The sequence below is a fragment of the Hydra viridissima genome, unplaced genomic scaffold (genome assembly GCF_058129835.1).
Source record: "Hydra viridissima isolate aposymbiotic clone 2 unplaced genomic scaffold, HvirCarnegie_v1 scaffold_5, whole genome shotgun sequence".
NCBI lineage: Eukaryota > Metazoa > Cnidaria > Hydrozoa > Anthoathecata > Hydridae > Hydra > Hydra viridissima.
Genome location: NW_028324304.1, coordinates 11,310,959 through 11,414,129, shown reverse-complemented (window position 1 = coordinate 11,414,129; position 103,171 = coordinate 11,310,959). Strand labels below are relative to the sequence as shown.

The following is a 103,171-nucleotide window of genomic DNA, read 5'->3' as shown; positions in this document are numbered from 1 at the left end:
TACCTTGATGATTACAAGTTAAGGCCTTAAAGCTTAATTTGGGATTTAGGTAAAAATTTGATTGACCGAAAAGTTTGATATTTCAATAGTCTACAATAACGGAATATTGCTTCTATTATTTTTCACCCCGCATTTCATTTATAAGCTATATTTTTATTTGTTTGATATTTCTCGTTAATTTGCTACCAACTTTGAAAATTTAGTTTTGAAAAATAGTTTATTTTTAAATACATTTAGATTAAATAAAATTATTCGAAGAAAATTTATTAAAAATTTAAATATTTATAAAACCTTCGTTACCGTCGCACAGTGGGACGAAATCCTGATTTTGTGGCCAAAATTCCCAAATTACCTACATAAGGGTTTTCGAGGTCGCTGATTTTGAATCTGAGGTCAGATTTAAAAAATTCAAAATGGCGGCTCCAATATGGCGGCCAAAACTGTTCATACGTTAAAATACGAAATCTCATGTAGTTTGGTTTTCGAGGTCATTGCTAATGATTCAGGAGTTAAGTTAGAGCAAAAACATTGCAAAATTATTTTCAAATTTATACTATTAATAAAAAAACAGAAATTTGCAATTTTAATTTTATTATTTTTTTTAAAAAATAAAAAAATTAAAAGATTAAGTCACATATATGTAAAAAATTGTTTCTTTAATCCTAGTAACAAAAATCACGTATGTCATATTCATCAATGTTCGAATCATTCGATTCGGAATCTGATGTTGAACCACTTGTATCTGAATCGAAATCGTTCCTTGTCTCTTGTCTGGTGACTTCAGGTTGTTTTAACAATTGTATAGCTTCTTGATGTAGAGATTTTACCGGTCTCTGGGGCAATTTCCTGATGCTCGAGAGAAATGGATCTGATGTTAATAAGAGCCTATTAAAAATGTCTCTCATATTCGATTCTCTTGAGCATTTTCTTGAATGATGTAATCTGAAGTTTTTAATGTCCTTATTGCGTGACTCTTGGGCATCTTCAGAAAGTTGTCCAATCGGTAAAAGGGCACACTTTACAATTTCTGCTCCATGGATCAGCAATTTATGTACAGATGTAGGCATGTAATACCACGGATATAAAGCAACAAATAAATGGGCGGTATTTACACAATAGTCTTTGAATTTTTCATCATCTATATCAAACCCGCTCGAAATTACCTGCAAAATAACATGAAATCGGTGAATTAATTTTTCATCGATTCCTGTTATTTCAGCAGATATAGCAGCATTTTGAAAAAAGCGACGCGCTGTATTTCCATCGTTAGAGCTTCCATATCCTGGCTTTGGTCGATCAACGATAAGCCCCAGTTTTATCCTAAATTGAGTCTGTATTTCTTCCTTACGTATTTTCACATTCTTTTTATCTTCTTCTCGACGAGCTTGCCACTTTTCAGTTGTTAGCTTATACGACAGATGCAAACAGCACTCGAAAAAACGAATCCATGCATGCAATGTAGATATGCCAAATCTTAAATTATCTGTTGTAATGTCCATTTTTATAATGTTGTTGATGTCATTAAATTCTTTAGAGGAAGCTTTGCACAGGAAGCAGCGTTGTGTAGAAGTGGTACCAGTTACTGCATTACAGACTTTACCGTCTATCATCGTAAATGACATACAATAAGTTACTGAAATGGATTTTCCATTTTGTTCATTAGCATATGGTGCAAGACCCTCAATCTGCAGTTCAATGTCGGTAACTTCTTTCAATGTTGACTGTACATCTTCATGTACAAACTGCAATCGTATTGGTCTGCAGAATCGCGGAGATGATGGTCTAGGATTTTTCCACACAATAATTGCTTCACCCGTCTCGTGGTTGTTGTGTATTAATTGTAAAGGTACAAGAGAAGTATAAAAAATGCTTTCATCAGATTTTCCAGTCTCAGTAAGTTTTTGTTTATAAACACTTTGACCACTGCTTCCATCACATCCCCATTTACAGTAAAGTACTAATTTTTGCAGAATTTCCGGATTTAGAGTACCAATGACATCAGCCTGAAGTTGTAAAATTCTAGATGTGGTATGATCAAGTAAAGCCTGTAGTTCAATCTGTGCGCACGACTCACTAACAGTTGTGTACACAACTGATGGATAACAACGTTTTTTTACTTTTTCTACTTCAAGGTATGATGGGTATAATTTGCATTTATGTGCTCTAGCTACATTTCTTGATAGTTGATAAGAGTGCTTTGATTCTCCTTTCTCGATCATTAAAGAAAGTGCTTCATCTGGGGTTAAAGGTACTTTATTTTGTGAACTAACAGCGGATATATACTTTGAGGCTCTTGTTGGGATTGTTAATGTGACATCTTTAACAACTTGAGCAGCATGTACTTGACCAGAAGTCCTTAAACTCATTTGAGCAGCATATGCCAATTCTTCTGTAGAAAAAGTAGAACGTACTTCTTGAGTCTTTCGCCTCTTTGATCTTTCACTAGATGAAGCAAAGGATTGCGAAGGTCGCCCACATGTTCCTTTTTTATTATCACTCTTCACAATCTTCTCAGGTGTTGTGCATTCAGTATTGGATAATTTTGAAAATTGTACGGTGCCCTTCAACCATTCTTCATTTTTTTTCAGAAAAAAATCTTCCCATCTTCCTGCTGCTCTCCATCTCGATCGAAAATTTGAAAATAACCGTGATAATGACATTTCATCCTCTCCTACTTGTATCACATGTTCCGTTTTTTTGAAAATTGCATCTGTCAAAACATCAATGATGAATTTATATTCATTTTTTAAACTGTCTTTCACCATAAAGAATATATCTTTTCTTGAAAATTCCATATTTGAAGATTTGGAAGACTCTTTAAAAAAAAATACAGTATTAACTGCTGAAAGTTCTTTGAGGACTATTTTATAAAACTTTGAGATTATCATAAAACGGAATGAGAAGTAACTTTTAAAGCATATATTTAAAATAAAAAATTATTGCATTAAAATGTAATTAGTGCCATTAAATAATGTTAATTCACTAATTTCCATGACCATTAATGCGTGGTGCGACATTAATCTATTAACATAGTTTAATGTCGCACCATGTATTCCTCCATAAAAACTAGTCTCACTATTAAAATGGCACTCAATGGCAGCCAGTTTTTTAATATGTTATATTTAACACTATACACTATCAGTTCCTTGTCAAAAGAAGGTGGATAACCGCGGGTAAATTTTTAAAACGACATTAGAAAATCGATTTCAGATAAAAAATTTACAATTTTTTATGTTTACTTGTCGCGCGATTTAAATATGAAAAAAATTAAAATTAGCTATAACAGTGCATAACCATATATTCTACATGCCTCCAGAAAGTGATTCCATTTTGCCGAATTCCAATTGAAATAGTTTCTTCAGTTTAACAGCACTTTAAAACAGGCAAGAATTTTTCGACGTGTCCACTTGTTTAGTGCGTACCGAACGGAGGCTAAATGTCAGCTGACGCCCAGGCCACCCTAGAGCAGGTATATACCTGTCCTGTTCGGAATTTTGTTCTAGGACTATCTGTAAACAAGATCTGAACGTAAAAAGACGAAAATATAAAACTCAAAAATTTGACTTTTGGCCACGAAATCGGGATTTCGTCCCACTGTGCGTCGCCTTGGTTGTCGCTACGGAAACAATCTAAAAGCTTAAAAAATCATAACAGCCAACAAACAAAAATGTGATTTTGTGAGTTCATTACACGAGTTCAGTTTACATTGAATGATTACACATTATACCTATAATGCCGTTCTCTGAAAAATCTTAACGTTAATTTTACGAAAATACTCGAGAGATTTAAATAATTTATAATACAATTAAGTTATATAGGGTTATTCTACAATATTTATACATGGCTTATTTAGGACTGAAAAAAGTATGATTTCTGGGGTCAAAGAAAATTTGTGTGGCATATTTTTCTTTGAATTATTCAAACTTTCTAAAACATCAATGGATAAACTGTTTTCTTCAGTTGTAGTCTTAGATAATATCATGATCATTATGCCGTCCTAGAAATCTAACGCAATCAATATTTTTCAATTGCATTTAGATAATTGTGAAAAAGTTTTTTTAGGCTAGCACTAGTTATTAATATTTACAACATCAATATATTTTTATATTATTTTTGTATTATAAATTATACAAAGTAAAGCCGTTTTCTATCAAGTTTAAAGGTTTGTTTCAAAAATCTTTACTAAGCATTTTATCTCAAGACTAATACTAACTACTTTAAGGGAACAAGAACTTCTTACTGAAAATGCTGCGTTAAAAATCTGTTGTTATCATTATTGTTATAGCTATATTAAAAGATTGTTTATTTAAAAAAAAGAATATGTATGTATGTATGTATGTATGTATGTATGTATGTATGTATGTATGTATGTATGTATGTATGTATGTATGTAAATACGTAAATGCATATGTATATATATATATTACAAATAAGTGATCACTAGATATAGTACACACAATTAAATATAAAAATATGCTGGATATTTCAACTCGTTTAAAACAGTTTGATGCGTACCCTAAAACTTTAGAAGACTTTCGCATAAAAACATATGGTGGAGCACTAAGTAAAAAATTTTGTTTTTAATTATAAAATTATTTTAAGTATTTATGAGATATTTGACTATTGTAATATGCTATTATGTATTTGCATAATATAAAAGTATTAACAAGTCTTATTTTGCCAAAGAAGTATGGGCAATTTAGCATACTTATTTCTGGTTTTCTTTCTTCTGTTCAATTTATTGTGAGGAATTACAAAGGGGACCTCAATATTTGAAATAAAGAAAGTTAAGCCAGCTCTAAATATTATTCAAATATCCCAGATATTAGTTAAATACTGATTTTCTAATTTATATTGTATCTAATTTAACTGTAGAAAATGAAAAATGTTAAAAGAAAGTAATAACAGTATTGAAATGTTTAAAAATGCATAATACTCATATCAGAGACATCTATGAAATTATTAAAACTTTTATAACTTTTTATTTGATCTTTGTATCATGGTGGCACAATAATTATTAAAAGTATATTAGCTAGTATTTTGCAATGTTTTTGATTATGTGTCACCTGATTTCCATTAAACACAAGCAAGAATTTTGTTATGAAAAAGCAGGAATTCCATTAAGAACAGGTAGGAACTCTATTAAAAACAAGCAGAAGTTCAACAAATTAAGTAAAAAGAAATCAAATTAGCAAACGATGCACTAAACTTGCTGTCACAATTACGAGCACTGAACACTAAATGCTTTTTAATCAGATTTTACATTTGTATTACAGTTAAGAATGGCAATATAAGAACATTATGAATGACTACTTTTTGTGTTTTTATGCATGTAAGTATGGTTTTACAATTAAGTACAAGTAGTAGTTATCTTTTTATGAGAAAAACCCTGTAGTGGACAAGCTACTTCACTTTAAGAGAGGAGGAGTTATTAACTTTATTCTATACTTGTCATGAAACTAGTATTTCAACACTGAAAAACTATTTTTGGTGAATCCCACTATTAAAAAACCAAAAAGCAATAATACAGAATCCACATTAATAATGTATACAAGACTGGTTTAGAATCACCTATCAAATGTAAAAATACAAGGTGTAATTTCTTTTGAATAGTTTAATTCAATCTCATTAAATTACAACTATAAATTTAAGTTAAATGAAAGTACTTATAGGCTGAAATTATGTTAAGAATAAGGAGACAAATGGTATCATTGGTGCTTGTTTTTGATTGCTTTTAAAAGTATGTAAGCAAGATGGCATAATATAGAGAAAAACACCTACAATTTTACAATTTTATCAGCAAATGACAAAGCAAAATTTCTAATTGACAAAGCAAAATTTCTAATCTTATTTTAAGTGAAAGAAAATATTTCACATACAATTCAAAGTCATATCAAGAAAGTCAGCCATTCATGTGGTTTATTTATTAATTGTATCAATCAGTAGTGGAAGTAACTTGTTCCAAGGAATCTGCATTAACTGATGATATTTTTTGTCTAATACAAATAATTGCTAAAAGCCTTTATACCTTTAAAACAATTTTTGTGTAAAGGTTTTAAAACATTTGACTGAATTAATGGCTGGGGAAGAAGTTATGTAAAATGTTTGTAGAAATCTTCACTTAGTGACTTAAGTGTTATATTGAAGCATAGCAAGCCACAATGATACTTAAAAAAATTTGGTGTCATTTTTGTGGAATATGCTAGCCAATATAAGTTAAAACATACACCATACCAGGTTGGTGAAAAAAACCAATCTTACTATCTACTATTGCCAAAGCAGGTTTTACTGAAGTGAAGAACTGAATGTCCAATAACCTATCATGATGCCAAATATGATTGCCTTCTACATTTAGATTATGGAAGGAGGGGGGGGGGGGTATATTTGGGTGATACTCAACTCTACATGTTTGTTTCTGAGTGAAAGACATTCTGGTGGTCAGCAGAGAAGCCTCTTTTTTTACTTGACAGGGTTTTTTACAAGAGAACAACATGTGACATGATTGTCAAGAGTACAATTTTTATATAAAATAGTTTTTGTCATCAAAACTTTTAAGTTTTGATGACAAAAACTATGTATGGTTAAAAAATTTATAAAATTTAATTTTAAAAATCTAAATATACCTTGGTTTTCAAAGTTTTACAAAAACTTAATCCAAAAACTTACAATAAAATAAACTCACACTCAAGTATCTTTCCAAGCTTAAATATCCAACTAATTACAAAAACCTCATACTGTGTACAACTTTAGAACAAAGAAATAAATTGTTTTATTTCAACTTTTTTTTTTGAATACAAAATGATTTGTTTATAACTTATGTCTCAACTAATTTATCTCTCTATTGAAATTTTGGATATGAATGAATTTTAATGTTTTGTTGTACTTATGTAAGTAATATAACTAACAAATATATTTTTTTCTAGTAACTGGCATCAGCTCTTTCATTATGTTTGCATTATTTTTATCAGAGTTCAACTACTATCTAACAACAGAGGTAGGAATATTCTTTTTAGAAGTTGATTAAAAGGTAGTTGATTGAAGTTTGATTTTTCTAATTTTTTTTTTTTTTTTTTAAGGTTCATCCTGAACTCTTTGTTGACACAACACGACATCAAAAGCTTAGAATAAATATAGATGTATTTTTTCCAAATATTGGTTGTGCATGTAAGTTATGTATGAAAAACATGAAATGTATAAAAATAACTAAAATGTGATTGAAACATGATATGTGATATGTTATTCTGAAAATGTTAAAATTTAAGCATATCAGAATGTTTTTTAGAAGAGAAATTATAATTAAAGCTATTTTATAAAATTTTGTTCAAAAAAATTTGTGGACAAATTATCTACCAAGATTAAATTGGTTTTTCAAAATGATTTCAAAATGATTTTGTATTTAATAGCAACCTATCAATGTTAAGGATTCAAATTATCCAATTCATTTAATTTTTTAAAAATGGGTTAAGGATAATTTTTTATATAATAGTAATCAAATTTTCTGTTTATTTATTGCTTTCTTTTTGCTAAACTTTTTGAAATTTTTTTTTCTTCAGATCTTAGTATAGATGCCATGGATGTTTCTGGTGAGCAACAAGTTAGTAATTGTTCCTTCTCCTTAACTTATGAAACTTTATGGTTGAGTTAAAGGCTTTGTGCTGCAGTCAATCACAACAATTGTAATTGGCAAAATCTATTTTATTTATAGACTGATCTAGAACACAATATTTTTAAAAAAAGATATGATGAGCAAGGAAATCCAATTGATACCAGTGAAAAGAAAGAAGGTAAATCTATTTTTAATTATCTTAAATTGTGCATAATCAAAATCAATTTTAGTTTTAAAACTTTAAATTAAAAAAAAATTTCAAATTTTAAGAGTTATTTGATGTTTTTGTGATCTGGCTAAGTTTTTTTAACATAAGTATTCCACTTTGATTTTAACAATATTGTTAACAAAGAGAAGTAATTTTAATAATATTAAAGTTTAAAGCATTAAAAAAAAAAAAATTATGTTCTAATAAGAATTGCAAAAAGAATAGAGTGTTTTTCTTTTTTATGAATTTTACTTTTAATGACATCAGTCTACATTTTAAAAAAAAATCTTTTTCTTCAAGAATCTTTGCTTTCATTTATGCAAATAGTTTCTGTTATTCTTTAACATATGAAACAATCTATTCATCTAACATCCATAACCTTTTGACACTTTCTTATCTATTTTTTTTTACTGCAAGCTTCAATTTGTCAATTTATGTTTTTTCAATTGTACTTCATCAAATTTGTCTTCAACAAAGTAGTCCAATTGGTTAAGGTTCACAAAGTTTGGCAGCCAATAGTTTTATCATTCCTAATGTTGAGTTAAAAGAAACAATTTAAATTTTTGTTTAGAACTGGGTGATAAAAGTGAAGAAGCTGTGAAGGTATTTTAACTATTTTAAATTTTATGAAAGACTTGTAAATGCAAAAATCACCAGAATTCTGATGGACTTTGAAAAGTTTCAAATAAGATACATAATTTAACAGAAAAAGTAAAAGATCCTTATTTCCTTGATTCAATTTATTGAAAAGCAAATCATGAATAAAATAACCTTTTAGTTCCAGTTTTTTTAAGTACCATACCTAAAAAGGTTCGATAGTTCTTCTATTGTGTCTTTTTAAGTATAGTAAAAGAACCTTGTTTTTTAGTTCTTAATTCAATTTTTAAAAAAATGTTTATTTATAACCAGTAAAATAATTTATTTTAAAATTAATTTATTTCTTGAAGGTTTTATTTCAGTGTTGCTATGTGAAATTAATTATGTTAAACTATATGAAATTAGTGGACAGGTGTTATAATTGTATATTTCTTAAAAAAAAAAGATTACACATTTATAAATTCATGTTTTGTATTTCAAAGTTCTTTATATTTTGAGAAAAGCTTTTAATTCTAGGTATTAAACTCGACATTAGAAGATAGCAAATCGAAATGTGAAAGTTGTTATGGTGCTGAAACAGAAGAGCACCAGTAAGTTGTTTTGAGAAATTAGTAGTTATGCTTCAGTAATTTCATATCAAGGTTCTATGTATTTTTAAATTTATTAAAGTGCTTAAAATAATCACTTAAAATAATCACTTGAATTAAACAACTTGAATTAAACACATGAAATATTCATTAAAAGAAGTCAACCATTTAATCAAGTTTTGACAGCATTACTTTTTTGCACAGTTAGAAACATAAACTTTCATGTTATATAAAAAAACAAAATGCTTGAATGTAAATTACTTTTGCCAAAGAAAGAAAGTTTCTGTCAGTAACCACCAAGATGTAAGTTTTTTACCTGTACTGATTAGTTGTATTAATAATTTTGTTAACAATGAATTAATATTATTCATAATAGCGTTAATGATGGTGTTAATATTCAGCTAATACAGATTGTTAATGATTTAACTAAATCAAAAAACCATTAGAAAATTTTCAAAGACAAATATTTTAAAAGTTGTTCAAAAGATTATATAATGATAAAGGGTCTTTCATTAAGAGTGAATGGATTTTGATTTAAAATAAAAGAGCAAAGGCTTGGCATGACAATCTAGTTTTTACTTTATTTCGAAGCTTAGACAAAGCAGTAATGTTTGGAACAAAATGTCAAATGTCCATTATAAATTTGTTTACACTGTTCCCGATCACTCCAATTTCTGATCGTCCAACACTTAAAGCTGGATGCTGGCAATATTAAAGCTCGATGCTGGTGAATATTGGTTTCCAAATAATCCAAAGTCCGTGGACTGTTAGTATAGACTTATGTTTTGATGTAGCCCCAAAGAAATAATCTAGGGGCATCAAGTCATATGACTGCAACAGTCAAATCAGTTCACAAATCCTCGTTGTGAAATGATCTAATTCCACACTTATCTTTCAGCAAATCAAGTGTAGCATTAGCTGTGTGGAATATAGTGCTATCTTGTTGGAACCACATCTCTTCAAACTATTCATCCAAAAATGTGCCTTATCTGAGAAAATGATTTTTGGTTGAAATCAGGATCTTTTTCCTATTCAAGGTCTCAATCAGCGAACTCCTAACTTTGTAAGGATTTAGGTCCAAATCCTTATGCAAAATTCTCCAAGTTGGCATCTGAGAAACCCCATATGTTGTGATTGTTGTGAAATTAATAAATTATATATTAATAAATGCTATATTCTTCTCACTTCACAATTTTTGTTTCCTTGTCAGTGGCTTATTGTCCTGTCAAGTGAACTCACACTCAAGCTTTTCCACAGTGTTGCATATAGTATGTGCATAGTAGTTGTGATGATGACTACCAAACAAATTTTGAGTACCATTAACTGAGCTTGTACTTTGGTAATATTTTCTAATAATTTCTAAATGGCCAGGAGGCATCAACTGATGCACAATGAAACTGCAAACTACACTGAATATTTTTTCACCTGGAAGTAAAAAAACAATATTAGAAACCAAGAAGTCTTTATAAAAAAAAATCATCACCCCTATCGAATGACCTTTTATAAGAATTTATATTATAACTAACTATATTGGCAAATGCAATTTTGTGTTACTGGCTTTTCTGGGTAATTTTCCAGAAATATTCTTGTTTTGAGATAGAGCTTAAAAAAATCATGACCTCAAAAAACAAGCCACCAAAATTCAATAAGGTGCCAATTTTAAAATATTTTAATTTAGGAAAAGTCAGAGAATTTCTCTAAGTGGCCATCATAGAAATGAAATTCAAAGAACTATTTTTATCCTTAATGACCAAATATTTTTTGTTGTTGTTGTAGATTTCATCTTGCATTCTCATTAGAAAAAAGTTTTGTTAACTTTGAAATCTATTTTTTTTTCTTTCTATTTTTTATGATTATTATGTCAGTTTTGGATTGATAGAAGAGCTGGTAATCATAAACTTTCTTGAACCGGAACTTCCCATAAAAAATTTTTTTTTGTATAAATATATAGTGTTGAAAAAAAAAATTGTTTCCTATTAACTAAATTTGTTCATAGAAGTTTTCTTTATTTTCAAATGTTAAATTTGAGGAGGTAAAATTCAATAAGCATGAATTTGAGGAGGTAAAAATATGTGCTGTGGAAGCTTCATATTTCAAAAAACATTTTAGAGGCAAACAAAGTTTGAAATTGAGAAAATAATTGAAACTTAAAAAGTATACCAAGTCATATTTTTAAATAATTAAGATAATTCTATATTATGTAAAATGATCTAAAAACAAGGATTTGTTATTCTGTGTTTCTTCTTGAATATCGAATAAATATCGGAAAAGTTATCAGTAAAATTACACTGGATATATTTCGATCTTCCTTTAACTCTTTCGGTATAGGTATATTTTGCAATATTGCACCCATGGGGTGCAAAATAAAAAAGTCAATAATAGAATGTTATGAAATTTTATTTATAATTTACATAATAAAAAGCAAATATTTTTTCTTGGAATGATAATTTTTATAGCACTCCCCTAAACAGAGGGGTACCTTACACTCTGAAGACGAAGTTGTTACAACTGTGTGCTTTTGTTCATGAAATTGCGTGTTTGCACATACATTACAATTTGTTTGCCCTCTCTGTCTGAATTTTCAAAAATTGTGGCTAGTTGATAGTGTATAATTTGTGACTGAAATTCGAAATAAATATAATAACTAAAGACTGACTTCGAAGAAGATAGAAAACAGAATGAAAGTAAAAAAAAAGAAAATGATAAATCAAACTTTACTAACGTCAATGAGCATTATTCAGATTACAAAAGTAAATTTATCAGAATGTCTATTGATGCTACCTGGCTGTTGTGGGAGTTATGCAAAAATGCTTATTGATGTAACCCATCCTTAAAGGGTTAATTTGTCTAGATATTTTTTATTTGAATTAAGTTTTAGTATTTTAACTTAAAACATGGAATAAATGAGGATTGTTTTTTGACAAAATTTTCACTGTATAAAATAAATTTTCACTGCTTAACACACAATATAGGATACTATTTGACTTTTTAATAAAGTTTAAATATCTTCCTATCTAGCATTTGTTTAACTTTGACTTGTATTTTTACTTAGGTGTTGCAACAGCTGTGAAGAAGTAAGAGTAGCCTATCGAAGAAAAGGGTGGGCATTCCATGATCCAGATTCCATTGCTCAAGTAATATACAATTAATCTAAGAGTGTTTTTGAAATTATTCAGTTTGTTACAAATATAGATCTCTTAAAAACTCAATGAACTTACTTTAATTAAAGAAACAGCTTTTAAAAAAGATAAAATCATTATTTTCAATTCCATATGTATGCATTATTAAGAATGATGTCTTAATAAAAGTACTGCTTATAGTGCAAGCGGGAGCATTGGAAAGATACCTTTCAACAGCAAATTAATGAAGGATGTCAAATTTATGGTTATATTGAAGTTAGCAAGGTTTGTTTTTTACATTTTTCTTATTATTTTAATCTATTTAAAGATAATTGCTTATAAGACCAGGAATAATTAAATATTGTAAGCATACCAGTGAAAAAATGTAAGAAAATTTCAATTACTAGTACCTCATGCAAGATATGGTAAAATTAGAGAGTACGTAATGATAGCAATTGAGAATATTAGTTTTGTAACAATAGAGAGTATTAGAATGAAAATGGATTCAACATCTAACATATAATAAAAAGTTGTGACTAACAACTCAACTTTTAATAATGTGTCCAAATACTTTGACAATCTGAAAAATGATTTGAAACAATCAAATCTGTGAGCTTATATTTTTTGTTTATTTTTTTATTTTTTTTTTTTGGCATATATTTTTAAAAATATTTTTGAAGGTTGCTGGTAACTTTCACATTGCCCCTGGCAAAAGTTTTCAGCAGCAACATGTGCATGGTTGGTTTGTTTATATTTAACACAGTTGTTTTTGTAAATTAAAATTTAGTATCATTATTTTTTAAATTTAACACAATTATTTTTGTAAAATTCAATTTAAAATGATAATTTTTGTTTAACTTTTGTATTTGTGTGTCACATTTATGTGGCAGAAATTTAGGTATTAAATTACCAATCAAAAACTATTATATTTTTCTCTTTCATATTTGTTATTTGAAAATCTATAAAAGCAGTTCACTTTCTCTAGTTTTCATAGGGTGTTATAAAGTACTTTACTTACAAACAATAACTTTCCACTAATCAGATTTAAGATTTTACTATGAAAGTTAGGTTTAGCTATTTTGGTATTATATAATGATGATGATGATGATGATGATGATGATGATGATGATGATGATGATGATGATGATGATGATGATGATGATGATGATGATGATGATGATGATGATGATGATGATGATGATGATGATGATGATGATGATGATGATGATGATGATGATGATGATGATGATGATGATGATGATGATGATGATGATGATGATGATGATGATGATGATGATGATGATGATGATGATGATGATGATGATGATGATGATGATGATGATGATGATGATGATGATGATGATGATGATGATGATGATGATGATGATGATGATGATGATGATGATGATGATGATGATGATGATGATGATGATGATGATGATGATGATGATGATGATGATGATGATGATGATGATGATGATGATGATGATGATGATGATGATGATGATGATGATGATGATGATGATGATGATACTAGGGTGTTTCTTATTTGGGGTTAAAAATTTTTTTTTTGTTTTTCAGTGGGCCACTGAAAAACAAAAAAAAAATAAATGTGTAAAAATTTAAAGGGGAAAAAAACATTTTTACTGGGTGCTAACAGTCATTGAAATTTAAGGCATATTTTACTATGCGCTCTTAGTCATTAACATTGGAAAAAATCATAAAACTGATGGAGACTGGTGATAATCACTCATTTACTTGGTACACATTTATTTACTTATTACATGCATTTAAAACATCCATTTTCTGTCATTTCATTTCTACTTATTTATTAAAAGACAGCAATAAACATGCTTTTTTAATTTGATTGTAGGTTTATTTAAGACAATAGTTACTGTACTAAGATTAATCGCTCATGAGAGTTGTCTTTTTTCTGTCAGGATATTTCTGTCTATATTTTTGAACTACCAACAACAGGAACTGCTTTTACTCTTCATTATTTGTATGTAGTCTATTATACTCGTCCATTAGTGCTACGCCACGTTCTGCAATGTTGTTAACAACCTTCATGCTTCGAACAGTGGACTTTACAGTCTTGAACTCATCATTATGTTCCCATTCTCTCACACTGTTTTGAAGAAAGTGTGATGGAAGTCCTATGATGCTGAAAAATCTTTGTGTATTAAACGTGACAAAGTCCTCCAGTTTCTTTTCTTGGATAACTGAGCAGTCCACAGTAGCCCGTTTCATATGTATCTGATCTGAAACATTGTTCAATGCTTGGACCATCTTGACCTTTGTCTCAGGGCGAACCTCATCATCAAAAATAGCTAAAGCAACAAGTTCCTCTGATAGGTTCAGGATGCTGGGTCTTGTAGGCACCCAACTCTTTCAAGAGCTGCAGATCAAGTCTAGGAGCTGAGGTTGCTTCAGGAGATCTGTACCAGGCTGTAATGTACAGTCGAACCGTGAAAAAGCAAATATTCCTTATTCCCTTCTCCTCTCTTTTTGTCAATCTGAATTGGTCTCTAAACATCCAAATCTTCAACGCATAAATAGCTTTCGCTATCCAGCGAGCACGGTGTAGACCGGCAGGAGCTCTAAATGAAATGCCCTTCAAAGGTACTCCTCCCAAAAAAACAATAGACAACTCCAAAAGTTCTTGGTAGTCGTCACGAGGTTGAAAGATTTGTAGTTGATCTTTGTAAAAGACGATTTTTTCATCAGTGATATCGGTAAGAGCATTTGAAGCGTTCTTATCAGACTGTGCTGTGTGGTACTATGTAGAATCAAATGAGACCCAACTTTTTCGAAATATTTTAAAGTGTGGTATGTCAGGTCCATTTGTAGGGCCGAGACACAGCAAAACTACTGCTTCCAAAATAATTTCCAGAATGTGGTGACGACATGCCAAACACAACATATCTTTCCCAATCTTCTACTCTAGAAGAATGCAAGCCCCATTTCTTGGCCCAGTATTGGCTGCAGTAGTATCAAAGCACATGCACTTTACTTGATCGTTAATTCCACATGTCACTGACACGTCATGCACTGCAGATGCCGCATTTCACCTGATGGTAGTTTTGGGACACTAAGAAGCTGCTGCACTCCTACTCCAGATACTAGAATTGGAAGTCGGTCAACAGTTTCTTTATCGGTGATGTCAGCGAGTAATTTTCCATCCCAATGAATACATAAAGGAACTTCTGGTTTGAATTCCTTCCTTAAACCTTCTGCTATCTTCTTGCAGTGTTTTATTTGTCCCTTCGAATGGAAGCTGGATTAACATTGTATTCTTTTGGATCATGACCAAGAAGTTGTAATGCCAGTGTTAACACAAGTGCCGCCCCATGATCACTCAATTTAGCCACATCTAAATTAGCTGCCAACTTCTCATTTAGTATATTTTTCCTGCCACGTCTAGGACGCTTTGGAGCCGGTGTACCTGAAGTTGATGACTCAGGGTCATCTTGGTTACCAGGTGAGGCATCTTCTTGAGTTATGCTATCTTCTTTAGGGTTATCTTCACCTTCAGAAGATGATGAAAGAACAACTGTTTCTTCTCGAGATTTTCTTGCCATCTCCTCTTGGTCCCTTTTTCGGTTCATTTCTTTTTGTTTTTTTCTTGATACTTCTTCTTGCTTTGCCAATTTCTTATCGACTGGACCCATTTTGCCTCTCCGAATTTTCTCTCTTTGGCATAATAGGAAGTTCTTATCCTCCTGAATGGTGATCATTTCCAATGCGTTGGCATGGGCAATATCAAATAGTTCTTCTAACCATTTATTCCATTGGTCTTCCTTTTGTTTCAAATAATCTGAACGCTTAACTTTATTCTCTTTATTTTTCTTCAACTTTTCCCATTCCTTGTAAATGTTTTCAATTTTAGGGACAACGTGCTTCTTTAATTGCACTGGTATTCGGGCCTTTGACCAAACTTCAAAAACATCATTTGCTGTGGAATGTAATGCTTCCCTAATGCTTTGCTTGGCAATCTGCTTGTAATGGAAGAAAAGGGCCAACACTTCCCTTTTTGATGGAAGCATAACACAATCTAAAGAAGAGGACATCTGTCCAATAAGCAATATCTCCGTTTTCTTTCTGGTAGCTATTGTTGCACTGGTTGATGAAGCCATCATTGTACAGTAGTTACACTAGTTTAACCTGCAAAAGGAACAATTAAGCATTATAGACACAATTCTGCACACTAAAAGTAAAAAAATTACTTGTTAAAAGAGGTTTGTACGCTAAGCACCAACCACTTTTGTTGCATAACATCATACGCAACATAAGCATTTTTAGGGTACATTTGCACAATACTGTAGGGTCAGTAGCGACCCCTAAAAATCATTCAAAAAAAAAAAAGAAAAAAGTGCATTACTTTTTTATGATAATGAACCAAATGACAGGGTGGCCCATGGAAAAATTGAATCTTCAAAAATAAGAAACACCCTAACTAATACTAATAATAATAATAATAACAATAATAATAATAATAATAATAATAATAATAATAATAATAATAATAATAATAATAATAATAATAATAATAATAATAATAATAATAATAATAATAATAATAATAATAATAATAATAATAATAATAATATTAATAATAATAATATGATGATGATAAATAGTAATGATAAAAGCAATAGTGATAAACGATAATATTTTTGATGTTAATGAATAGAAATAAGATAATAATTAAAGGTATAAAAGTATTAGAAATATAAAGTGTATATATATATATATATATATATATATATATATATATATATATATATATATATATATATATATATATATATTATTAACAATGTTAGTACAAATCTTAATATTTCTGAAATGAAAATATTAATAATAAAAAGATAATAAAAGAACTATTTTGTGTTAGAAAGTTATTGATAAATTATCAGAGTGGGTTGCACATTTTTTCTTGGTCATTTAAGGTTTTTTATTTTGCACATACTGAAGACATAAAAATCTTTTTTACAATTTTCATAGTTTTAAAAGTGACTTTCTCAAAACCTCTTAAACATACCTATGAAATTTTAAAAGTGACTTACTCAAAACCCTTTCCAACCCATAAAATTTAAGTGCTATCAAAATCACTTTTAATTGATTTTTATAGAAAGTCTATAATTAATCGTGACTAACTATTCCCTTTTTTAAAACTTCTTCTGTAGTGCAAACGATTAGATTTGGCAAAGATGGAACCATTTCTTTAAACAGTAAGTTCTAAGTAACATTTTTAGATTCGTTACTAAAAAAAAAAAAGACACATCTTGTTAATAAATGGGCCTGAAAATCCCTTATAATATTGCAAGTCTTATCCTACAGTACAGCAGCACATTTTGACTTATTAACAGTTTTTTGAAAAATGATCTGAAAAACATTGACTATTACAAAATGGATTTCCTTGCTTATGTACTACTAACCCAATCAAAAAGTTATTGAACTCTAAAAGTTTGAAATATACTCTGTCCTCTTTGCAACTTGCACTACTGACATGCACTTATCTGCAATTTACATATTAAACAAGTAAATTTGACTTAAAATGATAAAGTTAAATGTTGTTGCTGTTGATCTTGTGTTTGTACCTGTTACATTGATCTTGTGTTTGTATCTGTTACATTTATTGTTTGTAATGTAATTTGTGTTCTGCACCTTTTATAATTTAATTTAAAGTTTGAAACATTGTTAAATCTTATTTTTGTTGTATTTGTTATATTCTAAAAATGATAATAAAAATCAAGAAAAAGTACTTTCATTTTATAAATAATAATTATAAATGTAATTTCAGTGCATGACCTTCAGCCATTTGGTGCTAAACAGGTGAGGAAATTTTTCTCATTCTTCATCTGGAATAAAAACTTTTTATAAATGATATATTTTGAGTTCATTTTGTTTTTAAAATAAAGGAAAAAAAATATTGAGTAACTTTATTGTCCCACCTAATTATTCTGCTTCTTTCATGATGTATTTGAAATAATATTTACTCAAATATTATGAAATACAATTAGCTCAAAAATTTTTTAACTTCATTTACTGTGATAAAATATGGTTTACTTTAAAATGAAGACTCATAATGTCTTATTACTGTTTGTTACAGAAAAAAACTTTATCAATAAAAGTGATTTATTTCACAATATAAACATATTTTATAGGCTTGAGGGTTATGAAAATCTTTTTTTTAATGGATTTCCTATTACTCATTAGTTTTCAAGTTTATTTAAAATTTGTTATGTCTTTTAGTTTAATGTTAGTCACAATATTCGATCGCTATCATTTGGAGAACCAATACCAGGTGTTGAAAATCCTTTAGACGGAACTAATGTTAGCGCTGAAGCAGGTATATTTTGATTCAAATAATTTTTTAAAAAAAATTCACAAATATTGAGCAAAAAAGTTGGTATAAATAATATTTGAAATTTTTTAATATTTTTGAAAACACACATCATAAGCATCATTTTTCCATGAAATGAATTTTTAAATCAAAAAATGTTCTATGAGACAAGTTTATGTAATTAGCTATAAAATTTAAAATGGTTTCAATTCTAAAATCAACTTCTTTCAAATAAAGAATTTTTTTAAAAGGTGAAATTTATTTTACAGATCAAATTGTTTTCTGAAGAGATTTTGAATATGCCAATAGAATAAATTTTCTTCTCGTAAAATATCACCAATGTTGTCTTTTAATTATTACATATTGTTTTTTAAATAATGATTATTTTTTAAAGACTACAAAAGAAAGTAGCCAGTTGACTGAATGATATAGGCAACTTGTTTCCCACTCCATCTCAGTAAGAAATACATTCACAAAATCTGGTAGCCATTTCATAAAAATGATCAGTCTGATAATTATCATCAGTTCTTAATCTTAATCTTCTTAATATGCCAAATTATATATACAAAATTATATAAATATTAACATACCAAATTATTTCTAATAAATAAAAGTAACAATTAATTTTTTGATTGATTTTTATCAGAGATAGTTATCATTTCTAATTAGCACTGATAAATATCAAAATGATAATAATAATAATAAAATAGTCATATTTATGATATAGCTGCTATAGTGAGGAGTTTGGAATATAGTTTAAATGTGAATTGAATTTTCCAAAACCTATAATTCTGCTATTATGGAAAAATTAATGGAAACATAACTCTAATAGAAAGAAAGGTTCATAGAGCATCAAATGATATTCTGACTAAGCTGTCAAAGCTAGAATGGTGAAGGAATTTCTCTTAGATAAAGAAGAATCAGGCAAGTAAAATTTCACATACCAAATGATATAATAATTGAAACCAGTTTAATGATTTGTTTCTGGCGCAGATTTGTCATATGTTACAACTCTGCCATACTATTTAGATGTCACCAGCGTTAATGTTCTTAACTCTTTCTTTCTTGCATTAGAACTAAAAAGTAGTTAAACTGATTTCCTAAATTGTTTATGTTTTTTAGTTTGTCATTTATGGTTAGTGACGTTTTTTTAGGATCCTTAATGTATCAATATTTTGTTAAAATTGTTCCCACTGTGTACAAAAAGCTATCTGGGGAGGTAATTTGATCCTTTCAAATGTTAAAAATTCAATAGAAATATTTAAAAATAAATCAATAAACGTTATATGAGTAATGTACAGAAATATCGTCAAAAGTTTTATCTGAGACTTTTATAATTTACCAGTTTCTTTTTTCCACTTGTTGTTAAATTAATTCATAATATTCTTTAATGAATTTAAATGCAGAATGTTTGGAGCAATCAATATTCATTTACGAAGCATAAACGCCCAGTACGACAGCTCTCAGGGGAACACGGTCTACCAGGTAAATGTATATTTGTCAAGTTAGACTTTTGCTTTAACAAATAATATTTCTTTGGAAACCGTTTTGAGTTAAGTTCGATGCGCGAAAATTAAAAGTTTACAAAAGTACTGAGTGGCTAAAATAAGTTTCTGCTATTACTGATGACTTTTTTGAGATAAATGTTTTTTTTTTTATTCTGTAAATGTTGTTAAGGAAAAACTTCGTTACTATTTGCTATTCAGAAATTGAGACGGATAAACTCATTAAAAAAGACTACCTAGGTTGTATATCGATTCATAAAAACCCATTTTAAGAAAAAAAGCAGCGACAGATGTATTATTTAAGGTTTTATTAAAACTATAATATGTACTAAGATCACGATAAAAAAATTTTCTCAAATAAAAATCTGTTTATGTAAAAAATATTCTCAATGCTTTTTTTTTTTTTTTTTTTTTTTTTTTTTTTTTTTTTTTTTTAAAAGAAATAAAAATATCTTTTTACTTCAAATATATAAATATCAAAAGATTTTTATCGCATTCAATGATAATAATATAATTCATAAATAATAATATAATTGATAAATTTATCTTAATCTAAGTTGTGGTCATTGTAAAATTCGTTTTTTATTTTCAATCAGGTAATCAATGAACCGGCTACTTAATCATAAACCGGTTTACTGTCGATATTTTTATTACATGAGGTCCAGATGTTTGCTTGTGTCATATCTACTTTGTGTGGAACTTTAGAATTAATGGTGTAGTCTATGACCAAAAACGCTCTTTCGTCCCTTTGTCACAAAAATATGACGAAACAAAGAAAACAAATGAAAGTGAATAAATTTAAGAAATAACATGACTCTGTAATGAATTTTTTTTTTTGTTAATTGTTAAAAAAAATTCAAATAATACAAAAAAACTTATAAAAAAGGCTCATAACAAATACTTAAAGTTTATAGTTCATGTCCCCAAATTTATATTTAATAATCTTAAATAAACTCATCCCGTCCGCATCGATCTTCCCTTTAAAATAGTAGATGTCTGGTTGTTTTGAAAAGAAATAACATTTTGTTGTTCATTAAGAATATTTGTATTGTAATTATCTCCTGTGCTTTTTCATTAGGAATGTTTGTATTGTATGAATTATCTCCTATGCTGGTTCAATACACTGAAAAAAGAAGGTAATTGCTATTTCTTTGCGCCGTTGTTCTCTGTTTCCTTTTGAAATAGTTCTCCGTTCCTGCTGCGAATATACATGACGACAATTAATAGAAATAAATATCTTTTTAGGTCATTTACTCATTTTTTGACGGGTGTGTGTGCAATTATAGGTGGCGTTTTTACAGGTAAGTTCTAGTATAGAAATACTTAAAAATTGTTTTCATATACTTTACGCTGTACAGCGCAGACACAAAAAACATTTTTGCCGTTAATCGTTATTTGATCGAAAGCTTAAATACTGGACTAATCTCTTTGAGAATTAGTTTAATGTGTGGGTGGACTGATGTAACAGCGTTAACTCGGGGGATTTTTGCATCCTTTCCTCTGCTAGCAATTTAACAATAAAATTATAGATACTTTTCTTTCATTGTGGTCAGTCTGTGGTTGAAAAAAACTCAATTGATTTTCGCAGTACTGGCCATATCTTAATTACGTTCTTTATTTTTTTATGTTTTTGTTTAGTTGCTGGTCTAATCGATTCCATGGTATATCATTCTGCTCGTGCATTAAAGAAAAAAATTGATTTGGGAAAAACAACTTAATCGTTTAATGCGAGATAACTTTGAAAATACCGAAAAGTTGCTTTAGATTTCCGTTAGGTTAGGTTTACAATGATTTCTACAAAGTAGTATTTATTATCGACAATAAAATGTGAATCAAAATCTTTGATTAATTTAAGCTTGAGTGTTTTCACGTTTCTCTTCGATTTGCTATGTAAAGAAAATAACGATAATTTTTCTTTTCGGCAAAAAATGTAAAACTATTTACCCTTTTAACCTCTTATTCCTTCGAAAATCAATTTTAAAAATTTTTTAAAAGCCGTAATGATTTTTTTTTTTTTACTAATCTTTTAAACGCCCTAAATATTGCCACTGACCGCGCAAAATGATTAGTGGCGAGACACTGAAACACAGGTATTTTGCTATATGGAGCATTTTTAAACTGATTCGCGAGAATATGGGTCAAATGTTTCCTGACCTGCTAATAGTATGTTGGGGTGTTGTGACATTGTCTAAAGATTCATTCAATGATTTTTTAAAGTTATTTGTATTACTTTTGTATCAAATTTGAAAATGAAAAGCTTTAGTTTTACTTCTCTACTTTTAAAGAATTCTTGTGGACTTTGAATTTTATCCTAAAAACAAACTATTTTATTAAAGAACTGCTCGTCATAACGCCCCTCACACGAACAGTAGGGAAAGGGTTTAATTTTTACAGACTTAAAGTAACAAGATTGGATCGCTTCATGATTAAAGGGGACGTAAATCTGTTTGCTTGTTCTCTTATGACTTAAAATCAGCATGCTACTCACAAAAAATAAGTTTCTGTAAAGGTAGCTTAATTTTTTTAAATTTTAAAGGGAAGACCTGTTAATCCTGAGGGATTATTTAATGATGTATTGTCGTGTAATTAAGTATCGTAGCAACTATAACCTTTACTATAAATACCTGAATCTGTTGCTTATCTGACAGAATTTCATACAACAGTACAGAAGAAGGAGCTAAACATGTCTGTTGCGGTTAGGACACGAAAGTTAAGTGACAACATACTGCATACACCAGATTATTTGACCCGAAGAAAAAGTTTATTGGAAAAGACTTTCTCGACTGTTGATAATGAAACAAAGCTTATCAACGCTGTTGCAAGGGATAATTTAGAAGATGTAACGCAGATTCTGGTTACGCAAAACCTTTCAATAAATGCCATTAGGCGGCCTGGATGGTCAGCATTCCATCATGCTTGTAATAATGGAAATCTTGAAATTGTTAAGTTGTTACTAAAGTATGGCGCCGACATCAACTTACGTTCTCAAGACGATCGTTATCCACTGGAAATATCTACATCTAAAGGACATTTTGAACTCTCTATGTTTCTTATTGAAAACGGTGCAGTGTCTTTAAACATTGTAAATGGAATGCGAATTTAATTAAGAATTTCAAGATATTGATCGAATTCAAAATCTGTAAGACCGTTTTACAAAGCCGTTGTTGGAATATGAATCCGAACGCAGAGTAAGTTCTGAAATGCGTAATTTATGACGACACAAAGCTTTGACATTTTATTTTGAAAACTTATTTTATAAATGCTTGTTAATAAAATTCAGCTATTTTTCAATTGAAAAATCGAATCGTCTTAAATAAATTATATCTTTGAAAATTTAATATGTAATTAAAAAAATTAGATGTGTTTAAGTTTGAATGAAAATCTTTCCGAAAAAAAATTTATTTTTTCTTTATTTTTCTAGCAAATTTTTATAGAATTTATATTTTTTAAATTAAACGAAAAATTTTAATTGGTGGCTTAAAATAAAAGATAAACAGCGCAAACTCAGAAATGATCTACCTGAATATTTGAAAAACCACTTTTAAATTGAAAACACTTATAAACATGTCGATCAAAACGTTTGAAACTTTTGTATATCAACTTTAATTATTACTAAGGAAGTCTTAGTGCAGTTGATTTTAGCAGCAAATATTTCGTTAATTATGTACTTCCCTTCTTACATGTTTCATAATTCTATTAGTATATGTTTTTGTCTCAGTTATTCTATCAAAATAATGTCATTTCAATATCGACTTAATTCTAGATTTTCTTGCATTCATCTAGAGTGTAAAAATAACAGAGACCGCCCAAACTAAGTTTCTAGCTTACAATAAGGTAAGCAAGTGTAATTTCCGTTGCTGTTGTAAAACACAAAAAATTACAATACAGAAGTGGTTCTAAAAAATAATCTTAAATAATTCGATGTTAAATTTAATGCAGTTCTGATATCTTCGTTTTCATAGTTTTTTTTTTTTTTTTTTTTTGGTCGAATTGCCTATACCAGACTTTTCTTTTCGGTTTATCATGCAGACCTATCTAAATTTAAAGTCTTTTTTTTTTTAATTTCAAGAATAATTGTAATAATACTAATAATAATGATACTTGGATACCATTTATCCTGACTTCTAACTATTTTAACAAAGTTAAAGAAAAATAACTTATCTGAAATTAAAACACATACTTTGTAAACTATATTTTATATACAATAAAGAGTCTAAAATTAATATCACAAGCTTCAATAGTCACCAATATGCAACTTATTACTGTTATTGGTATTAGCAACAAAATTGGCCGTTAATCGTAAAATGATAACATCGGTGACTTTACGTACGAAAAGAAAGGAAAGATTTTAAGTGCTGTTGGTTAAGACCACTGAAAATAATAATACTTTAACAGTTTTCAAAAAGAACTGTCATTGTTGAGTATTGTTGAATATTGTTGAATACGGCGGTCCATAAATTTTTTTTTTTTTTTTTGAAATTTCAAGAAACTCCAGTGATTTCATGTGAAGCAGTATGGCACCAAAATATGAAATCCAAAAAAGAAAAAAAGAAAAAAAGAAAGAGAAAAACAAAGTTAAACAATATCGTTGCTCCTCGATAACAAAGTTTTTTGCTGTAGCACAGAGAAATATTGTAACATACCACCTACACAAAACAACTATCAATTAAGTTGTTTTTGAATATGCTTAAACTCTTTAATACAACTTTTTTGGGATGAATTAGAATTTTAAGTAACTAGATTAGTTCTATTTTTCAGGAACTAAATACTGCCTCTTCTGGAACTGAATTTCATTTCACAGTCATAGATGTAAACATTTTCCATTGCAAGCTTGTCAATCTCGCAATACTGGATTCAATTGAATTTTAAATTGTTCATTACTTTTGTGAGTTACTTTAACTGTGGCATAACAAAAACTGAATAATAATGCTACAAAAATGGCTACTGAAGATATGACTTTTGGCCAACCAGCGGATCTACCTCTGATCACCCTGCCAACTGTGAGAAGGGAGAATTAAATTATAAACAAAGGTCGGAAAGGACGTAGACACGGAGACTTATTCAACCTGCCATATAAATAAATGATAAAGCGAAAAGAAGAAAAGTTAAAATCAACTGTGAAAAGACGTAAATACGAAGACTCATCAACCTGCCATACAAATAGATGATAAGCATCACAACCGAAAACAAGCAAAATCTATAAAAAGCTCAAAAAACAAACTTTGATGTTTAGTAGGAGTAGGAGAAGGACAGAACGAAGAAAGAACGAAGAACGAACGAGAGGAAGACGGAGTTTTAAACAGGAGTAAAAGAGAGTTTTTAAGAAAGTTTTTAAAAAGATATTTAGAGAGAGAATACTTATGATTGAAAAATATTTGGATAAACAAGAAGTTTTATAATTGATTGAAGAAAAAAAGAAAAATTTTTTATATATAGAAAAGAAAAGAATTGAACAGAAGTCAGAAGAAATATTGATTAAAAAAAAATAATCAGAAGTTTGACCGTTTCAAAGAAAGAAGAAGAAGAGATATTCGTTTAAGTAAGAATAAAAAGAGAATAGATAAAAATACTCGTGAACATTACGAGTAAGAGAGTATTATTTGTATTTTGTAAACGTTATGAATAAAGCAGTGCTAACCATTACACACTAATAGAAATTTTATTAAGATATATTTTACAATAGAATACACTGATGACGGTAAACCTTAACCTTTTAACGATTAAGCCTTACACATTCCTAACCAAACTATCCCCAAACCTTACTTATTCCTAATTCAACATCCCCAAACCCTCAACCTCAATCTTAACCTCCAAAAACTCCTTCCACTTAACCCTTGTACCCATACCTCTCCAAACTCTTACTACAACTTTATACAAACATATACATTAAAAACGCCGTCCTCACACAACTGAGCTGGACGTTGGAAAGCGTTTTACGTTTCAAAAGAAGCAATGGATGATTGAAAATCTGACTGAAAAGGAACCTGATAAAGATATTATTGCAGAAACTGTTTTGTAAAAAGTACAACAACAATACATGCTAGTTGGTATCCCTAGATTTCGCAAATATTTAAGGACCGTGTTGCTAAAGTGTACATAAAACACTTGATCCTGCAGAAAATGCCATCTAAAAGACAATTCGTGAATGCATCAACAAATCATCTTTACTCAGAAAAAGGAGGGTTTGATTAAAGGTCATACATTTCTGTCTGAAGTTACAGGCGATAAGAAGGTTCCTAAACTTGAAATGAAATTCCTAGAAGATCAATTTTTAGAGACGCATGGCACTAACTTCCACAATAGATAAGGAGGCTTCAAAAAAGTTGCAAAAAAGAAAGGCAAAACAGAAACTTACTGATGCAAAAGCTGCTGCTGCTGCTGTTGCTGCTGAGAAGAAAAGAGTTACTGCACTTTCATTAATACCAGAAAGCAGTCATGATGATGATGAAGCTGGAAGAGATCTTAGTGTGAAGACGATGACAACTCAAAAGCTGAATAAAAATTTTTCCCGGTTACTTCCATTCTAAAATTCAGTCTACTTCCGTGATAGTGCCTGTAAAGAAACGAGTCAACAATAAGGAGCAATATTTCAGATCGAGCACTTCAACAATTATAAATGCAACATTTCACTGTTACAACATTCTACAAAATCATCAACAAGTCCATGGTTTGGAGAGCTGTAACTAAAACAGTAAATAAAGTACCAACAGTATTTGGCGGTGGTCTCGCTATGATGATAGGAAAGATGCCACTCTTTTTCAAAAACAAGTGGATGGAAAGTTTTATCAGTCTAGAAAAACAGAGGAACATGTTTCACAAGTTTCTTTGCCTAATGGAAATTTCTTAGGTCCTGAATTTCCTTGGAAGTAAACATTGCCTTAGAGATATTGCAGTACTAGCTTGTGATGAAACAAATACCAACGTTGGTAATTAGGGAGAAATTAATTACCACATTAAAAGTGTCATTGGTTGAGCTCTACAGTAGCCAATGTGCCTACTGCATGCAAACGTATTGCCCCTCATATATCTCATAACAGAACTTGATGATCCGACATCAGGGACAAGTACTTTTTCTGGGCTGATCGATAAGCTGTTGCTAACTGTTACAGAGATGCAATCTCAGAGAATGTTTAGCAATACCAGAGAATGTTTAGCAATTCCAGAGAATGTTTGGAAAGATCTGTCTACTAACCTAAGATACACGTGGAGAATAGTATCAGCACTAATCGCTGGAGAATTTCCCGAGTGCCTAAAGTGAACCAATTGAGAAAGTTAGGCAAAGGAGATTGAGTCTAGGCATTATCTGATTTCAGTTTTTTTTTGGGAATTTTGTACTTTTTTTTCATACTACTTCACATGAACTCACTAGAATTGTAACTTTCATAAAAAAAAATTTTAAGAACCGCCCTATTGCTCAACCCTAGTTTTATCATTTTAGCTAAGACTACGAAAAACGATCTGTAGATAATGAACTTTTATTACTTTTTTGTAATATTCTATTTTTGATTACATAAATGTTTATCTATCACGCACAGATGACTTCGCGTGGTAGGGGACTTTCAAAAGGCTTAAGCCGGACTGACTTCTTTTAAGGATTTTTTGAGCGCTAGCTAAAAGAACCATTTTCCCAGAGAAATTTAACGAGGTAAATTCGCTCATATTTTTTATTTTGCTCTGATTATGGAAGAGAAATAGGTAGCTCCCATTTTTTACAAAACCGCATGTCTTAGCTAAAATATTAAATTGTATTTTAAACGAAATAAATAATATTGAAGCAATTTGATTTAAAAAACTCATTAACAGCCTTTTACTTAATTGATGAATTCAAAAGCTCTTTTAAAAAAGAAGTTACTTTGGAAATACTTGTCGATCTTTCCAAACCATTTTATACAACAATTGTTAAAGCTTAAAAACTTTACTATTCACCCAGAACTAATGATACTAAAGATACTGAAATCTGTCTTGATGTGACCAAATAGCTTATTAATAGATGTAAATATTAACTCGAAAAACTCGCTTACAAAGGTAATAGCCGGGGTATGTTATTGGAATTGATACTATCATATGGAGTAGTACATATAAATCAAATCTTTACAAATACATATAAAATTTATCAGCATTGCATACCGTAATAAAATTTGAATCAAAAGGCCAAATCACATTTTAAAAGCATGTATGTTATGAATTTCGCTTTTGTAATCAATACTACACTGTAAAACTTTACCGTGAAATTCACGGTACTATACCGTGAATAACACGGTATTTCACCGTGAATTCATTTTGCGGTACAATACCGTAACTATTACGGTGTTTTGGCCGCGAACACGACTCTTAACTACTTCACGGTATATTACCGTTAAATTTTTAGACAAATCAAGGACGTTGTTGCGTTAAAAAAGTTAGTCGTTAAAAAAGTTTACAAATAGTTCTGCACATGCGTTACGCATGCGCAGTATGGTCAAAAGAGTGTTTGTTAGGGAATGAAATTAGACGTTAAAAAAGTTGCATTGTTTCATTAGGGTATGTAAAATAATAAAAATTAGTGTGTACTTTATATTAAAAATGGCTGTCCATGTTTACTCAGTTGCTGAAATTATTTTATACTTTATGTTAAAAATGGCTGTCCATGTTTACTCAGCTGCTGAATTCATAAGCTTTACTACTGATATATGGACCAGTAGTTCAAATGAAAGCTTCATTAGCCTGACAGGTCACTGTTTAGACAATACATTTAATCAGAAAACTGTTGTACTTAGAGTAGCTCCTTTTCCTGAGAGGCATACAGCAGCAAATATTGCTGAATTGATTGAAGATATGGCTGAATTTAAAATATCACCTTCAAAAATTCATTTAATAGCTAGAGATAATGGAACAAATATTGTTAAGGCTATTAAAGATAGCCCATATGATTGTATGGCTTGTTTTTACACACACTGCAACTAGTAATTAATGAGTGTATTTTTGAACAAACAGTTGTCAAGAATGTCATTGTAAACTGGCATTCAATTGTTGGGCATTTTAGCCATTCTCCCCAAGCCTGCTCTAAACTTAAAGCTCTTCAAGAAGCAAACAATGTTCCTAAGCACAAACTTATTCAAAATGTTCCAACAAGGTGGAATAGTACCTGTCATATGTTAGAACTAATTTATGAACAAAGGAAAACTCTAACCATATATGCACTTGAAAATGGTAAGCTTCCTTTATTAAATGCAAACAAATGGATGATTATTGGACAGTTTTGTGTTTTGCTAAAAGATTTCCACAAAACAAGAGTTCCCTTGAGTGAAAGAAATTCTATTGTCTCAGATATTACAGATACCACAGATACAGTTTTTGAAACATTTCATTAATAAAGCTTTAATTGATGACAACTAATTCAATGGAGAATTGTTTCAAACAATATACTGATAACTATAACATCATCTTGTCAATATTTCTTGATCCCAGATTCAAATTAAAAATGTTCAAAAAAGAAAACACCTTTTCAGCTGCTAAAAAAAGTACTGAGAACATAACCATTCAGCTTATTAAAACCCATGAAAATATAAAAAACATCAAAGTTACTGAAAATGATCGGTCTGCAGCTTGTGACATTGAAAATATTGACTCAGAATATGAAAATAATGGTACAGTACTAAATGAATAGAAAGATATAGTAGAAATGGGTTTTGACAATTGCTTTGAAGAACTTGTAGGATTTAATTCTAAATAAATTGGTCAACCACAAACTTTAATTTCAAATGAAACTTTATTAAACAAAATTCAACACTACTCAAATGAAGACCTTATTGACAAAGAAAGCAATCATTTGTTGTGGTGGAAATCACAGAAAACCAAAATGCGACTATTAGCAAAGCTTGCTTTAAAGTATTTAAGCTGCCCACCGTCTTCTGTGAAGATTGAAAGACTTTTTAGTATAGGTGGAAATGTATATACTGCAAAGAGATATAGCTTAACAGGAGCTCATATTGAAATGTTAATATTTCTGAACTATAATATGAGAATTTAAAAATATTTGATTTTGTATATATTACTATAATTTGTATAGTATAATTCTTTTAGAAGTGAGTATCTATGTTCTATTTTTTCATGAAATATAATTTATTTAGGAGTTTAAAAGCTTTGATACTATGAGGAGGTCAAATGAAAAAAAAAATGTCATGAAAATTGTATAACTTTGTAGAATTAGAAAATTACAGGGAAAAAAAATTTGGAAAAAATAATTGCAACTCTCTTTGAGAGCTTTTGCTCAAAAATAAAAAAAGAATGCCTCCCAATGCCTTAATCAAAATTTCAAAGCATATTCTGTTGTGGATTTGAGGGTTGCGCAAATTAAAGAGTATCGTTAGCCAGGGTAACTTAGGTCAGTTTTGGCAGTTTTTCTTAAACATCTCTGAATCTTACTAATTTTTTACAGTTTTCTCTTGTGGTAATAACATTATAGGTCTTGGCTATAGGCCTCTATGTTTATTTTTTTAATTTTTTTATTACAAATATTTATTTTTAAACGCCGAAAAGTGGCCAATGTTACCCCTGGTTTTTATCATGAAAAAAAATCATCAGTCCTTAAACACTTAGAGAAACATGAAAAGAACATTTAAATGGACAAAAAATTTTGCAACTAGCTCCCTGTTATTGTGCAAAAGTCATTAAAAGTCATTTTCTAGTAGGTCATTATCGTCATCTGAGGATGATGACACTTGTTCAACTCTTGCCCTTTTCTTGTTATTCTTGGTGTTGCTGTTATTCTTGGTGTTATTCTTTGATCTTGCGGTGTTATCGCTTTGCCAGGTGTGATCTTTTTCCCTCTGGTGCGATTTGTTTTCCCATCCTGTCCACAATGTTTCACTAATAGACCTATATCTTCATTGAATACTTCCTTAACAGTACTACCGGTACCTCCTCCAATGTCTTTGTTAACCTGTGGCAAACGCTTCATGACCATTTCTTTATCGAAGGGGAATATTCCACTAGCCTTGAAGTCAGATCTCAAATTATCGCTTTTCAATTGACGTTGCAGTAGAGCAAGAAGACCGAGGAACTGATTTTTTGGTATTGATTTTTTGATGCGCGTTTCTATCTTTAGCGGACGGAAAACAGCAACGTCCAGCGGTTGAAGCAAATGGGGAGCGTATATTCCGAACTGTCGACTAGCCTTTCTCACGCTTATTCTTCCAGTTAAACATTCTTTTATAGCATTGGACAACGTTTCTTGATTGTATGAAGTTGCATATGCTCTTGAACCACGCTTTCGCTTATATTTCCTCGGCATTTTCACCGGCTAAGAATTCAAATGGTTCAATAAATGTATCAGAAGTGTCAAAAGATGCCAAAATAAACTCAATGTAGTCTACGAAGTAACTGTGCTATATTCACAAAAACTGTTGATATACCAAAATTGTTGATATAATAGTCGATATATATTGTTGGTATTTCTAACAAAATTAAAACATGTTATCTTTGTTAAATTTTAGGAATTTAAAAAAAAATCAACAATTGACCCCGGTCAACAAAGTTAACGGGCAAACTTTTTTAACGCCGTAAGTCGTTAAAAAAGTTTAAATGTGAAAAGTGCGCAGATTTCACATTTAATAAACTTTTTTAACGACTAACTTTTTTAACGCAACAACGTATTAATAGATGGACGTTCAACGCATTGTTATAGATCAAAGGTGCCGCCAATTAGCCAAAAACTATGCGTGTTACCGTCAATTTTCTAAATTCATGATACAGATACTCCGACTTCTACCCGTCAAATTTCCGTCAAAAAACCTCCCTCAGTAAACCCATTATAATTATGCATTACAGAAGCTTATGGTTATAAAAGATAAAAAAATTAATCAAGAATACTTCACAAATCTGAAAAAGGTTGATTTGAGCTATGAACTTTGCTTAATAAAAATTTAGCTGTGTTTAAACTTTAACGTCTAAAACTAGGCTTTTGCAAAAAGGCTATGTTTGGTTTACTAGAATGGATAGAGTAAAGTGAAACAAATTTTCCTTATTAAATTGAAGCTGCTATGATATACTTTAAAGGTCGAAAAAGATATTTTTAGTGTTCTTTTCACCCCACTCTCAGATTATGCTTCCCACTTTAAGGTTCAAATCAGAGAGTATTTCTTATTTTTGTCGGAAATGTCGAACTAATTTGCCTCGCTTTTTTTTTTCTCTTGAATTTGTGATTTTTTTTTTTCATGAATGACCTAGTTAAAAAATTTCTTACTTTCGATACCTAAACTGCATTTTATCTAAAGGTATTATAACTAAAAGCATCTTAATGTTCATAAAATACTATTTGTTTCAGGAGTTGGAAAGATATATAAAGTATGTATTTTTAATGAGCATTTTTGTTTAAGCATTTTTAAACTGTCATGTAGAGCTACTTTAAGTTATAATGAACTTTTTTTTTTTAATTATTACTGTTGTTACTAATAGTAATAACAGAAGTAATAAAAATGATAAGACCATACTTTTAGTTGCATATTCTTGAGCCTTCTACAAGTGATGCATAGCCTTATTTTTAACCTTCTATAAATATTATATCAAAAGAAGTAATCTTATATTCATATTTATTATCTCATTACAGGATAAATAATGAGTCTTCATGAGGAATATTTAAAACATTTATGTAGAAAGTGTGGCTGCATAATAAAGCAGGATAGTCTCTATCAAATAAAACCTTTTGTTATCTATTAACAAGCGATTCTTAGCTTTTACAAGCTGGATACAACCTCAGACTATCAAAAAGTTCATCCTGAATATTTATGCAAATCATGTTATATGGTCTTATACAGGTTAGATTTAAAATCAAAAAAAGGCTTTGAAGTTGAGAGGAATGATAAATTCTTCACTTTTTCTGAAAAACCTGTTATGTATGTAACACACTCACAAGATTTGGAAGAAATAAAAAAGTACATGCGATAAGTATTCATCAACAGTTAAAAGCATTTTCATCAAAACATGGTTTTGACTGTTACAATGAAAATAATAAAAATTATTTTGTAATAGTTAAAATCAATAGTTATCGCCAATCAAATGGCATGTGGAGACTAATTGTTTTAAATCGTGAAGTGCCGTTATCCATTAATATTAACAAATCTCTTCTAGATCAACTAAATCTTCAATCTACTAATATTATATTCTCTAACATTTCATGCATAAACATCTATAAATGTAATAATGACTTCCAGTATCTTTTTTTGTAATCAGAAATAAATTTTCTGATTTTAAAAATTTCCAAAGCACATCAAATGAGGATGTTGGATTAATTGAAACGAGAGAAGGCAATACAGTTGAAAACTTTAAAGTTATTAGACATACAGGTTGTTCATTAATGTTTAGAAGTCTGTTGTGATTTTAGTACCATCTACCATACTAACTTGGCTGTAATGGAACCCAGGTTAAAGAGAAATGTCAATCATCTATTACCTTTAACTAGTCATTTTTTAACTGTGTACATTTTCTTACACCAGTATATGTAAAAAATGTAATAAAGACAACTTGCATTCTTCTATATGGAAGTTCAATAGTACATTACAACAATTTACAGTTTTGAATAATTTCTAAAATCAAAATTAAGAGTTATTACAATATTTTCATAATCTGGGAGTATTTGCAAATATAAATTAACACCCGTTTAGGCGTTAAGCTCCACAACATGTGAGTATAAGCACACCTTTAGTGGCAATGTAACATTTCTTTTCATGCTTTTTAAAATTCGATTCTCTAAGATATTTATTGTAACATTTCAGACAGGTAAATTTAGTTATTAAGCGTTCTTCTGTTTTTTTCAGCATTTTGGTTTCTTCTGCAATCAGCTTCTCTGTAGGAATTGCTGGTGGTATGAGCTCCAATTCAAAATCCTCTGATAACAATTCCGCTAACTCTTCAAGATCTATCTCAATTTAATCATCCACAACTAATTCAATTTGGTTATCAATACTTTCAAGCAAAAAAGAATAATCTTGATTAATAGCAAAGTTTTCTGTCATACTCATTTTATGTATCGATGCTAAGTAAAATACTTTTTAAAATATTTTTATTGGATAGTCGAGACCATCTTTTTCCGACGTCGAAAAAAATAAAAATACTCCCCGGTTTCGCACTTATCACCTATTGTTTCGCTTTTGTTATCTAAACAAAAGCGTAACACGCATATCTTTTTTTATAAAACAATGGGTTGAACGTCCATCTATTAATACGTCCTTGGACAAATCAAGTAAATTGGTTTGCCATGTTTTTTTTTTATATTTAGTCTTAGCAATGCACAGTGGTCCAGTAGGTGGACAAAATGGGAAAAATTTTAGTTATCTAATCTTGAAAACTTATTAAGTTTTAGTATCTATATATATTAGGAGAAATTTATTGATAACTTATTTATATTAAATCCCTTAGTTACGAGGACTCTAAGCATTTGAATATTGAAATTTAAAAAAAAAAAAAAAAAAAATTTTTAATAAGTAATTAACGGTGATATCAACGTTGTGTTATATTTCAATTACATCTACGTTTTTGAAAAAAAAAATTAGTACATGTTATTCTAGAGTATTTAGAGATAAGAAAAACCAAATGTGTGAAATAAATTTGTCATAGCATGTTATCTCAGTTATACTTTGAAAATCACAGATTAAAAAAAAAAATTCCTTAAGAATTTTTTTTTTGCCGCACTATAACTAATAATTACCACAATTTGCCATGTGCTGTCTTATATTTATTTGATCTATATAATGCTTCAATCGAGTTTTAATTGATTGCTCGTCCCCTTAAATCCCCGTTCAGATTTTATATACGTTTTAACTTAGTTGCTATGGTACTAAATTTTGCATAGCAACAACTCATTTTTACATTAACGTTGTTTTAAAAGTATTTTACTTCCGCTAAGTACACAATATTGGGGGTATGTATTAAAATGAGATTCACAATTCTTATGAGATTATTATTTTTTGGTTAGTATGGATACCTTACTTTGCATAGCATAGCAGCAACATATTTTTGGTAGTTGTTAGTAATTTAATTACTAACACTAACAGTAATTTAATTACTTTTAATTTTAATTACTAACACTTGTAGTAACTTAATTAATAACAAGTATTAGTAGTTCTAATAAAACTAAAAAACGGCGTGTATCTTGTTTAATTGAATCTCATTCATCCAATGAATTATTTTTTGCTGCTAATAGAAAATTTAGAGATGAATCTATTGTTATTGCTGCCAAGAACATTTTAAGTATTTCAAATACAGATAAAGCAACTAAATATTCAGCAGACGAAGCACTGGCTTTAATATATGATGCAAGTCTGACAAAAGCTTCCTATCAATTGATTAGAAGTGGAGCCTTGGAGAAAGAATATAACATCTACCCTGCTTACAATGATGTCAGAGATGCAAAATTGAAATGTTATCCTGCAAAAATAACAGTGGAGGACTATTCAGCTTCAGTTCCTTTAAAAGATTTAATAATTCATACTTTGATAAGAATCTGTGCAGTTCGGGAACCTGTGCTAAGGCACTTGATATTGAACGACAAAGCAACAAAAACAATGACACTAACGTGTAAGGCTAGTTTTGATGGTGCTACTGGCTAAAGCATTTATAAATAAGTTTTATCAGAACCCGACATTAACAGAGATTTAAAGCGTGAAGAATCATTATTTATTACTTGTCTAGTACCATTGGATTTGACTGGATTTAACAACATCAACGAATAGGTGCCTATTTGGAGAAATCAAAAGTCGTCATCCACAGCCTATTGTAGACCCATAAGATTTGCATACAAAATGGAATCCAAGGATTCTGTGATTGAAGAAGATCAGTACATTAAAAGTGAGATAGAAAGTTTAAGTATGATTTTATTAGAGGTTTGCAAATCTTCTATTGAAGTGAATTGTATTATTGAAGTTACAATGATTGATAGGAAGGTTCAAACGATATTATTGTTTTATAATTTTTGATGCAATTTAAAATTTACAATGTTTTCTTGCACTATTTTTTGCTTTTATTATTCGTAAAACATTATTTACCTAAATACTCAATTGTTTTTCAATATAGGTGAGTCAAAAATCCGATAAAATATTCAAATATCAATTTACCACTTTGTAACTAAGGAGAGTATCCAGTAACTAAGCAATATAAGTATCCATAGCAACTAAATTAAAAAAATTATCACTTTTGTAAGAAGTGTGATCTCATATTGGTACTCATGCCAAAATTTAGTGAATATAGCACTTATAAAATATCTGCAGATAACAAAATAGGTTGTTGCTAAGCAAAATAAAGGTATCCATAGCAACGAAATAAAAAAATATTACCTTCATAAAAAGCACAGACATCATATTAGTACTCATACTAATTTTAGTGAATATAGCTCTAATATTAAATTAGTTACGAATTTTGTCCAGTAAAAGTGAATTCTGGCCCACTGTGCAATGATTTTTGAATAATCTCTATTTGAAATATTTGTATGTCTAAATAATTCACCCTATAATTTACAAAATAATATTATTTGTTTCAATGTCATTTCTTATTGCACTTAATTTTATGATATAACTTATATGATATCAACGTGTTTGACATCAAATATAAGATTAAAGATTGAGTATATAAAACGTGTTTGATATCAAACACGTTGATATCAAACACCTGAAGTTATCATTAACTTCAGCTATATCTTACTAAGACATAGCTGAAGTCCATGGTATCTTCAGGCTGAAGACTTCACCCTGAAGATCACAGCTAGGTTATCTAGTTGTGTTTTATATCATACATTATATCCTTTTAATCTTATAAATATTATAAATCCTAATAATTATTGCATTATATGTATATATATTTTGTATATATAATTACGTATATATGTATGTATGTGTATATATATATATATATATATATATATATATATATATATATATATATATATATATATATATATATATATATATATATATATATATATATATATATATATATATATATATATATATAGTTTATAAAAAAGATAATGTCTAAATTGGATTTAAAAGCATGCAACCATTGTGGCAAAAAAATGAAATCTTTGCTGAGTTATATGACTCATTATCAAAGCCATCGCAATTTAGCTAATATTCAATTTCCTTGTTGCATTCAAAGTTGCAGAATTGTTTTCAAAACGTATTCAACTTTCAAATTGCATATAAGAAAAGAACATAATAAAAGTATTATCAAAAATAAACTAATAACAGAAATAAATAACATTTTCCAAAGTTTTAAATGTGATATTGCACTATGTAAAAAAATATGTGCTGGACTATCTCAGTTTATCTTACATCTTAAATTGCATCTTGATTCACTTGACCGTGTTCATTGTCCTTACATGAATTGCAAAAGTTCTTACACTAATCGAAATTCATTTGCATCTCATATAACAAGACGACATAAGCAATAGGATTCAAGTTTTATCATGCCACTGTATGTTGTTAGCTTAAATTCTTCTAATTTAAACAACAATAAAGATGTTAACACCCTTGAACAAGAAAGCATTTCATGTGGATCTTTAGAACACTATGAAAATGAAGAGTTTCATGATTGTATTGATTATATTTCTTCTGAAAAATATTTGAAGGATCAAGCTCTCTTTTTTTTAAAATTGCAAGTAAAAAATATATTTCCAGCTTCTTGTGTTCAATCTATTTTTGATGAACTTATGGTAGTTAATAATTCGAGTACTCAATTCTCTGTTCAAATTCTGACTTCTGCAATCTCGAATCAAAGCAGTGATATCTGTGAAAATGTTTTAACTGAATTTTCTAAGTCAGAACAAATAAAGAAAAACAGTTTGTACGCTTTAAGTACTAATAAAAAAAGGAAAGCTTATTTTCATAAACACATGAGTTACATATCTCCAATAGAATTTACTTTAGGTTTTGATGCCAATAAAAAATTTAGAACTGTTCATCATGTTCCAATAAAGGACTTGTTTAAAATGATGTACAATAAACACAGCAATGAACCTGGGTTTTGGCTAAAACATGAGGAAAGTTTTGGTATATATTCAGACTTACTGAGTGTCCCTAATTCAAGATATTGCAAATCCCTAATTCAAGATATTGCAAAGTCTGATGATAAAATTTTATATCTTATTCTATATCAAGATTCTTTTGAAATTGTCAACCCAATTGGATCAGGAAGAAAAAAACATAAAATACTTGCAGTTTACTTAACATTAGCTAATATTCCATCACACAAGAGATATGCATCGGAGCAGCTGCAGCTGGTACTTATGTGTAAAGATGCAGATTTAAAGTACTTTGGCCTCAGCAAAGTATTTGCACCAATATTTTCTGAATTGGCAGAAATATCTGGTTCTGTTTCTGTTTCTGAAAGTTTATCTGTAAAAACAAAACTTCTATGCATACTAGGGGATAATTTAGGATCACATTCTATAGGAGGCTTTTGTGAAAATTTTAGCACAGTTTCACACTTTTGTCGATACTGTTTAGCAACACGTGCAGAGTTTGATTTTAACCCTCAATTCTGTGGACTAGATCGAACAGAATCAAGCTACAATAATAGCCTGCTTCAATTAGCTCAGAATAATGGTAACAATTTTGAAGGAATAAAATTTAATTCACCATTTAATGGTTTATGTGGATTTCATGTGTCTACAGGTTTGCCACCATGCTTAGCTCATGATATCTTCGAAGGCGTAGCTTCACGAGATATGTATCTATGTGTTAAATATTTTGTTAGTAAGCGATGGTTTTCATTTAACAACACCAACAGAAGAATTATCATGCAGAAATATTTTAAAGGAGATGCCTTGGATAAACCTTGTGAGATGAATAAAACTTCGAGTACTGAAAAGTTAAGTGGTCATGCAGTTCAAAACTGGGTGTTTTTGCGTTTGTTTCCCCTTTATATAGGAATTTACATTACAGATTTTGAAGATCCTGTGTGGTTATTGTATTTAAGACTGAAAGAAATTGTTGAGATTATATGTTCACCTAAAATTGACATTCAACATATTGCTTATCTGCAGGTTTCAATAAATGGTTATTTGTCTTCTCGTAGAGAATTATTCTCTTCTTCAAAACTATTACCAAAACATCATTATTTGTCCCACTATCCACAGCTAATTTTACGTTACGGGCCTCTAATGCGAGTTTTCACTTTGAGGTTTGAACAAAAGCATTCTTACTTTAAAAAATGTGCCAGAAATTTTAACAATTACAAGCATGTATGTAAAACCTTAACAGAGACACACCAGTTGTTGCAATCATACAATAACTCAAGCATACCAAGTTCAAAAATTTATGCGGTCAATTCATTTTCATTCAATGTCACAAATTTTAGTTCTACAATTTCTGAGGCAATTATAACTACATGTGGACAACTGCCAGATACATTTTCTATCCATATTGTCTATCAAGGTACCCATTACAAAAAAGATTTATTCTTGATTTTTGACTTTACAAAAGATCACGAACTTCCTATTTTTGCAAGAATTTTGTTTCTTTTTTTTGATACACATGGAATTGAGTATGCTCTTATTAATGAGCAGAACACACAATTTGTGCATGAGCTTGGTATGTATGAGGTCTGTGGAGAAAATAATGAGATTCGATGTATAATGATTGCTTCTTTAATAGACTACCTTCCACTACCATCTTACAAGCACTGCAATCGCTCTTTTATTTCCTTAAAGCACTCTGTGTCATGCTCATCGAACAACTACAGGTTTACATAAATGATTTTTAAAAGTTATATATTTTATTTGGCAATATCATGATAAAAGATTTTATTTGTAAACTATTTTATTCATAGTATTTATGCAGTAAATTTGTGCAGTTTTTTTCAGAAATATTATTTAAAGAACCAGTCATAAGAACCAATCAAAAACAATAGTAGAGAGTATTATAAAAACTTTTGAAGAAAACTTTCTTTTTTAAGAATTTTGCTGCATAATTATATGTATAATGCCTTACTAAGAATTTTGTTAAATTTTTTAATATTTTGTTTTTTTGCTTTGTATAATTTAAAATGGAAGCAAGTATAATTTTTAATATTTTATATATATATTTTTAATTTAATTTTTTTTTTTGAATACTACATTTTGTGAATACTATATAAATATGTTTTTTAAATTTAATTAGTTGTAATCTTTTAAATTTAATAACCACATCAAACTCTGTAAAATTTACTTACAATGTAATATGACTTTTATTATGATACTCTTGATATATACACATGTTATATATTTTTTTAGATAATGGAGGTTATTAAAAGTAATATTTTAAGAACACTGCCAAATATTGACGGATGTGTTTTAAACCAGGTTGTGAAAAATTTATGGGAAATAGGTGTTGAAAATGAAACAGATCTCTACCTGGTTAAAGTTGATGATTTGGTTTTGCTAAAACCCATCCAACAACGCAAACTCCTTGAATCTTGGGCAAAGGAAAGCTCTGGTAAAAACGATTTATGATACTCAAAATAAATATGATTTTTATTATCATATACATTTATATATTTTTATTTATAATATTAATAAAATTTTATGCAGAACAATTCTAAAACTCTGTAGATTTTATTGTGGCCACACAATCCAGCATGCAAATGGTGCCCACAGTTGAAGTGAGAAATAACTCAAATAAATCAAGTAAGTTATTAAAAAAAGTTGTTGATAAAACATAGTAATTGAAAAAATATTTAGTTAGTGTTCTTTATATATTTAATTGCTCTATTTTAAATATTGTGTCAATTTTGTCTAGTAATGAAGATTAAACATGTAAGTGCTGCTGATTGGTATTTGACATTTGTTTTACCTTGGGCCAAAATGTCTAAAGAGGTACAAGATATATTAGCAGCTGGAGAAAGACCTTTAACAGAATGATGTCCTTGCTATTTGCCCAAAGCCATTAAAAAAACATTTAGATGTAATTGCATCTTCAATGGTTGTCAAATATCCTAAATCGTTTAAAGATGAATATGGTACTACAGTGATTGGTAGCGGTCATGACAGTTTAACGTTACAGCTAGTAAACCGTTATGACTATCTGCAGCGGCCAAACCGTGTTCCACCATTACTGAGTGTTTTAAATATGGAATCCCAAAAGGAACAATTATCAGTAGATGTTATAAAAAGAAAAACTGATAGTTATGGTTGCTTGAACCGAGAACCAGTTCTCAGTGTTTCAAACAGTCCTGAAGAACTCGAATACTATTTGCAACGAACTGAAATAAATGAAAAGATGTTATTGAATGATTTGTTGATAAAATTCCCCAATTTATTTACAGTAAATTAAATTCATTTTATTTAAAAATAATATAACTTATATTATTAACCAGTATGTATTAATCTATATTACTACTAAATAGAGATTTTTTTATAGTATTTAATAAGATTTTTGTAGAAGTTTATTTTATTTAGTTTTGGAATATATATATATATATATATATATATATATATATATATATATATATATATATATATATATATATATATATAATTGGTTTTTTCTATTTAGGTTGATGGTTTGCTACATCACTTTGATGTTTTGATGGGTGGAGTGAATGCTGGTGAACTTTTGATGAAAGCATTATATGATGAAAAGTTATATTTATTTTTGCATAGTTGTGGAATAGCAGACCTCAAAGTAAAGAAGGTGTTAATAAGTTTAGATAAAGCAAAACACGAAACTTTGTCAGATTTACCTGTGGCTCCCGGTCTTGTAATGGCTTTGATTAGTTTGTTTAATGATAAACTTGACGCACTCTTTATGTTTGTGGATGTAAGTTAAAGATAGTAATCATTAATTTAAAATATATCCAATACATATTTTCAAGCCATTAATTGTGTTTCACTCATTTTATAATAATATGCAATGTAGTTACTAAAAGATATTTGGTAGTAAGAAAAATATGTTTAGGAGACAATGGATCAAACAGAATTGGTGCCAATATCAAATTCTCCTCATCTATGTGTTTATGGTATGTTGAATTACAAGTTCTAACATGTTTTAAGATTTTGAAAATAATTAAAAAAAAAAGGTATGAGCTTGATCATTTTTATTTATATATATTTAAAATGGATTTTTGTTTGGCCAACTTGCATTCTTTTTTTAGGGAATTCGCTATTTACAGCAAATCGATTCATGCTGGTAATTGATTGCATTGTTGTAGTTGATGGAATGAACAATTTCATCAAGTCATTTTGTTGTTTATTTGCGAGTTTTTATATTTTCAATATACCATATCCAAAAGAAGCTTCATCAATATTAGAATTTTGTCAAAGGTATATAATGCTTATATTATGTTTAATTAAATGTGTTTAATTTGTCTAAGGTTTACATAGTATTTGATGTTAATGATATTTATTGATGAGAATGTTTTTAAACGTCAATTGCTTATACATATATTATTGACCGTTCCAGTGCATTTTTCGGCATCAATCCTGAAAAAGGGAGCAAAGCAAGGCGAACGAAGAAGACTTCAGCAATAAGTAAAATTGTGCTGTCAATACTGCAGAAGTTTGCGAAATTTAATAATATTTGAATTTACCACGTTGCTAAACTTTTTAATATAACTTTGAAACAGCAATTTATTATGTAGTTATTTATATTTATTTGTAAATTTCAAAAGTTTTACAATGATGTCTTTTGTTTTATTTTTGAATTTAATACATTCTTAAACTCCTACTTACCGAATATAACTATTTATATAACGTCATATTGATATGTAAGAGATTTTAAATTTTCGTTTTATTTGAATTTATTTATATTCATTTAATTTATCTGAGTAACTTTTTCTATTTAATAACATGTTAGTAATGTAAAACTGAAAAGATTTTTAAAAATATGACGTGTTTTTGTTACCATTAGCATATAAACAAACATATATGTTAATAGATATTTATAATTGAAGATACAATTGAAAAAAATGTAATTGAAATGCAATTGAAATTAAAGAAAAAATAAGACAAAATGAAACAGGCGAAGCATTTTCGAAAATAGTAAAAATATATTTTGATTTATGTTGTACAATATAAACTTTACAACAAATGAGCGAGGCATTTCTGTAAATTAATCACGGTACTATACCGTAATTCACGCTGTTTCATTACAGAATAATCACGGTATTCTACCGTAAAATAACGGCGTTTTACCGAGATTTATTCACGGTGTTTTACCGTAAAATAATCATGGTAAAATACCGGCACTTATGGGTAACGGTATAGTACCGTGATTTTCACGGTAAAGTTTTACAGTGTAGTGAATTGACCTTAAACAGTAGCCAAATATTATAGCCGAATTACTCAAACATCATTTTTTAGAGTCTGGCAAAGGCATTTAGGCCTACCTCGAACATTTATATCAGCATAATCTAATGAGATATTTTGCTTTAAGATGCTGAGAAATGTACGGAACGTCTAAAAAACCAGAGCGACGAGATCTTCGCACGCATGAGATCGTTAGAGACAAAGAACGAGCAAGATGTGTTTCTACAATCGTTGATTACAAGCATGAAGGTGAAAACTCACCGACCCAGAAAGGAAGGTGCCGAAGGAAGAGTAGCTTTTGACTTTTCATTTACATACGAGATTTTGGTGGGGATGCCAAAGAAAAGGTATGTGTGGATACCTTTAAAAGCCTTTATGTTATTAAAATTAGTCGTATTCGACGATTGCGCTCCCTGTTGGTATTAGGAAAATCACCAAAAGACCTTCGAGGGAAAAAATTAGAAACGAATGCAATCAGGAGCAGTGTAAGACTTCTGATAAGGGAATATATCGAAAGTTATCCGGTGAAACAGAGCAAATATGCTGGTAAAACTATCAATTATCTAGATGCTAGACTAAATGTCAAAATTTTGTACTTAATGTTTAAAGAAAAATATCCTGAAGCAAAATGTAGCTACAGATTTTTTCTAGGCTACTTTAAGGACAACTTTACGTTAAGATTTGGCTGTCCCCAGATAGACTCTTGTTGCATCGGTGAGGAGCCTAATTTAAAACTACAAAGCCCTCATCTCAGTGATGCAGCAAAGAAAAATGCTGCTATTGAACTGATGCTGCACAAACGTCGATCGAAAACGTTTTACAACAAACTCCAAAATGAAAGTAACCCGAAAACAAAACAAAATGAACCGCATGTCTTAGCGATCGCATCTGACTACATGCAGATTATCCCTTTACCGATGATACCAGTCCAGGAAACCGTTTACCTCAGACAGCTATCTGTTAACCTCTTCTCTATTTACGATGTGAAATGCAATAAAGATCATGTTTATGTGTACCATGAAGGCACAGCCAGAAAAAGCCCTGATGAGGTGTGCTCTTTTGTATACAATTACCTAAGGTCTGCTCCTCCACAGTTTACTGAAGTCCATGTCTACTTAGATAACTGTGGAGGGCAAAATAAAAACCATGCACTAAATAGAGTCTTTTCGGCTCTCACAGATACTGGCCGAATTGATCGAATCGAGCAGTACTACCCGATAAGAGGTCACTCGTACCAACCATGTGACCGTGACTTCGCGGTAATAAAGAGAAAACTGAAAAGGTATGACAAGGTGTACACGGTTCACCAGATAACTGAACTTGTCATTACTTCTAGCACTACTGGTAAGTTTACTGTTGAAGAAGTCGCAACAGAAGATATTGTAGATTTTAAAAAGTGGTGGCCAACATTCTACAAAATATCTTGCATTTCGGAAGAAACACGGGAAAAGAAAGTTCCTGCTAAGGATAAGATCAGTTTTGGAATAAGTTCTCTAATGCACTTCACTTATAGGACTTCTCCAGGTGTAATTGTCTGTAGACCACTCATTGATAGGCTGATGGTCCAAACTTACAAGATGTCTCAAGTTGTCGATCGCATCGTCGAGTTTCCGCAAAATGTGTGCTACCCATTGGGTAATGTTCCAATAAAGAGTGAAACTGCAGGATATTAGGAAGCTAATGCAATATTTTTCAGATGAATTCAGTGGTTTTTATGATGAACTCATGAGCTGGCCAACAACCGACGAGGCGAATGACGGGGAAGAGGAACACGATATCCAGTGAGGTGTCAAAGACTTTGTGATCGGTCAATTTATAAATTGTGTGATTTAATGTGTAATAGTTTGACCTTTGATTTTTAATAGTTTTTGTACAAAAAATGAATAAATATATAAAAGACAAGCTTTTTGTTACTATTCTTAACACATGTAAACAAAAAGGTTCTAAGTCAGACAACTTTAGCTATGTATAACATATATATATATATATCACAAATTTTGAAATATATTTTAACAAATCTAATACTTAAAGATGTCAAAAAGCACCCAGATTTTTTTTGAATTTATTAAAGTAATAATTTTGGATTTAATAAGTTTTTTCTCGTTCCCTGAAAAAATAGTTTTTATGACTTAGAACGTTTTTGTATGCATCGATTCATATGTTCAACTCATACACAGCGTTTGTATTATTATTATGTTTTACGTCTCGTAGGTAAATCATTCTTTCTGTTCTCTAGAAATATTTATAAATATTTAGGAAACACGATTAAATATTTATTATTTTGAAGTATAAAAGTTTATTTAATTCAACTCTAAAAATAAAAAGCATAATTTTACTTTTTGAACAAAATGCATAATTTCTTTGTAACAGAATATCGTGCGAGTTTAACAATATTTTTTAAAGAGATTTATGATATGCTAGGTGATGATATAATACATAAAATAATATATAAAATAATATATAAAATAATATGTAAAATAATATATAAAATAATACATAAAATAATATATAAAATAATATGTAAAATAATATATAAAATAATACATAAAATAATATGTAAAATAATATATAAAATGATATATAAAATAATATATAAAATGATATATAAAATAATATACAAAATAATATATAAAATAATATATAAAATAATATATAAAATAATATATAAAATAATATATAAAATAATATATAAAATAATATATAAAATAATATATAAAATGATATATAAAATATGTGATGGCAACATCAGGTTCTAATGACAGGATCTATAAAATTCGTGGTATACGAAAGTTGAAATGGTGAGGAGAGAAATGATAAAATTTATAACATGCCTCAAACAGAAAGAAACTTTTCTAAAATGTTTCTGGAGCATTCTTTTTTTGGCTGGACAAATAAAGCATATCAATTTATTTCACTAAAAAGTTAAAAAGTAAATATTAACAAAATTTTATGAACACCAAAAATTTCCAAATGGTAAAAAACGAGTAATAAAAATGGCTAAGAATCAAAGAAAAAAGAAAGTGTCGAATGACGTACAACATTTATTATCTGGATTAAAAAGCAATTGTTAAAAACTTTTGGCTCCGGTTAGGTGACGTATTTGTTCAAATGTTAGCCAAAACGTCAAGGACCAAGGTGCCTGAAAAAAAAAAAAAAAAAAAAAAGAGGTCAATATAAAACATAATAAATTTGTATTCAAAAAAGCGAAAATATTATTCTGATGGTAATTATCACACAGTTTTATGATACACAATCTCGAGCACAATGTTTTGAGGTGAAATAAAAAACAAAACAAAACAAAAAACGACATGAATTACCATTCTGGACCAAGTTGGTAAAAAACCTTTATATAAAGAAACCACTCCTTCATGTTGAATCTAAACAGAAATAAGAAAGAATAAAACTACCTACCACTAAATAATTACTCTTTAAAACAAATATTTATTTAGCCTGTTCGTATTTCATAAGGTTTTAAGGTGAAATCTTTAAAACAATGAGATAAATAATAATACCGCTTTAATAAGACAGTCCATTGAACCTTTATATAGCTCAGGATTATTCATAATGCGTGTTTTGACAACATCAGCAGGCGTGCTAAGCACAGAAGCAACAAAACCTGAGCATATGCTGAAATAAAAAGCTATTTAAAAATCAAACAATCGGAAAATAAATAATTGAGATGAAAAGAAAAAAAAAATATGTTAAACTGCAAGAATTAAAATTTTTTATTTTTTAAAACTGATATATTAAATGATAATTCACACGAAAGATATAAGCTACTAAAAAGCAACTTTGTTCCAAAATTGCAATCACTTTTTAAAGGGGGAGATGGAGGTGAAGAGCGGGGAGAGGGAGAATTTTTTTGAAAAGATTGAAAGAAAAAAAAGCATCTCTTAAAAATAAAAAATAACTTCAAGTACTGGTGACGTGGTTGTGGAAGGACGAAATGGGTGAAAATAACCTATTATGTTCAAACCTATTTTTCACAAAACCTCAACCTTTAAAAATGATTTCTTTATTACAACAAAAATAACAAAAAAAAAGGTTTTAAAGATTACCTTGATAAACCATGAGTCATCCAATTATCATTCATTCTTGTATTTCTTAAAAGGAAATGCTTTACTGAGTCATATGTAGTTAAATCTGAAATGTAGAAAAACTCTGCTCTAGATTTCCAAAATGATCAAAAACACAAAATTTGATCTTAAAAATTCAGTATACTTTTGCTTATTTTTTGCACATTTTAAAAACTAACCGCCAAGATTGACTAGTGCTGCTCGTTGTACATTAGGCAACCATCCTTTCCACAGCCCTTTCACTCCCTTTTCACAAGCAATTAAATTAAATGCATGTACTGTATTTCGATACCTAGAAGAAAAGAAAACAGATATCATTTATCAATCACTGATACCCTTTGAAAATTAACTTAACAAACAGAAAATCAGTGGAAAAACAGACAAAAGAATTTAAAAAGTGAAAAACCTTTTTTTATGACCTTGAAGTAGTCTTCTTCCTTCCATCTGCATCTGGACTTTAACCAAATCAGTAGGAGAGGCAAGAAACTGTGCAAACCCTCCCACAGTCATACCAACAAGTAAAGATTTCCTAAAATGAGCAGAACTGTTAGTTAAATAAATAAAACTCAAATTTACTCCAATAGCTGTAGAGCAATAGTAAAGCAAACCATTAAATGAAATATAACCCTAAAATAAAAAGAAGTTAAAAATATTCAAAATAGAACAATAATAAAAGTATACCAAACAGGAAAATAACTTTCAGAATTTTTCTTCATGTTATCCCGAAGATATTCATAGCAACCCATACGACAACCAGTATACACTTGAAAAGAATTATGACATTTAAATATTATGTATAATTATTTTAAAGTATTTAATGCTGTGTAATTTCACTGCAGAAACTTTATGTAAATGCTTTACATTGAAGTGAATAAAGCTCAATAAAACACAGAAATGATTAATCAAAGGAGTAAAACTACTGCATGGCTGAAGTTTCAAACTTGAAATTGAAAAAATTAACTACAACCCTGTCTCTCACTATCTCAAAAACTAATAACAACTTTTGTTTATTAAATAATATGGCATTTTAAGAACTTAATACCATTAATTTTTATCAATTAAATCTTTTTAAAAATTTGTAAAGCACAAACTAAAACAAGTTTGAATATTAAAAAAAAAAAAAAAAAGAAAAAGAAGAAGGAAAGTGAACAGATTGCATAATATATTTTATCATTCAAGATGTCTATCAGAAATATAAATTGAAAGGACAAACCTCATACACAAATGACATGCCTATTACTAAATTTCCAGTCCTGCTTATTGTTAAAATTTTAAAAAATTTATTCCAAAATACAAATTTAAAGTAATTTTTGTAAACTAAATTTACCCTTGCATCTTATTACACAAAAATCCAAAAACCACATAAGAGAGGTAAAGAGTGGATATTTTAGGTGATGACAAAGCTAGAGAACACCAGCAAATCTTTTATCTAACTTTAATAACTATGGTTTGACACTGTCTAATATGGAGATGTCAGAAACATTTGTATATTTTTTTATTAGATATAGTAAGAATTTTTTATAACAACATTGTACCAAAGTGTCTTAAAACAGCTGGTGCTAAACCTCTCCACAAGTTCAATATTCCTTCTTCTTTCACTAAAAAAACATACACAGTAGAATAGAATAACTTCAAAGAAAGAATTTTTTTGAGTTACAAAATAAAAAAAACTTTTAAAATGCCAATTTTATTTATATTTTGAGCAACTGTTTTAACAGGTAATTGGTAGTCAAATGTATCAATTGTCATTAAATAGTAAAAAAAAGCAACTAAAAAAGGATGGCCTGTATTATAGTAATTGCTATTCGTTTTATTTAACTATCATTTAAGTAAATTATAGCTACCAATGCCATAACCAGTCTTCAACATCCCTTTATATGCAAACAACTTCACATGGGAAGCATGCTCACCTTGCATTTGTAATCGTGTTTTTACTATGTCCAAAGGGAAAGTAACTAAATGAAAAACATGGTTTTTAAAATATAATACAAAAAGTGAAACTCAGTGCTGAGAATTAACTGATTTTTATCTCTTCTCTGCACTTCTACCAACAAATAATTATTTAATGAAAATGTAGAAGGAAAAATCTTTAATAGGAGATCAAAAAATAAGTTAACAAACTTGTTAAATACAAATTTACTCAATATCATTTTAAAAATTTATATTAGAAAAATTTATATCTGAAAATTAAAACAATTTTACTTAACATGTTATAGGTTCATACATAAAACCTATAAAAAATTAATCTTCATTTTCTGAAATTGTAATATTTTTTAGAAAAATGTTAAATGAAAGAAAAATTAGAAACTCAAATAAAAAGATTTTTGCATAAAAAAAATTGTTACTAAAACTAAATAAAATAAAAACCTGTTTCTGCAACAGCAGCAGCAACGCAAGATAAACCATACTTAAGTGCAAAACTGTCATTAGAACCTGATGTTGCCATCACACATTTTCCATTTTATAATAGTATCACCTATCATTTGTTTTTTTAAAGATTTGGAGAAAATAAACTCACAAGATGTTTTATTACAAAAAAGTTACGCATTTTTTTCAAAAAGCAAAAACAAACTTTAGAAAGAGTTACAATAAACTTTAATACTTCAAAAGTAACAAACATTTGTATTATGTTTCCTAAATATTTATAAATTATTCTAGAGAACAGAAAGAATGATTTACCTACAAAAAAGTAAAAGAGTCTTTATTTTTTTGTTTGTTTATATATTGAAAAATTATTAAAAACTTATTAAGCTCACTTAAAAAAAGAAAAGAAAATGAACTGCTTTACACAAAAAACATTTATAAAAGATATTCTAAAAACTAAAAAATATATATATACTATTTTAAATACAACCATCTTTTTTCCTTTTATTAAGGCTTTTTTCTGTATATTTAAACAAATTCAAAACGAAAAGAAAAAGTTCAAAAGCCTAAAGATACTTCATCATCTGCTTCGTCATGCTTTGCTATATAGTTCATAATATCATCTATATTATCAAAATTAGATGGAAAGACGTTTGGCTCTTTTTCACTATTTGTATTTGAAAGATTTTTTGATTCTGAGATAAACAGATTTTCTGTATCATGATGCAATTTGTAGCTGGGGTCTTCACAAGAATAAACAATAGTTTTATCTTCTGTTACAAATTTGCTTGTAGTAGCAGTAGTATGAGTAGTAGTATGAGTTTCTAACTCAGAAAGTTGTTTGTCAGTTTTATCAATAATATGTGTTAACCCATCATCACTTCTCGAAATATCTTTATGAACTGCATCTGCCTCAAAATGATAATTTGTATCTAATTCTTCCCTGATGACTCTAATAGATTCATCAGATTGATATTTTTCACTGTTGGAATCACTTTGCAATTTTTGCAGCTTTTCAGCTGCAACCAAAAGATTGATATCAGAGTTATTATCTGTTGATGAGTTATTTTCTTGAACAGTTTCTTTTTTTAAACTTCCAGAAAACAGATCAACATCATCTACACTTAAATCATTAAAGAATAAACCTTTCTTTCTTGTATCGCCTAACAACTCATTCAGATCATTCCCCTGCTTTGATGCTCTATAAAATTTTTGATAAAATATGTCAACTAAATAAAAACTTTTCAAACAAAACAATCTTTTTACCATTTACAGGATAATAAATTTGAATACAAATTTACAGGGCATACAATCAGTAACTCCTTTTTGTACAGAACATGAACTTATGAAACCCATTTTATCACATAACCAACAGTAGTATCAAATCAATTAAATTTTATGACCAGTATAAACTTTAAAAATTATAATTAATTAAAATAATCATTTCTAAAGCAAAACAATTTTATCACATAGATAGATTTTTTTTTACAATCTTTTTTAATAAATCTCATTTAGCACAATCATGTGCCACTTAAAAACATTCTACACTGTTTTATAACACTCTTCCACAACGCTTTAAAACACTCTTTAAAAACCCTTTAAACAGGTTGCAAACAAATTATTGGTTTTATTGATATCTAAAAAAACAGATAAAAGATTTTTTTAATTATCATAAATAAAATATACACAGAGTGGTTGACTTTCCTTTACAAAAATTTTAAAATAAAGATATTTTCCAAAAATTTTTTTACCCGCGGTGTTAAAAAAAAAACAAAAAGACAAAAAAGAACCAAGAAAGTCTGAAATATACCAATAAATGAGTTGAATCCAAAATAAAGGATATCAAAAACATCATGAAATTCTTTTGAAAACTTTATCAACTAAATAATTAGCTTTACGTTTCTAAAATCAAAAATTTCAACATGTTAATTATTTGAAACAGAGAACAAAATTTGCATGTTTCAAAAAATGCTATCAAATAGTTTGTTTCTTCAGTTGAGGTTGCTATATTCCGTCCCAATTAGTTTACAAATATCTTTTTTAGAGAAATACCTAGAGAAATATCTTTTTAAAGAAATATATTTTTAGAGAAATTTCTAGAGAGGCTAAAATCTTGAATAAGTATTCATAACTTGATTTTAATTAGATATTTTAACATGTGAAAGTTCACCTGCTAAAACTTGTATAGTTGAACTTGTATGGTTGAACTTTTATGGTTGAACTTGTACAAGTGAGTATAAGGAGCAATTGTATATAACTAATTAATTTATCATAATATAATTGATTTTAGGTCTAGTAATGGCATAACTGAACAAATATATTATTAGTTTAAAACAATAGTTTCTTGCCTGATTGATTTTGTTCTTGCTGTTTTGAAGAAATCCATTTCTGACTCTTTAGCATTATCATTTTCTTGAGATTTCAAGGGACTTGAACTGGTACTAAGTTGAGAGGCAGTGTTAAACACTTTCACTTCTTTCTTTGATGCACTCCCTAGCATCTTAAGTAAATCATCTTCATTAAGTAAATCTAGATCTTCATCAACACTTAAAAAAAATCAAATAGGGAGATAAATTAAACAGAGAGATAAAACAAATATTTAATTAGTTTAGAGTAAATTAAATTGAAATTACTAATCTTATGTTTCATTTCTTTTTTCTTCATTAAAAGAGCAATTTTGAAATTACAAAAAAAATTCTTATAAATCATAAAAATAATTTCTCATAAAATAAATTTTCTTCTAATGCAAATTTGACTCTGAAATAATAAAATGAAAGAGCTTGAACTTTCATCAAAACTATATCACCACCTGACTTTTTATGTTCTATAATTCTTAAAAATGTAATTTTTGAAGAAAAATCTGTTTAACCCTCTTTTAATTTGGCCATTCACAAATATCTTTTCCACATCAAAATAATGGCTCAAATGAAATATTTAAAGTACTTTTTTGATAAATTATAATTAACTTTTCCTTATTATTTGATAAATTTATTTCAATTCTCTGTTTGAATTTTCATACTTACTTTAAAAGGTCTTGATTATCAACTGAAAAAAAATCTTTTCTTTGAGCGGAATTAGAGAGTGGGAATAAATTTTTATTAACATGACTACTTTCCTCCTCAACCAGAAATGATTTAGTTGAACATATCATTTCTGTGTTGCTGAGTGTAGAAATTGCTTCCTGGTCTTTTTTTACTATATCTGTATTTTTTGGACTTTGAAACAAGTCAATCTCTTCCATCAAATCTTGTTCAACTACAGCAGACACATCCTCCTGTCATAAATTTGTAGAGATAAATATAGTAAATGTAAATATGAGTATATATATGTATGCATTTATATGTATGTATATGTGTGTGTCTGTGTGTGTTTACATATATTAGGCTAGTTCACACTGCATACAAATACAGAACAAATACATTAGTAAACTAGAAGTAAATGTACAAATCAAATGAAAAGAGTCATTACAGAGGATCTTAAGACTGAGAAGTGTGAATTTGTGAAAATTTTCATTGTATATATATTTTTTTACTTTTTATGTTAAACAGCCAACTAGATTACACTTAAATTCTATTTCATATATACTGTTAATTGATAATAAAAACAATAATTTAAATTTTTATTTAACATTTTTTTAAAGAAAAAATGGTAAACAAAATAAATGCTCAAATGAAAAAAGACTCTGAATAAGTCAACTATGTGGTTAATTGACCTTACTTTAGATATAAGGAAGAAAACTTCCTCAAACAAACTTATCAAGATAGAATACATAGCAGTGCAACTTTTACAGCAAAAGAAATGATGATTTTTTTGGGCTAAAGCAAGAATTTCAACCCAAACTGAGCAGCTTGTAGGAATAAAGCTAAGAAATGTGCAGACAAATATCTAAAACTGAAAGAATAAAAATTTTCACCTAAGTAAAACTCAGAAATTTCATTCATACTTTTATTACATTATATTTTCAATAGTTGTATTGTATAGCTTAATATTATTAGTTGGTAGTGTATTATGCTAACTTTTAGTTAAAACTATTAATTATACTTATGAAATAAAGTGTCCCAAGTTAATGATGCATTTAATATTAAAAATTAAAAAGCAATCATAGAATTATAAAATTCTGCAAATTTCAAAGGCCATTAGTAACCTCTAAATATTGCTCAAAATGGCTAAAAATTTGTGCACCATTTTATTTTAGTGTTTGTCACCATTTGAAAGGTTTTAAAGTTAACATTTTGGACTTTTTTTTTCTTGAACCACCCTTACATACACACATTCATAAATACATACATACACACATACATACACACATACATACACACATACACATACATACATACATACATACATACATACATACATACATACATACATACATACATACATACATGCATGCATACATACATATACTTAGGTCGTTAGAAAAGTTCGTAGAACTCCCCTCTAAAAAAAAAAAAAGAAGAGTTTTTTTTAATTTTGTTTTATCAAATGTTCAAAATAATGTCCATCGTTATCTATACAAAGTTGCATCCTTTCAAGCCATTTGTCAAACGTTTTTTTATACTCTTCTTTGGGTATACTTTGAAGTAGCTTCGTTATGCGAGTTTTTTGACTTTCGACGTCAGTATCGTCATCAAGATTTTTTTTTATCAAGTCGAATAGCCAATAATCGGATGGAGCTAAGTCTGGTGAGTATGGTGGGTGGCGAATTATTGTAATTCCAGCTTGGTTTAGACAATTTGTGACGGTTTTAGTCACATGGGGTCGAGCGTTATCATGGAGAAATTTGAAATTTTGAGTGCCTGTTTTAGGTCTTTGCTTATTTATTTCGCATATAAGAGGTTTCAAATAATTTTTTATATAATATTCGCTAGTAATGGTGTCTCCCTTTTCAACATAACCCAAATGAACAACACCTGTTGTTTTGAAGAAGATGTAGAACATGTTTTTCGGCTGAAACCTGTCGCATCTTACTATAGTTCTTGGACTTTCACCTTCACCGACCCAACTAGCGTTAGCCGACTTGTGTCCAACTTGTCTCAAATAAAACCACGACTCATCCCCTGTAATAATATCACATAGTCTCCATGGACCGTTACTGAAAAGAGCTAAATTTTCCTTACATGCCTCAACTCTATTCTTGCGATTTTGATCGGTTAACTCGTGGGGTATCCAATGTGATGTTAATTTTCTTTTTTTAAGTGCGCTGTGAATGATTTCGTTGATTGTAAAGCGATTAATCGATGTCAGGGCTTCAATTATATCATGTGTTGCATGAGGATTTTCTTCAAATGGCTCGCACACGTTCAATATTCTCAGCTGTATACGTGGTTTGAGGGTGCCCTGAGCGAGGATCATCTTCGAGACTCTCTCTACCATCTTTAAATAAAGTAGCCCACTTGGCAACTGTACTATATTTTGGAGCTTGGTCACCATGAACTAAAACCAACTCATCGGTTATGGCTTGTGCTGAAACTCCAAGTAGAGCACGGGTTTTAATATATGCTCGATATTCAAATTTATCCATTTTTAAATTTTTTCTTGAAAACGTATATAGTAAAATTTAAATAACTTTTTTAATAAACATTCAAAATACTTCAACAAGTACTTAAAATGTTCATAATTAAACGCAGTTTAAAATGATATATAAATATTTAATTATTTCCTGTCTCATTGTATCTTTATAGATGAAGTTCTACGAACTTTCCTAACGACCTAAGTATAAAACAGATTTTTCTAATTTTTTTGCACAATAAAGCTATTGTGTTGTTGTTTGATACTATTAATTGTTAAATATTTGTTATCATCGTTATCAGATATCAAAATTGTCAGCTGTTGCTTGATCTTTAGTTAGATTTTTTTTTTTTTTTTTTGCAACAATATTAAGAGACATCTTTTGCACTGCAACTTGTTTTAAAATTGCACCAGGAGCATAAAAACCCTATCAGATTCAGTGCTAGTTGATTGAAGCATTAAAAGAAAGTCATAAACCAGGTAGAGATATTCTCCTTACACACCTTCACCTTCAAATAGCCTCATTTCCTTTTTTAGGCACTTGATTATATCACAATCACATACTTAACATAAAGAATAAGGATCTACACCATATGCCTCTTTTTTTTAGAAATATGTGAGCTTAAAAAATAAATACTTTTATGTATTTCTCTCTTTTTTATTATAGATTTCACTTTATGTTTTTGACCCATCAATTGTAACAACTTTCTTATAAGTATTGTAATTAATAGAAACAAATTTTTAGGCAAATGAAATGTCAAAAAGTCAAAGTTGTTCATATGGCAACCTTTAAACAATATCCAATTTTTCAGAAAACTTGAGCAAATTTTTTCTGATAATGCTTAATAAATACTTCAAGTAACAGAACATAAATTATTTTTTAAGGTATTTAAACTTAAAGTCAAAAAAAGTATAAAAAATATTTTTTCAAGAAAGCAAACTCTGAAATAATTTTTAATTTTTGAAAAAATTGTAGACATAATTTTGCCTATTACCTCATTATACAAAGTAATGTTACCATATTTAAAAAATGGTTGGGAATGAAACACCTAGAGCTTAATTGTGCAAAAAAATCTTAAAAATTAAGTAGCTTTTTAGTAGTTAACAATTAATGTGCTGAATTTGATTATGTTCAACTTCTTTTTATTATATATATATATATATATATATATATATATATATATATATATATATATATATATATATATATATATATATATATATATATATATATATATATATATATATATATATAAACCTCTTTCAAGACAGCAACATTTGAAGGTACAGACAAGGCTTTAGAAAATTGAGGCTTTAGAGATGGAGCTGTGGGATCATAGTCTTCTTTCAAAAATGCTATCACCATAGGACTGCTACATAGTTTTTGAGTAGCAGCTACCATTCTTAAGACATGATTCATGCAATTGAATTTGGCTGTAGTATCATTTGAAAATAACGATTTTTTTGGAAGCTCTGGAAAAATCACACTTGGGAATCGCTTATAAAGTTGATGATAGAGAACTTCAAACTCTTCAAATGTTTTTGAAACCTAATATAAAATCAAAATATAAAAAAATATTTCTTTATTACTTAACAGATTTCTATTATATTTAACAGCATATATTTGTTTTTCTTACTGTAATTAGATCATGGTTTAATATAAACAATGTTACATTTACACAATAAATTGAGATTTTGAAGCTTTATTATTGTTAATAAATTAGCTTTATATTAATTTTATTTTCCAAAAAATTTCCTGTGAACATTTAGTATAATTTTCATAAAATTTTATTTGTGTTTTTAAGATTTATTTTTTTTTTTTAAGTTTGTAAATCATCTTATTAAACTTAACTATAGCATAACTTTTTTAATAAACACAAAATTTTTACTAAATACAAGGTTGTAACTTGGTTGTAACATTGGCACATGGACAAACCTTATAAACCATCATCACTTAACTAAGTTATCAAATACTTCTAAAAAACTTTAATCAAAAAGCTAGTAATATAACATACCATAAATTGTACAACATCTGATTCTCTAAGATCACGACTTTTATAATAAAATAAGTTTGTGATAACAATAACATGATAGAGAAATGAACTTTTAATTCGATGAGGTATTTCTTGGTAATCAGACACATACAAGTCCAAACCAGTAACTTTGTTCTTCAACTCTCTTAAAAATGAGAACAAATAATGTTTAACAATAAGTTATTTATAATGGTTCCATTACACATACAATATTAATACCTACATATATTGTATCAATACATAAAACATAAGAAAATGATGCCATAATATCAATATGATATAATATTAAGGTAAAAAGGCCTTAAAGACAATAATTTCACTTAGAAAATTTACTTTGCTTAATAGTAGATAGAATAAAAATGTTTTGGAATCAAGCTTAGGCAAGCAAATGTCAAAAATATTTATAATGTTCTAAAATCATAATTATAAGCAATTGTTTAATATTATAAATATTGATCTTTTAAATTTTGTACAGCTGATTTGTATGTTTTTTGGTATTTCCACTTATTTACATTACTTTTTGTTTGATGCTATATTTCTGTATACTTTGCTTTTTTACAATTCAGCTGTAACATGTTTTTCATTTTAACACTTCCATCTGCATCAATTATACTTTAATTTTACTTTGTACCTTTACTTAATAATTGTAATGCACATGTTTTAATGCAATTTATAAATTTATATAGCAAACAAAAAGAACTGTCATAACAGCAATTGACTGACAGCAATTGCCATGAACTTTGATGATTATAAATAAATTAACTTAAAATTAAAACTTAATAACTTGAAATTAAAATTTAGGAAATTTATTTTTTCTATTCAATATTTTAGATATATTTATGTTTTTATGAAACTGTTTTTATAAAATTGGCATACAACTAACTTTTGAAGTAAAAATCTATGTATATTTTGCTTAGTAGCTGAAAGTCAGTTGTAATTGATTACATTTACAAATAAAAATGGATAAGTGCTAGAGCTTGACCATTTAAGTTAGAGTAAATAAAAATGTTTTTTTTTTTTCTATAAAATTTATTTTTCACATTTGAAAAAAGTAAAATGTTATCTCAAGAAATTGTGTTTTGAAATAAGAATCTAGACCCAAAATTACCTTCACACAATATAGCTGTAGACAATACTGTTATGAAATACAAAACAAAGAACTGCATAATTAATTTCAATGTTTTTTTCCTGTCAAAGTAAAAATACTGATTTAAGAATAGAAGAGGATAAAACCTACTAAGAAAACATATATTAGAGAGGTTTTTTCTGTTAAAGCAAACCTAGACTGCTTTATAAATGATGGTGTAAAAACAAAACACATTAATAAATTATTTCTAGGAAAATTAGTTTTTGTTTTAAAAATGATTAAAGGGTTTTATCAAGCTTCTTTTTTGATTTTGAACAAACTATTAAATTTACTTATTTAATTAAGGTTTAGTCTACTGCATCTACAATCTTGGTATCATACAATTGTAGCTACTAGTTACCCTTTTTTAAAAAAAATAGAACAAAAACAAATTTAAATAAAACTTATGACACTAGTATACGCATGGAAAAGTGGGAGCTTCAAACTATCAAAATTTTTTGTGAATAAAATTTAGAAATTAGAAATAGATTTTAAAAAAAAAGCTAGCTAGAGTTTCTAAAGAGATTGATGGTTAATTTCCTTAAAATAAATTTGTATGCACTGTATTTATGTGATTAACTTATTTTTTCTTTAGGACAATATCATATTTTTGTCATCTGACATTTTTAAACTCGAAGAAAAAAAGTAAGAAACCATGAGATAAATGAAAAAATGAAAACACGAGAGGAGCCATAAAACATACCTGTTAGTCACAATTGCTTTACTGCACATTTTATCGCAAACATAAAATATTAACTGATGGTTTAGTTTAATAAAGAAAATGTTTACTCATCACGGACAGATTGTCGCTTAGTTCATAGATTTCGCTAATAATGCAATTTTATTATTATTTTTTTTTTATTGATCCCGTTTTTGGCATTGATATCTATAATAGGTTAACATCAAGGTGGCTTGCGTCAAAGTGATAGCAAATAATTTTATTTAGAAATTTTTTCTTGTATTACGCTGCATGCGGATGCCCACAGGTTCTAACGAATGTAAACAATTTAAATTTCCCGCCATTAAACTATACAAACTAAGTAAACAAATTAGGCAGGGTCGAATATTCTTTAAACAAATATTTTACGAATAGCTTTTGCTTCCTTAATTAAACGAATAATATTTTTCGATCCATATTTGTACAACAAATATTCGTTCTATTTATAAAACCATTCGTTCAACGAATAATATTCGTACGAATATTCATTAACAAATAAAATACTCTTACACAAATACTTTTTACAGACATTTTGTTAGGCTGCTAATTACTCTATAATATATGTTGTCAATGCTGAGATGAGTTCTACGTTCTTATACCACAGCTATTAAAAATACTTGTTCTGAAGTAACTAATGATGTTGGGATGCACAAGAACTTCTTTGTTTATGTTTATGAGTGGGAGCTTCTTACGGTTGGTATTCCAGCATTCGAGGATATCTAAGTCCTCACGGTCAATTCCTTCATCAAAATATAAGACATCTTCACACTTTGCCTCTGTAAAAGAAAAATTTATTTCAACCTGTTTATTAGAGTTGTGGTCAAAGAACTTTTTAAGTGCACTGTTAAGACGTGTTCATCAGCAGATTCTATAACGAGATCCGTCGGTGGTGACGAGCTAACTACTAATAGAACTTTCCAAAGCATCTTTCCTGGGTATTTTAAGAATGGCTTGAGTAGCAGCTATCTTTATATCCTCATATCTTGCCTCATCTATTGCAAAGATTATTGCACCGTTATTTCCAAGTCAAGAGAATGTGAATATAGGGTTTCGGAACATAGGCGTAGAACGCACTGGGGCTCGGAGGCTCGAGTCCCATCCGGAAATTTGTCGCTGAGGCTTTGTCCCACCCGGGGAAATTCACCAAGCTTTCAAAAATATTTAAAAAATAAAAACCATAATATACTTAAACATTAACAAATATAACAATTTAAAAACGATTGTAATATTTCCGCAAATACCTATGGTGATTTTCAAAAGTTTAACCTTTCAAAAGTTTAACCTTTCAAAAGTTTTAATTATTTTTCGAATTTCAGAAATTCCACGCTTCTGATTGAGTCTCAAGGGCGTTTGAGATCGGTAAAAACGTAACAAAAAGCAAATTAACGGAACTACATAAACTAAACAGTTGTGTGAGTTAAAAGTTCGTTTAGTATTTTCTTTCTTTGATAAATATGGCAGAATTATTTGTATTAATTATTTAAAAGTTTTGAATTAAAAATCATTTGAATTAAAAAAACCTAAGTTTTTGAAGAAATTTTTTAATTGTTCAACGGTACATTGACTTTTAAGTAATAAGTTGTACGATGTTGTAGAATAAAGAAGATTAGTGAATACTTTTCAAAAAAAGAAAATCAAATTGAAACAATTGCATTATTTTCTGAATCTCAAAATGCTAATAACTTCCAAGATAATACTGATGAAAGTTTATCATTTGTTCAGTTAGATTATGCAACTGATCTAACTGCTGTTGTTGAGTCGCCGTTTTTTACAGAGGAGCCTAGACCTCCTTGTTCAAGACAGTCATCATAATCGTACGGATTTATCAAAAATATTTACAACACTTCTTTATTTGGTAATTCCTCAATTTCCTTTAAGAAAAATTTAGATTAACTATCAATCATTAAATTTATTTACGGGATTAATAAATGTTTCTTCTTAATGTGTAAGGGAACGCAAGGCCTTGTCATTCGTGGAAAGGTTGAAAATAATTCAAACTTTCGCATGCTACTCAAACTACGAGCAGACGATTCTCTGGAACTGAAGAAATGGTTGAATCGTCCTGAAAAGCAAAAGTGGCTCTCGCTTGAAATTGAAAACGAAATCATACAAGACTTTGCTCATGCAACGCTTCGTAAGCTATGCGAAAGTATAAGGGAATCACAATTCTATAGTTTGATGGCCGATGAAACAACGGACATGTCCGCGAAAAAACAAGTTTCGATCTGCATTCGGCGTGTTAATGAAAAATTTAAAATTGCTTTTAATGGGATTTTAGCAAACCGAGAACATCTAGAGCGCAGCTTTGTTAAACTGTTTGATGGACGTTTTGTGTCGATTTAGCCTGTTGATTCAAAATTGTTGGGGCCAATATTTTGACAGATCGTCTAACATGTCTGGAAGTATCTATGGATTGCAGACTTTATTGAGGGGGAAAGAAGAGCGGGCAGTTTACGTGCACTGCCGCGCTCATAATCTCAACTTGGTAGCAAAAGATTCTGTTGAAATTCAAACAGAGATCAGGAATATTATGAATTTAGTGCAATCATTCATTGCATTTACCCGTGGATCTCCAAAACAACTGGCATGTTTCAACAAATTTCGAAATGTAGAGGATGTAGAAAGTGGAACAACACTACGGCCATTTTGCCACACTCGATGGATCCTTAGAAAACCGTCCATTATATCTATTACGAGTAACTATTCCGCCATTACCAACTGTTTAGAGGATTTTGAAAACCATTCTGATAATTCAGCAAAAAATAAGTCAGAAGCAGCGGGTTATCTGGAATCTTTTTGTAAGTTTGACCCATTTTTCAAATTGGAAATTTTGCGCATGATCTTCACGATAATCGAGGGTGCTAATACAGGACTCCGAGGTAAATATTGTTTTATATCATAGTGTTTTTTTTTAACATATTATTTTAAGCAAATTATAATGTTAAACGTTTATTGAAAATCATTTTAGGCATGCAGCTTAATTCTTGCAAAGCAAGAAATACCATCAACACGGGGTGATACTCGCCTCAAAGTGTTATGGGATGCAGCCGTTGTAGCAGCAGAATATAGTTTACTTGACAAACCAGAGATGCCACGGAAACGTAAAGTTACATCAAAATTTACTGGAAGTGGAGTTCCATACTTTGCTACGACTCCAGAGGACCACTACCGCCAGATTTTCTATGCATCTCTGGATTGTGTTATAACGGGACTTGCGACCCGTTTCGAACCGACTGAGACCACTGAGCATTTAGCAAATGTAGAAAAATTTCTCATTGGTTGGTGCTTGGAAGTTGGATTCGTTGAGGCTTTTTACAAAGATGACTTTGAAGATTACAGAAGGCTACAACTCCATCGCGACATATTTATGGATCATGCAAAATACAAGAATATTCAACTAATTGTTTTTGAATCAGTTTTGAATGAGCTTGTAGAACATGATGGTGTCCTTTCTCAATCAATTCCACTGATTCCCGAGTTTGTGAAGCTGGTAAAAGTTTTAGTATGTATGCCTGTCACCTCATTTACGTGTGAGCGCTCTTTTTTTTGTGTTCGTAGGCTTAAGACTTATTTTCGTTCTACAATGTCTCAGGAGCGATTGAATCATCTCGCTGTTTTAAATTGCCATCGCGATATTGCCTATCGCGATATTCTTTATAATGCGTGCCTCCATACGCATGAACACATTTTACTTGAGAAAATGATTACATTTTTATACCCATTGAAAAAACTTTTTACTTTTTATTATAGATTTTCAACTCCTACAAAATAGTTTATGCCCCATCCGGGAAAACTAAAACTCTACGCCTATATTTCGGAACCAGGAAATTTTTTCGGAATCGGGAAAAACCGGGAATATTGTCAAAAAATATCGTCCCAGTATGCGCTTTTTATTTGTAAAAAAAATGGGAAATTTATCAAAAAAATGCCAACATTATGCAATAATTAGATAGTTCAAAGTTTAAATAGTTTTTTAATTGTTGTAGTTGAGTTTTAAATTGCTTTTAATTTTTGCGTTGACTTTTTAATTATTCATTTTGTTAATGTGTAATTAGTATTCAACTGAATGTGTAAATAAAAAAAAAACCACTCTGAAGAATAAATTGAAATGTCTGTTCGAAAAAATCAATCTTATATTTGACAGTACTATAATCGATTGACAGACTGCAAAGTGTGTTGAATGCAATAAGATTTTAGCTTGCAAAGGACTACTTGTCACCTCCAAAAAAACCTGAAATTTTTGAAAATAAATGTGAAAGTAAAGAACCAACTCAAAAAAAAAAAAAAAAAAAAAAAAAACGAAAACCTGAACAAAACATTTCATCAATCTTCAAGAAGGAATCAGACACCTTAGAAGAAATTGTTTCAAAACCTGCTAGTAAAGATGGAATATCTATTCATTCATTTTGCAACAGTTAAATTTATTTAATCCGCCCTAAAGGATAACCCAGCTAACCTATACAGACGGGTCTCGTACGGTATTGAACCGGGGATCTGGTATGGTTATCATCCGGATTATGGCACCGGGAGTCAGACGGGAACCGTACGGTTTTCCCGGGCATTAACGCCACATATCGACTGTATTAGAATTTACCTCATGCGTGAGGTTTGAAATTCCCAGACAGCCTACCCAGACAGTCTCCCGTTAGAGGCCCAATGCTGGCCCAGTTTCGCTTGCGACCGCGGCGCGATGACGGCCCAATGTCAAAACGGCCAGTGGCCCAGCATCGCTAGCCAGCACTGGCCCGGGATCATTTTCCAGCATTCGTCCGTGATCGTATGCCAGCGCTGAACCGTTACTTTTAACCAATATACATTCACTAACGAGCTATTATTGGCCATTTCTAATGTGATATCGCATAAATACAAATACAAAAGTAAATATTTTTTGATATTAATTCCAGTTCAAATCGACTAAAATAATTTTAAATAGAATAGATATTATTGATAGTTTGAAATAGTGCTATTTAACCAACGAGTTTTTTCGTTCTTCTCAAGCCTTTCGTCCACCATTTCGATCTCCTAAAAGCTGAAAATACTCTTCAGCCAACGCTCAAACTCTTCGCTTGATGCTCCCGAGTTTAAATGGTTTAGTTTTACAGCACCTAAATACAAACATTAACTTGACAAAATTATAAATATAACAACTTAACACATATATACATATATACATATATACATATATACATATATACATATATACATATATACATATATACATATATATATATATATATATATATATATATATATATATATATATATATATATATATATATATATATATATATATATATATATATATATATATATATATATATATATATACACACACACATATATATATTTTAAATAAAAATAAAAATTTCTTCTTACCCAATAAAATCTTTTTTTTCTTCAAGTTTTCCACTGAAATAACCAGCTCTTTTTTAACAGCTGTAAAAATCAGGATCTCTTAGAAATTTCATTCTTAAAATTTCTAGTAAAATAAAGATAAACATTTACAAATATTACTTAAAATAACTGAAAGTATAAATTCTAAGCATATTACTACTAACCAGTGCAATGAAGTGTTCCTTCACTCACTTTGGCAAGAATCCGTCTAACAGATGAACATCGATTGAATGTCAATGAAGACCCTGAAAATTAAAATTTAAAAAAAAATTAATGAAACTGTTTATTTTAACAATAGTTTAATGTGCATTTTACTGCATATACATACATATGTATACACATATAGTTATAGTGCATTCCAAAAATGAGGAGAGTGACCATTGACAAAATAATTTAATGAATATAATACAAGTATCAATAAATTACAACCTTAAAAGTTATAAATTACAACCTTTAACTTAAATGCATGACTACATTGTAGTGTACATGTATATACTAAAAATACCAAAAGTATCTCAAAAATCTAATGTGAAAATACGAAATACGAAATATAAAACACGAAATCAAAAACAATTTATTAAACATTTATGGGAATCATTTCTATGCCAATTACATTTACTAAATGTAATTCCTCCAATCAGCAGCTATTGAATGCATAAATATAGACAATGTTGTTATAAAATTGTTATTATTAGGAAGGAAAATTACTTAAGACACAAGTAAAATTAACCTAAGTAAGTTAAATATTTCATTTACTACCTCATATAAAACTATGTAAATAAGCATATTAGTTTTGTTAGTAATAATAGAAGAAAAAAGACTTAGTACAGGTTTCAACAAATCAAATTATAACAAGTGAAAAAAGGGTGAAACAACAAAACCATCACCAACTTGTTGAATACACACTTGAGAAATCTGTCATCTAAAATTGCAATGTGTTTAACTTTATCTAAGTGTGATACTAAATGTGATTCTTAACAGACTTGAATCACACAGGTTTTTTAAAATCAAAACCTTGCAAAAGACACAATGATACTGGCTAAACTAGCCAAAATGATATTTTGCTACTTTAAAACAAAGGTAAACCATCAATATTCAACTGCCCATAAGGAGCTAAAAATTTTGCAATTTTGTCGTAAACATGATTTAATATTTGTTAAATTAATTGCTGAACCAAAATAAAAATAATCACCACCTGCTCGATATGCAACTATAAAATTGCGTTGAGTTTTTTTAAATAGGCAAATCAGGATGAATTAGACAGAGAATACACAGTAAAGATGACAAAGCAGTCAAATTAATACTAAACTGAACAGCCCAATCAGCTAATAGGGTAGTCAAATCTGATGAGAATGTTTCATCATCATTACTAAAATTTAAATATGACCAAGTTCAGTTTCAACATTAACATTGCTATCTAAAAATATATTAACAACAGTTCCAAAAACTGAATCATTATTATCTACAACTTTTTCACTTATAACAGAAAAATTGTCTTTTATAGATATGTATGAGGGGGTAACAGTTATCTCACCAAATGAATTTTGTAGATTAAATATTTCTTAACAGATATCTTCATTAAATATTTGTTGCAAGCTTTTTAAAATAACTCTAACTATGTATGTAACAGGAACAATACATTGTCCCGAAGTTAAGATAGAAAAATATATAAACATTTAATTTGGATGGCTCACTCTTATATTTAATTGCTAAAATGAGAAAAGTGACAATTGACAAAGTCATTTTATGATTATAATGTAAGTGACAAGAGATTACAACCAAGGTCACATAAAATGAGTTTAAAACTAACTTAAATTAAATAAGATTATTTTAATGACAAGTAATAATAAAGAAGCATAAAATAATAAAAACAAAGATAAATTAATAACAGCAAAAGCAACAATAAAAAAATAAAGATAATAACAATATATATATTGTTATTATTTTTTCTTTGTTGTTGTTATGCTATTATTTTGTTATCATCGTTATATATATATATATATATATATATATATATATATATATATATATATATATATATATATATATATATATATATATATATATATATATAATATAAAAGATGTGTTTATTTAAAAACGTCATTATCTTACTGTTATTGTGATTAAAACTTAATCTTCTAACCTTTAAATAGCCTTTTCTTTGACCATTTCTGTTTTATTGTTAAATCAATATCTTGCATGAATGTTATTCAAACTGTTTAATATAAAAACATAGCTAACCTTTATACAAAATAACTGTAATGATGTGTGCTAACATAAGTGAAATTTACATTATTTACATCATACGTCATCTAAACTTTTTACAGTAGCATTTACTACTGCAAGAGTTAGGATGTAGCAATTGCAATTCTAATTACAACATAACTATACGTTTTCACAAAGAAGCAGCAATTTTTTTTAATAGTTTGCTATTATTATTGTCTATATTTATGCATTCAATAGCTGCTGATTGGAGGAATTACATTTAGTAAATGTAATTGGCATAGAAATGATTCCCATAAATGTTTAATAAATTGTTTTTGATTTCGTGTTTTATATTTCGTATTTCGTATTTTCACATTAGATTTTTGAGATACTTTTGGTATTTTTAGTATATACATGTACACTACAATGTAGTCATGCATTTAAGTTAAAGGTTGTAATTTATAACTTTTAAGGTTGTAATTTATTGATACTTGTATTATATTCATTAAATTATTTTGTCAATGGTCACTCTCCTCATTTTTGGAATGCACTATAACTATATGTGTATACATATGTATGTATATGCAGTAAAATGCACATTAAACTATTGTTAAAATAAACAGTTTCATTAATTTTTTTTTAAATTTTAATTTTCAGGGTCTTCATTGACATTCAATCGATGTTCATCTGTTAGACGGATTCTTGCCAAAGTGAGTGAAGGAACACTTCATTGCACTGGTTAGTAGTAATATGCTTAGAATTTATACTTTCAGTTATTTTAAGTAATATTTGTAAATGTTTATCTTTATTTTACTAGAAATTTTAAGAATGAAATTTCTAAGAGATCCTGATTTTTACAGCTGTTAAAAAAGAGCTGGTTATTTCAGTGGAAAACTTGAAGAAAAAAAAGATTTTATTGGGTAAGAAGAAATTTTTATTTTTATTTAAAATATATATATGTGTGTGTGTATATATATATATATATATATATATATATATATATATATATATATATATATATATATATATATATATATATATATATATATATATATATATATATATATATATATATGTATATATGTATATATGTATATATGTATATATGTATATATGTATATATGTATATATGTGTTAAGTTGTTATATTTATAATTTTGTCAAGTTAATGTTTGTATTTAGGTGCTGTAAAACTAAACCATTTAAACTCGGGAGCATCAAGCGAAGAGTTTGAGCGTTGGCTGAAGAGTATTTTCAGCTTTTAGGAGATCGAAATGGTGGACGAAAGGCTTGAGAAGAACGAAAAAACTCGTTGGTTAAATAGCACTATTTCAAACTATCAATAATATCTATTCTATTTAAAATTATTTTAGTCGATTTGAACTGGAATTAATATCAAAAAATATTTACTTTTGTATTTGTATTTATGCGATATCACATTAGAAATGGCCAATAATAGCTCGTTAGTGAATGTATATTGGTTAAAAGTAACGGTTCAGCGCTGGCATACGATCACGGACGAATGCTGGAAAATGATCCCGGGCCAGTGCTGGCTAGCGATGCTGGGCCACTGGCCGTTTTGACATTGGGCCGTCATCGCGCCGCGGTCGCAAGTGAAACTGGGCCAGCATTGGGCCTCTAACGGGAGGCTGTCTGGGTATATTTCAAATATTTCGTTAAAGTTATCCGTTTTTAAATTACGATTGGCGGATAAGAACAATTTTTTTACTGTTTGATTATAGTAAAATCTTTTTAAGGATAATTTTTTTACTAACAGTATTTTAGGTATTGCAGTTTCATTATGTTTTCGTTATGTTTGCAATAACTACTTATAGATAATTCTAAGTTGATTTTTGCAAATTGATTGAAACATTAGGCTGGGTGAATAAAAATAAGCAATTGCTTTTACTCAGTAATTGGTCAGCTTTACGTGAATAAGAACTTTTCTTTAGTTTTTATTCACGTAAAGTTGAACAATTACTGAGTAAATTGCTCACCTTTACGCGAATAAAATTATGAGGAAAACTGCCGAAGTTTTTTATTCACATAAAGTTGACCAATTACTGAGTAAAAGCTATTGCTCATTTTTATTCACCCGGTGTCACGTTAAATAAGTAGCCCGTTAAAAATGTAGACAAAATGTTATATCTGCGCATGCGTTAATTTACGGATACTTATTTAACGCAAAAGACACATCCCGAATTCCAATGATGTAATGTTACGGCTACCTGAAATCGAGGCGAACCATGACAAACTATTAATTTTAATATAAAACATTTTAACTTTTTTTGTTTTTATTTGCCACAAAAACATTTTGGAACATGATGTTTTTTTATGCTTGTTTATTGTTGTAAATCTTAATAATGTTTTTTTTCATTACTTAAAAAAAGAATAAAAAATATGGATGTAAGATGAGGTTAAAGAAAGCCAAACTATTGCATCTGTAAGAATACATATAGTAGGTATGTGTGCAAAATTTTTAAACTATTCAGCTATTTAATTTTTTTACATCATTGTAAAGAGCTTTCAATCAGTATAACGATGGTGAAAATTTCATAAAAAACTAATGATTCTAATAAAAATTATGCCCATTTAAATGACAAAAATTCATTATAAGGAATGCTTAAGAAAAATGCAACCAACTTAAAAAATTAGCGTTCGGCTTACGGTGGTTTTATAATAGAACTTCATTGTTTAGTTTTTAACGCATTACTTTGCCTCGATTATTTTTTTTATTCAACTAATAACAGAATATGGTTTTTTTTGTGTTTTTGTGTGTAAATCATGTTTTGAATACTTTAAAAAAATCACCAATATTTTAAATAAAGTTTCATTTTTCTAAAAAAACAATTTTTTAATGAATAAAAAAGTCAAATAGACAAAATGTTCATAATCTTGAATCCCCCCCCCAACCTCTCCAACAGAAGAATATTTGGTACCTTTACTGCGTGCAAAAATAGAATATGAGCGTGTCATTATTTTTTAATAAAATTTGGCAGGTGCATAGAAAATAGATATATAAAATTGATTCAAAAGTAAGAAAAAAAAACCATCATCCTTTCAATGTCAATTCACTTCCAGAACAGGAATGAAGTTTTCAATAGCAATGAAATCACTAAAAAACGTTAGTAACTGCAAAAAAAAAACAAATTGCAACAAACTTACCACACTCTACTTTTAAAATATTATCTAAGTTAATATAAAGTTCTAAAAAAAAGACGAGAAAAATCCATCCTTACGACACCTACCTCGAGCACGCGGTGAAAAAATGGTCACAGATTTTAACTTTAAAATCGGTGCCGTAAATCGCAGATACGCACATACCTACATATAGAGCATGCTATTCAAAGAATAAAGCGATATTAAATAATTCGTCATGAAATATCTCTATCTTTGCATGGTTCAGTAAATCAAATTTGGACTAATATTTGTCTCTTTGAAAACTTTCAATCACCATTAATAAAAGATACAGAAAAAACAATATTTTTTTAAACTAAAAGAATTTACTTTTTAAACTCACTGATCTCAAAATATAACTGGATAGCGTATTCAATTGCCTTTTTCAAAAAAAATTGAAGCTAAAATTGGCCTCCCAAGATGGCGGCGATCGGAGCTCTTAGCGGTGATCTATGTATATTTTATAAGGCTTTTTACAGAAATATTAAAAAAAATAAATAGAGTTTTGAAAGAAAAACTAGACTATGAAATAAAGTTTTAATGACTTTAAAGAAATGAAATGATTTCTAAAAAAATCAGACAATTAAAGTAATTATTTTGATACTAAGGTACAAAATATTCGATATACTTTACGATTAAATAATATTTATGCATAATCTATGTACCTTTTAGTTCTTAGTTACCCAATGCAGTGTGCTAGAAGGTTAATAACATGACTGTATGGTAAGCGGCAGTGGTGTCTATTTACAATTTTGACAAATTTTATATTTTCAATTTTTGTAGCAAGATACCAGTTATGTACATGCTGCATGAACTATTAGCTGAGTGCTGTGAGTACACACAACTCAGGGGTTCCTTCTAGGATTATTTAATACATATATGTAATTAATGGATATAGTATTTAATAAAAATATTAAGTACAAAATATTATTTTTTTGATATGTTATTTTACTTATATATTATACTTTGTAATATTTCAGCTCTCAATAATTGAGTCAATTGTTTTTAACTTGTTATTCAAAACAAATCATTAAGAGAATGTTTTGATAACATATATTTTGTATGTTATCAAACATTATCAACATTATGTATCTTATCAAAAAATTTATATGTAAATTTATAATAGACTATCTGCATTAAATGTTGGAATGCATTAGTACTTTCTTTTCATTTCGAACAAACCAGTTTTTTAAAATTCAAAGACAGAGGAGGTTTAATTAAACCAACTAAAAGTGTTGCTATCATATGCGAAGAAACTGAAAGATGTTTTCAAAGGTTGCTTGCCTCAATAAATGGCAACCTTCCAAATGAAATAGGAATTCAAAATGCCATTTCTGATGCTGTTTTGAGATCAGTTGATTACTCAAAAATATTTAATGAACAAACTTCTCATGTTTGACTCAGCTATAACTGATAACCATTTATTTGCACTGATTAAACTTATTTAAAAAAACCAAGCAAAAATATATCTTTATCACCTGGGTAAAAAACAAACTGCCAAATAAGCTGGAAAAAAGCTTAGGAAGCAATTAATAAAACTTATCCTATTCAAAAACCAATCAAAAATATCTTTATGATATGATATATATATATATATATATATATATATATATATATATATATATATATATATATATATATATGTATATATATGTATATAATAACTCTAGAAGGATTCTCTGAGTTGTGTGTAATCACAGCGCTCAGCTAATAGTTCATGCAGCATTTATAATTTTTTAGTGCCTATCTGATAAACTAATGCCTAAAAAACATTTTATCTCAAAAATAAAATCAGCTGTCTACCATGCTGTTGTGTTATTAACCTTCTAGCACACAGCATTGGGTAGTTAAGAACTAAAAGGTACATAAATTATATAACAAATGCTAACTATTTGAAAGTTGAGATTTCTGCACAAGCAAACAAATACTTTTTCTTTACTTTTATTAAACAAACTAAATTTAAGCAAATCAAAATTAAAATTTGTACTTAGTTTTACTGAGAATTTTTATTTTATCATATTTTTTCTAAAAAACGAAAAACAGAAAGTTAATATAGAGCAATTTATTGTAAGAATATGTTTTGTTAAATAAAAAAATATTTATATTTGAAATTTATGTAATTATGTAATATTCCGTTATTTTTATGAAAAAAATCTTATATTAAACAGAAAAACTAGATTTTTATCAGAAAATTATATATTTATCAATATTTGAGCTTAAGATATAAAACTTGATTATCATCAGTTTTTTAATTTTCATATCACCATTCCTTAGTTCCGCCGCCATCTTGGAAGGCCAAAACTGGCTTCAAAAAATTATTTCGTATACGCTATCCAGTTATATTTTGAGATCAGTGCACAGTGGGCCAGAATCCCATATTTTTGGAAAAAAGTCATAACTTTTTTTCCTTTCATCCATAGGCCTCAAAATTTCGTATATAAAGTAATTGGATAATTATAATTTGAATGAGCATGATGAATTTTTTGTGGTTGCCATGGCAATCCCAGTTGCATAGCAACAGATATTTATGCTTAGTTCTAAAGGGTTATTTTTAAAGCCATTTGTTTCTAAACTTGGTATGCAAATTAATTTGATGATTATAATATGATTGAGCATAACTATTTGCTTTAATTCATAGTTATACTTTCATATAGGTACACACATTTCCAAAATTATAAAGGTACATAAGACACATTTATAAACTAATATCATCTGTAGATGATCTCAATAAGTCAATAACTCCAGCTGGTAAGTTTTTCGTTTTGGTGTGACTTCCTGCTGTCTTTCTCAGAGATGCAATAAATGGATCAGATGTACACAATAGTCGATTTAACAAATCTTGGTTAGTTTTCACACAAGATGTTTTTCTTGTAAAATGTTCACAATAGTTTTGAAAGTCTTTATTGCATGCTTCTTGAGCTTCTTCAGAATACATACCAATGGGTAATGCTAAAGTTTTAATAATTTCAGAACCATGGATTAAAATTTTGTGGAGAGATTGGGGCATATAGTACCAAGGATAATGATGAGCATAAAGTCAAGCTGTTTTTAAACAGAAAGCCTCAAATTTATCAGTGTCGATGTCTAAACCACATGAAATTGTTGTCAATATAATATGCAAATTTAGAATCAGTTCAACATCAATATTTAAAATTTCTGCGAACTTTTCCGCATTTTGAAATGCTCTTCGAGCCGTATTTCCATCATTTGATGTTCCACTACCACCAGATTTTGGAACATCAACTATCAAGCCCATTTCATCTTTAAATCTATTTTGAATTTGTTGTTTCAGAGCCTTTACTTTGAATTTATCTTCTACTGTTTTTGCCTGCCATTTTTTCAAAGTCATTTTATATCAAATATGTAATAAACATTCAAAAAAACGTATCCAAGCATGTAAGGATGATCCACCAAAGCTTGCAGTTTTATTTCAGCTGAAAAGTCTGAGACAGTTATATCTGCAGGATAGCATAACATCTTTGCATCACGGACATCATTATATGGAGGATATATATCAACTCCCTTTTCAACTGCTTGATTTCGAATAATTTGGTAGGAAGCTTTTGTCAATCTCGCATCTAAAAGAAGACAAAGAGCTTCATCTTTAGACATTCTACCATCTTTTTTTGAGGTTTTTTCAATTGGATTTTCAATTTCTGAAGCAAATTGTAAAGCAGAAGCAGAATACATTTCAGTTAAGTGACTAATTTTATGTTTTTTGGTTTTAGTAGAGTAGTCATCAAAGTTTGCCTTAATTGGTCTTCCAATAGGTATTGGTGTTACATTTAAATCTTCAGGAACATGGCTTTGAAGCCATTTTTTATTCTTTTCTTCAAATCGAGCCATGCTGCTATATGACTTGCGCCACTTATCTCGTAGATGCGTTATTATTGTTCCTAATTGCTGCTTGTTGCAATGCAAATTCATACCATCAATAAGTTTGTCCACAATACCAGAATCAGATATTTGTAAATTATTAGGCTTATGCATGATGAATGCATAGATATCAAAGTATTTCATTTTCAGCCAACAAATACAAAAAATATATTCTTGATTAGACATTTGGACAACCAGACATGAAACAAGCTCCAAATATTTATATGTTCATTTTAATGTGATAAAAAAGATGTTTTGCTAAAAAATCGCGATGATTGGAGCCTGGGAACACAAAAAATGCCAGAATGTTGGCCCCCCCCCCTGCCCCAAAGATGAAGCTTGTAAAAATCATGTATAGAGACGCAGCTGACATCCGCCTTCAATAGGTAAAATATATATCGATAATGTACATATTGGGCAAGATATTTCAAGTCTCAAATTTCTGGAGCACCCTGGAGCGCAAAAGTATTTTGTTATTTAAATGAAATTTTCACTAAAAAAAGTACTTTAAATACGCCATCATTAGAAACCAGTTTATTTGATATAGCTTACTTGCAAAATAACTTTGGAATAGCTCATTTCATAGATAATACTTAGTTTTATTTAATTGTGCAATAAAAAATGAAGTTTTAAAAATTAATAACAATTTTATGCTTATTAGTAACACGAAAAATATTATTAAATTAAAAAAAAAAAAAATTTAAAAAAAAAAAAAACCTTTTTTATTATCAGCTTGAAATGCAAACGGCATAAGAGCTGTACAAATATATACATTTTATAAAAGCCAGATGTTTAAGCTTTAAAATGGTATATAACAATGTCATTTTTGAGAATATTTTTTTAATACTTTTTTCCACCACCTGGCCCACTGTGCAGTGGTTAAACTCAGTAACAAAAAAAAAAAAAAAAATGGCGTTCAATAAAATAGTTCACGCAAGCGTTAAAATGTCCAAAAAAATTTATTTGGGCGTCAATAGACTACCGAATTAGAAATCAGGACGAAATTCGACTAATTTGGACCTCCATGGACGTCTAATTCTTGCGAATATACGTTATTGAGTAAGAGTGACCATCGATTGCACCCAAATACCAAGCCTAAAATATTGTTGTATAAATTAGATACAATTTGTTCGAGTCAATCATATATTCAAAGTAATTGAATTTGAAGCTATTGTAATTGAGTAACGTGTGATGGTGGCAGCCATTATTAACAGCATACTTCATCAATATCACATATTCACATCACTCACTGTTTTATAAAGTCTCTCTGTGTGAACTTTGTGATCCCTGGTGGAGGCGGAACTTCTGTCTGAGACAGTTTTCTTCTCTTCTGCTCTCCTTACTCTGCGTAGTCAGAAACTCCCAATTTGTAACATAGTTATGAATTTCTCAAGTTCAGAGTTTAGAAATACACCCTCCCCCCTCTATAATGACTTTAAATTGAGGAATTTTCAGAGTTCAGCCCTTATTGAAGTTTTTGATTTATTCAACCATATTGTGTTCGTTCACCCATTCACCAATTCTCGTAAAGTTTTTATATACTTGTGTATATGTGTGTGTCTGTTTGTATCTATAAACGTATTTAATATGAATAACAACTGAAATATTACTTTATGTGGTCTTTTAACGGGCATCCCAAACCCAGCAAGCACGTAACATTATTTCAACGTTGCGATTTGGTTGAAATATGATTGAAAAATAACGATCTAAGTTTCAACGTTATTTCAACGTAAATTCAATATTAAAAACAAACGTTGAACATTTCCACGGCTTTTCAACGATTATTTAGTTATTTTCTGACATTGATGCTTTGCAAAAATAGCAGTTAAAAATTTAACGATGCAAATGTAATTCAAGTTTTAAATTATGGTAAATATATATACATAAACTTATGCCTATTTTAAACTTAAGCTTATTTTAAAATTAGCTAATTGGCATTTGTTTTTGTTTCAGACGCTTAATAAATTCAAAATTTTAAATTGTAACTTCTAGGACTTCTCAATGGAGAAAAATTATTAAAGATATTGTAAAAATTAACTTCTTAAACCAACGTTGCATCTATGAAAAATATTATTGTTGATGATGATGTTGATGTAAATCAAGATTATATTTTGGTTGAAAGTCCTAATCACAGTATTATTGATTCATCTGAGAGCAGTGATGAAAATTATATTGAGGGAGAAGCCAGAATTTCTGACAATAGTGCAGAGGATATGTTTCAATCTATGTTGGCTAAACGGGTTGTACGAAATCAAATTTCCAACATCGCAACTAACGAATTACTTAAGTTGCTGCGGCTGTAATAAATTACCAAATGATGTAAGAACGTTGTTAAATACACCTAAAAGTATTGAAGTAAAGGTTAAGTGTGTTAGGGAGTATATTTATTTTGGATTACAGAAATGCATACTTAGAAATTTAGTTAAGATATCTAACATTGATAAAATTGAATTTATTGTTAATATTGATGGTCTTCCATTATTTAAAAGTTCATCTGTTCAAATATGGCCAATATTATGTAGGTTTTCAAAATTGTCACCATTTAGTGTTGCAATATTTTGTGGAAATGCTAAACCCTTATCTGAGGAAGAATTATTAGATTTTTTAGAAGAATTAACATCTTTATGTTTGAGTGGCGTGAGGCATACAGAAAAGCATTATTCTTTTTCTGTGAAATATTTCTGTTGTGATTCTTCAGCAAGTCAATTTTTAAAATCTATTATCAGTCATAATGGTTATAATGCATGTAAAAATTGTGAAATTTGTGGGCAATATATCAATGAGTGTGTTATATTTGAAAGACTAGATTATCCTATAAGAACTGATATTGAGTTTAATTTATGTAATTACAAAGAGCATCAAAAAAGTTTATGCAGTTTATCAAGGATAAATTTGTATTAGACATTATGTAATTAGTATATCTTGGTTTAGTTAAAAGAATCTTGACATATTTGTGTGAAGGTCCAAATATATCTAGACTTGCACCTGCTCAAAAGGCAGGCATATTAGAGTATCTTCTACAACTTACTGGCAAAATGCCATCTGAGTTTGTCTGGCAACCACAAAGTCTGGCTGAGTTTAAACAATGGAAAGCCACAGAGTTTAAGAACTCTGTTTTTTATACTACCATAGTTATACTAAAAGGATATTGTTTCACACCAATTTTATCATAATTTCTTGGCATTATCTGTAGAAGTGACCATAATGGTTGATGACAAGTTTTTTAAAAATGGTGAATTTGTGTTATACTCACAACAGCTTTTAAATTGGTTTGTTAGCACTGCCCCGTTTTGTATGTACAAGATTTTATGAGTTATAACATTCATAGTTTAACTCACATAGTTGATGACATTAGTAATCATTCCTCTAGCTTGCAAGAAATCTCTGGTTTCTCTTTTGAGAATTACCTTAGAATTCTTAAAAAGTATATTCGTAAACATCAAAATCCATTGTCACAGATTGCTAAAAGAATCATCGAAATTGAAAGTACTAGTTCTTGTAAAAATGAGAAGATTATGAAAACAAAAATTGCGTCTAATAACAAAGACAGCTGGTTTTTCCTTCATTCAACAAAAGTGATCTGCATTACAAAAATTTTAAACGACAATAATGGGTTTTTTAGCAATCCATGTTGCTCAAAACTCTTGGATATTTAACTTCTGCATACAAACAGCAGGTTTCAGAGAAAAGTCATTAAAAAGAATAAAATAAGAAATAAAGCATGTACTTATCCATAAAAAACTGGAACTGTTATTCTACCACTGCATCATAATGTTGAATTAAAGATACCTTTTATTAAAAATTCAGTAGTTCATAGTTGTTTCATTCGTATTTATATTATTGCTGTTGCTGTAATTTAATATTCCCCCTGTTCCAAAATACTGTTCTGATTTGCATTCAACATAAAGAATTATGGAAAATAAATTATGTTGTTAATTAAACACATTTTTAACATAAAATTTAGACATTTTTCTATAATGTAATGAACATTTTTATGCCGATAATATAGTCTATTAGATTACACAATTCTTTTTTAAAAAAGTTTTTTTTTTTTTTTAATGAAAAATTTTGTTTCAAAATACTGTTCCGATTTATTATTGGAACAGTATTTCAAAACAGAGGGAGTTTAATTTTTCATTAAATCTTTTTTTAAAGCTTGATTCACGCATGAAGTATGATAATCAGTATTTGTTTTTTTTTTGAAGAGTAAACCTGAAACAGTTCACAATAAAATATGAAGTATAATGATGTGCAAACTATATTTTGTTTTATTGTATTGAAAATTAGTCAAAAAATTTATATTTTCTGACATTAAACAATTTATAAGAATGTTTAATGCTTGAAATATTCGCATTTCTTTCAGTTATACTTTGCAAAACATTTCCTAAGATAAAAAATTCAATACTAATAAGATGTAACTATTTAAAAAATAAGCTCTACTAAGAGAATTAAACACTTTGAATATACTAGAATAAATTCTCTCTTCAAAATTTCTTGCTAAAGGTTTTACAGGTTTTTTCAATTTGTTATCAGCTAATAACATCCAACTTATGGTCAAAATCTTTAAACTATGGTGAGGGCCAGAGCAGTTTGAGTATTCAAAAGAAGGTGTTGTTTGTGAGTACGAAAATGCAATTCCGTCAAATTGGATAAAGAATGGCTTTGTTTATCGGCCAAATTGAAAGATGGAATCAGCAATTAAAAAAAGATATAACCTAACAGATGATTGGCTTAAGTTTAAACTAAAGTATGTCAAAATTACAGGTATTTTAAAATATTGTGTTAACATTAGGAAGAATGATTACAATGGCACTTTTTATTTGATAATTTTTTTTTTTAATTTACTAATATTGAACACCATGTGTCCCTTTTTTTTTTTTTTAGTTTTAATATTTTCATGGCTTTATTGAAATCTTTAAATAATGATAAAAGTGTATGTGATGAGTATGGTGATAATGTTACTGCTAGAGAGACCAGTGGAGTAATGGATGTAATAAGTAAAAAATGTAATATGCCTCCTATGTCAGGTAAACTTTTTTACATTTCAGTAAATATCTTTTTAAAGGGTTCCTAAAGTTACAAATATAAGGAGGATTTAGATTGCATAACTAGGCATGAGACCTGTTGGTTGTTAGTATTTTTTGATTGTTTTTAATTGTAAAGACAAACAAAGTAAATTACTTACAAACTAACAACAAACTTTGATTTTTGAACTTTTGAATTGTTGGTTTAGTTTTCCTGTTTTTTAAAGTTCTACAAACCTATATTTCAAAATTAAAAAGTAAAACAACTAGGTGAAAAATAGCAATATAAATTCTCCTTTGTTTTTGAAGACTTGTAAAGAAACTGTAATGTTTGTTTTGTAAAATTTTGTAAGAGCGCAAATGAAGTTCTCCTGATAAGAAACAAATCACATTACCACTTCCTGTTCCTCCTACTACGATAATAGAGCGAACAAAGAAATCTACTTAAGGTAAGCACTTGCTAAATTTTGTGCTTGCACCTTTTTTTTTTTAGTGGAGCTTTTTATGAATTTTTAAAAAATATATTCATTTTTTTGTTAAGGTTTATTAAATATTTAAAGATATATTGTAAACAAGTCAATTGTCCTTTTGGTAAAATTAATTGTTAGGTCATAATTTGGTTGACTTTTTATTGTTTAGATGTTAAACAGTTCTTGAACGACAAAGATGAAAGTAAAGAGAGAGATGTTTCTTAAAAAGAAAAAGAAAGGTAAATATATACTCTATATTTAAAATCAACATTAGTATAAAGAAAATGAAATGTTAAAAAAAATATTTATAAAAATTATAAGGTTTGTCCTTGTGAGTTTATTTTTTGTAATAGCATCTATTTTTGCTAAAATTATATTAGGTTGTTTACCACTTAAATTATTGTCAGGTAGTTCATATGTTAGCATGCCGAAAAATAGCCAAAGAAGTGATTCTGTGGTTGAGCCAGAAAATGATTGTATGATATCTTCAGTGATCCCATTGATTTTGCCACTAAGGAAAGACTCTGCAAGTGTACGTGGTGAAGTCTTTTTAAACAACAATGATGATAAAGGTAATATAGTTTCTGAACTTACTTTTTTTGCCAGTTTTTTTGTTATTGTTTTATTGTATTGTTATTTGTTATCAGCAATCTAGAATGACACTGTTGCATCATTCTAGATTGCTGATAACTTGAAAGAGTCTGATGCTTTGATATGCAGGCTGGAATTTTTGTTTGATAAAGATTTTTGACACAAAAATCAATTTATTCTTTTCATATTTAGCATTTCAATTGATGGTAATTCAAAAGTTGGAACAGATCAATACAAAGCTTGATGATCTGTTTAGATTAGTTAATACTTTTAAAGAAAATAAAATGATGTTTATCATCTTCCCCAACCATTTACTGAGCTTGCAGATTTAATTAACTTTGATGCAGGGTTAACAAACCCTAAAGAGTTTTAAATCATTTGTAAGGTTTTAATTGTTTTAAACAAATTATATGAACTGGGTATGAAAAATAAGACGGCATGAGCTATTCTAAATTTTATATAAGAAAAATTCAAAACATTTTCATGTTTTGAATTTTTTTTTACTAGAGGTCTGCCATTTTTATAAAATTTGAATGATTTGCGTGTTTTCAAGTTATTAGAAGAATTTATATACATACACACACCCATATATACATACACACACCCATATATAGGTTTCAATATATATTATAACCTGTAAAATTACTTTTCAATTACAGGTGAAAGAACTTTCTAGACTTGGTGGGAGCAGCACTAAAAAATGTGTGTCAAATATATTAAACAGGTATATTTCAATATACCTGTTCAAATCAAATATAAATAAACATGTCTAGACATGTTTGTCTACTAACTACTCAGTTGTATTCATGTGTGCTTTTCAAATCTTTATTGAGATATTCATTTTTTTATTGCATAATTTTATCATGATTTAGTTAACATAGTTTTTACTGTATTTTTTATGTTAAATTTATTTTGTCTTTACAGGTTAATGGCAAATAAACTGCAAGCAAAGTTTAATTTGACTGGATTTAACGCAAAACAAATAAAAAAGATAGGATTTCAAAATTTAAATATTTACAGAAGAGTTATTGGTATTTGTGTGTGTATATATATATATTATATGTATGTATGTATGTATGTATGTATGTATGTATGTATGTATGTATGTATGTATGTATGTATGTATGTATGTATGTATGTATGTATGTATGTATGTACTTATGTATGTATATATATATATATATATATATATATATATATATATATATATATATATATATATATATATATATATATATATATATATATATATATATATATATGATGTATGCTTTATGTGTGTGATGTATGCTTTATGTATGTGATGTATGCTTTATATATGTGATGTATGCTTTATCCGAAAGAGTAGCTATCTTGGACAATAATGAAGTAAATTGGATCAATAATAAGTTGTTTTTTTGAGTTGTTTTTTCCACACTATTGATTGTTAAATGTTTACACTCGCTTGTAAACAATGTAAAGGTTAATAATAATGCTTGTAAAATGCACGAATATCTTACTATAACGTTTTGAGATCTTTGCCTGACGGATTCATTCATGTTTATCTGTATTCTTATGTCATGTTTCACACAACTGTTTTGGAAAACTTAGGTGATCAAGTCAGAAAAAAGTTTTTTTTGTTGAATTTTTTTGTCCACTTTAGAACACCGTTTATAGTTGTTAAAAGCTAAAAAGTTGTTTTCATTCAGATGCAGTTACCCGTTGTTTTAAGATAAAAAAACACGACGTACGACGGTATATTGCAGACTGTTTGAAGTTTGCACCATATCGTTTGGATGGTAGAAAACGAGCATCAAATCAAAAGGAGAGTATGATAGAAGGTGAAACAGAAGATGTTGATATTTATGATCAAGAATGATTTTGTCAAGATCGTTTTCCAAATAATTTTTATTTTGTATAATTTTTTGTTTTAAAAATGTTTAAATTTTCTTTGTGGTTTTATTTGCCTTCATTTACAATTTAGTTATCTGCATTTGCAAAATGACGAATGGGCATATCATTTGTGAAACTATAATAAGATATATAAGATCAACTATTGCAGTCTTTATATTGTATTAAAACTTGATTGAATTTGTTTATGGTCACAATTTAGCTTGAATTAGTAAAGACTTGGATAAACTTTGAAAAAATAGCACATACAGTGATTCTTATCACCCGCACATTATTTCTTATCTATGCAATATTCTTATTGTGAGTAGGATATTCTACTCACAATAACATTATTGTACATATAAGAAATGTTCGTTGAACCAACGCTAAATCAACGTTAATATAACGTTGATCTGTGGTTTGTTTTCAACGTTTATCTAACGTTTGTTTTCAATGTAGATTTGCGTTTCCATTTTAACCAAAAATTAACGGCTTTTCAACCAAAAATTTCAACATTTTTTCAACGTTTTTTCAACGTTGATATGCTTGCTGGGAAGGTATTAAGTAAAAGGAACGGGCTTTTACAAGTTTATTAGCTTTTTTATACAAGTGATATTTGTATATGCCCGTAAAACTGTCTGGTCATATACAAGTACTTGTATATTATGTTAGTTGTAAGGGCAAGTAAACAACAAATCAAGTAAATTCCACTTAAAGAGTTCAAACCTTTATAAGATTTATATCTGCTACGTTATTTTACTAATGCATTTCACCAATTTTGCTTTCGAAAATTTAGATAAAAATAAACGGAGAAAGAGTATCGGAATCAATTTTTACAAAAAAAACTCTTAAAACAATCAAAATTCTATTTGCTCGTTTTACAGTTCTAACAAATAAAAACTTCAAAATATTTTGGAGCTCATACAACTACATTTGATTGTAAAATTTGGGGATTAGCCTCATTTGGTTGAACAGTCGGCGAGACAACCTGCACCATAACTTCGTTATGTCTGTTATATAGTTTCCAAGGTGAGTCGTAACCGGCATAAAACAAAGCTCCTTTTTCATATTGCAAACCGGCTTTGTCAAGTGCTTTCGTTAGCAGGTTGCGTTGATAAACCAACTTCTTGTCAATACCCATCTGAAAACCCCTAAAAACTCGAACGTAGACACAAATCTTAGGATAACTAATGAGCCTCACCTTGTCACCCGTGGGTTTAGGGACGGTTAAATTTGTGGGTGAGACAAAAAAATGCATTTGGACATCCAGAGAATTGTTTTTGTCTTGTGACATCTCCACTGTTACAAGAACTGGTGCTGTCATTGCTATTTTTACCTTCTGATCATTTTCACCGTTGATATACTTTGCAAGTTTACCAAACATAGGTTTAAATGCTGCAAATAAAAAAACACAGGTCAGAGAAAATTGAGAGAAAATATCAAAAATATCTTGTTAATTATGATGTAGTTGATGTTTGTTACATATTCATATGCTTAACAAAGAAAAAAGATATCCTATCAATGTAAATTTTGTTTAAAAATATCTTAAAGATTGGCTACAATAAAATAGTAAGTGCATACGTGTTGCCTGTTTATGTGGTACTTGCATTGATGTCATTACCCAAGTTGACTCATCGTAACATCTTTCTTCGTAACCATCACCTTTTGAAATTGTAGTGAACTTGGGGCACTTCAAGTTGTTACAGAATTCGGGATATTCTCCATTTCCTTTTTTAACACCGAGTGCGTTTTTTACTGCGGAAGTTATTTTGCCACGAATACCATTTACTTTAGACTGAATGTTGTTCCAAACGTTTATCTCGTGTGGTGAACACAATGCGACGCCCAAAAGAACTATCACACAAGTTTCTAAGCGCATCTTTAATCTAATTAAACAGTAAGGTTGAAGTAAAATCTTTTTAAATCTTTTTTAAAACATTAAGGAACAAAGGAATTGTTCTACTTAACACAATCAAAATTGTATAACATAATTTATATTTTGTGATATAAATTTATGAAATTGCTTTAAAATTACAATTAATTTTCGCCATAAATTTTTTAGAAACTTTTTTAAAACTAATATTACCTTCAATTATCTTTGCAATCTCAAACTAAGTTATAATATCTTTCTAGCTTATTTATGTTTCATACGTTGCGAAACTTAACACCAGAACAAACAATTCAAATTTCGCAACTTAATTCTCAGAGGGAAATGTTTTTTTTTGTAAAAATTGTTCTCACGTTTGAAATTTCTATCATCAGTTTAAGTGTTTATTTATGTCATTTATAAACATTTAGTATCAGGACACGCATTAATCAACTTCGATTCCAGCACTGCTTATAACAGAAGTTGTTTATTCTTATATTTCAACAAAAATATTATTTCACACTTCAATCTTTCACACTTCAATTTTTTAAAAAGAGAATCAAACTTATGTGTAAAAAAAAAAGATGATGAAAACGAGGCTCATTGATAAAGATTTAAAATAAAAATTATAAAGCCAGAGCTTGTGCACATCTGAAGTTAAAGCGTTCCAGAGCGCTCTTACAGTATCGGACAAAACATGGTGGACAAACTCAAATTTAGAACAAAAGTTGATCAAAAACTAAAAAGAACTAGTAAAACAATTGTACATATTAATTTTTAAATTCTTTATTATGTTCTTAACAAGATTTAAAACGTTTGAATCATACTAAGAATCACAAAAAAAATTCCTAACACATTTTTTTCAAAAAACTACATTTTTCCTTTGACAAAACAAGGTGGATAAATCAAAACGAAGCTTTTTTTATAAGATTTCATTATCTTTATTCAATTTACCGCATTCTTTTGTTTTCACTTTTATGATAACATCACTCTAAAATGATAAAATAGATTTTGGAACGTCTGGCCAAGTATTTTTTCAATTAAACTAAAAATAGATTTAACTCGTGATATATGGGGTAAATTGCAACTTAAAATGGCTTACGACAAATTAGGAAGTGTTTTACGTGAAAATATTATTCAAGATCTTAAAAGCGGAAAACGTCAAGCTGAAATTTGTAGAAAATATAATATAGCTAAATCGACTGTAAGCAAAACTGTCAAATCATTTGGATCTCGTGACTGCTATAAAACAAATTATTTTTTCGAATGCCTGCCAAGAAACCGCTAACTTCCTTTAAAAATAGAAAGCTAAGAGTTGCGTTTGCCAAAGCACACCAAAATTGGACTATAGACCAGTGGAAAAACATACTTTTTAGTGATGAATCAAAATATAACCTTTTTGGAAGCGACGGCAAAAAGCGAGTCTGGAGACCAAAGAACACCAGATTCAATACTAAATATACCAAGAAGAGTGTTAAGCATGGAACGTCTGCTATGGTTTAGGGATGTTTCTCAGCACTAGGAACTGGTCCTATTCACAAAATTAATGGAATTGTGGACCGCTTTGTTTACAAAGATATAATGGAAGATGTTATGTTTCCACATGCTGAATGGGAGATGCCCCTAAAATGCATCTCCCATTCAGCATGTGGAAAACATTCAGCATGTTTTCAACAGGACAATGATCCCAAACATACGTCAAAAATTGTAAAACAATGGTTCAAGAATATCACCATAATGGAGTGGCCTGCACAAAACCTTGACTTGAATCCCATAGAAAATTTGTGGGAAATAATTGACAATAAGATTGAGCGTGCAAATGTGAAGATTAGTGAGGAATTATTTGAACAAATCGAGAAGGCCTGGCGAAAGATTGATATTAGAATTGTTGACTCATTAATTGCGTCTATGCCCCGAAGAATGAAAGAAGAAATTAAAAGAAAAGGAGGTCATACCAAATATTAAGCTAACTTTTGAAGTTTTTTGAAAAATAATAAGTTAACTTTTTGAATTTTTTTGAATTTTAAGTCGATTTTTTGAATGTCCACCTTGTTTTGTCCAAAGAAAAATGTAGTTTGTTAGGGAAAATGTGTTTTAAAACTTTTTTAGTGATTTTTAGTATGATTCAAAAGTTTTAAGTTTTGTTAACAACATAATAAACTACATAAAAAATAATATGTTCAATTGTTTTACTAGTTTTTTTTAAATTTTTGATCAACTTTTGTTCTAAATTTGAGTTTGTCCACCATGTTTTCTCCGATACTGTATACTACTTATATTAAACATCATCTCCAACGAGTTAAAGCATAGCCCAACCACCCCAACCACTCTAGCATTCAAAATGATTATAATTCAAACAAACATTGAAAATTACACAGCGTCCTTATCTCAAATAAAAATATCGAAAACAAGCTAATGACTATAAAACTCGGGTGGTCCTTATTTAGACAATTTAGGCATTTTTCTCCTATGATTACAAGCAATAATTATAAATTTAAAAATGGTTGCGCCACAAAATTTGATATCCTCCTCCCCCTCCCCTCCCCCTTCCCCTCCTCTTCCCCTTCCCCCCTTATTACAAATCATCAAAAAAACACAAAGTCCTCCTCTCCTCCTCGGTGCAAACGTAATATATGAGTGACCCCATAACCGAACCGTACTAAAAATCTTAAAACCGCATAAACTTAAATATAAATAACAGTTAGGTACATAAATCATTAAAGAGTGTCCCATGAGAAACTCTATTGCAAGTAAAAGTGGTTTTAAAAGACCGAAATACTGGTTAAAATCTTAAATAGTTTAAAGGCGGCAATTATGTTAAGACACCTCTCCTTCGTATTGTTAATTTTATTGGTTCCGCTTCTTCTCGAGCAGTTCAGTTTTAAAGCAATAGAATTTAGAGCGGTCACCAATGAAGAAAAATTTATTTTAGAGCGAATTACATTTGTAGAAAATAGAAACAAACTAAACTCAATTTTTTAGTTGTAGATATGTCGAAAAATAAATCACAACAGATACGTAAAAAGTTAATGACTCCCACGTGATTGAGAAGATAAGCAATGCCTTCGAAGAGTCTATAAGTCTATAAGCCTATTAGAACTAGATAAAACTATGCATACTGTTAAAACCTTTTTGCACATAAAAAAAAAGATGAAGTTGTTTGACACTTTGCATACAAAGAAAATAAGCAAATAAAATATTTCTCTCCATATAGTTGTGTAAGAATGAAAAAAAAAATCTTAATTAAGTAGAAGAGATGCAGCAGGTGTAATTTCAAGCACAACTGTTGATAAAGACGATATAAAGGAGCCTCAAGGCAAAAAAAGAGAATTTTTTTTCTCTTTTCAGAACCTTTCAAAAAGGAGAAATAGAGGTTTAAAAGCAATCAGACAAATAGAGAATATAAATTCAGGATTTTGGAAACGAATACCTTCTAAATGGCTTTTGTAGATTGTAATAGTATCAACTCAAATCCTTTAGACTTTATCCAATTGACATAACGCCGTACTTTTACAAATTACTAAACATAAACAGCTGCTTATAAAACATAAGCTGTTTGTTAAAACAGCTGTTTATTAAACATAAACAGCTGTTTATAGTCTAATAGAAAAATGCCAGGAATTAAACTTGCAGTTAAGGATATGCAAACCTCACAAATCCTTTTTCAACTTTTTGCAGAATGTCCTCAAGAATAAACACTTGGGTCTATACTTTTTCTAACTTACGTCAATTATTTATGGATGGCGTAAAAAACTGAATTGTTTTCTAGCAACGATTAATTATCAATCTCCGACAAAAAAATTAACGAGTAGAACTCAGAGTAACAATAAAATATGATTCAAGATAAATGTTTACGCATCCTATTATCACATGCAAAACAAAATTTCCGCTCTTTCATCAACTTATATTCTCACATGCTTCACACCTGATAAAAAAAAACTTAAAAACAAAAAAATGCACACAAAACCTCTTTTTAAAAGCATGAATACAATAATACACTGTATGAGCTGAATTAATAATTATTAAAAAATATTATTTGTCACAAATACAAAAACAAAATTCAGTCCTTATCAACTAAAACTCTAATTGTCAATATATTATCGGCGCAAATGTCTTTTTTATCAACCTTTTATGTAAAACAACGGTCGAATAAAGTTAAATCGTGGACCTCACATCTGGAATAAAATAAATAAAGGTATTAACAAAAACTTGTAATAAGATTGAATATTTTTCCTTATTCAGGAAAAAAATTCTTGTTAATAAAAGTATATATTATTGATACCAACACTTAGGTAGCGCGGAGCTTGCGGCGCAATTTTTGCTATACCTACCAGATTGGACCTCTTTAAAGGTGTGTAAATTTACATAAGTTTTTGCAATTAGGCCGCAACTTAACCTGCTCTAAATTAGTTATTAAGAAATAAATTTTTTTTCTAGATTTTCTTTACAAGATATTGCATTGAAACAAATTGACTGCTCAACCTACCTTTATTGATTAAGCTGAACAACTGTATGTAAACTGGGAGTTGGTACAATCGGCGGAGCGGGGCGGGGCGGTTCAGCGGGGCGGATCATTCAAGTAACACTGCACTTTTAATAGTTAAATTTCTGCAAACGAATTCAACCTGAACAAACATATTGCTAAACTTTTTTATGATGACTTTTTAATAAATGACTGTGCCAGTTTTGACAGGTTGCATAAAGCACCTTAAAATAGAGATTATTGCAAATCCTATCGCCAAGAGCAATAATGAAGATAGAACAACTACAATCAACAATCCGGCGCTACTCCACTTTCTCCACCCCACCCCCCACCCCCACCCCCCTAATTTTATGATTGATTCTGATAGAGAATTTTATGCTGATTAAGAATCGTATAAAAATATGGGTCTCAAAATCAACGGAAAGTGCTCTAATCTGAAGTTGAATGTACAAAAATATACCACAAATCGCTAATATTCCCCATCTTGAATTCACTAACTTTATGGTTGATATTGTTTTTAACCGCAAAACAATGCCCGCCTGGTTTTTACTATAAGGAATTGTTTCTGGTTTAATATAGCGATTCCACGGCTCAACGAAAAACATTTGACGTTTGACAAAACACACGAAATTTTCATGAACTTTACTCTCTTATATCTTTTTGTATGCTTAAGCAAACACCTTCAGGTTTTTTGAATCAATTAGTGTTACTCAACCTCTTTCCAGCCAAATATAGAAAGTACTATGGATTATATGGCTTCATTTAAATTTTATCTATATCTTAAGACCACTTTTAAGAAAAAAGCTTGAAGCGGGAACGTTTTTTTAAAACAAAGCTTTTGGAGGTTAGGATTCCTTAGTACCAAAACGCATCCAATTTTTATAAAACTTTCCTTATATATTAAAAAAGGGACGAGGAATCTAATGGAATGCGGACACTTTTTAACTTTTAACTAGTTTTAAAGAATTAATTTTTTAATTAAGAAATTTTTAACTTGTTTTAAAGTTAATTGTAGAATATAATCTATGAAAGAATTTTTCAACTTACTTGACAATAGTTTTAAAAGAAACTCAAGCTAACAAACTAAGAATCCAGTTAAAGCAAATTGACGCGATAAAAGTAAATGCCATTGAATTCCATTACCTGCAAGTAGAAAAAAAATGCGGTCAATACACCTGATTATGAACTTAACGCACCGGTTCTTTGTCCTATTATTCGAAATCTTTAATATAAAAAAAAAAAAAAAACCAGGCTGTGGATACTTTGAAAGGATAACTTTTAAACAAAAAAAATCACTTTTCAAGATGGCGAATATAAGACCCATATTTTTATACAATTCTTAATCAGCATAAAATTCTCTATCAGAATCAATCATAAAATTAGGGTGTGTGTGTGTGTGTGTGTGTGTGTGTGTGTGTGTGTGTGTGTGTGTGTGTGTGTGTGTGTGTGTGTGTGTGTGTGTGTGTGTGTGTGTGTGTGTGTGTGTGTGTGTGTGTGTGTGTGTGTGTGTGTGTGTGTGTGTGTGTGTGTGTGTGTGTGTGTGTGTGTGTGTGTGTGTGTGTGTGTGTGTGTGTGTGTGTGTGTGTGTGTGTGTGTGTGTGTGTGTGTGTGTGTGTGTGTGTGTGTGTGTGTGTGTGTGTGTGTGTGTGTGTGTGTGTGTGTGTGTGTGTGTGTGTGTGTGTGTGTGTGTGTGTGTGTGTGTGTGTGTGTGTGTGGAGAAAGTGGAGTAGCGCCCAACAATCCTAAGGCAGGCGAAGTTTATGTCATACAAGTGAATCATGGAAAAGGTTAGGCAGCAATATTTCAGTGTACTTGTATAGTATTTGTATTTTTTAAATAAATTTGTATAATAAAATATTGTAATGTAGTAAATAGCATAGTTTTTGGATTATACTAGTAAAATGCCTAAAGTAAAGTTAGACTTTAAACACATTTAAAGAAGTTACACCTGTAAACTACAATGTAGACTGTAGCCTACATGTAGTCTACAAGACTGTATATAGCTTTGTTTCTTTTAATATGTTTAAAGTAAATCTAACTTTACTTAGGCATAGTTTATTCTTTACTGAAGGCTATGCTACAGTAAAGCAAGATATCTTATTAATAAATATGAAAGGACTTCTAAATGTCATTTAATATTATATTTAATGTTTTCAAGATGTCGTTTGATATGCAACATTTTTTTGAAGCTAAAAATTGTCTTTCCTATTATAATTTATTTGAAGATTTATTTATTATTGTAAAATGGCTTCTTAGCAAACTTATATGCTTGTGTCTATTTTATATTATATCAGTGTAAGACATACTATAGAAAATAATCTGCAGATTTTTAAATGACCTTTTTATGCTGTTATTCATGCTGTTTAAAAGTATCTGTGTTATGATTTTAAAATGTGAGCACCAATGTGCTTTCATTGTACTTGCTTAAAAACAATCATAAATTATAACATCAAAATTAATCAGGCTGTAAGATGCCAAGAAAAGGCGATTTAAGTTTTATCCCTGGACCAGATGCAACTGTAATCTTGACATGAGAAATTTTAATGATTTGAGTACGAATCAAATTGTTGACTCAGTGTCTCAAACTTCGCATGTTGGTAACTTTTCTGCTACAGCAAGTTTAAATACAGAGATTCCGTTATCTCAAAATGAAATGTAAATAACTTTATTTGTTTTCATTTTAAATTTTTAGGTGTTATCCATCTTTTTTTTTATCTTTTATTATAGTGTAAACAATGTTATCTACATTTCTACTAGTATTCTATTATTGTATGTGTATTAAAAAGGGTGCAAAAGAGAGTGAAATTTGATGACAGCTGTGTCTCAACGCCTGAAGATTCTCTATCGAATTTTCCATTTTTATCATCAGTTGTGAATTCAGATATGAAACCAACTACACTAGAAACTACACTAGAAACACCTGGGTCATTCCATATCAAATCACCTAATGGTCCCCAGGGTACCACCTCAAATTTGCTTCAATTTTTGACCACCCACAGTATTTATGAAAAAAATACAAACCTCAAAATTTCAGCTTGATTCACCTAACCGTTCTAAAGTTATAATTGAATCAATATAGACCGAAACCAGCGAAATTTAAGTATCTGGAGCTTACCGTAGATTTTTTTGATTTTTGACAGATTATAACTTTTTAAATAAAACAGATGATCACTTGAAAGTTTCTATGGTAATAGTTTACCACCCAAATTATCTATTTTTGCAGGTGTTTTGGACTGGTTTTAAACAATTTTTGAGTTCTTGTACCTCAAAGTTGCTACTTAACTCAATATTAGACAAAGTTTTGGAAACTTTAATGCGCTACAGTTCAATACCAACAGACAAGCTGTGCCAATTTTTTGTCACTTTTGTGTACTTAGAGTAACCACTTGCAGAAAAATTTAAAATTATGTGTTGAAATTTGTTTCAGCACTTGCAGCAGCCTGTTAAAATATCACTTTTTTCATAAATTACATTCACTTCGTAGGCATAGAAAGTAGCGTAGACAGTTAAAATAAATTATGAAACTTTTTAATGGCAAGGTTCCGTATATAGACAATCACCAAAAAAATCAGTTTTCCATAAAATAACGTTATCAGTGTCTTAAATTATTTGATATGATTTTTTACTATATATTTGTTTAATTTTATACATGTAATATAATTATAATGATGTAATTTACTTCAAGAGTTTGTAGTAAAATCTAAATCTGCACAGTATTTTTTGGATTTTATTATTTTAGTTTTTATTACTGCAAGAACCAAAAACTAAAAAGTTTTGTGTATGCAGAAATAGTTATATGTATAAATAGTTTATTGGTTGCATTTTAGACAGTTTTAATCACATTTGTACTTGAGAGTTCATTTTTACTGATTTTATTACTGGAAAAATATAACAAGGTTATTATTAACCCTCAATTTTAATACTTTTAGATTAGTTAAAAATGTCAGAGAAATGTTGTGTGGGAAGAGTTTTAAATGAAGATTGTGATAAAATGTCATATTGTAGAATACTAGGAAGAATAGTACTAAAAGATACTGATATTGAAGTTTTAATTCAAAGGATAGGATACACTTTTGAACCAAAAGAGGAGATATGTTTTCAACATGAAAAAGCCTATATTTCTAGATATGAAGCACTTCAAAAATACTGTTGTGATCCATTTAAAGTCCGCAAGAAAAAAGTTATCAAGGGATTGTGTAACGTCAACATATCAATAGAAAATCAGCTTAGGATCAAACCTGGTCAAAAAGTTTGTACTAACTGTTTGAATGAATTCAAACTTGAAAAATTTACAGAAGTTAGTCAAGATAAAGCTGCTGAAGAAGATTTTAGTTGTTCAGACCTTGATAAGACAGTTCTTAATAAGAGTGTGTCTTTATTGGAAATATCTCCACTCAAAAATGTAAGTAGGCGCGACAAATTAGGATATGAAAGACAAAAGGTTAAAAAAATTGCAACAAGTATGACAAACCTAGTAGTGTCAGCATTTGATATAGACCCAAAAGATATAGAATCGGAAAAAGAGCTAAAATGTATAAAATGTAATGATTTAGACAAACTGTTAGATGCAATAAAAACAAAATGAAAATAAGTTTGAAGGAAGAAAAAGTTCAACTACTAACATTAACTCCTGATAGTTGGTCAATTGAAAAAACTTGCAAAACATTTTAAGTTTCAGAACATCTCGCTAAGAAAGCTCGAAAGTTGAAAAATGAAAAAGGAATACTTGCTAAACCTGAGGCTAAAATAGGACAGCCATTGGAAGATATTGTTAAACAAAAAGTTATTGAAATTTATGAATCTGAAGAGTTTACAAGACAATGTCCAGGAAAAAAAGACTTTGTTTCAGTGCGTATAAATAATGCAAAAGTTCATAAACAAAAACGCTTAATATCAGTTCGATTAAAAGAACTTTATCTTGAGTTTAAAAAGCTATACCCTACACACAAAGTTGGATTCAGCAAGTTCTGCGAACTAAGGCCGAAGTGGTGCATCACAGTTGATAGTAGAGGAAGTTACTCAGTTTGCGTATGTTCTTATCATCAAAATGTTAAATTGATGTGCGCTGCTTTACCTAAGGGCCATTTTAACATATTACAAAGGTTTGATGAAAGTATGTGTTTGTAATATAGATAGTCAAAGCTGCATGTTTCATCTATGTTCTAACTGCCCCGGTAAAGTAAATTTGAAGACTTACTTGGAAAATGTGTTTGAAAATAATGGTTTTGATTTTGACGATCAGATCACATACAAACAATGGGTGTCAACTGATCGAACTGCATTTGTCACAGTCCAAACAAGCATTATTGATTTTATTGAAACTCTAAGTGAAACTTTGTATGACCTTTCTCATCACCACTTTATCAAAGAAGCACAATCCGCCTACTTATCAGAGGCAAAAAAAACATTAGATCAACACACTTGTCTTATTCTTATGGATTTTGCAGAGAACTATAGTTTTCTTGTGCAAGATGCTGTACAAGGGTTTTACTGGCAAGCCGATTAAGCTACCTTACATCCACTTGCTGTTTATTTTAAAGATGAAAAAAATCAAATCAAATGCGAATGCTATTGTACAATATCTGACCATCTTCGCCATGACCAAACAGCAGTTCATTGTTTTCTCACAAAGTTACTACCAATGATCAAAATCAAACTACCCACAATCAATAAAGTAAAATACTTCAGTGATGGTGCTGTGTCACAGTACAAAAATTACAAATGTCTGTTAAACTTAATGTACCATCTTGAAGATCATAATATAAATGCTGAGCATCACTTCTTTGCTACATCCCATGGCAAAAGTCCATGTGATGGAATAGGAGGAACTATAAAAAGAGAAGCAGCAAAAGCAATTCTACAAGCAGCAAATGCAAACCAGATTCTTACACCAAATGAACTGTTTATATGGGCTGAAAAAAATATTAAAGGTGTAAACATATTTTACATTTCAAGTGATGATATCAATAACCATGAAACTTATTTTAACCTAAAGAAACAATATGAAGAGATGAGCACAATCCCAGGCACAAGAAGCTATCACAGTTTTGTACCAGGTGGAGACAAATTATTTTTACGTAGAATCTCTATCGATACTGTCTTTGATACCCATTTGCTGAATATTAACTTGGCAAAAAAAATCCTTCAAACTTTCAACCTGGTAAATACATTGCATGTTTTTACGATGATGAATGATACATAGGGCTTGTGCTTGAGATTTGTAATGAAAACCAAGATATTAATGTAAAATATATGCATAGAAACAAATTGAATTTAAAATGGACTAATGATGCACGATCAAGTCAGTGTTGGGTTCCATTTGACAAAGTAATATGTCAAATAAGTGCTCCAGCCATTAAGGGTAGAAGTGCTCGTAACTACAAACTTGCTAATAATGATTATGACAGTATCATAAGTATTGTAAATCAGAGATAAAGAAATTAGTGTACTTGTGTTTCATGTGTATATACACTTCTACTTTCAGCATTTTTGATTTTGATTTTTTTTTTTTGAAACATAATATAACTTGTGCTATTGGGTATCCTTTTAAACTAAAAAAGCATTGCACTCAAAATGCTAAAATTATGTCATAAGATAGAGTATAGGTCTCTAATTTTTTTTTGGTGATTGTCTATATACGGAACCTTGCCATTAAAAAGTTTCATAATTTATTTTAACTGTCTACGCTACTTTCTATGCCTACGAAGTGAATGTAATTTATGAAAAAAGTGATATTTTAACAGGCTGCTGCAAGTGCTGAAACAAATTTCAACACATAATTTTAAATTTTTCTGCAAGTGGTTACTCTAAGTACACAAAAGTGACAAAAAATTGGCACAGCTTGTCTGTTGGTATTGAACTGTAGCGCATTAAAGTTTCCAAAACTTTGTCTAATATTGAGTTAAGTAGCAACTTTGAGGTACAAGAACTCAAAAATTGTTTAAAACCAGTCCAAAACACCTGCAAAAATAGATAATTTGGGTGGTAAACTATTACCATAGAAACTTTCAAGTGATCATCTGTTTTATTTAAAAAGTTATAATCTGTCAAAAATCAAAAAAATCTACGGTAAGCTCCAGATACTTAAATTTCGCTGGTTTCGGTCTATATTGATTCAATTATAACTTTAGAACGGTTAGGTGAATCAAGCTGAAATTTTCATGATCGTGTTTTTTCCACAAAAGCTGTGGGTGGTCAAAATTTGAAGTAAATTGGAGGTGGTACCCTGGGGCACTTTTGAAAAACTAGGTGATTTCATATGGAATAACCCACCTATTTTAATTTGTAATGATACAAAATCAATAGCTACTGCAGATGTGACATGGCTTCAATTTGAAAATTTGAATCTCACCAATGCTGATCGAAGCCTTATTTTAAATCCAATGGGGCTTCTCAATGATAAAGTTATTTTTGCAGCAATCTTATTATGTAAGCGCCAATTTCCAGATATTAAAGGTCTTGAAGACCTGGTTCTGTGCTTTGCTGGTCAATGTAATGCTTCTAGCAGGGCTTTTGTTCAAAATTTTAATGATTCAACAAAAGGATATTCGGTAACTGCCTCTAACCACCATTGTATAGATAGTCAAATCAACATTTATTGTAGTCTGCAACTCATTCCTAGTAAAGACTGCATTTACTCAATTTCTAAATTTGCCTGCTTACAGTTTGTTGAAATAGAGTTTAACATAAGCAATGTAGCCCGTCAGAAAGATCTTTTGTGTAGCTTTTATGCAATAGCAAATTGTGTTATTCTGTGTTTAGGAAAAGATCCTTGTAACTTTAGATACAGGGAGGACTTGATGCGCTAACATTTGCTGACTTCTCTTGAAAATTACAGAATAACACAGTTCCCTGTTGATAGCTATAGAACTGTTAGAAAAAATGTAGTTTGTACCTCAAAATACTCTTTGTAGTGTGTGTGTCATAGCATTTTTAAATTGACAGACTCAATGATTCAGTGTTTAAATTGTAATGAATGGTTTCATTCTTCTTTTATAGGTCTATCCGAATCAATGTTTGCAGTGTACATGGCAAATCTGCCCAAGGTTTACAAATGCATTAAATGTTTGTAGAAAACTTTTTCAGATTCTTTCAACTATTCTATATTTGTTAATGTAAATTTTAATATATTAAAATAACTAGATGAAACTTTTACTAGCATGACTAGATGAGTTAGAATAGTTTTTAGAGTTATAATGGTGTTCAGAGTTATAACTGTGTTTAGAGTAAGAACAGTGTTTAGAGTTATATATGATAATGAATGTGAAAGGATGCGACAATGCTTAAAGGCAAGATCATCAGCAAATATAGCCACTTTAGATTTTTATTTAATTGTCCAGAAAATTATCGATATAGAAGAAAAAAGAAATAATGCTGGACCAAGCATAAAAGGTTGTGGAACCCCACAGGTTACTGGAAAAGAGAAAGAAATGGATACAAATATAAATATAAATATATATATATATATATATATATATATATATATATATATATATATATATATATATATATATATATATATATATATATATATATATATATATATATATATATATATATATATATATATATATATATATATATATATATATATATATATATATATATATATATAGAAATATATTTTACTGTTTATATATTTTATCATGTCATATATCAATTTTACTTATCTACCTTTTGTAATATTATTTTTTTATTTCTTTAGTTCTACCGCGTTCTTCTACCTTGCATCAATACTTTGGTTTAGTTTGCCTACTGATGAAGTATGGTTTAAATTTAGCAAATTATCAAGATTTGAAATTTACTTTATTGATCATATTCTAACAGTTTGTGACATGAAATTCCATTCAAAACAATTAAGATAAGAATAATTTTGTTTACGGTAATATTTATAAAAGGTAAACTATAATGTTATTTCTATTTGGTTTTAATACATTGAGTTTTTTTTACACTGTCAAGCAACATTTTGATTTTAAGCAATAAACATTCACTCTGGCCGATGACAACAGGCGGATCACTTGATATAAATCGGCGGATCACGTTTTTTTTTGTGGAACAATCATTAAACTTTACAAAGTTTCACCAACTCTTCACATAAATAAGTAATAAAGCGTTAAAAGAAAAGTTAAATACAACTGAGAAAAGACGTAAACGCGAAGACTCGTAAATGATAAAGCGATAATAAGAAAAGTTAAAATCAACGATCAGAAAAGACACATACAAGATGACTCGTCCACTCTTCAGATCAATAAATGATAAAGCAAAAAGAATTAAGTCAAAAACAACAACTGAGAAAAGACGTAAACGTGGAGACTCGTAAACGATAAAGCGACAATTAGAAAAGTTAAAAACAACGATCAGAAAAGACTTATACACGATGATTCACCGATCTATCACGTAAGTAGACAATAAAACGGAAAAAAGAAAAGTTAAAAACATCTGAGAAAAGACGTAAACATGAAGACTCATCAACCTGCCATATAAATAAATGAAAAGATATGGCAACTGCAAAACAAGCAAAAACTGCAAAAGCTCAAAAAAAAAGTAAGAATCTTGAAGTTGGAGTTTTTGTTAGAAGAAGAGATTTAAAGAGGATTTTAAGAGAAAAGAATTTTTAAGAGATTTAAAGAGGATTTTTAAGAAGAGAAAGAATTTTGTGATAAGAAGAGTATTTTGATGAATAAGCAGTTTAATAAGCAGTTGAATAAAAGAATTTCAAGTAACATTTTGTTTTTAAGCAATAAACATTCACTCTGGCCGATGACAACAGTAGGCGGATCACCTGATATAAATCGGCGGATCACTTTTTTTTTTTTTGTAGAACAATCATTAAACTTTACAGAGTTTCATTTAAACAATCAAAATATTAGGCGAATCATTTAATATAAATTGTCGGATCATTTTGTTTTTTGGTAGAACTATCATTAAAACTTATAGAGTTTGATTCAAACAATCAAAATATTAGGCGGATCACTTGATATAAATTGGCGGATCGCTTGATATAAGTTGGCGGATCACCTTGTTTTTTTGTAAAAAAAATCATTAAAATTAAAGGAGTTTGATTCAAACAATCAAAATATTAGGCGGATCATTTCATAAAAATTTGGCGGATCACTTAATGTAAATTGGCGGATCACTTTGTTTTTTGAGTTCATAAAATTTATAAAATGTTAAAAACTTATACTTTTTTTTGTCGTTTAATAAAATTGTAATATGCAAATTCCTTCTAAATATTATATCTTTAGTGAATTTAAACTATATCTGAATCGTTTTTTATTTGTTCGTTTTAGTACCGTTTAAATGATCCGCCCCCCCCCCCCCCCCCGTTTGCACCTACTCGTAAACTGGGCAATAACCGAAGATACTAATAATCGTACGTAATTTAGTTAAATCATCAATAAAACTTATTGAATAATAAATGAATTATTTCTATTGACATTTCAAAGATTTTCCTGACTTTTTTAATATTTCTTGTAAATACTCTTTTTATTATTTGAATATAATATATTCAAATAATAAAAAGAGTTAAAATTACTGAATATTATTCAGTAATAATTACAAAAGAAAGCTAGAAAAAAACCAAAAACTTCTTTATCTTACAGCTAGACAAATCTTTTTTTTTTATCAAAGCAATACTTCTTTATCATTTACATATGTAAACCAGATATTTTTTTGCATCAATTTCAAAATGTCCATTTTGAAATTGATGCAAACATAATTCAGACCAAAATTAGAATCACATTTTGTGTTGAATGATTGCTTACAAATTTGACACTAGGTCGAGTTTTCTCTAGAGTATGGTTTCCGATACACAAGGCAAACGTATTCTGAATCAAACGTATTCTAAATCAAATAATAATCACAAGGCAAGCATAAAATCGTTTTCAAATCACAATCACGAGGCAAACATAAAATCACATTCAAATCAAAATCACAAGACAAACATAAAATCGTATTCTGAACTTTACTTTGAATTCTTTTTCTACTCAGTATTTACTTTTCCTTCTTAATATTTTTTATTACAATCGAACATGGATGGGTAATATTTTTATACTAAATCGTATATATATATTTAAAGTAAGTTATTACGCAAAGAAGAATTCTTTTTTAAATTATTTTCATGCTGTAAAAAAGTCAATGCTGACGCGAACCGATCGCCAGAAATAAAAAAAAATGACGCAAAGAGCGTTTAAATTCTTTAGTGGAACAATGGAAAATGGTTATCTTTAGCGATGAGTCTTATTTCAAAATTATTAACAGAAAAAAACAAGAGATTTGTTCGTCGCAAAAATACGGAAAATTATTTGAAGCAACACATACAAAGCCGTATTCAAAAAGGTGGTGGCTCTATCGACATATGGGGATGTGTATCAGGCTCTGGCTTTGGTTGTCATAAACTATACGAAGGAAGATTGAACCAGTATGGATATTGTGACATTTTGGAAAATTCGCTTATCCCTAGTCACAATTTATTCCAGGCTGATCAAAACTGGTTGTTTCAACAAGACAATGCTCGATGTCATATATCACATTCAATCACCAATTATTTCGTTGAAAGTATTATTTGACTCATTTCTTGGTCACCTCGATCATCTGACTTAAGTCCGATTGAAAATTTATGGAGCTAAATGGATTAGGGGAGACTGGGACTAGTTAGCTACTAGGGTAAGTTGACACACTGCATTTAACTTTGGGATTTTCCAACAGAGATTTCCAAAATTCACATGGAACCTTCCCACTTAACTAATTCATCTTTCAATTTAGTATCATGGCTAGTTGGCAACATGTGCCAACTTACAACTTTTCGCATTAACCGTAAATTCACTTAAATTATTTAACACTATAGATCTACAGGCATGAGAAATTATAAAAGAAAAGTAGACAGGCCTGTAAATTCTAAAAACGCTACAAAGAATGCTGTTGATGCTATTTTTATAGAAGAAAAGTCTATTCGATCGACCTAAGGGCAATAAAAGTTAATGTTAAAAAATATTGTTGGATAAAAATTATCAAGAGTTTTCAAAAAAGATGCGCTTGAAATAGATTCTTAATGTTGCTAAACCTGTCTCTTTTATATGGTGTGCCAACTTATCTTGAGAGTATAGGCAACTTACCAATGTATCAAAAACAACGGGTGTCCAATATTAATATATTTCCTTAAAAAAAAATTACTAAGTGCGTATAAACTTTTGCATTTGCTGAAAAAATTGCATTTTTTTTCTCATTAATTTTTTGATTACTTGTGTTTAATATTTCATTTCAGAAAAGATTTTGTGTTTTTTTCTTTCAAAGTTGTGTTCTTTTCTTAATTAATAATTGGCTAAGAAAAAAAAAAAAAATTGTGGACCCTGCTTTGGATTTTCTCATTGTACCAGCCTAAACTTACCATAAGTTACAAAAAAACAAGTGCATTTTAACTCACTGTATAAAGTGCTATATATATATATATATATATGTATATATATACAGTATTGGACAAAACATTTGCAACCAACATCGAACAATGCTAAAAAGTGTTCCTAATTTTACATGTCTTAAAAACGAAACGAACTATACTACCACAGCAAACAGTTCAAGAGTCTGGAGTCATAGCATGCCATGACATGAGCAATCAGCTGACAGGTGACAGCACACAGACAGAATTTTGTTGACAAGTGCCATTTTGCAGCGGACAAAACAAGTTCAACTTTTTTGGTTTGTTTCATTTTCTTAAGTCTGGTCCGTGTCAACGTCACGGAAGTTTTTTAATAATTAAAGAAAGTATCCAGAAGTTTCCAGAAGTTTCCAGAAGTATGCAGAAGCTTCAAAAAGTTTCCAGAAGAAACATCTGGAAGCATCCAGTAGCATCCAGAAATATCCAGAAACATTCAGAAGCATCTAGACGCATCCAGAAATATCCAGAAACATTCAGAAGCATCCAGACGCATGCAGAAGCTTCCAGAAGCATCGAAAAAAAGCAAGCATTTCGGATCGTTGTCTTGCTTTTCAGCAAGACAACAATCCGAAACACACTACAAAAGTAGTCAAGCAGTGGTTTCAAGACAACCACCTATTGGTGATGGATTGGCCGCCTCAATCTCCGGTTCTCAACCCTATCGAGAACCTGTGGGAGATCGTCACAGCAGAATTAATCGTGGAGGTGTTCGTAATAAGGATCAATTGTTTGAACAAATCCAAAAGGCCTGGGCAACGATTCCACAAAGTTTCATTGATCACCTGATCGAATCTATACCTCGAAGATGCAAGGCTGTGATCGACAACAAAGGATTCGCCACGAAATATTGATAGCAAAATACAGCTTGGTAAATATTTTGTCGAGTTGCACTTGTTTTGTCCAGAAGGAAATCAACTTTTTTTAATACTTTTGATTAATTTATTAATTTTCGTGTACAAATAATGAACTTTGTAATAAATAAAACTTTAAGAACTTTGTCTCTAAACAGTTACATAGTTATTTCTCTAAATTGAAAAAATGCAGCACTTTTATATAAAGAAACTAAATTAGCATTATTTGGTTGCAAATGTTTTGTCCAATACTGTATACAATGATTAGATCAGTATTTAGTTTGATATATATATATATATATATATATTGTTTGATGTAGTGTTGTATTAAAATAATACAAAGCTCTTGTTCGTTGAAAAGTGCTCGATGTTTAGGAAATTTATTTTGAATATATATGAATTTCAAAACAGAGCGATTTATAATTATAATTAAAAACGATAAAGAAAAAACTTTTATTATGAAATTTAAGTTTCATGCTTAACGGCAATCATCAGGCGTATATTACAAAATTAAAAATTAAACGTTAAAATTACATTTATAATTACGGTGGCGTGAGTTCTAATGAGTCCATGGAAACAAAATTTAAAAAGTATAACGTGACGTAAACGTAAAGCTAACCAACCAGGGATCAATCTTCGGTATCAAATGAGGAAATAAGGTACTTATTTTTGTGCCTGCATTTCACTCCTTGTATTAAGTAGGTTATCCGAACAGACGGTGGCCTGATAAACGATGTTGTTGGAAAGGCAACGGTTGTTCATTGGACATTTGGATTTGTCAGTGCAGTTGCATTTCATTTCATTAATTTTTGCCTCATTTTGCAAAATGTTTTTATTGTGAGAGTTAATAATGGATTTTATATTTGGCATGCAAGAATAACTAATTTGTATTAAAAATACAGCCAAGAATTACAATATTGTTTGATTATTAATACATGACTAAATATTTTGGCTGATGATTGCCGAACGCTGGTATAAAACTTTAAGTACCAACAAAGTTGTCATTCTTCGCTGTATTTTCAATGTAATTGCTTTTGCCAGCGGCCTATAGAGCCCTCTTGAGTAAAAAAGTCTTTAACTAATTTTATATATATAAAACTGACATGAAGTTTTTCTTTTTATACTTTTTATACTAAGTTCATATATTATACTATACTATACTATACTATACTATACTATACTATACTATACTATACTATACTTTTTATACTAAGTTCAACTTTTTATAATTTTCTTGCTTTGTTGCTATTTTAACATATTTATAATAGCAGCTTATTTATAATAGCAGCTTTTTCCACAATTGAGTTTATTAGGTTTATAAATTTACGAATACACTCCCAATTGTCACTGAATATTATGTAGCTTCTTAGTACCTTCAGGGCTTGATGTAAAATGCCGGTTGAGGACAAGTTGGTTCAATCAAAAAATCTACATCGCTGTTTTCGTCTTTTTTAGCCTCAAAATTATCTTTCGTCGTTCTTTCTTCAGGGAAGAATTGGAAGGTATGAACTGCAAGCTTTTCTAACTGGTCCTTGAAAACTTTAAAGGGATCATCCGCATCAAGCAAGGCATCAGCACACTTTTTCTCGGAAGTTAAAGTTTTAGCAAAAATAATTTCATTTTCCACTTTCCCCTAAGCAACATTAAGCATCTAATTTAGAAAATTCCTGAAGAGGCTTTTTTTTCTCTATTGAATCTATCAACTTTTGAACAAACAATACTTTATAATGGGCTTTAAGTGATCTAATCATAATCTAGTCAATCGGTTGGAGCTTTGAGGTAGTGGTTGGTTGTAGAAAGATCAATTCTATTGATATCATATTATCAATGATTGAATGGACTGGACAATTATCAACTATTAAAACATTTTTTCGTCCTCC

The 103,171-nt window shown here is 29.2% G+C and overlaps 7 protein-coding genes, 3 long non-coding RNA genes and 5 pseudogenes across 15 annotated transcripts; 11 read left to right on the top strand and 4 right to left on the bottom strand.

The window, feature by feature from the left end:
- The first annotated feature begins 4,404 nt into the window (after window positions 1-4,404).
- Window positions 4,405-21,825, top strand: LOC145188923 (endoplasmic reticulum-Golgi intermediate compartment protein 3-like). Of its 2 annotated transcripts, XM_090087472.1 has the most exons (18): window positions 4,405-4,564; window positions 6,924-6,994; window positions 7,077-7,164; window positions 7,554-7,594; window positions 7,706-7,784; window positions 8,386-8,417; window positions 8,928-9,001; window positions 12,051-12,132; window positions 12,319-12,402; window positions 12,798-12,855; window positions 17,307-17,351; window positions 17,924-17,955; window positions 18,376-18,472; window positions 19,621-19,685; window positions 19,873-19,951; window positions 21,050-21,107; window positions 21,217-21,272; window positions 21,610-21,825. In XM_090087472.1, the coding sequence occupies exons 1-18, from the start codon at window positions 4,474-4,476 to the stop codon at window positions 21,687-21,689; spliced, it is 1,212 nt and encodes a 403-aa protein (XP_089943598.1). In that variant the 5' UTR covers window positions 4,405-4,473; the 3' UTR covers window positions 21,690-21,825. The 2 variants fall into 2 exon arrangements, with proteins under 2 accessions (XP_089943598.1, XP_089943599.1); XM_090087473.1 differs by lacking the exon at window positions 17,307-17,351.
- An 829-nt stretch (window positions 21,826-22,654) lies between these two features.
- LOC149888670 (protein phosphatase 1 regulatory subunit 27-like) lies at window positions 22,655-23,074 on the top strand. The gene has a single exon (XM_090089103.1). It carries the CDS (start codon window positions 22,655-22,657, stop codon window positions 23,072-23,074), a length of 420 nt encoding a protein of 139 aa, XP_089945229.1.
- Window positions 23,075-36,631: 13,557 nt separating this feature from the next.
- Window positions 36,632-42,596, top strand: LOC149888668 (uncharacterized; annotated as a pseudogene). The gene is made up of 7 exons (XR_016452450.1): window positions 36,632-36,706; window positions 40,211-40,412; window positions 40,529-40,603; window positions 40,716-41,240; window positions 41,472-41,735; window positions 41,874-41,934; window positions 42,378-42,596. The product of XR_016452450.1 is annotated as an uncharacterized LOC149888668 (transcript).
- LOC149888669 (uncharacterized) lies at window positions 37,406-39,691 on the top strand. The gene has a single exon (XM_090089102.1). It carries the CDS (start codon window positions 37,406-37,408, stop codon window positions 39,689-39,691), a length of 2,286 nt encoding a protein of 761 aa, XP_089945228.1.
- Window positions 42,597-46,245: 3,649 nt separating the features above from the next.
- On the bottom strand, window positions 46,246-49,810 carry LOC145188925 (mitochondrial uncoupling protein 4-like). The gene is made up of 10 exons (XM_090087217.1): window positions 49,666-49,810; window positions 49,143-49,253; window positions 48,834-48,896; window positions 47,980-48,061; window positions 47,705-47,827; window positions 47,478-47,590; window positions 47,281-47,365; window positions 46,735-46,849; window positions 46,540-46,599; window positions 46,246-46,361 (listed from the first exon to the last, which is right to left on the bottom strand). The coding sequence occupies exons 1-10, from the start codon at window positions 49,742-49,744 to the stop codon at window positions 46,290-46,292; spliced, it is 903 nt and encodes a 300-aa protein (XP_089943343.1). The 5' UTR covers window positions 49,745-49,810; the 3' UTR covers window positions 46,246-46,289.
- Window positions 49,811-49,998: 188 nt separating this feature from the next.
- On the bottom strand, window positions 49,999-59,332 carry LOC149888667 (uncharacterized). Its single transcript, XM_090087205.1, has 6 exons — window positions 59,036-59,332; window positions 57,189-57,351; window positions 56,432-56,722; window positions 52,686-52,936; window positions 52,011-52,208; window positions 49,999-50,863 (listed from the first exon to the last, which is right to left on the bottom strand). Exons 1-6 carry the CDS (start codon window positions 59,062-59,064, stop codon window positions 50,221-50,223), a joined length of 1,575 nt encoding a protein of 524 aa, XP_089943331.1. The 5' UTR covers window positions 59,065-59,332; the 3' UTR covers window positions 49,999-50,220.
- Window positions 59,333-61,286: 1,954 nt separating this feature from the next.
- Window positions 61,287-63,469, top strand: LOC145188248 (zinc finger MYM-type protein 1-like; annotated as a pseudogene).
- Window positions 63,470-63,959: 490 nt separating this feature from the next.
- LOC149888666 (uncharacterized) lies at window positions 63,960-64,786 on the bottom strand. The gene is made up of 4 exons (XR_016452969.1): window positions 64,783-64,786; window positions 64,609-64,689; window positions 64,427-64,486; window positions 63,960-64,155 (listed from the first exon to the last, which is right to left on the bottom strand). It is a non-coding gene; the product is annotated as an uncharacterized LOC149888666 (long non-coding RNA).
- Window positions 64,787-67,211: 2,425 nt separating this feature from the next.
- LOC149888665 (uncharacterized) lies at window positions 67,212-68,028 on the top strand. The gene is made up of 4 exons (XR_016452968.1): window positions 67,212-67,215; window positions 67,309-67,389; window positions 67,512-67,571; window positions 67,833-68,028. It is a non-coding gene; the product is annotated as an uncharacterized LOC149888665 (long non-coding RNA).
- A 7,653-nt stretch (window positions 68,029-75,681) lies between these two features.
- Window positions 75,682-77,563, top strand: LOC149888664 (uncharacterized; annotated as a pseudogene).
- Window positions 77,564-78,248: 685 nt separating this feature from the next.
- LOC149888663 (uncharacterized) lies at window positions 78,249-78,902 on the top strand. The gene is made up of 2 exons (XR_016452452.1): window positions 78,249-78,450; window positions 78,588-78,902. It is a non-coding gene; the product is annotated as an uncharacterized LOC149888663 (long non-coding RNA).
- Window positions 78,903-79,054: 152 nt separating this feature from the next.
- Window positions 79,055-81,646, top strand: LOC149888662 (uncharacterized; annotated as a pseudogene). Its single transcript, XR_016452967.1, has 7 exons — window positions 79,055-79,176; window positions 79,367-79,436; window positions 79,578-79,769; window positions 79,981-80,168; window positions 80,448-80,512; window positions 80,713-80,819; window positions 81,477-81,646. The product of XR_016452967.1 is annotated as an uncharacterized LOC149888662 (transcript).
- Window positions 81,647-82,505: 859 nt separating this feature from the next.
- On the bottom strand, window positions 82,506-83,883 carry LOC145188903 (heme-binding protein 2-like). The gene is made up of 3 exons (XM_080065409.2): window positions 83,744-83,883; window positions 83,239-83,543; window positions 82,506-83,052 (listed from the first exon to the last, which is right to left on the bottom strand). The coding sequence occupies exons 2-3, from the start codon at window positions 83,534-83,536 to the stop codon at window positions 82,577-82,579; spliced, it is 774 nt and encodes a 257-aa protein (XP_079921535.2). The 5' UTR covers window positions 83,537-83,543; window positions 83,744-83,883; the 3' UTR covers window positions 82,506-82,576.
- A 5,380-nt stretch (window positions 83,884-89,263) lies between these two features.
- Window positions 89,264-97,729, top strand: LOC149888660 (uncharacterized). Of its 3 annotated transcripts, none has more exons than XR_016452451.1 (4): window positions 89,264-89,794; window positions 96,006-96,071; window positions 96,712-96,769; window positions 96,984-97,729. XR_016452451.1 is itself a non-coding variant. In XM_090087232.1 (4 exons), the coding sequence occupies exons 1-4, from the start codon at window positions 90,656-90,658 to the stop codon at window positions 97,102-97,104; spliced, it is 252 nt and encodes an 83-aa protein (XP_089943358.1). In that variant the 5' UTR covers window positions 89,507-90,655; the 3' UTR covers window positions 97,105-97,729. The 3 variants fall into 3 exon arrangements, 2 of the variants coding, with proteins under 2 accessions (XP_089943358.1, XP_089943357.1); XM_090087232.1 differs by having other exon boundaries at window positions 89,507-90,662; XM_090087231.1 differs by having other exon boundaries at window positions 89,554-90,662; window positions 96,006-96,052.
- LOC149888661 (uncharacterized) lies at window positions 91,821-92,799 on the top strand (annotated as a pseudogene).
- Window positions 97,730-103,171: the final 5,442 nt, after the last annotated feature.

Excerpts from the sequence above, each read along its gene's own strand:
- LOC145188903 (XM_080065409.2), bottom strand. The coding sequence starts at position 83,536 with ATGCGCTTAGAAACTTGTGTGATAGTTCTTTTGGGCGTCGCATTGTGT. Across the intron at positions 83,053-83,238 it reads ACCACATAAACAGGCAACAC|CATTTAAACCTATGTTTGGT; the intron begins GTATGCACTTAC and ends TTTTATTTGCAG.
- LOC149888667 (XM_090087205.1), bottom strand. The coding sequence starts at position 59,064 with ATGTGCAGTAAAGCAATTGTGACTAACAG. Across the intron at positions 57,352-59,035 it reads AAAGCAATTGTGACTAACAG|AGAGTTGAAGAACAAAGTTA; the intron begins GTATGTTTTATG and ends CTCATTTTTAAG. Across the intron at positions 50,864-52,010 it reads GCAAGAACAAAATCAATCAG|AGCATCAAAGCAGGGGAATG; the intron begins GCAAGAAACTAT and ends AAAATTTTATAG.
- LOC145188925 (XM_090087217.1), bottom strand. The coding sequence starts at position 49,744 with ATGGCAACATCAGGTTCTAATGACAGTTTTGCACTTAAGTATGGTTTA. Across the intron at positions 48,897-49,142 it reads GAAGACTGGTTATGGCATTG|TGAAAGAAGAAGGAATATTG; the intron begins GTAGCTATAATT and ends ATGTTTTTTTAG. Across the intron at positions 47,591-47,704 it reads CTTCAAGGTCATAAAAAAAG|GTATCGAAATACAGTACATG; the intron begins GTTTTTCACTTT and ends CTTTTCTTCTAG.
- LOC149888669 (XM_090089102.1), top strand. The coding sequence starts at position 37,406 with ATGCCACTGTATGTTGTTAGCTTAAATTCTTCTAATTTAAACAACAAT.
- LOC145188923 (XM_090087472.1), top strand. The coding sequence starts at position 4,474 with ATGCTGGATATTTCAACTCGTTTAAAACAGTTTGATGCGTACCCTAAA. Across the intron at positions 7,595-7,705 it reads ATGTTTCTGGTGAGCAACAA|ACTGATCTAGAACACAATAT; the intron begins GTTAGTAATTGT and ends TTTTATTTATAG. Across the intron at positions 12,856-17,306 it reads TCAGCAGCAACATGTGCATG|TGCAAACGATTAGATTTGGC; the intron begins GTTGGTTTGTTT and ends CTTCTTCTGTAG.
- LOC149888660 (XM_090087231.1), top strand. The coding sequence starts at position 90,538 with ATGAGAAATTTTAATGATTTGAGTACGAATCAAATTGTTGACTCAGTG. Across the intron at positions 90,663-96,005 it reads CCGTTATCTCAAAATGAAAT|GTCTATCCGAATCAATGTTT; the intron begins GTAAATAACTTT and ends CTTCTTTTATAG. Across the intron at positions 96,053-96,711 it reads ACATGGCAAATCTGCCCAAG|TTCTACCGCGTTCTTCTACC; the intron begins GTTTACAAATGC and ends TTATTTCTTTAG.
- LOC149888670 (XM_090089103.1), top strand. The coding sequence starts at position 22,655 with ATGTCTGTTGCGGTTAGGACACGAAAGTTAAGTGACAACATACTGCAT.